At 37.5% G+C, this 131,532-nt stretch overlaps 9 protein-coding genes, 1 long non-coding RNA gene and 4 other non-coding genes across 17 annotated transcripts in view; 5 read left to right on the forward strand and 9 right to left on the reverse strand.

Moving 5' to 3' along the window:
- LOC104100530 (uncharacterized) overlaps nt 1–1,770 on the forward strand; it is a 2,424-nt gene extending 654 nt beyond the window's left edge. Inside the window, exon 2 of the mRNA XM_009607784.4 lies at nt 1–1,770. This exon is cut by the window's left edge and continues 427 nt beyond it. Coding sequence (XP_009606079.1) covers nt 30–1,535 — 1,506 coding nt within the window. The 5' untranslated portion in view covers nt 1–29 and the 3' untranslated portion in view covers nt 1,536–1,770.
- Nucleotides 1,771–3,032: 1,262 nt separating this feature from the next.
- LOC104100529 (heat shock cognate 70 kDa protein 2-like) lies at nt 3,033–6,403 on the reverse strand. Its single transcript, XM_009607782.4, has 2 exons — nt 5,903–6,403; nt 3,033–5,021 (listed from the first exon to the last, which is right to left on the reverse strand). The coding sequence occupies exons 1-2, from the start codon at nt 6,114–6,116 to the stop codon at nt 3,289–3,291; spliced, it is 1,947 nt and encodes a 648-aa protein (XP_009606077.1). The 5' UTR covers nt 6,117–6,403; the 3' UTR covers nt 3,033–3,288.
- Nucleotides 6,404–7,317: 914 nt separating this feature from the next.
- Nucleotides 7,318–7,389, reverse strand: TRNAP-AGG (transfer RNA proline (anticodon AGG)). Its single transcript has one exon. It is a non-coding gene; the product is annotated as a tRNA-Pro (tRNA).
- Nucleotides 7,390–53,927: 46,538 nt separating this feature from the next.
- LOC104087630 (ubiquitin-conjugating enzyme E2 7-like) lies at nt 53,928–58,491 on the forward strand. Its single transcript, XM_009592161.4, has 6 exons — nt 53,928–54,135; nt 54,243–54,345; nt 55,242–55,339; nt 55,448–55,548; nt 57,564–57,641; nt 58,178–58,491. The coding sequence occupies exons 1-6, from the start codon at nt 54,081–54,083 to the stop codon at nt 58,250–58,252; spliced, it is 510 nt and encodes a 169-aa protein (XP_009590456.1). The 5' UTR covers nt 53,928–54,080; the 3' UTR covers nt 58,253–58,491.
- A 6,514-nt stretch (nt 58,492–65,005) lies between these two features.
- On the forward strand, nt 65,006–66,983 carry LOC104087629 (CASP-like protein 4C2). Its single transcript, XM_009592160.4, has 3 exons — nt 65,006–65,371; nt 66,099–66,234; nt 66,592–66,983. The coding sequence occupies exons 1-3, from the start codon at nt 65,148–65,150 to the stop codon at nt 66,811–66,813; spliced, it is 582 nt and encodes a 193-aa protein (XP_009590455.1). The 5' UTR covers nt 65,006–65,147; the 3' UTR covers nt 66,814–66,983.
- A 493-nt stretch (nt 66,984–67,476) lies between these two features.
- LOC104087628 (uncharacterized) lies at nt 67,477–71,300 on the reverse strand. The gene is made up of 2 exons (XR_684326.4): nt 70,886–71,300; nt 67,477–67,913 (listed from the first exon to the last, which is right to left on the reverse strand). It is a non-coding gene; the product is annotated as an uncharacterized lncRNA (long non-coding RNA).
- Nucleotides 70,484–70,556, reverse strand: TRNAR-CCG (transfer RNA arginine (anticodon CCG)). Its single transcript has one exon. It is a non-coding gene; the product is annotated as a tRNA-Arg (tRNA).
- Nucleotides 71,301–71,717: 417 nt separating the features above from the next.
- Nucleotides 71,718–71,789, reverse strand: TRNAH-GUG (transfer RNA histidin (anticodon GUG)). The gene has a single exon. It is a non-coding gene; the product is annotated as a tRNA-His (tRNA).
- Nucleotides 71,790–85,392: 13,603 nt separating this feature from the next.
- On the forward strand, nt 85,393–89,296 carry LOC104096020 (UDP-glucuronic acid decarboxylase 5-like). 3 transcript variants are annotated; one of them, XM_070199561.1, is made up of 13 exons: nt 85,393–85,528; nt 86,578–86,679; nt 86,781–86,867; nt 86,958–87,045; nt 87,258–87,349; nt 87,432–87,496; nt 87,571–87,659; nt 88,071–88,148; nt 88,276–88,369; nt 88,468–88,534; nt 88,618–88,681; nt 88,782–88,822; nt 88,910–89,296. In XM_070199561.1, the coding sequence occupies exons 2-13, from the start codon at nt 86,599–86,601 to the stop codon at nt 89,093–89,095; spliced, it is 1,032 nt and encodes a 343-aa protein (XP_070055662.1). In that variant the 5' UTR covers nt 85,393–85,528; nt 86,578–86,598; the 3' UTR covers nt 89,096–89,296. The 3 variants fall into 3 exon arrangements, with proteins under 3 accessions (XP_070055662.1, XP_009600596.1, XP_009600597.1); XM_009602301.4 differs by lacking the exon at nt 85,393–85,528 and adding an exon at nt 85,748–85,896 and having other exon boundaries at nt 86,580–86,679; XM_009602302.4 differs by lacking the exon at nt 85,393–85,528 and adding an exon at nt 86,031–86,054 and having other exon boundaries at nt 86,580–86,679.
- Nucleotides 89,297–90,153: 857 nt separating this feature from the next.
- LOC104096019 (histone H4-like) lies at nt 90,154–90,615 on the reverse strand. The gene has a single exon (XM_009602299.4). The coding sequence runs from the start codon at nt 90,557–90,559 to the stop codon at nt 90,248–90,250; it is 312 nt and encodes a 103-aa protein (XP_009600594.1). The 5' UTR covers nt 90,560–90,615; the 3' UTR covers nt 90,154–90,247.
- A 6,460-nt stretch (nt 90,616–97,075) lies between these two features.
- On the reverse strand, nt 97,076–97,603 carry LOC104096024 (uncharacterized). Its single transcript, XM_009602304.1, has one exon. It carries the CDS (start codon nt 97,601–97,603, stop codon nt 97,076–97,078), a length of 528 nt encoding a protein of 175 aa, XP_009600599.1.
- Nucleotides 97,604–101,235: 3,632 nt separating this feature from the next.
- On the forward strand, nt 101,236–112,710 carry LOC104096018 (uncharacterized). Of its 2 annotated transcripts, XM_009602297.4 has the most exons (12): nt 101,236–101,558; nt 102,333–102,441; nt 102,861–103,736; nt 103,824–103,903; nt 104,926–105,138; nt 105,251–106,229; nt 107,981–108,499; nt 108,595–108,923; nt 110,065–110,163; nt 110,246–110,371; nt 110,735–111,597; nt 111,703–112,710. In XM_009602297.4, exons 1-12 carry the CDS (start codon nt 101,406–101,408, stop codon nt 112,502–112,504), a joined length of 5,148 nt encoding a protein of 1,715 aa, XP_009600592.1. In that variant the 5' UTR covers nt 101,236–101,405; the 3' UTR covers nt 112,505–112,710. The 2 variants fall into 2 exon arrangements, with proteins under 2 accessions (XP_009600592.1, XP_009600591.1); XM_009602296.4 differs by having other exon boundaries at nt 110,735–112,710.
- A 415-nt stretch (nt 112,711–113,125) lies between these two features.
- Nucleotides 113,126–113,197, reverse strand: TRNAC-GCA (transfer RNA cysteine (anticodon GCA)). Its single transcript has one exon. It is a non-coding gene; the product is annotated as a tRNA-Cys (tRNA).
- A 1,392-nt stretch (nt 113,198–114,589) lies between these two features.
- On the reverse strand, nt 114,590–118,790 carry LOC104096017 (actin-depolymerizing factor 2). Its single transcript, XM_009602295.4, has 3 exons — nt 118,503–118,790; nt 115,117–115,382; nt 114,590–114,987 (listed from the first exon to the last, which is right to left on the reverse strand). The coding sequence occupies exons 1-3, from the start codon at nt 118,683–118,685 to the stop codon at nt 114,825–114,827; spliced, it is 612 nt and encodes a 203-aa protein (XP_009600590.2). The 5' UTR covers nt 118,686–118,790; the 3' UTR covers nt 114,590–114,824.
- Between the last annotated feature and the right edge of the window lie 12,742 nt (nt 118,791–131,532).

The following is a 131,532-nucleotide window of genomic DNA, read 5'->3' on the forward strand; positions in this document are numbered from 1 at the left end:
CGCCTTTACTTCACCTCGAATAATAGGAAATGCTAACAAAGGGGAAAATGGGTGAAGATCTCCTCACAACCTTAACTATAGAAAGTAATCATTTATCCACCCTTTTGTCCATGGATTCGGGTTCATCTTCTCATGATGAAATGGAGAGAGAGTTGATCCGGACTGTTAACCATCTACAACCGCCTGATATCAATCTCCCACTCGAGCCTAGTCCTCCTCCTCCGTCGTGGAATGATACGTGTGCCATGCTAGATGTAGGCCTTGGTCCCCAACATTATGAGGTTGAGACAAATATTAGTGTCACAAAAGTTGGGAAGAAGTGCGCAAAGCGGCTTGATAGTATTTGGGGCGCTTGGTTTTTCTTCACTTTTTACTTTAAGCCAGCTCTGAATGAGAAGTCGAAGGGTAAGATTATTCGCGAGAGTAACGGGGCATCTCGGTATGATAAATCAGACTTGAGGCAGGATGTTTTCCTTGTTCAGCATGATATGGAGAATATGTACATGTGGGTTTTCAAGGACAGGCCTGAAAATGCACTTGGCAAGATGCAATTGAGGAGTTACATGAACGGGCATTCGCGTCAGGGCGAGAGCCCCTTTCCTTTCACTGCCGATAAAGGTTTTGTTAGATCTCACAAAATGCAAAGGAAACATTACCGGGGTCTTTCCAACCCTCAGTGCCTTCACGGAATTGAAGTTGTTAAGTCGCCCAATCTTACAGGTCTCGATAAAGAGGAGCAAAAGAAGTGGATGGAGCTTACTGGCCGAGACATGAACTTTTCAATTCCTTCTGAAGCCAGTGACTTTGAGTCGTGGAGGTGCCTTCCAAATACAGAATTTGAGCTTGAGCGGCATCCTCCTGCATTGAAGAGCAACTCAATTCCCCGTCCAGAAAGATTATTAAATGGCTCCGGCCTGAACCTATCTACTCGATCTTCAAACCATGTAAATGGAGAAGGATTAAACATTTTGTCTGTCTGCAATAAGAGGAAGAAAAATGGATTTTCCGGTGGAAACAATGATGATTGCTGTTTGCCTAATAGTCAACATCCAGTTAGCCCACCCTGGCTAGGAGCATTTTCCGGTGCAATGCAAATGGCATCAGGTCCAGTTACAGCTGCAAAAACTATTTATGAAGATGACACGGCGTTCTTGATACTCGTTAGCATGCCTTTTGTCGATCTAAAAAGTGTCAAAGTTACTTGGAGAAACACCATCTCTCATGGTATTGTGAAGATATCTTGTATCAGCACGGGATGTATACCTTTCATTAAAAGGCAAAATCGGACTTTCAAGCTAGCAGATCCAGCTCCCGAGCACTGCCCTTCGGGGGAATTTGTCAGAGAAATCCCTCTTAGGACTCGCATTCCAGAAGATGCTAAACTAGAAGCATATGGAGATGAGACGGGGACTATGCTTGAAATTCTCGTGCCAAAGCAGCGTGTAGGACCAGAAGAGCACGAGGTTCTAGTGTGCCTTCGCCCCTCTCCTTGGACTACACATGCGTATGTTGATTTGACAGAAGCAATGGCTTGAAATTTGTGGATTGCTCTCTTTAGGTAGTAGTCATTATTTACTGACCTCAATGAAAATGATATTTATAATTTCTTCTAATTCTTCAGGAAAGATTCTTTTGTTTCCTGTCATTAGCCAATGTGGGACACAAGATGCTGATTTTTGCATGCCCTCAATGTCCACACCATTTTGTTCCTGCTAGTTTTGATATTTTATTGGTATTAGCAATTTCATACTGTTTCATTGTCTTTCTCAATTCGTCAGTCTTGTGTTCTGTTTGAAATTTCTTCACGTTGATAATGGAGTTGGTATCTTAGGTTTGCAGTTTTGACTTAACCTTTAGATTCCAGTTGACTTAAGATTAGTAATTCCTAGATGTTCTAAGACAAGCAAGAGCTTAAGTGATGTAGAACTGTACAAGTATGATCACTCAAGAGCAAGAAACAGGAAAAAGAAAGAATGTGCAATGTGCAATTCTAGTACAAAATTTCTGATTGCTTCCACGCATGTCTGTACTTAAAATGCAGATTTGCATGTATTATAATTTTTTTCCCGTTTAACCAACAAAATAATAATGACGTCCTCTAGACAAAATGAAACAACTAACAACAATAACATATCCAGTATTATCCCACACCGTGGGGTCTGGGGAAGGTAGTGTATATGCAGACCTTACCCCTACCTTGTGAGGATAGAGAGGTTATTTCCAATAGCCTCTAGAGAGGTTGTTTCCAATAGCCCCTCGGCTCGGGAAAGTATAAGCACCACATTAATGAAAATATAGACAAGAAGGGATAGTACCAAAAAGTCATATAAAAGCAGAATAAAAACAAGACAGTAAGGTAATCAACAATGAAAGAAAATAAACGGTTAGGCATAAAAACATACTACCAACAGAAAGAGAGATTGCGTGCCAATACCACTGTTATGAACACTCTAGACTACCTACTCTACTACCCTAATCCTCGACCTCCATACCTTCCTATAAAGGGTCATGTTCTCGGTCAACTGAAGTTATGTCATATCTTACCTAATCACCTCTCCCCAATCCCACCTCTTCTTTGGCCTACCTCTACCTCTCCATAGGCCCTCCAATGTCAACCTCTTACACCTCCTCACCGGGGCTCTTAGACAAAATGAAACAGATACGCAAATAAGAAAGGCAGAAAGTATGAGAAAATACAATGCCCTGAACTGTCTTAATTGCTTGAGCAAAATGGTATCTTTACCTAGACAACCTACCAATTCTGTGAAGCTCAAATCAATTAGGGGAAGCTGCTTATGGATTATGCCAAATGAAAAAATATGGTTGTGCATCCTCTCCTTGAAGAGTTAAATATCTTAACGTTTTATTTTTTAAAAGACCTTTTTTACGAGCAACTCTGAAAAATCTCTACTTCTTTCATTCATTTTGCTGGTTGCAGTATCTACAATTGGTTGACAGTAGCTTACAACATTCAAAAACGTGTATACTTCACTTTTTTAGCTGTGACCAAAAAAAATAGAAACAAGTCAATATACCAAAAAAAGCGCTAAAATATGATAGAAAGTCCATTATCATCAAAACCAAATGCGCCCATTAAAACCTGTAGCTGCAGGAGCGAATCTACAGGATCAGATCATGTGAACATTACCCAAAAAACAACAGGAGAAAAGTTTGAAGCTCACAGACACACCAACAAAATATACAGACAGACAACCAAAGACCTCTAAAGCTACATTTTCTTATTGACTACTAAAACTAGATTTCAAATTAAACTGAGTGTTCTCAACTTTAATCAACTTCCTCAATCTTAGGACCTGCACCACTTGCACCAGCAGAAGGGCCATCTTCATCCATGCCACCAGCCATATCAGGACCAGCACCTTGGTACATCTTTGCAATAATGGGGTTGCATATGCTCTCAAGCTCCTTCATCTTGTCCTCAAACTCATCAGCCTCCGCTAGCTGGTTACCGTCGAGCCACGAAATCGCCTCATCAATAGCATCCTCAATCTTCTTCTTGTCATCTGGACTGAGTTTAGAACCAATCTTTTCATCCTTAATAGTGTTCCTCATGTTGTAGGCATAGTTCTCTAGCGCGTTCTTCGCCTCTACCTTCTTCTTGTGTTCCTCATCCTCCGCCTTGTACTTCTCGGCTTCTTGCACCATCTTCTCGATTTCTTCCTTCGATAGCCTACCCTTGTCATTGGTAATTGTGATCTTGTTCTTCTGTCCGGTGGTTTTATCCTCAGCAGAGACGTTCAATATACCATTCGCGTCAATATCAAAGCAGACTGTGATCTGAGGTACACCCCTAGGAGCAGGAGGTATACCGGAGAGCTCAAATTTACCCAACAAGTTGTTGTCTCTTGTTCTTGCCCTCTCACCCTCGTACACCTGAATCAAGACTCCGGGTTGGTTATCCGAATACGTAGAAAACACCTGCTCTTTCTTAGTTGGAATTGTGGTGTTTCTTGGAATCAAGACAGTCATAACACCTCCAGCAGTCTCGAGACCAAGCGAAAGCGGAGTGACATCCAACAGCAACAGGTCCTGAACTCTTTCATTTCCTTCACCACTCAAGATTGCAGCTTGAACAGCAGCACCATAGGCTACAGCTTCGTCGGGGTTGATACTCTTGCAAAGTTCCTTCCCGTTAAAGAAATCCTGCAATAATTGTTGCACCTTTGGAATTCTAGTAGAGCCACCAACAAGAACAATATCATGAACGCCGCTTTTATCCATTTTGGCATCCCGCAAACACTTTTCAACAGGCTCCATACATTTTCTGAAAAGATCCATGTTAAGCTCCTCAAACCGAGCACGAGTAATCGTCGTATAGAAATCAATGCCCTCGTAAAGAGAATCGATTTCAATAGTAGTCTGAGCCGTCGACGAGAGTGTTCTTTTAGCCCTTTCACAAGCAGTTCTAAGCCTCCTAAGAGCTCTAGGATTTCCACTGATATCCTTTTTGTGCTTCCTCTTGAATTCCTGAACGAAATGATTCACCATCCTATTATCAAAATCCTCCCCACCAAGATGCGTATCACCAGCAGTAGACTTCACTTCAAAAATCCCTTCTTCGATAGTAAGAAGTGAGACATCAAATGTACCACCACCTAAGTCAAAAATAAGCACATTCTTCTCCCCCGAACTGCCTGCTTTCTTGTCAAGCCCGTAAGCAATTGCAGCAGCAGTAGGCTCGTTGATAATACGCATAACATTGAGGCCAGAAATAATTCCAGCATCCTTAGTAGCCTGACGTTGAGAGTCGTTGAAATAAGCGGGGACAGTAACAACAGCATTCTTTATTGTTGTTCCAAGAAAGGCCTCTGCTATCTCCTTCATCTTAACAAGAACCATAGAGGAGATTTCTTCAGCAGAAAATTGCTTCTCTTCGCCTTTGTAGTTGACAACAATCATGGGCTTATCAGCAGGGCCAGGAATGACCTTAAAAGGCCACAGCTTCATGTCGCTTTGTACTGAAGGGTCACTAAATCTCCTACCAATCAATCGCTTGGCATCTGCAATTAAATAAGACGGAATTCAGCATAAACGTGCAGATATTTAACTGTTAATAGTCTGCTGTAGTTAAAAATATGTAAAAGAGTGCTACACACTAAATTAACTCAGTGACAAAGCTAAAAATACTAACGGATTAAAAAAAGAAAATACTAATACCACACCTGGGATTCGAACAACTTTCTCTATATATACACCGATAATTTATATATAATTTATATATAAATTTATATATACACGATAATTTTTTTTCCCCTCCTCTACATAATTCTATAGCGGGAGATTCGGACATCGCACTGCACTTTTTATACATTTTGAGAAAGTGAATTCAATTGAACCCCTTCATTACATTAGATTCACCGCTGCGTTAACTTGTAGCGTATGAAATTCCTAAACAAAGTACTCCTTACTTTATTTTTTCAAACCTTAACTTATACTACTTACTCCAGTAACAAACTGAGGGTTCTTCAATTGTATTTTGGTGCTGGGCCATAAATATAAATTGAGGGCACATCGAAGTAGACTTGTACCCAAACGTACACGTAGAGTTGCAACAACTAAGCTAAACTCAATTCGAGAAGAAGGTAGGAAAAAGAAAAAAAAGGTGACAGCAAAACAAACAAATTTGAAGATCAACTCACAAGCCTTTCTAATTCCCCAAATTTTGTTATTTCTGTTTCGATCAACTTTCAATTTTTTCCAAAACAAAGTTCCCACAGGCATGCAAATCACAAGGTTAAATTAATATACACCTCTACAACTTGCAAACCAAATTAAAATTGACATATCTTTGCTGAAAATTAACATTCATGTTATATCCAAGGTATCAATGGCAGATAATAATAAATCAAAAATACGAGAATGAAGGCCAAGGCGAGCTTACCAAATACAGTGTTAGTAGGATTCATGGCGACTTGATTCTTAGCAGCATCACCGATCAACCGTTCCGTATCAGTAAAAGCAACATAAGACGGCGTCGTTCTGTTTCCTTGATCATTCGCTATGATCTCTACACGATCATGCTGCCATACACCAACACACGAGTACGTCGTCCCTAAATCAATTCCGATCGCCGGTCCTTCACCTTTTCCGGCCATTTTTAGCTCAAAACTGAAGAATTCGAGGAAATAATCAAGTAATAATAAGCTGTTAATTTGTGGACTGTAGAGAAAATTTGTGATATGAAAATGGAGAGGATAGAAAAGTGAGAAGGGTATAAATAGTTGATTGATTGGTTCCTTTAGAGAGTCTCTAGAAGTTTCTTGATTTTACTTGAAAGCCCGCCGATTGGAAATTAAAGACGGTGCTATTGGAATTGAATTTCTTTTTGTTGGGAGAGGTGGCGAATTGAGTTTCTCTTCTCGTGAGTTCTCGAAATTTCTCTGTACTACTAGACGTGTTACGTTCATAATAATACTTGGATCAATTTTCTATCTTATTTTTCTAGGAAAATTCTGATGTGTGATATCAGTATTGGAGTTCGACTATATTCGATTCGCGCCGCACTAGCCTATTTGGGAAGAAGCGCTACTTATCAAGAATTTTTATATGTTTAGGGCTCGAACCCGAAATTCATGATTAATGGAATATCAGGCTCATCTCATCTGCTGCACTTTTGGTGGTTTCTAGGAAAATCCCAGTACTATCATATCTCTTAATCAATTATTTTAGGTAAAGTAAATGATATATTAAATCTTTGTGGTAGAGCCCCCGAAATAAGCTCAAAGGTGTCAATTGAATAACCTTATTCAAAAAAATTATGTTGTATATTTAAAAATTATACATTAATGAATAGGTCAAATATTATTTTTATATCAAATTTTGAAATTTGAATTTATTTGCTTTAGTTCTGGATTGCTGTTTTGTTCGGAGAAGTACGTAGGCACCAATTGCTTTTCTCTTCTCGTGAATTCTGGAAATTTCTGTAAGCTACTAGACGTGTTTCTTGGATTAATTCACTTTTTCTTTTTGTTTTCTAATCCTAGTTGTTTTAGGTAACGTACATGTGTTCTGAATTCTGATCATGTGAAAATTGAATTGCGTAACAACATAAACTTACGGTTATCACCGTTACTCTCACTATTAATTATTCAACTAATTGCTTATTTATTTTATTGTTTTTATTAGTTATTAATAAATTAAAAGAGAGAAAAACTTGCATGGCAAAAGTAGAAATTGACAAGTCCGAGCAAATCGATCCAGAGATATAGATGGGCTTCAGTCTCAAAACTGAGATGGGCCAAAAGCCTAAAAAGAGGAATTCTGGTTAGAAACTGACAAAACAAAAATCTATTAAATGGGGCATTCCGAGAATTGAACTCGGGACCTCTCGCACCCTAAGCGAGAATCATACCACTAGACCAAATGCCCTTGGTGTCAGTTTCACTTTTTACAGTTATTTTAGTAATAAAACTCAAAGTTTTTTCCTATATATATATATATATATATATATATTTTTATTTTCTTTTGCTCAGAACATCATGATTCCTGATCTCTTGGAATCAACATCAGTGTTTAAAAGGTTAATTGGATAAAGAGATTCAGTAGTTTTTTTTTTTTTTTTTGTCAAGTTCAAATGAGATTTTCCTTTTCATTCTTTTAACTTTAACGGAAAAGGGTCATCAATGCCTCTAACGTATTGAAAATGACTCAAAAATACCCTTAATATTTTTTTTGGACTCAAATTTGTCCCTGAGATTAACAGACCAGTCAGGGTCAAATTTACTCTTTAAAAGATACCTGACCTGCTAACCCAGAATACATATAACCCATTTAACTAAAACCTAAAAACAAGCGACTATTCTTCAACAAAACATAATATCCCATTATCTTTGCATAAAAAATTATTCTTTTGTGATAGAATGTCCAAAAATTTTGTTTCCTCTCAAAGCTCAACCAATTGAGTAGATGTAATTGCGGACAAGTTATGAGTCAATTTACTGCCAAAACTTCTATTAATTTATGAAGTAATATTTTTGCCAAGAAAGTAATTATTTGCTATTGATTAAGAACTTATCTGCTATTGACATGGACTGAAGCTTAGTTAGTGCCATTACCTAAAGCAAACTATTGAAATACAAAGAAACAACTGAATAATACTAAAATGCTTACTACAAAACTGCTGAAATATATATAAAAAAATTGAAAAATATTAAACTGCTGAAAATCACCATAGAAGCGTCATCGCCATGACATCAAGTTCACCACAAAAGCAAAGTCATTACCGTAACTGATTCGACACAAATATATTTTTGTTAGAATCAGTAAAACCATTGGCGTAACTGATTCATCACAAAAATAACAAAAGATAATCAGTTTACATGTCTATAAGTCTATTGATATTACATAGCATCGTCGCAACCAACAAAATAATTTAACTTCTAATTGTCCTAAAGCATGGCTCTTTTAGCTTTCAGTTTTGTAATTTTTCTTTCCTTTTCTTCTACTAATTGGTTTGAGGTCATTGTTGTTTTTCCTTCCCAAGTGATCTTACTTGGGGAATATGGAAGATCAGAAGGTAAATATACACTATTTTCATCTCCCATGAAATTGATTTTCCTGGTACCAGTAGGATTTTGCAGCAGTTGCCTTTGTTTAAGCCTAGTGTTAGCTTCAGAAATCACCTTGGGCATTAGAGTTGGATCGGATTCACACCCAATCTCTTCAACATCATAAAATTATGTGTTAGCTTCAGACTGAAAGGTCGAATCAAATTCATGTTGACTTGAGTGACTAGAAGATTGACTAGAAGACATGTTTAATCTAGGAACACGAATGATTGTGCTTTCCTTTGACAGAAGTTTCTTCATAAGACAGATTGTGCTTTCCTTTGACCTACATGATTTGAAATTTAAGTTAGGTATTTGAAATATGTTATTATGAATTTAAAATGGGAATATAAAATCATCTTACTAGTGGACATCTTCTGATGTTATGTCCTGGTACACTACAATAATCGCATGTCATGCGAAGCCCTTTTCTTGAAGCTGGCCATCTCCCCTCCCTTTTCCTAGCCTCGTCCTTTTCTCTTGTTCTCTTCACCCTTGGTCTACCAACTATTTTTGCTAAAGGCGGTGGCTCCATGGCATGATGTGGCTTCATTTTTCAGAATTTTTCACCTCTAACAGGTTGCACCTTATGCTTATAAACCAACATATAAATCTCCTTAGAGTACCACCAACAAAACAATTACAAAATAGTTACATAATAATATTTAACTCAATTAATAAAACTGAAAATTAATGATAGATTTTCTATCACCTTGATCCTAAATCCTCCAACATCTTTATGATAGATTTTGACTTGGCTTCCAGAATCCAAGAATTAAAGGATTCTGTGAAATTGTTATCCACCATATTATTCTTGCATTTTGTGTCAAAGTACGCTCTACACCAACTTTGAGGTGGATACCACAATAGGTATTTGACAGCTTGTTCAAACAAAGAACCCAAATTCTTTAGTTGATCCTTAAAATCTTCATCATATGTGCTCCAAGCACACCACCACAACATCTTCCTCATCTCCCCGCCCCTCTTATTTTTCTTCGCCCAGTTAGCTTCAATGTGTATTACACAAAATATGTGATTTGCTTTAGGAACCACTATAGAAATAGCATCCAGCAGCCACTGCAGTAGTTAAAAAATAGAGTAGTGGAAAAAAAATTAAATTTATGAATAAGGACCTCATTTAAAACAAATAAGGAAGACAAAATAGTAAAAATATACCTTTTGCATATCTGAGATAAAGGTCACCCCTTCACCGTCTTTCAAGTCCAATGAAATCTTCAGCATCTCCACAAACTAACTCCATGTCCTATTGGTTTCTTTATCCACCACCGTCCAAGCAATTGAATAGAAATGATTCATATAATCTTGTCCAACAACCACCACCAACTACCCCTTGCATTTTCCTTTTTAAATTGTGCCATCCAACCTTATAAAAGGTCTCAAACCATCTTTAAAGTCATGTTTCATAGCTTGGAAGCACACATACATCCTAAGGAATCTTCTTTTACCTTATGCCAAGGCTTCCTTGGATATATTTACCACCACATCAGAACCAACATTGCTCTCTCTCAATTCTTATGCGTGCCTCTAATCTATTATAGTCATCCAAGTAACTCCCCTCCAATTTCTCCAATACAATCCTCTTAACTCTTTTCATTTTTGACTTGCTAACATTGAGCTTGAATTCTCCTTCCAAGTCTCCCCTCATATCTTTGATCTTATACTTCGGATTATTCTGAATTTTCACTTAAAATAATGCGCTAAAGTTTTGGAATCACCTCTACATTCTGATAAACTGGATCACAATCGTGATTTTGGTTCAAAGTCTTGATCTTAAAAGTTTGGCTTTGCCCATCCTAAGAAATAAAGCACCTAAAAAGACATCTAGTATCACATTTATAGCTAAGTCTTTTTGTATCACTCTTTTTAAGCTTTAGAACCTTAGAATTAGCAACGGCATAAAACCCAATAATTCTTCTAGCACCAGGTATATCTTTAAAGGTCATGCTTTTTTCCAACTCTTTGTATATGTCTAATTTTTCATTGACTTCTTTAGTCCTTCCTTTCTAAACATCTCCAACTCCTCATTGTAATAATCACTAGATACAAGTTCATCACCTTCCTCTTCCTCAGAACTATCACAATCCGTTCCAGCAGCTATAGAGCCAATGTAAGTTTCACTATGATGAATTATACTAAGATGTACGTTCCAGTAAATATGTATCACAAATTGAAAAAAAAATAGAATCTAACAACATTTAACAAACAATACGACCACAAACGAATAAATAACCCCCAACGCTAGTTTAATAACCCTTTAAAAGCTTCAACCAACATAAAAACAATTTAAAAAAATGCATTAGAAGGACAAGTTGTAGATACCTAAAAATTTCAAACCCAAAACAAATTCATACAAAACTGTAAAAAACTTACCTTTGACTTTGGATATGAATCTTTAAGAGATTCCATGAAATTACTATGCAGATTTGCTCCAATAATTGACTTCACACACAAGAATCGAGTCTAAGCCATGAAAGAAGAAAGGAATGTTTTGCTGAAGAATAGTCGCTTGTTTTTAGGTTTTAGTTAAATGGATTATTTGTATTCTGGGTCAGCGAGTCAGGTCGGTATCTTTTAAAGGGTAAATTTGACCCTGACTGGTCTGTTAAATCTCAGGGTTAGATTTGAGCTCAAAAAATAATGTTGAGGGTATTTTTAGTCCCAAAGGTTAACCGGGGGAATTGTTTTAGCCATTTTCAATACGTTAGGGCATTGATGACCCTTTTCCGTTCTTTTAAAGAAGGGATATGTATAGGTATTGTGCTTTCTATTTGAATAATAAGGAAAATTCCCGGAAAAAGGAAAAACAGAAATAGTCTGATTTACAACTGGTAATTGAGAAACAGTTACAATTTTAAAAGTAATAAAAATTTAGCTATTTTTTTCATGTACAAATAAAATCTGAACAAAAACACCCTTAAAATCATGAAAAATTCAAGCATAATATGCTAGAGTTCGAACTTTTTACAAATGAGATTCCAGCATAATGTTCCGTAATGTATTGGAGTTCCAACATAATATGCTGGAAGTTTATACGTAGGAGTTCCATAATCGAGCATATTATGCTGAAACTTTTCGTGTTTCAGCTAGGTTATTTTTGTCCAAATTTTATCTCCGCATAAAATAGTGGCTATTTTTCAATTACTTTGCAAATATTGATTATTTTTCGATTATCAATCCAAAAATTAACTAGCCCATAATATTTTCACAAAATTCCCATCAAAACCCATTTCTAAGAATTACTTTCTAAGTTTCAAGCATTCTCCTTTTTGGTGGAAGTGTACCCTTCTTTTGGGCTACCATTGTGTTTCTATCCGCTCTTCAACGGATAACAAACCTTGTCCAATAACACCCATATTTTAGGGGAAAATATCATTTATGAATAACTTATTATAAAAATTGGTTAATTCATTAAATATTATTAAGTAAATAAAAAGTACCAATATGCTTATTACATCCCCTTTCAATTTGTTTATGAACGTTACTATACTAACAATGCTTACATTGTTTATATTATCATGTACAATTGACCTACAATAACATAGCCTGATACGATTACCTTAAAAGTATATACAACAAAATCCTCCTTTAATTAGTTAAATTTTACTAACAGTGTGGAAAAGTCGGCATTATCAGCGTATGCATCCCACTTTCATTTATTAAATAAATAAAAAAAATCCTTCCCTTCGAATTCTACCTTTCTTTGAGTTTAAGTGGTCAACTGATCATTTCACGTCTACTCTTTTCTCGTCTTTTTGCAAATTGCAAATCGAGTAAGTCTAGGTCATTTAGGGAATTTAGAATTTAAATTTAATCGGTTCAGTTTTTATGAATTTAATATTAAATTTATTATAATATTGAAATTATTGGTTCAAATCTAATATTTATTTATATTTTAATAGGTTTTTATAAATAAATCCATACCATGTATCAAAAATTATAGATTCAGTTGAATCATTAGCTGGAAGGTTACATCCGCCCTTCTTTTAAGGAACCAAAAATAGCATTGAAGGCTTTATACAAGCCCTTGAAATTGCACGCACCGAAAGACACTTCCCCTAGCCATCGGCAATGAGTAAGATTTAAGAAAGAGGAACTTTATAAAGTACAAATGTGAATCAGTATCTTTGCGATTTAATTTCTATCTCTTCTCTCATTTCAACCTTTAAAAAAATTACGTGGTGTCCATATTCCCACATAAATAAAGTAACAACATTCCTCAAAAGTTTAACGAAAGAACTAGGTCATGTTACGATCAGAATTTTACCCCTTTTTGACCATTTAAAATCGAAGACCATATCTAGGAGAAGAAAATTGGTTATTAATTTGTGGCATTTAAATACAAATTAAGTAGCTAAAACTGAGACTTATAACATTGGCCATTTACGCAACAAATGTTAAAATTGAGATTTCAACTTTGAATCACTTAAATATATAATACAGAGTTAATAGCCATTTTCTTTTTTCTGTGTTTTAAATAGTTTTATTAGATTCTTAGAAGTAATTGATGACCTTTTCTTCTTTTACTTCACATAGTTTTTCCGTCCCCGTAATAGTTGAAAGTTCTCCACCCTTTCATTCCATTACTTCCATTTTTTGTCGATCGGGCTTTATCTTCTTATCGGGGTAGCCATTTAGCTTGGTTTCTTGGAATTAGCCTTGAAATACTAACCATTTCATCATCGCATCAAGAGAGAGTTCAAAGCAAACAATAATAATACTATCTTCAAATCTTGTTACAGTATTGTTTACTTTTAAAAATAGATAACAATTGAATTTATACGCGATTTTAAGGATATGCGGATTAATCCAACACAAATGATCAATAACATTAGATAAGGGACTTAAAGGTAAAACAAATAATCAAATCAGTTGTAATGTTAAGTCCGAGCTCGAATATGAGCCAAGTGATTATTCTGCCCTCGGTTTGGAGCCAAATATCTATGAGTAACTATGAACAAGATGTATACGGTCGAAATCGGGCTCGATTACTACATGACAGATCGGACTCGGAATGCGAGGGGTTGAAGATCGACCCCGAGTTTCGTCGAACCAGAACACGAGGTCAGAATGTCCGTCCTCGAGAACATTGAGCTCATGATCCCGGAATCGACCCTGACCTCGAGTAAGCTCGAGGAAATATTGCCGGTATAACCAACAGAAGACCGAAATAATGGAAGGCTGAAATATCTGTAACCGGTCATATATCACGGCGGAAATCTCGACATGTATCGATAGGGAACCGGCAAATCAGCAAACCAGGAGATTTTTACATTTTATAGAATTGTACCTAAAATAGGACTCCCCTACTATATAAAAAGGGTTTGATTACTTGTAAAGCACATTGTAACACGCATCCCAAAAGTAATATATTGTTATTTTTAGTTCTTATTATTCTCTTGTCATTCCATTCTGATATCGATAAAAACTCTTTTGGCTCAAGAGTGACTAACCTTCCAAGGCTATGACTGTTCAACTTGTGTGGTTTGCATTTACTTTCCCAGTGCTTATTTCATTTTCAATCTGATTTATCATTTTGTATCAAATTAGATCACGTATCCTTAAAACCACATACAAATTCAATTGTTATCCAATTTTAAGGATAAACAGTTTGGCGCCTACCGTGTGGCTAAGGATAATAGTGGTTATTTGATACAAATTTCCATAACGCACATTGCTTTACACTTGCTCTTTGAAGTGTCTTTGACTTCAGGTTAAAATACAAAATGTTAAACTCTCAATCAGCACCCCTACATGTTGATAACGAGTCCGGTCATCAAGGTGAAAATAACAACATAGCGCCTGATAATGAGGAACCGCCTGCTGATCCCGTCAAAATTCCGGTCGCAGACCCAATTGACGCTAATTCACATGTGGCTATCGACGCGAACCTGCCAACCGATCCCGAAAATAGCGTCCGTGGTTGAGCCCGATCAACGGCTCAAAATACTCAAAACATTGGTGGATACGGGATCAGTTTAAGGGTGATCTTCGAAATGTTGCAAGCTCAACAAGTGGCGATAGCCCAGTTACAAGACCAGGGCTGCACACCGAGAAAAGTAGAGCCTGATCCGCCCCGAGAAGTTACCCGCAGGGACGAACTGGTTGCAAAAAGATATAACGAGAACGAATCGGGGACTAACCCCAAGATCATAAAAATGCTCGAGGAACTGACAAAATGAGCGAAGTCGGGGAAAAAGAAAACCGAAGCTAATGACAAAAAAGTGGAAACCTATAATTCCAGGGTAGACCAGATCCTAGGAGCACCTCCGATATTGAAAGGCCTGGATTCCAAGAAGTTCGTGCAAAAACCTTTTCCTCCGAACGCGGCTCCGAAGCCGATCCCCAAGAAATTCTGTATGCCCGAGATACCTAAGTATAACGGAACGACCGACCCAAATAAGCCTGTAACCTCTTATACATGTGCCATCAAAGGAAACGACTTGGAGGACGATGAGATCGAGTCTGTTCTGCTGAAAATATTTGGAGAAACCTTGTAAAAGGGAGCTATGATATGGTATCACAACTTACCTCCTAATTCTATTGACTCATTTGCTATGCTTGCAGATTCTTTCGTGAAAGCATACGATGGTGCCATCAAGGTCGAGACCAGGAAGTCGGACCTTTTCAAAGTAAAACAGAAAGATAACGAGATGACTCAGAGAGTTTGTGTCCCGGTTTCAGATGGAACAGATGGACCTACTACTGCCGTTTGTTGATGACTGGGTTGTTCAAGCTTTCACTCAGGGACTCAATATTCGAAGCTTGTTGGCTTCACAGTAGCTGAAGTAGAACCTAATAGAATATCCGCCCGTTACCTGGGCTGATATGCATAACCGGTATCAATCGAAAATCAGAGTCGAAGATGATCAACTCGGGGCCCCTTCGGGGTCTGTTTATCCTGTCAGAAACGTTGATAGAGCCAAAAGAGACATTGACCATGAACCAAGATCGAGCAGGGATCGCTATCAAGCGTACAATGGGGGTCGAAGAGGTAACAAATCTGCGAGAAATCTCATAAGAAGCGAAAGTAGAAACGATCGAGGTCAACAAAGTCGGAGACTCATGAGTAAAAACAGCTTCGACAGGCTTGTCGGGCCTAAGAAAGCACCGAGGTTATCAGAATACAACTTTAACATTGATGTTGCTGCCATCATATCAGCTATCGGGCGTATCAAGGACACCAAATGGCCTCGACCTTTATAACATGATCCATCCCAGAGGGATCCTAGCCAGATATGTAAATATCACGGCACTCACGGCCACAAAACGGAGGATTGCCAACAATTGAGAGAGGAAGTAGCCTGATTATTCAACAACAGGCATCTTCGAGAATTCCTGAGCGACCGAGCAAAAAATCATTTCAGGAATAGGGATTCTAATAAGCAGGATGAGAAAGAAGAACCTCAACATGTCATTAACATGATTATCGGTGGGGTCGATGTTCCTCAGGGGTCAATGTTGAAACGTACCAAAATATCTGTCACAAGGAAGAAACGAACTCGAGATTACATACCGGAAGGAACCTTGACTTTCAACGATGAGGACGTGGAAGGAATCGTGCAGCCTCACAATGATGCACTGGTAATATCTATACTCATAAATAAATCTCGAGTTAAATATGTGTTAATTGACCCAGGTAGCTCCGCCAATATCATCCGATCGAGGGTCATGGAGCAACTCGGTCTACAAGACCAAATCATGCCTGCAATCTGAGTTCTAAACGGGTTCAACATGGTGTGAAACTACTAAGGGCAAGATAACGCTACCAGTAAACACCGCCGGGACCATCCAGGAAACTAAATTTTGTGTGATCGGAAGAGACATGAGGTACAACGCTTTATTCGGAAAGCCATGGATCCATAACATGAGGGCAATACGCTCAACACTACACCAGACACTGAAATTCCCAACACCTAGCGAAGTCAAAATAGTCTACGGTGAACAACCGGCTGCCAAGGAGATGTTCGAGGTCCGAACCAAATGGTCAAAAACGAGGCCAAATAACAATCACTGGTACCAGCCTCGGCAGATTTGGACAAACAAAGGGAAGACGAGGATGATGATTACGGGTTTCCCAGATCTTTTATAGCCCCCGATGATTCCGACACCACTAAATCGATGGTCAAGGAGCTGGAATAAGTCATATTGAGAGAACACTTGCCTGATTGAAAGGTATATCTGGGCACGGGGTTATGCCCCGAGCTCAGAAAAAAAACTCATTCAATTTTTTATAACTAATGAAGATTATTTCGCTTGGTCCCATCTTGACAAGACATGGATCCTGCCGGAGATAACCACTCACAAGCTAAGCCTGGACCCAAAGTTCCATCCGGTCAAACAGAAGAGGAGACCCAGTCCGAGATCAAGCATGCTTTCATCAAGGACGAGGTATCTAAACTCCTTAAAATAGGGTCTATTTGGGAGGTTAAATACCCGGATTGGTTAGCAAACATAGTGGTAGTCCCTAAAAAGGGGAATAAACTAAGAATGTGTGTAGATTATAAGGGTTTTAATAAGGCATGTCCTAAAGACTCTTTTTCGTTGCCCAACATCGATCGTATGATCGATTCCACGGCCGACCACGAGATCCTTAGTTTTCTCGATGCCTATTTCGGGTACAACCAAATACGGATGGACACGGGTGATCAAGAAAAAAATTCATTCATCACTAAATACGGCACATACTTCTATAACGTGATGCCGTTTGAGTTAAAAAAAATATCGGTGCCACTTACCAACGCCTAATAAACCGGATGTTCGAGGAACAAATAGAAAAATCAATGGAAGTTTACATTGACGACATGTTGGTTAAGTCCCTGTGAGTAGAGGACCATTTAAAATATTTGCAGGAAACCTTCAGCATATTGAAGCAATACAATATGAAGCTGAACCCAGAAAAATGTGCGTTTGGAGTTGGGTCGGGTAAATTCCTCAGATTCATGGTATCCAACCGGAGAATCGAGATCAATCCAGACAAAATTAAAGCAATCGAAGACATCACAGTTGTGGACAACGTGAAAGTAGTGCAAAGACTAACTAGGCGCATAGCCGCCCTGGGATGATTCATTTTGAGGTTGTTCGATTAGAGCTACCGATTCTTCACACTATTGAAGAAGAAGAATAACTTCTCATGGACCCCAGAATGTCAACAAGCTTTGGAGGAACTCAAATGATACCTATCGATCCCGCCATTGCTTCACACACCGAAGGCAGACGAACAAATATACTTGTACTTGACGGTTTCGGAGATAGCGGTAAGTGGAGTCTTAGTCCGGGAAGAGAAAGGTACACAATTTCCAATTTACTATGCTAGCAGGACCTAAGGGTGGCATGTGGGCCTGGCCCGACCCTAAGTGGGCTTCGTAGGCCCAGTCCTAAGTGGGTCGGTTCTAAGTGGGCCGTTCCTAAATGGACCGATCGTGGTCCCGGGCTTCGCGGGCTTCTTGTTGGAACCGGCTCGGGACCGGGACCACGAACTAACAGTCCCGGACCTAAGTGGGCCCAACGGATATTTTTTATTTCTTTTTTAAATTTTATAGAAGTTATAGAAAAAAATGGTAATAAAAATATCTAAGGCAATTCCTTGTAAATTATATTATAGAATTGTGACCTAAATTTTTTAATTCAAATTTAAAGACAAAAATATTGTAAAGAGATATTCAAAGCAATGCGTTATAATATATATATTGATGATTTTATAAGAAAAATAAAAGAATGAGGGGGTATTTATAGTTGAAAATAGGAAAAAAGTATAATTATAAAAAGTTTGGGGTTAAAACAAAGTTGGGGGTTAAATGGCTATTTTATAAATAGCCAACGACTATTTTGGCAGGTAAAACGGCCATATTTTAAATGCCATAACGGCTATAATGTGGCAGATATTTTTTAAAAAACAATTAGCCGTTGGGCCCAGATAGGCCCGTTTAGGACCGCTTGAACCAGCCCACTTCCCAGCCGGTCCCGGTCCCAATCGGTCCCGGTCTCGCGGGCCTCGCCTATGGGGCCGGCCCACTACCCAGCCCACCTCCCCGCGGTCCCGGTCCTATTCGGTTAGGACCGTTTAAGCCCACCGTCCATTTGGGCGTGCGGTTCTGGGCCGGGCCCGGGCCTAACCGGCCCACATGCCACCCTTAGCAGGACCCTGGGTGAGGCTGAAACTAGGTAACCTTACCTAGAAAAACTGGCGCTCGCTTTGCTAAGCGCCTCTAGGAAGCTAAAACCATACTTCCCGTGTCATCCCATATGTGTCGTAACTACTTACCCGTTGAGGAACGTTATGCATAAGCCCGAGCTCTCGGGCCCGTTGGCCAAATGGGCCGTGGAAATAAGTGGGTCCGATATTGAATACCGACCCCAGACAATCATTAAGTCTCAAATCTTGGCAGACTTTGTGGACAACTTTATGCCGGCCCTAATTCCCGAGGTCGAAAGAGAGTTATTAATTAACTCAAGGACTTCCTCGGAAATCTGGACCCTCTTTAGAGATGGCGCCTCAAACGTAAAAGGGTCCGGATTTGGCATCGTATTGAAGCCACTAACATGCAATGTAGTTAGACAATCTATTAAGACTGTAAAATTGACTAACAACGATGCTGAATATGAGGCCATGATTGCAGGCCTTGAACTAGCCAAAAAGCTTGGGGGCATAGGTGATCGAAGCCAAGTGCGACTCCCTCCTTGTGGTAAACCAAGTTAATAGAGCATTCGAGGGTCAGAGAAGAACGAATGCAAAGATACTTAGACAAGTTGCAGGTAACATTACATCGGTTCAAAGAATGGACTTTGCAACACATACCTCAGGATCAAAACAGTGAGGTCGATGCCCTCACTAACTTAGGATCATCGGTCGAAGACGACGAGTTCAATTCGGGGGCAGTTGTAAAACTTATGAGATCGGTGGTGGAAGAAGGTCATGCCGAGATCAACTCAATGAGCCTAACTTGGGACTGGAGAAATAAATATGTAGAATATTTCAGGACCGGGAAACTGCCCTCGGAACCAAAAGAATCAAGGGCCCTGTGTACAAAGACATACCGGTTTAGCCTGTCCGAAGACGGAACCCTGTTCAAAAGAACATTCGATGGCCCACTTGAAATATGTCTAGGGCCAGGGGATACTGAGTACGTTTTGAGGGAAATCCACGAAGGTACCTGTGGAAATCATTCGGGCGCCGAATCACTGGTTCAAAAAATAATCAGAGCCGGTTACTACTGGATCGACATGGAAAAAGACACAAAGGAGTTCGTTCAAAAATGTGATGGGTGCCAAAGACACGCTCTGATGGTTCATCAACCCGGGGAGTTGCTGCATTCGGTTTTGTCACCATGGTCGTTCATGAAGTGGGGAATGGACATCATCGCCCCCTTCCATGGGCACCCGGTAAGGCTCAATTTATATTATTTATGACTGACTATTGTATCTCATTGGGTGGAAGCCCAGGCGTACGAGAAGGTCAGGGAGAAGGAAATCATCGATTTCATTTAGGACCACATCATATGCCGGTTCAGAATGTCGGTCGAGATCGTATGCGACAATGGGAAACAATTCATCGGCAGCAAAGTAACCAAATTTCTTGAAGACAACAAGATCAAAAGGATTTTATCAACACCCTATCACCCTAGTGGGAACGGACAAACTGAATCTACCAACAAAACCATACTCTAAAACCTTAAAAAGAGGTTAACCGACGCCAAAGGAAAATGGAAGGAAATACTACCCGAAGTCCTATGGGCATACCGTACGACCTTGAAGTCTAGTACCAGGGCAACCTCGTTTTTATTGGTTTACGGTGCCGAAGCTCTAATACTAATAGAAGTCGGAGAACCAAGTATCAGATTTTGATATGCAACGAAGGAATCGAATGACAAGGCCATGAGTACGAGCCTGGAGCTATTAGATGAAAGGCACGAAGCCGCCCTTGTCCGGTTGGCCGCCCAAAAACAGCGGATCGAAAGGTATTACAATCGAAGGGACAACCTTTTACACTTTAATACCGGGGACTTATACTAAGGAAGGTCACACTGAGCACCCAAAACTCGAACGAAGGGAAATTGGGGCCGAACTGGGAAGGACCGTACCAAATTATCGAGATTACCGAAAAGGGATCGTATAAACTCGGAACAATGAACGACGAGCAACTACCTAACAACTGGAATATAAATCACTTGAAACGATATTATTGCTAAGGTACAACACCATTATTTCTCTTATTTACATTTTAAACTAACGCTTGCAGGTAACCAACAAGGAACGATACAACATTTTAGGTCTGAAAACACGCGTTGCACTCTTTTTCCCTTGAACTGGTTTTGTCCCAAATGGGTTTTCCGGCAAGGTTTTTAACGAGACAACAAGTAAATCGTGCTAACTTAGAATTAAAGGCCAGGTACGAATCGGTGACGAAGATCACAACAGCATTCGAGGCCTCTCTTCGATCAACCCCGAACACTGGGGGCATTACCCTCGGATATCGACTTTAGCAAGGAAAGAAACTTCATGATTGAAGGGTCTTGATCAATAGGATTTATTGTAAGGGCCAAAAGGTTAAATGAATCGTGCCTGCATAGACTGCTCGAGCCCTGGCACAAAGTATGTACGCATGTATAACTATTGTGCACAAGAATAAAAAAAAGTCTCTTCCTTGCACATAAACATCTTGCCTTTTAATTTTTTTTGCATTTCTCAAAGAATTTCCTACATCCGATCGCCTAAAGGTATCGAGCCCAAGGGTCACCTTAATCCATGTTCGAATGATCACTCTCACTCGGGGACTGCCATCCGAAAACAAACTCAGACGGTCCGAGCTATCAGACCTCGGGGGCATAAGACCTATTAAGCAACGCCCGACTTTTAAAGGCCACGACCACCTTGCATTTCTCAAGGAATTTCCTACATCCGATCCCCTAAAGGTATCGAGCCCAAGGGCCACCTTAATCCGAGTTCGAACAATCACTCTCACTTGGGGACTACCGTCCGAAAACAAACTCGGACGGTCCGATCTATCAGACCTCGGGGGCATAAGACCTATTAGGAAATACCCAAATTTTAAGGTCCACAGCCACCCCCACTCGAGGACTGTTATCTTAGGCAAGCCCAGATAACTCTGGATAGCAAGCTCACTGGGCAACACCCGAACAAAAAATGCTACGACCATATTAACGCGGCTCGGAGACGTCCGAGACTATTAACAAAAACAACAAGGACTTAAAATTATTTAACCGATTCTAAAGGCTACCCTCGACATACTATAACCTGAAAAAGTCTAAGTACTTTGGAGGAAAAATTTTCGGTCACACCGAACCCCCACGATGCCCGAAAAGAAGATAAATATTGAAGGCAAGGTTTGTTCGAACCTCCGAACGTAACCTAACTATTTCATGCTAAGGCATTTCGATCCTTGAAAATATAAGTAATAAAGCAGAGGGAAAATTCAAAAGTCGTTGAAGGGAAAAAGCCTTATATACATATCAAAAATTCTTTTTACAAGGACCCAACAACCCTGATACAAATTTTTACAAATCCCAAACGGCCTCAACAAAAGGGTAATACGAAAAGCAAAAAACAAAAACATCTGAAAAGAGCCTAAGTAGCCTAGTCTTCGCCAGGAGCCGCATCATCACCTTCGGGGTCCCCTCCACCCTCGGACTCGCCCAAATCTTCAGAACCTTCATCATCTTCGGGAAAGGCCAATTTTTTGGCCTCGGGTTTGAACTCTTTGGCACCCTTAATCTCAGACGATAAGTCGAAACCCCGAGCATGAATTTCCTCGAGGGTCTCCCTTCGACATTGCCATTTCGCGTGCTCTATGATATCCTTTTCTCGAACCCGAGCCGCCTCGGCATCGGCCTTATAAACGACCACCATCTCATCGGTGTCGACTTTAACTACCCTGGCCTCCGACTTGGTCGTCTCGAGCTCCTTGGCCAGGTTTGCTCGATCGGAAATAGCCAAATTTAGCTAAAATTGAAGCTCATCGATGTTTTTGGCCTACACCAAGGCCTTTTCGTTTACAGCTCGAAGCTGGACCTCAGCCAAAGCAAACTTTGCCTGGGCATTCTGCTTTTCTGAGGCCAAGCGGTCCATGTTTCTTTTCCATTCTTCGACCTTGGCCTTTACCGCATCCACCTCTGCCTGGAGCTGCTCAATCTGATCAAGTTTCTTTTGGACCTACGGGTTTGGACCGTTAGCAAGCGTTTCTGATTCATCGTCACTAACCTCAAATACTCTTCTTACCTGCTCGACCAGGTCGGCATGCTCCTTTCGAGATGCCTTTATCTCAGCCCGGAGTTTCTCACTGAGAAGTTTGTAAGCATCCCTCTTCTCAGTGAGCCCTCGAGGCTCGGCCTCATGTTGGTTTAACTCTTCCCGATATCATAGAAAAATATCGTGATGAAGCATCGAGGTCTGCAAGCACAAAGAAAAATGTTATGATTATTTACGACTTAATCTAAGTACATAATACAAGTCGTTAAGAGACATCAAAAGTTACCCGATTTAACGCCTGTTGTGCTTCGTTGAATAGGTAGGGCGCTTCCACCTCGTTCATCTTGGATTGATCCTCTTCGGTCACGATACCCCGAAGATAACTGGTGATCCCTACGGGGGCAGAAAGAACTCGGGCATCCTCAGGAATAGACATGATGACCGACCGCTTCCGGTCAAGATTCACGCTCGGAGATGGGAACCGGCTGACTAGTTTCGGGCTTGAAGAAGGCCTACTGGTCCCTGAAGACAGACTCTTCCTTGGCATCGGTAAATCACCCAACCCGGTGACGTCCTCCGTGGCGGTAGAGTCTAGACCGTCAAAAAAGTTGTGAAAGGGGTCTGCCACCCCTTGGGGCCCTTCGTTAAGGTGACTTTTCAGCACCTGAGCCTTGTTGATCATGGGGTCAGTAAACGAAGGTGACGCAGAGAGATCTATCACCCCAAGCATGTCCTTCGAGGCATTGTCCTCTGCTCGAGAAGCACCGGTCGCGGTCTCTTTGCTGGCCTCCCTAACTTGAGGCAAAACGGCCTCGCCCCTCTCTGGTTTGGAGGCCTCAGCCATTGCCTCTTCATCCCCCCCCTCCTGATTCGAGGTGATTCGGTGTCGCCTCTCTCTGGTTCAGGGGCCCCTCGTCCCTCGAACTGTGACCGCATATGGTCCACCAGTTCAGAGGTATCTTCTTCTTCTTCTTCTTCTTCTTCTTTGTTCTTCTTCTTCTTCGGACTCATCCCTCAACCGGTGGAGTGAGTCCGATGGGAGCTATTGGGCATTGGTACTTTCTTTCGATTTACGCACCAGCCTCCTCCTCGCTTTTTTCTTCTCCAAGTTTGGAGAACTCAGAGCCCTTTTTCTCTTCTTCTTCTCACCCTGTCTCGGAGCAGGGGACTCGGCGGGGCAATCCTCGTCACCGTATAGAGGCCTCATTGCGACATCCTTGGGAAAACCTGCAAAGAAAAAAGAAATGAGTGAGGGCTCAGCAGCACGGAGGAAACCTAAGTGTTTTCCACTCAAGAAAAGAATTTCACCATGAGAACGGGCCTCCTACCGGTCCTTCGAAAGCTCGCACCATGCGCTCTCGGAATACGGTTTATGTGACACAATTCCCTCGACCCACTCCTTGAGTCGAGGGACTGCTTCTGAGACCCGAGCAACAACTGCACCACCACCAAACACCGGTAATAAAGAAGGAAAAGTGAGTAAAAAATAAAAAAATTGGAAAAATGAAACTTTAATTACGTTTCGTGTTCCACTTCTCGAGGAACGGCATGTACTCTGCCGGGATCAGGTCTGATGTCCTCACTCGGACAAAATAGCCTACCCAACCTCGATCCAAGTCTTCATCGATGCTCGAGAACGGGGATTTACTAGCTCGGCGTGCAAGTTTAATCAGTCCCCCCGAAAGAGTCAGGGACTGTATAGGCGCATGAGGTGGTTGACGGTGAAGGAGCATTCGTCGATCTTGCTCACAAAGAACCAGAGAAAAATGATAATCTTCCAGAACGAGGGGTGAATCTGGTCGAGGCACACCTCATACCTTCTGCAGAAGTGGATGATTACCGGGTCCAACAGGCCCAGCGTAAAGGGATAAGTGTATACACTTAAGTATCACTCGACGTGGGTAGTAATATCTTCTTCGGGCCCGGGAACCACCACGTCTTTGCCAACCCAATTGCAATCTTTCTTGACCTTATGAAGAATCTATTCAGTGATCAAGAAGATGTACCTCGAGACCTTCTCACACCAGCCCAGAACGGGTGAAGGTTTATCAACCTTAAAATCTGCAGTCACCGAGCACCCGCCAGGAATAAACATGCTAAGAGGAGGTTCAGCCGTTGATTCCTCGCCGGTCGGCCGTAATGTGGAAGTAGTTTCTTTTTGGGGAACTATTTTAGAAGTCTTCTCCATTTTCTTTTAAATGGAGGGTAAAAATATGAAAAATAGGAAGTTAAAGGGGTACACTTGACGGTTCGAAGTGAAGACAAGCGAAAGTTCTTACAATGATCTCAAGAAATCAGGATGCAAGTGCTAGAAAATGTAGAGATATCTAAGGAACAATAGTAGAGAAGGTTTGGATGTAAAGTTTGAATGAATGACGAAGGAAGTATTTATAATTTCCAAACGATGGTTCAAAGCCAGGAGTGGCCGACCAGCAACTGACGAGCATTTAATGCCATTAAGACGTGATTGATGAGACATTTCGTTCATTTTGTTATTTCTGACATGGAGTATCGAGGTGAGAATCGGAAGCTCATATCGTTTCTCGTCACTTACTCTCTGAAAAACGAGGGGATTATCTGTATACAGTCAAAATTGAGCTCGATTACTACATGACAGATCAGACTCGAAACACGAGGGGTTGAAGATCGACCCCGAGTTTTATCGAACCAGAACATGAGGTCAGAATGTCTGTCCTCGAGAATATTGAGTCCATGATCCCGAAATCGACTATGACCCTGAGTAAGCTCGAGAAAATATTGTCAGTTTAACCAACAGAAGACCGAAATAACGAAAGGCCAAAATGTCCGTAATCGGTCAGATATCACGGCGGGAATCTCGGCACGTATCGATAGGGAATTAACAAATCAACAAACTAGGAGATTTTTACCTTTTATGGAATTGTACCTAAAATATGACTCCCTTACTATATAAATGGAGTCTGATTACATGTAAAGCACATTGTAACACGCATCCCAAAAGCAATATATTATTATTTTTAGTTCTTATTATTCTCTTGTCATTCCATTCTGATATCGATAAAAACTCTTTTGGCTCAAGGGTGGCTAATTTTTCAACGCTAAGACTATTCAACTTGTGTGGTTTGCATTTACTTTCCCAATGCTTATTTCAATTTCAATATAATTTATCATTTTGTATCAAATTAGATCATGTATCCTTAAAATCACGTATAAATTTAATTGTTATCCGATTTTGAGGATAAACACAAGAATAAGAACTTTTAACAACCAGGGAAAAAATAGATGTATATTGCCTTCGTATGCATGTTACAATGCCTTAATGAATAGTCAACTTCCCCTTTATATAGTAGGAGAATTTTACAGTAAGTACAATTTTAAAAAAGGTAAAAACCTTTCTTCTTGCTAATCACTGATTTACAGTTGATACGAGCGTGAGGCTTTTTCCCAGATATCACGGTCCTTTGTTGATCGTGTGCGATCATTTGTCAATGCTTTCCGAGGTCACGTTATTTGAATCAGGTCCGGGGGCATGATCTCGATGGCTCCGAAAGTATGACCTTGGTGGCTCCGGGGCCATGACCTCGATGGCTCAGGGAGCAGGTGTTTTGCTCGAGCTTTGATACTGGCAGCTCCTAGCTTTGGTCTTGACTACGCGCAGTTATGTCCTCTCTTCGTTTGCCCCACTGGGAAGTCGGGGTGCTTCTTACCTCCGGTTTTACCTGTATATTAATAGTCCCATCATTGCTTAGAGTGTGGGTTTGCCGAGATGATGAGAAACGACAGATGTTCCTCGATTGTGACTAAGAAGCCGAAATGTCCCGTCAGTCGTGTCATTCTGACTTCGAGCACGTGTTAACCATTGGTTGGTTACCTCAGAATGCAAAGTGTTGAGAACTTTTTTCTATATAAGGTTTCACCCCTTGTTATTTTTTCACTTTTCGCTAATCTTCTGTCCTCGATTTCTCAAGCCATCACCGGCCTTCTTCAACTTTCACCTCTTCTCCCTTATTTTTTCAAGATTTCATAGCAATTTCTAGGTTTTTACCTAGATTTTCTTCAAATCATTATACCCAACTCTTTATCTTTCAAAATCTTCTCTCGAGTTCTCAAACCTCTTCAAATAACAATGGCTAAAACATCTAAATTTGTTCCTCAACAAGTTGTAGCTTCATCTTTTCAACCGGTCGTCGGTACTAATGTGGTTGCTCCCGAATTAGTTGCCCTCACAATGATTTCTCCCGAGGTTACTGCCAACGAACTAGCCCTCGAGCCTCCCATGAAAATGTTTATTCTCGGGGGATACTCAACTGCAGATGACTTTAAGGTTGAGAAACCCTCACGCAAGCAGGACCAGGGTGAAGGGATGTCAAGGTCCATTTGCTCTGTCACTGAAGACGTTCTTCCCATAGTTCGAAAGGACTGCAATTGGGAGGGCAAGTACGTAGTATTCCCTGGGCCCGAGGACGCCGTTACTACTCATGTGGAGGGGTACTTAAGTGTTTATACTTACCCCTTTCACATTAGTCCCGGTGGACCCGACCATTCTGGACTTTTGCAAGAGTTACGAGGTGTGTCTTGGGCAAATCCATCCATCGCTATGGAGGATCGTGATCCTCATTCGCTACTTACTGAACAAGATCGAGTCTCATCGGTTCACGATCGACCACCTGCAAGGATTATATAGTCCCCGAATATTCCGAGAAGAACTGATCAAGCTTGCTCGTCGGGCCAGCAAGGCCTCCTTTTTGAGTATAGACATAGACCGAGACCGGGGCTAGTAGGGACGCTTCATTTGAGTGAGAACCAAGGATTTGATCCCCCCGAATATATGCCATTCCTTGAGAAGTGGAATGCATCTCGTAAGTACAATCTCTCTTTTAACGTCAAAATTCTTTCTCTTCAATTTGTATCTTCTCATTCATGTTTGTGGATGTGCAGGTGTTGCCCAGGTTCTGAATGTGGTTCCCCGGCTAAAGGAATGGATCAAGCGCATCTTTACTCAGATGTCGTATTTCGAGCGCACATGGAGTGGACTCTCGAAGGGCCAATGGGAGACCTATTCTCATGGTGAGGCCTCATTCTGAATAGCCGATACCGCGTTTCCACCTTTTATTACACTAAATCCTCTTCCCTTTTGTTATTGCAAGTTTGCCTAAGACCACTGAACTTAGGCCCTTAGAAGAGGCCGAGTACGTGTCCTTATCTATTAATTCCTCCGTTTCGGGACATCTTGGGGATGCAGCGGGGGAAAAGAAGAAAACGAAGAGGAAGGCTTCGGGCTCCCCGAGCTCCGCAGTGAAGCCAAAGAAAAAATTAGCTCATAAGCCAAATAAGAGCTCTGGTTCCCGAGCACCGAACTCGAATTCGCTTATTCAGCTCAGGGATAAGTCCGAAGAAGATATTTTTATAGCCCACGGGTCGACCCCTCCCGGGGAGCAAGCGGTAGCTGAGGGGGAGATGCTGGAGGCCGATCTCTCTCAGAATCGGGAGATCGGTGTGGAGATGGAGGCTGAGACCCCCCGGGATGCCGGATCCGCTCCGAAGGAAATGCCCGGTATAATAGAGATCTATGAACATAGATGCAAAAAGTGAACTGATCTATAATAACCTCTTTCGATTACTTAAAAAAATCTATGAACTCAACCAACAATATAGTGTAAATATATCACAAGTTATGCCTCTCTCGATTACAAGAACAATTTAACATAGATGCGATAATTAAATCTTCCAAAACGATTCAAATACATAAAAATAGAGTTATAATACACAAACAACCATCAATACACCAAATCCATCAAAATCCAAAAGGATCTACTGCAGAGACATGGAGAAGTTCTTCACAGTTAAAATAAAAGTATAGGAAAACATAAATACAATCCAAACCCGGATCTTGAGTGAGGAAGGAAGGATGAAATCCTTGTGCTCTTGCTTCTCCCCTTTCTCCTTAGCCTCCCTAAGGTCTAAGGTATGTCAAAAGTCCATCTAAAATGGTGTTTTGATGTATTTAAGCCGCCCCCAAAAACACTACCAATTAAAGCTCAACACAAGTAAAGTACAGTGAATTAGAGTGTAATAAGCAACTAAAACACGGGATTATAGTCTACCATCAACACCCTGCACTTAAATCATTGCTCGTCCTCGAGCAATTAAACTCTACTTCACATAGACACGACCTTTTTAAGCAACTCTACTAACTCATCACACCAAGAATAATCGAAACAGATTAAGCACAATACCATAACATCCTCACCTCAAGATTTGACTCAAAAGCACCACGCATTTTTCACAACCCGCTCACTTACTCTAACATAGAGGTCAACGACATTACCTTTCCTTCATGAATCAAGTGACCTCACACAACAATAAAGGGTAGTTCCAAAAATAATAAGGTTTAAGAACAATTAGGAACTCAAGATAGAAAGAATTCACTCACTCTCAGAAGTAATACTCATGTGCTACAAAAGACGTACCATAAGCTTACCCGTAATGTATTACTCTACAAATGGAGCTCATTCAGCCAAAGATGAAGTAGGACTTTATTTGGTTGTAATGTAGGTTGCGGGACGGGTAGCATACATTTGGATATATTGACTACACCTCCCTAAGCACTTTAATACATACAATAGACCATTCAAAATCCCACACTTTTGTCAACTCTCCACTTCTTTAAGCATACATACATCAAAAGTTACCACTATCAATGAATATTTGCACAATAATGCAACTATATTTTTTTCAATTCGCGTGGATCTTATTTATTTTTATTTTTTTCAAAACAGTGCACCTTTCTCCTTATTTCATTAGTTTCACTCAAAAGCCAACCAACACCCTACACTTTAACTTTTACAAAGTTCATAACAATTTCAAGTGCTCGCGAGAGGTAAAATGGGTAAGGCTTGTAATATGGTTGCCAAAGAAACAAGATTACAGGTTCAAAGGGGTTAACTAAGATACATAACAATTAGGTGGGTACAACATATAATTGGCTCAACAAAGAAATGCCTATATCACTTTCAAGACTGAATAAGACTACTATTTCGCTTTGCAAACACACGGGGCAAGTTCTAGATATCAAATACAATGCACAGAATACACGAAACCTCACACACACATGGCACATAACTCACTCAAGATCGGACTCATCGAGACACTCTAGTCAAAGCAGTTAAGCAAAGTTAAGATCATACAATTTTGAGGTACTTATACAAGAGTCAAAAACTGAGCCTAAGCGCCACAACTAAAGCACTTACTATTCTCAAGGCATAATACAGTCAAGAGATATTGCATTCATTTAAAATCACAGCACAAGATCTCTTACTCCTAAAAAAAAACTACCTACACCCGGTTCAAACAAAACCCTTAGAAAAGAACTGCGGCACAAAGAAGAACCAAGGGGGAATTATTATACTACCTAAAGAAAATAATTTTGTTTTCTTCGACTTTAAAATTTTTAATCAAAAGAAACAAAAACACACACAAGAAACGAAAACAAATAGTTATTTGCATCCCCCACCCCCACACTTTAAATTGTGGCATGTCCCCATGACACATAAATAAAAAACAAGAGGTAAAGAAAACTCCCCTAGACTTTTTCCGTTTCCGAGAACTTGTGAACTCCATCCCTAATTTTGAATTCATTTTTCATTTTCGCTCCTCGGGATTCTTTATGGAGCTTATCAGGCCAAAGTCCTTTAAGGATATTTGTAAACCCGCTCTTTTCTTTCTTTCTTGGCCTCATTTTGAGCGGTGAATTGTTCTTGTAGGATTATCTTCAATTTGTTTCTGCATTCATTCACAAGATCAATCCCTGCATATTCCTATAAGTCCCCAAAAATAAAATCCACATGATCAAGGTTAGAATAAAAAAATGGAGAAGAAAGGTCATGTGAGTATTCCTCTGGTATGTCCAAGACCATTTGTTCCTCATTACTTTTTACTAAAAAATTTAAACGTGGATAGTGGATGGGGATTTGAACTCTTCTTTTATTGATGCACAATCAACCAAATCCTCATCTTCAATCATCTCAGTTGAAAAAGAGTCCTCTTGCAGAGTGGAAAATTCTCTTTGTAGATGTTCATCATCTCAGGTAAGCTCATTCTCACATGGAATCCTCCATATATTCACTATCACAATGCAATGACCTTTCTATAAGTGTACTTATTAGTTGATTCACTTGCATTGTTAGGTTGTTAGTGGCTTCATCATCGTATGTAAATCTCTCTTCCACCTTATTAATGAACTTATACATAAGCTCTTCTAAACTAACATTCTCCGCTTGAGGTGGTTGTCTCACTTCGCTTGCATTCCAGTCATAATAAGGGTATTCATCCTAACCAGAGTCAGAATTATGCCCATATGAATCCTCATACCTGTACGAATTAGAGACAAAGTGAGAGTGTTCAAAAGATGAACCATAGGAAGAATACCTACCTGCTTGACAATCAACCCATAGATGATTTTCACCGCATTTAAAACACATAGCACACCGCTGATAATATTCAGCTGCTAACTCTTCGATCGTTTTCTCAGGTTGGTTGTACTCCATCTTCACATCTTTTAGAGTTCAATATCAATAATATGCTCTTCAATATTTCTTCAACAAAAGAAATCTTGAAGAGAAGTTCACCAAACAAAATTAAAAATAAAAGAAAAAATTAGAAGCTAATCCCTGAATTAGCAATACAAACTATTTCAAACACTATTGATTTTCAATCCCCGGCAACGACGCCAAAATTTGACGAGCGCAAAATACACACTTAATTTGTACTCTATAGTCAAATATAGTATAGTATGATATCGTGTCCACAGGGATTGGATTTAAACAGTATTCTCGTAGTTTGGAGCTAGATTGCTATCCAGGAGGATCAACAATAGGGATTTATATAATTAATAATATAAAATCTACAGCTATTTATTAATGACAAAATCAACAAAGGTAAGCAAGGAAGTTATCAATGGGAGAAAATATGGGTTGATAGAATATGTGCAAGATAATTGTTCGGGATCTAACTCTAGATAATTCACTTCTAATGTTCAAGTGAGTCTCTCGAATTCACTTAATTATCAGTACAATTATTTAGTAGAAACCCCTTTCTCGATTAAGTTTTAACCTCACAATATGAATCAATTTAAGCTCGGTGAAGATATGCAAGAATTCGTAATGGATTGGTCTTTAGGAGAACCTCTTTCGATTATCCTCGTAACTAGGTTTAATCAAGGATTCAACTAGCCTCTTTCGATTATTTAGAATAATCTGGGAACTCAACCAACAATATAGTGCAAATATATCACAAGTTATGCCTCTCTCGATTATAAGAACAAGTGAACATAGATGCAATAATTAAATCTTCCAAAACGATTCAAATACATGAAAATAGAGTTATAATCCATAAACAACCATCAATACACAAAATCCTTCAAAACCCAAAAGGATGTACTCCATAGACATGGAGAAGTTCTACATAAATGAAATAAAAAGTATAGGAAAACATAAATACAATCCAAACCCGGATCTTGAATGAGGAAGGAAGGATGAAATCCTTGTGCTCTTGCTTCTCCCCCTTCTCCTTAGATTCCCTAAGGTCTAAGGTATGTCAAAAGTCCATCTAAAATGGTGTTTTGGTGTATTTAAGCCGCCCCCAAAACAAACCCCGGACGAAACTACCCTTTTTTTAGGGGAATTGGGAAGTCACTCTAACATTTTTGGGCTACCGCGCCGCCCCATGCGGCGTACATGAAGGAAATTCTAGAACATGTGAAAATATGATTTCTGGCCACTTTTTGCACTAGCACCCCGCGGGGCATGCCGCGGGGCGGTAGTGCAAATTGTGGTTAGAAATGAGTTTTTCAAATTTTTGACATCCACACTTGGTTTTCGACCCCCGAACGTGATCCCGACTTAATTACCTGGCTTTTACTCAGACTTCAAAGCACCAAATAGCTAGAATTAGCTTCACAATATCTACATAACTCAGAATCAGTCATACAAGGCATAAAACACACAATAAGTATAAAAACACTACCAATTAAAGCTCAACACAAGTAAAGTACAGTGAATTAGAGTGTAATAAACGACTAAAATACGGGATTATAGTCTACCATCAGTGGCCCATGGGTCGACCCCTCTCGGGGAGCAGGCGGTAGCCGAGGAGGAGATGCTGGAGGCCGATCTCCCTCAGACTCGGGAGATCGATATGGAGACGGGGGATGAGACCCCCCGGGATGCTGGCTCCATTTCGAAGGAAGTGCCTGGTATAATAGAGATCTCAGGGTCTCCCTCCTATACTGAGTCCATGATCTAGGAGGCCCGATCAGGGAAAGAGAGGTCCAATAAAGGGGTTCATGGCGCGGACGATCCCATTCGTTCCTTTTTTGATGGCATGGACTCGTTCGTTTTGGAGGATTTTTCTAAGCTAGGCGACCTGGAAGTTCCGAGGAAGGATCTATCTTCGGAAGTTGGCCGGCCGAGTTCGAGCCCGAATTTGATCAATCAATTCCCCATCCTGAGTGCGAATCTCGGTCACAAGAGATCGATAATTCTTACCGTCGCGGAAGATGTTGGAGTTCTTTCTGCTCCCGTGAGAGTAGCTAGCTACCTCTGATGCCTGGTGACCGAAGAGGACCAGACAAAAATGAATGAGGTGAACGTACTATGCCTTTTCAATGAGGCACAACAAGCGCTGAATCGGGTAAGGCATCACTACGTTCCTTTGAACTTTACTTAGGTTTTGGTGTTTCTCACGTCTTTCACCTTTTTTGCAGGCCATAGTACTTCATCGTGAGAGCTTCTTTCGGTATCGGTTCAAGGTCAACCAGCTCGAGCTCGAGATCAAGAAGCTACCCCAGAAAAGTGTTATGTAAAAGACTTGAGGTTGAGGCCAAGAAATTATCCGAACCCGAAGGCGAAGAGGGCTATGAGGGCTTCGAAGAATCCGAAGGCCCCGATGGTTCCGCTGACGAATCGGGATCCGGTGAAGATCATGCGTGAATGCCTCAGGATTTTTAGTTTTTGTGTACATATCTTTTCTTCATTTTGAGGTCGTTGTCGTTGGGCCTATGTAAATATATTCTGGAATATATAAAAATTTTCCCCTATTGGCAATTTTAACTGTTTTAGAATCTTTTCACAGTTTCTATTTTTGCAAATATTTTTAATGCCTTAGCAAAGAATCTAATGTAGTAATAAGTCGTTTATTTTTCGGGGGTCCAAACAGAGCCCGACCTCGATGCAATTTTTTATTTACTCGAAGCTTTGAAAACTCGAAGCGACCAAAGGGTTTTGAGAATGCTTAATTATTCTTGGACGATGCTTTTGTCGAGGTAACCTTTTTGGCAGGTTTTGAATTTTTATTGAAGGCCTTATGTTTTGATTACGGGCTTCGGACATCTCCAAGCCATTTTTTTACCATGGTTGAAGCCTTTTGGGTTTAGGCACTACCTAATAGGTTTTGTGCCTTCGGGATTTGATAGCCCGAGGTGCCCGAACTTATCTTGGACGACAGTCCCCGAGCGGGGATAGACTTTGGGCTCGATAGTCCCCGAATAGGGGTAGCCCTTATGCTTGGGTAGGGGTAGCCCTTGGGCTCGATACCCCCCGAATAAAGGATGGCCCTTAGGCTCGATGCTTTAAAAGGCAAAAATATGTAATAGCAAGGTAGAAACTTTCTTTCATTTCTGTGTGTAAATTACATGATCGAAAGAGAGTAAAAGCTTATATTATAGCTATGGTGGCCTATGCGGGCACAATTCATTTGACCGTTTGTCCCTTATAATAAATCCTAACCACTAGGCCTAAGCTGTTCAAGTACAAAATTCCCTTCTTTCCTTGCTAAGAAGTCCAACCCGATGGTGATGGCCCCCGGTATTCGAGGGCGATATTCGAGAGGGCTCGAATACTGTTAATTCGACCATTGACTCCGATTTAAAATCGGTCTTCAGATATAAGTTAGCACGATCCATTGTTGTCTTGTTAAAAACTTTGTTGGAAAACCCATTTGGGACAAAACTGGTTAAAGAGAAAAAGAGTGCAACGCGTGCTTTCAGACCTAATAGTCATACTTCCCCTTGGCTATTGCCTGCAAGCGTTAGTTTGATTCATACTATTGTAAAAAGGGTAGAAAATGTTCCTTAGAAATAGTATCGCTTTAAGTGAGTCACGTTCCAGTTGTTTGGTAGTTGTGCACCGTTTCTTGCTTCGAGCTTATACGAGCCCTTGCCGGTAATTTCGATGACTCGATACAGTCCTTCCCAATTCGGCCCCAGTTATCCCTCGTTCAGGTTCGGGGTATGCAACGTAACTTTCCTTAGCCTCAAATCCCTGATTTTGAAGTGTCAAAGGTTGGCTCTTCGGTTGTAATATCTTTATATCCGCTGCTTCTAGGAGGCCAACCTGACTAGGGCATCCTCTGGCCTTTCATCCAATAGTTCTAGGCTCGTACTCATGGCCTTACCGTTAGATTATTTAGTCGCATATCGGAACCTGAGGCTTGGCTCCCCCACTTCGACCGGTATTAATGCTTTGGCACCGTAGACCAATGAAAACGGGGTGGATCCGGTGCTGAATTTCGAAGTTGTACGACAATCCCACAAGACTTCGGGCAGAATTACCTTCCACTTTCCTTTGGAATCGGTCAGCCTTTTCTTTAAATTTTCGAGTATGGTCGTGTTTGTAGATTCTGCTTGTCCATTCCCGCTAGTTGATAGGGGGTGGATAGAATCTTTTTGATCATATGGTCTTCGAAAAACTTCCTTACCTTGATGCCGATGAACTGCTTTCCGTTATCACATACGATCTTGGTCGGTATCCCGAACCGGAATATTATGTGATCCCAAATAAAATCAATGACTTATTTTTCTCGGACTTTCTCGAACGCTTGAGCTTTGACCCATTTAGAAAAATAGTCAGTCATAAAGAATATGAATTGAGCCTTACCAGGTGCCCATGGCAGGGGTCCGACAATGTCCATTCCCCACTAGATGTACGGTCATGGGTATAATACCGAGTACAGTAACTCCTTGGGTTGATGGATCATCGGTGCGTGTCTCTGACAACCATCACATCTTCGTACGAAGTCTTTTGCATCCTTCCCCATATCGATCCAGTAGTAGCCTGCCCTGATTATCTTCTGAACTAAATATTCTACCCCTGAATGGTTTCCGCAGGTGCCCTCGTGAACTTCTCTCAAGATGTATTCAGTATCTCCCGGCCCCAAGCATACGGCGAGTGGGCCGTCAAGTGTTCTTCTATATAAAGTACCTTTGGACAGGCTGAACCTGGACGCATTCGTGCGTAGAGCTCTGGATTCGTTAGGTCTGAGGGTAACTTCCTAATCTTCAAGTAGTCTATGTGCTTGTTTCTCCAATCCCAAGTTAAACTTAATGAATTTATTTCGGTGTGACCTTCTTCCACTACCGACTTCATGAGTTGCACGAACGTTCCTGAGTTGAAGTCGTCGTCATAAACCGATGACCCCAAGTTGGCTAGAGCATCAGCCTTGCTATTTTGATCTTGAGGTACATGTTGAATGGTCCATTACTTGAATTGATTTGGTGCCACCTGCAATTTGTCTAAATACCTTCATATTTGTTCCTCTTTTACTTCGAAAGTTCCATTGACTTGGCTTACCACAAGGAGGGAATCTCATTTAGCTTCGATCACCCCCAGCCCCAAGACCTTTGTCCAATTCGAGACCTGCAATCACGGCCTCATATTTGGTCTCGTTGTTAGTCAATTTTACAGTTCGAATAGACTGCCTGATTATGTTTCCCGTAGGCGGCTTCAACACGATGCCAAGTCCAGACCCCTTTACGTTCCCGAGGAAGTCCCCGAGGTCAACAACAATTCCTTTTCGACTTCGGGCACTTAGGTCGGCGTGAAGTCGGCCACGACGTTGCCAAAATTTGCAATTTGATGGCGGTTCGGGGTCGATATTCGATATCGTACCCACTAATTTTGACAGTACATTTGGCCAACCGACCCGAGAGCTTGGGTTTGTACATAATGTTCCTTAGCGGGTAAGAGGTTATGACACATATAGGGTGGCATTGAAAGTATGGTTTCAACTTTCTGGAGGCGCTTAGCAAAGCGAGCGCCAATTTTTTCTAAGTGAGGATACCTTGTTTCGGCTTCGCCTTGAGTACTACTAACATAATAAATAGGAAATTGCATACCTTCCTCTTCCCGGACTAGGACTCTACTTACCGCCACTTCGGACACCGCTAAATAAAGTTACAGTTGTTCATCCATCTTTGGAGTATGGAGTAGGTGTGGATTCGAAAGGTATTGCTTGAGTTCGCCCAAGGCTTGCTGGCACTCCAGGGTCCTGGAGAAGTTGTTCTTCTTTTTCAACAGTGAGAAGAATCGATGGCTTTTGTCTGAGGACCCCGATATGAACTGGCCTAGTGCGGCTATACGCTCGGTTAGCCTCTGTACGGCCTTAACAATATCCACCACGGTGATATCTTCTATGGCTTTGATATTTTCGGGATTAATTCAATCCCCGTGTTGGATACCATAAACCCTAAGAACTTTCCAGATCCGACCCCAAACACACATTTTTTCCGGGTTGAGCTTCATATTGTATCTTCTCAATATGTCGAAGGTTTCCTGCAAATGTTTCAAATGGTCCTCAGCTCACAGGGATGTGACTAGCATGTCGTCAATATAAACCTCCATTGATTTTCCTATTTATTCTCCGAACATCTGGTTTACTAAGTGTTGATAAGTGGCACCGGCATTTTTTAGTCCGAACGGCATTACGTTATAACAATAGGTGCCGAATTTAGAGATAAAGTAAGTTTTTTCTTGATCACCGAAGTCCATCCAGATTTGGTTGTACCCGGAGTAGGCATCCAGAAAACTGAGTATCTCGTGACCGGCCGTCGCATCAATTATGTGATCAATGTTAGGCAAAGGAAAAGAGTCCTGGGGGCATGCCATGTTCAAGTCTTTGTAATATACGCACATTCTTAACTTATTCCCCTTCATAGATACTACCACTATGTTAGTTAACCAATCTGGGTACTTAACTTCCCGAATGAAACATATTTTAAGGAATTTGGATACCTTGTCTTTGATGAACGCATGCTTGACTTCGAACTGAGGCCTCCTCTTCTATTTAACCGGATGGAACTCTGGATCCAAGCTCAGCCTATAAGTGGTAATTTCTGGCGGGATTCCTGTCATTTCAAGACGGGACCAAGTGAAACAATCTGTGTTATCTATAAGAAATTCAATGATTTATTTCCTTAGCTCGGGAATTAACCCCGTGCCCAGGTAAATCTTTCGATCGGGCAGGTGTCTGATCAATATGACTTGCTCCAATTCCTCGACCATTGATTTTATGGCATCAGAATCATCAGGAGCGATGAACGACCAAGGGATCCCGTAGTCATCATCCTCGACTGCTTCTTGCTTCTCCGGTTCGGTCAGGGTTGGCATCGGTGATTGCTATTTAGTTACTTCTTTCCTAACCCGCTCCGTGTTTTTTGACGCCAAGAGTGCAGACATCGGGATAACCTCATCATCCGCGAACATTTCTTTTTCGGCTGGCTGCTCTTTGTAAACCGTTTTGGTCCCTCCCGGTGTGGGTAACTTCAGCGCCTGGTGTAGTGTCGGGGGCACCGCCCTCAAGCTGTGAATTCATGGCCTTCTGAATAGGGCATTATATCTTATATCCCCTGAATGGTCCCTGCGGTGTTCACATGTAGGGTTATCTTCCATTTAGTAGTTTCGCATGCTATGTTGAATCCGTTCAAAACCCGAACTACGGGCACTATTTGGTCTTGTAGACCCCACTGCTCCATGACCCTCGATTTGATAATATTGGCCGAGCTACCTGGATCAATCAACAAACGTTTAAATCGAGATTTATTTACAAATACATATATTACCAGTGTGTCGTTATATGGTTGCACGATTCCTTAGGCATCCTCGTCGTTGAATGAAATGGTCCCCTCCGGTATATAATCTCGGGTTCACTTTTCCCTTGTGATGGAGACCCTGGTGCGCTTTAACATTGGTCCGTGGGGGACGTCGACTCCACTAATGATCATGTTGATGACAGGTTGAGGTTCCTCTTGTTTGGTCTGTTTGTTGGAGTCCCTATTCCTGAAGTTATTTCTGTTATTGAATAACATGGCCACTTCTTCTCTCAACTGTCGACAGTCCTCGGTTCTATGTACGTGAGTGTCGTGGTACTTACACATTAAGTTAGGGTCTCTCTGAGTAGGGTCAGACTGCAATGGTTGAGGCCATTTGGTATTTTTGATGTGCTCGATGGCAGACACGATGCTTGCAGCATCGACACTGATATTGTATTCTGATAACCTCGGTGCCTCCCTGGCCCCGAGTGGCTTGTCGAAACCGTTTTTTCTTATGAGTCCTTGACTACTATGGCTTCGATCGTCCCTTTTCTCGTTTCTTCCAGGTTTATGCTCAGATCTGTTACCCCTTCGGTCCCCGTTGTATGGTTGATACTGGTCCATGTTCGGTCTTGGCTCATGATCAACGACTCTTTTGGACCTATCGTTAGTTCTGACGGGATAAACGGACCCGGAGGGGGCCCCGAGTTGATCGTCTTCAACCTTGATTTTTGATTGGTACCTATTATGGACATCGGCCCAAGTTACCGCCAGGTATTCTATCAAATTTTGTTTCAATTACTGTGAAGCTAAGGAGATTCGAGGGTTGAGCACTTGGGTGAGCACCTCAATGGCCCAATCGTCTGTGACCAGAGGCAGATCCATTCATTCCATTTGAAACCTCGACACGAATTCCCTGAGCATCTCGTTATCTCTTTTTTTCACCTTGAAAATGTTTGATTTCCTGGTCTTGACCTTGATGGCCCCGGCGTGTGCCTTCACGAAGATATCTGCAAGCATAGCAAACGAATCAAGAGAATTAAGGGGTAAGTTGTGATACCATATCATTGCTCCTTTTGACTGGGTTTCTCCGAAGTTTTTCAACAAAACTGACTCGATTTCGTCATCTTCTAAGTCGTTCCCTTTGATGGCTCATGTGTAGGAGGTGATGTGTTCGTTTGGATCCGTGGTTCCATTATATTTTGGACTTTCGGGCATACAAAACTTCTTCGGGATCGGCTTTGGTGTTGCGCTCGGGGGGAAAGGCTTTTGGACAAATTTCTTGTAGTCCAGGCCTTTCAATATCGGGGGCGCTCCTGGGATTTGATCAACTATGGAGTTATAGGTCTCCACCTTTTTGTCATTGGCCTCAATTTTCTTTTCCCCCGATTCCACCCGCTTTGTCAGTTCCTTAAGCATCTTAATAATTTCGGGGTTGGTTCCGGGCCCAGCTTCACCCGGTCTCTCCATGACTTGCTGGTTCCTTCGGGTGTTTTCCCGGGATTGTTCGGGCTCAACTCTGTTAGGGGCACAACTTTGGTTCTGTAGCTGAGCTATCGCCGTCTGTTGAGCTTGTAACAATTTGAATATCACCCGTAAGTTAATTTTGTCACCTTTACCTTCGGGCGTAGCCCTAGTCATTGGTCGGGGAGCGTTGCTCTCAAGGTCAGTCGGCGGGTTGGCGTCGATGGCCACATGCGAGTTGGCATCGATTGGGTTTGCGACTGGGGCTCTGTTGGGATCAGCAAGAGGCACCTCGTTGCTATGTGCCAGATTGTTGTTTTCACCATGATAGCCAGACTCAATATCAACGTTGAAGTGAGAAGACTGAGAGTTCGACATCCTTAGGTAGATCTGCAATTAAAATCTTAAAGAACAAGTGTAAAATATAGTGTGTTATGGAAATTTGTATCAAACTACCACTATTATCCTTAGCACTACGGTGGGCGTCAAACTGTTTACATTTAAAAATGGATAACAATTGAATTTATACGTGGTTTTAAGGATATGTGGATTAATCCAACACAAATAATCAATAACGTTAGATAAACGAATTAAAGGTAAAAAAAAATAATCAAACCAGTTGTAATGTTAAGTCCGAACTCGAATATGAGCCAAGTGATTATTCTGCCCTCGGTTTGGAGCCAAATATCTATGAGTAACTATGAACAATAATAGGAACTTATAATAACCAAAGAAAAAATATATGTATATTGCCTTCGTTGCGTGTTACAATGCCCTAATGAATAGTCAGCTTTCCCTTTATATAGTAGGGGAATTTTACCCTAAGTACAATTTTTAAAAAGGTAAAAAAAAAATTTCTTCTCGCTAATCACTGATTTACCATTGATACGAGCCGAGGTTCACGCCGTGATATCGGTTGTGCATGGATATCACAGTCCTTTGTTGATCGTGTGCGGTTATTTGGCAATGCTTTCCGAGGTCACGTTATTCAAATCAGGTCCGGGGGCATGATCTCGATGGCTCCGAAGGCATGACCTTGGTGGCTCCTGGGGCATGACCTCGATGGCTCCGGGGGCAGGTTTTTTGCTCGAGTTTTGATACGGGCGGCTCCCGACTTTGGTCTTGACTACGCGCAATTATGTCCTCTCTTCGCTCGCCCCACCGAGATGTCGGAGCGCTTCTTACCTACGGTTTTACCCGTATACAAGTATAACATAATACAATATAGTACATGCATTATGAAACAATGGACAACAACTATCTAAACAAACTATTAAAGTCCAACCCATCAAGTTAAAATTTTAAATTTTCTATGGCAACGATTTAATTAAGGGGAGCCTACCTTGGAACAACAGTAAAGTTGTCTCCGTGTGACCTATTGGTCACGGGTTCGAGTCATGAAAATAACCACTAATAATTACATTAGGGTAGATTGTCTAAATCATCTCTTTTCACTGTGTGCATCGGACTGCCCTGCTTGCTGCTTCGGCAACGAGTGAGTGGACTACAACCACGGTTATAGGGATTGGCTGGTTGTGTTGGACGACAATTGGACTTGTTTCCGATCTTACTATTGCATGGGATTTGGTTACTTCTCATAGCATCATAACTAATTTTCTCTCCCTCAGTAACAACTTCTACAAATTGTGTCATTAGTGCAATGAATGAAAGGAGAAAAGACAGAATATATATTTTAGACTTGGCCATCTTCTTGGTTTATATTGAAGAAGTTTATGTATTTCTTTGATTGTTGGTAGTGGGCTGTAACTCAAAAAAATTGATGAAGTACTTACAAGAATATGACTTCCACAAAAAAAAAAAAAAAAAAAGAGAAGAAGAGGAAATATTTATATCTATACTATATTAAAAGCACGAAAACCGTTAGCAAAATGTCATTCGCCTTTTTTACCCTTTAAAAATAGAGTTCACACTGGATAAAATAGTAATTTAAATATTTTTCTAATATGTAGTAATGGTCATTTAATTACTTTTCTAATATGTGGGACATTGAAATCAACTATAATTCTGATTATTAAATTTCCATAACTGAATTATGTAGAGAATCTTATATTTAGGATTCCAAAAGCAATTAAATTTTATTTTATATAATTTTCCTTATTTCAAGCCCATTAATATTAAAGTTGTTGTAAACTATAATATTTTTTTATCATTCAAAACTTAGAAATTAAGTACTCATACTTGTACTACCTTTTTTTCCGTAGATTAGCACTACTTTAAAACTACTAAAAATAGGTAAACATAAGTTATATATAAAACAAAAGTAAAATATTCATTGTATTTGAAAAAATTAAAAGAAATATCGAATTATTAATAAAAATTAAAGAACAATAATTGTAATTTTTTTTGTTCATCAATTGAATTTTCTCATGAAATTTTAAATGATATTAGCCAATTTATTTTTTGACAAGTTTGTCTAAGTATTTCTTTTTACATGTTGTACGTAAAACGTAGGACTCAATTTAAAATTGAGTTTGAAATGTTTAATTTAGTGTCTTACAATATTTGGGGGGCTATTTTCCTTCTAATGTATTTTATAATATGACATATTTCAGTGATTTAGATTCTTAATATACATTAGCACAGTAAAATCAGGGGTTTATATTTTCATCATACATTCACAATTTTATAATATTAATAAATAAATTGAAAGATATAATTGAATAGAAAGAAGGTTAACTTATCTCATTTCTAAAGATCAATATTCAGTTCAGCTAAATAAATATGCAACATGAAACATGGAATAGCTTAAATTCGAGCTTGAGATAAAAGATTTCTAATCCCAGCTTTATCATTTTGGAAGTGCAAATACTTTTATTTTGTACTAATTTAAAGAATTTTGTATTACTAAATTTAGTGTTTAATATCTAATGCCATTGAAGGACAATTTGGAATATTACATAGATGTTATTAGATTTTATCATGTGAAATTTATTTTGCTATAAAAAATAAAATAAGAGATGTGAGTGTAATTCTCAAACCGCAATAGAAGTTTATGTTATAAAGAGAATGTCGAAGGAAATTTTTCGAATTTATCCCAAGTTGTAATTATAGCTAAATATTAAAACTTGGGATGAGTTAATATTAAGTTTTAAATTAATGAAAAAACTATTTTCTTTAATATGTAAAATAAATAATTAAAGTTGCAAAAGAATGCGATTCAATTTTTTGTCCCCAAAATTATCATATAAGTAAAAGTATTTTTCAAATGAAAAAAATCCTAGCATTCATATATTTGTTCCATAAGAAGTGCATTGTGATGACCCAAAATGTCATCTTTAAATCTAATAATTAATTATATATTCTAAGATCTCAAAAAGTACTATTTGTCACTCCTCGACTTGCGTACGCAGTTCGTAAAATTTTTCGAAAAGTTTTAATGTGAAAAATAGATTAAAATGTGAATTAGAGCCTTAAAACTCAACTGAGTTGACTTTGGTCAACATTTTGAGAAACCGGACCCGGATCAGTATTTTGACAGTTCCGGTAGGTCCGTATCATGATTTGGGACTTGAAAGTTTGCCCGCAATTTAATTTGGAGGTCCCTAGCTCAAGTTATGACCATTTAACGGAAACTAGTAATTTAAAGGCTAAAGACTTCCAAGTTTGACCACGGGGTTGACTTTTTGATATCAGAATCGGAATCCAGTTCTAAAAATTTTTATAGCTCCGTTATATCATTTATGACTTGTGTGCAAAATTTGAGGTCAATCGGACTTGATTCAATAGGTTTCGGCATCGAATGTAGAAGTTGGAAATTTCATAAGACTAAAATTTCAAGTGAGTTCGCATAATACCTAATTTCAAATGAGCATAACTCTCATGATACGAAGTTTTATGTGGTGTATTACTTATCAAATGAAATATATTTGAGTTTAGTTTCTAACGCTTCAAACCGTTCGTCATTTGGACATTCCTACAAGAAGTTATGACCAAATTACCAAAAGCTGGACAAATGCGATTATGCGGCAAATTGCAAAACATATTGTACGACCGCAAAATGGGTCGCAGACCTGTCCAGCACAGCTCAGTTTTCGGCATCGATTTTGCGGTCCATTGTGCGACCCGCATACCCATTGTGCGACCGCATACCTGAGTTCGGAGGGTCCATTTACCTATTTTCATAACTCGACCCCATTTTGATAAATATGCTTTGGGACTTATTTTTGGGCAATTACCTGATGATTTTAGAGAGAAGTGTGAGTACTTTAGAGAGAGGAAGAAGCTCAAGTGCTTTGTTCATCAAAAAATCTTGTTCAAGCTTTGAAATCCAACAAGAAATCCCTCAAGTTCTTCATCAAAGAGGTAAGGTTCTAACCCTAATCTTCAATTTCGAGTTTGGATAATGATGGGTGATTAAGAGTATGATTCTTGGGGTAAGTGTTTCTTATCCTATATTGAGTATATTTCATGATTCCATACTCATTTACATCATGAATCCGTGAATTTAGGGAAGAAAAATCAGATTTTATAAAATCTTCCAAAAACGAAAATTTAATATTTGAATGTCCATTTGATATCGGAATTGGATAATTTTTGTATGGTTCAACTCGTCGCGAAACGTATGTTCGAATTTTGTGAGTTTTTCCGGGATTTGAGACGTGGGTCCTACTGTCGAATATTTAAATAAATTTTGGATTTTTTCGGGAAAATTAGTAAATTCATATGGAATTAATTCCTATGATTCGTATTAAGTATATCGAATTATTTGTGAATAGATTTGAAACTTTTGGATACAAATTTAAAAGAAAAAGTTGTGGTCGAGTAATTGATTAGAATTTGCAAAGCGAGGTAAGTGTCGTGGTTAACCTTTACTTGAGGGAATAGAACCTTAAATTATTTGGTATGTGAAATGCATGTGAGCGACGTATAGGCGAGGTGACGAGTGTCTATACGTCGTCAAATTAATTGTTTGCCTACTTCCTTGAAAAATCATAGATTGTTTTAAATCATGAATTAATTGTTATAATAATTATTTCTCTCATATTCTTTGTCAAATATTAATTCTTGAATTCCTGCATTAATTGTTACATTCTATTTGAATTATGTGTCTTAATTGTTATTTGACATTTAGCATATTAAATATTAAACTGCCTATTTTCTCCCTGATTTCCATAATAACTTGTTATTTGTCATTGTTTGTTTCATAATTAAATCATAATTATTGTATGCTTGTTGTCTTATAATTTTATATTAATTGTTGCATATATTGGGGAAATTTCTTCTATAAGAATTGGTAAATGAATATATTGGAGGAGCTGGTTGCACGCCGCAACAGCATTGAATTGGTAAATGTATATATTGGAGAAGCGGGTTGCACGCCGTAACAGAATTGATCAAAATAAATATATTGGGGGATCGGGTTTCACGCCGCAACAGACTTATTAAAAAGTCCATATTGGAGGATTGCAACAGACTTATTAAAAAGTCCATATTGGAGGATCGGGTTGCACGCCGCAACAAACTTATTAAAAGTCAATATTCGGGGGATCGGATTGCACGTCGCAATAGACTTATTTAAAAGTAAATATATACTTGATTAAAAATAATTATATGAGAGGTTTGAAAATGAATATATTGTGGAAGCGGTTTGCACGCTATAACGGAAATTGGTTGAAATAATAATGGATTATGACTGCTGAGTTGGCTTCAATTATTATAAACGAGTTACCTGATTTATTTCTATTATTTGTTGTTGTTACTAATATTGCGTACATGTTAATGTAAGTGAACCGTCTTAGCCTCGTTACTACTTCGTCGAGGATAGGCTCAGCACTTACCAGTACATGGGGTCGGTTGTACTGATACTACACTCTGCACTTCTTGTGCAGATTTCGGAGTTGGTCTCAGCGGCGTACCATAGACTTGCTCGGATTTCAGCTACTCAGAGGAGACTTGAGGTATAACTGCACGGCGTTCGCAGTTCTAAAGTCCCTATCTACTTTACTTTAGCTGTGTGTTTGTTTTCAGACAGTTTTATTTTATTCAGACCTTTATTTGTATTATTCTAGAAGCTCGTGCACTTGTGATACCAATTCTAGGATGGTATTTAGACATCGTTGTTATTTTTATGGATTATTCACTACATTTCAGACTTTACTTTCGCATTTATTTCTTTGTTATTAATAAATTTAAAAATTATTTTAAAATAGATAATATTATTCTAACGTTAGCTTGCCTAACAAGTGAAATGTTAGGCGCCATCACGGTCCGAAGGTGAAAATTTCGAGTCGTGACATGCATTAACGGTGAAAGAATAAAAAATAGAGTAAGATCGGTTATTGTGAAATATTAAGTGTCAAATCGGTAAAAATGCAAACTTGAAACAATAAAGATGAAACAATAAAAGAAAAATTATATTCTATATAATTTTTCATTAATTATTATTAGTATTTTTTTGTAAATATTCTTACAAATTGAACTCCCTATATCTTTTTAATATATTTAGTTGTTTGTTGTAAAATATTAATCATTCTTAGACTCTATTCACATGTACCTTTTTTCTTAGAGCTATAGGGGAAATCTTTCATTCCTGAATCTCAAGAAGACCAAGAGATAATATTTTTAAGTTTGTGCTATTTGACAAATCTTTGATCGATTGTTGTAAGTAAGTTTGTGTTACTTTTTTGTTTTTGATATTAGATATAAAATAATATTAATTTTTACAAGATATTCCACATAATTCTAAGGACTTCTATGATGCATAATTTCTTCTTTTATTGAACTAGCTAAAGTGAAATTAACATTCTATCAAGTTTAGAAACTCGCTTTTTTTGTATCTCAAATACTTTATTTAATGCTACTTATTTTAATTCTTTAAGACGGTATATTTATTGATATAGGAAATACGCGCAAAGCGTGTACCCTAAGACTAGTTACAAATAAATAGAGAAGTTTTGAGAATGAATTGGTTGATTATCCCTACAGTATGTTAAGATATAAGTAGTGTTTACAAGTAATCTAAAAAGAAAAAAAGTTGTAATCCATAATCCTAATTATACAATTACAAGGATTCAAAAAAAAAAAATCTCTTATTTACAAGAAATTAACTCTTACTTCTACCATGCTAAGGATAAGGATTTCCTTCTCCATATTTACAAGGAGTAGACTTTTCCCATATTAATTATGTTCTAATTTTTTTAACACATTACTTGTATCTAATCTAAGACTATATAAGGGTACGTAAACATAAATTGAACCAAAACTTGTCTTTTATAGCCACAGTATTTGAAGCCAACCTATATGCACATGGAATAACTTATATGTCACGATCCAAAATTCATTAAAGGTCGTGATAGCGCCGGACACCGCTGTCAGGCAATCCAACAATACATACTTAGCTTAATTACCCATTTTAATGGATTTAAAATTAAAATTTCTTCAATAAAATAATAAAAATAAAACTCATAGAGTAAATGATAAATATTTTTAGCAACTAAATTTCTAAACAACTCACAACCATTCCCAAAACCCAGTTGTCACGACCCCATTTCACCTGTAGGTCGTGATGGCGCCCAACACTACAACTAGGCAAGCCAACTAATAAATTAAGCATACATTGATAAAATTTAAAACCAAGAAAATATAAACCCAAACTCTACTAATGCGTGTGCCAAGACCTGGTGTCACAAGTGAATGAGCATCTAGTAGATTATACAAAGCTCCAAATACTGTCTGAAATGAAATAGACAGGATGTAAATATAAGAAGAGACACCGGTAGCTGCAGAACGGCTCAGAAAGGCAGCTCACCACTATGCCTCGGGATGACGTGGGTATGTGATGATAGGTCCTCCACTAGTACATGTCTCATATCCTGCACAAAAAGTGCAGCAAGTGTAGTATGAGTACGTAAACAACGTGTACCTAGTAAGTATCAAGCCTAATCTCAAAGTGGTAGAGACGAGATGACCGACTTTGATACTCACTATGGGTCAATAATAATAACTGAAATAAACTAGGATTTTTAAATCAGCATGATTTACAGAATTTACAATAATTTATTTAATCAGCGAAAATAATCAAATTCCTTCAAATGTAACAATTCTCAATATATTAATTAAATTACTTCAATTCAAATAATTTTTAATTTATCAATTAAATCTCATTTACATGAGTAACAATTAATTCCTTAACAAGCAAGAATAATAATTCATTAACAAGCAAGAATAATAATTTATTAAATTCCAAGGATTTTTTAATTTATTAATTTACTTCACAAGCTGAAATAAATTATTAAAGTATTGTGTAATTATTATTATTAAGCACGATTTCTGCTGAGGACGTACGACCCGATCCAAAGTGTCGTGTACACTGCCGAGGGACGTGCGGCGCGATCCATAGATGCATCTATCCTGCCGAGGCATTCGGCCCGCTCCACAAGAAAGGAGGACATTTTCTTATGTGCCTCCGCAAGGAGAGTATATTTATTATAAGATAAATTCGGGAGGAGAATAATTTTTTTTAACAATTAATTGATTTAAACAGAAAATCAAGCCTATAAGATTTCCATCCTTTAATATCTTTATCTAATAATTCACAATATATTCATATATATCAATTAATATTAATTAATCAAAGAATATAATTTACACAAGTAATGCATGCTTTGAGTTTTAAACTACCCGGACTTTAGCATTAATAGTAGCTACACACAGATTCTCGTCACCTCGTGCGTACGTAGCCCCCACAATTAGCAATAATTATTTAATTTTAATCGCCTATGAGGTAATTTTTCCGTCACAAGATTAGACAAGAGACTTACCTCGTTTTGCTCCAATTCAATCCACTATAAGATCTTTTCCACGATTATCCAACTCTATCTGGCTCGAATCTAGCAAAAATAATTCGATACAATCACTAAAAATTATAGGAATCAATTCTATAAGAAAATACTACATTTTTAATAAAAATCCTGAAATTAATTAAAAATTTATCTGTGGGGCCCATGCCTCGAAATCCGGCAAAAGTTATGAAATCCGATAACACATTCAATTACGAGTCCAACCATACCAGTTTCACTCAAATCCGACTCTGAATCGATACCGAAATCTCAAAAATTCGTTTCTATGAGATTTCTAAAAATTTCCCGAATTTAAATCTCAAAACACTAATTTATGGTGAAAACAATGATATACTTGTATATGTAGACCAAATCCGAGTTAGAATCACTTACCCCAATATTTTTCCTTGAAAATCTGTCAAAAGTCGCCTCTGCTCAAGCTCAAGTTCGTCAAAATGGCAAATGGGACGAATGTCCTCTTTTTATAAAACTACCCAGCAGTCTTCGGAACTGGTCCTCGAACTGGGCCTCGATCATGGCTTCGATCACAGGCTCGAGCCTGAACCTCGCTCATGGCCTCGATCAGGGCATCGAGGTTGGGCCTTCGATCAGGACATCGAGGCTGGGCCTTCGATCAGGGCATCGAGCATGTGCCTTCGATCAGGGCATCAAGCATGGGTCTCGATCCTAGCCCTCGAGCCTTACCTTCGATCATGTCCTCGAGCTGGACCTTCGATCGTGGCTTCGATCTCAAGCTCGAGTCTGAGCCTCGTCAACCCTGGGCTCGTAATCTGGGCTCGATCACAACTCAGAATATCCAACAGAAGAGGAAACACTGCAGCAACTTTTAAGTCCAATTTTTTGATCCGTTAACCATCCGAAACTCACCCGAGGCCCTCGGAACCTCAACCAAATATACCAAGTTCTAAAACATCATACGAACTTATTTGAAACCTCAAATCACATAAAACGACGCTAAAAGCACGAATTATGCTCCCATTCAAGGTCAATGAAACTTAGAATTTCCAACTCCTATATTCGATGTCGAAACCTATCAAATCAACTCCGATTGACCTCAAATTTTACACACAAGTCATAAATGACATAACGGAGCTAAGAAAATTTTCGGAACTGGATTCCGACTCCGGTATCAAAAAGTCAACTCCTCGGTCAAACTTCCAAACTTAAATTCTTGTTTTTAGCCATTTCAAGCCTAATTTAACTACGGACTTCCAAATCAAATTCCAAACACGCTCCTAAGTCCAAAATCACCATACGGAGCTGTTGGAATCATCAAAATTCTATTCCGGGGTCGTTTTTCACATAATTAGACATCCGGTCACTATTCGAACATAAACATTTTAATTTTTCTTCAAAATTCCATATCTCGGGTTAGGGACTTCGAAATTTGATTCCGGGCATACGCCCAAGTCTCAAATCACGATACGGACCTATTGAAACTGTTAAAGCACTGATCCGAGTCCGTTTGCTTAAAATATTGATCAAAGTTAACACAATTGAGTTTTAAATCTCTAATCCACATTTTAATCCATTTTTCACATACAAACTTTCCATAAAATTTTACGGATTGTGCACGCAAGTCGAGAAATAATAAATAGTACTTTTCGAGGTCTTAAAATACATAATTAATTATTAAATTTAAAGATGATATTTTGGGTCATCACACCGGTGTCACAAATGCATGAGCATTTACTAGGGAATTTAAATTTAAAATACAACATCTGTCCAGAATATAAATTAGACAGGAAACTATAATATCTCTGAAGGAGACTTTGTTAGCTGCGGATTGTAATATAGAATACAGCTCACCTAAGTCCCCACATTTGTAACCACACCTTTGCGCCCATAAGGTCGCTAGACATATATGTACCTGCACAATAAAATGTGCAGCATGAGTACGAAAAATAACGTGTACCCAGTAAGTATCAAGCCTAATCTCGAAGAGGTAGAGACGAGATGGCCGACTCTGACACTCACTAAGAGTTAATAATAATAAATAAAATAAAAATAGCAATATCTAGATCAACATAATTTATAGAATTTACAATGATTTTCTTTAACCAGCAGAAATAATTAAATTCCTTCAATTCCAATAAATTTCCAATTTATCAATTAGCCTCAACAGAAATAACAATAATTTCCTTAACAAATATAGATAAATAAATTCTTTAAATTCCAATAATTTCCAATTTTCAATTAGCTTCACAAGCTGAAATAAATTATCAAAGTATCGTGTAATTATTATTATTAAGCACGATTTCTGCCGAGGTCGTTCGGCCCGATCCAGAGTGTTGTGTACACTGTCGAGGGACGTGCGGTACGATCCATAGATGCATCTATCCTGTCGAGGCATTCGGCCCGCTCCATAAGAAAGGAGGACATTTTCTTATGTACCTCCGGAATGAGAGTCTATTTATTATAAGATAAATTCAGGAGGAAGAACAATTTCTCTTAACAATTAATTAATTTAAACAGAAATTCAAGCATATGAGATTTTTATCCTTTAATATTTTTATCAAACAATTCACAACATATATATAAATATATCAAATAATTTAATTAAGTAAAGACTACCATTTACACAAGTAATTCATGCTTTTGAGTCCTAAACTACCCGGACTTTAGCATTAATAGTAGCTACGCACGGACTCTCGTCACCTCGTATACGTAGCCCCCACAATTAGCAATAAATATTTAATTTAATCATTTATGGGGTAATTTCCCCCTCATAAAATTAGACAAGAGACTTACCTCGTCTTGCTCCAATTTAATCCATTAGTAGGCCTTTTTCTCGATTATCCAACTTCAATTGGCTCGAATCTAACCAAAATAATTCGATACAATCACTAAATTTATAGGAATCAATTCTATAAGGAAATACTACATTTTCAATAAAAATCCCCAAATTAATTAAAAATTCGTTAGTAGGCCCACTTCTCGGAATCCAGCGAAAGTTATAAAATCCGATAACCCATTCAATTACAAGTCCAACCATACTAGTTTCACTCAAATCCGACTCCGAATCGATAATGCTGGAATCTCAAAAATTCGTTTATATGAGGTTTCTAAAATTTTCCCAAATTTAAATCTCAAAACACTAGTTTATGGTGAAAACAATGATATACTTGTATATGTAGAGCAAATTCGAGTTAGAATCACTTACCCCAATGCTTTTCCCTTGAAAATCTGTCAAAAGTCGCCTCTGCTCAAGTTCAAGTTCGTCAAAAATGACAAATAGGACGAATGTCCTCTTTTATAAACTGCCTATGCAGCCTTCGAAATTGGGCCTCGATCGTGGCCCTCGAACTTGGTACTCGATCAAGGCCTCGAGCTTGGGACTCGGTCATGGCCTCGATGATGGCATCGAGCCTGGGACTTCGATCGTGACCCTCGATCTTGGGTCTTGATCCTGGCCCTCAAGCCTTGCCTTCGATCATGGCCCTCGAGCTAGACCTTCGATCGTGGCTTCGATACTGAGCTTCGTCCCTGGCTTCGACTCAGGCCGTCGACCCTGGGCTCGATATCTGGGCTCGATCTTGGTCTCAATCACAGCCCAGAATATACAACAGAAGAAAAATTACAGCAGCTTTTTAAGTCCAACTTTTAATTCGTTAACTATCTGAAACTCACCCGAGGCACTCGGGACCTCAACCAAATATGCCAACAAGTTCTAAAACATCATACGAATTTATTTGAAACCTCAAATCACCTAAAACGATGCTAAAACCACGAATTATGCTCCAATTCAAGCTTAATGAAACTTAGAATTTTCAACTTCTACCTTCGATGTTGAAACCTATCAAATCAACTCCGATTGATCTCAAATTTTGCACACAAGTCATAAATGACATAACGGAGCTATGAAAATTTTCAGAATTGGATTCCGACTCAGATATCAAAAAGTCAACTCTCCGGTCAAACTTGCAAACTTAAATTCCTATTTTAGCCATTTCAAGCCTAATTTAACTACGGACTTCCAAATAAAATTTCGAACACGCTCCTAAATCCAAAATCACCATACAGAGCTGTTGGAATCATTAGAATTCTATTTCGAGGTCGTTTTCTCAAAATGTTGACCGAAGTCAAACTTGACATTTTAAAGCCAACTTAAGAAACCAAGTGTTCCGATTTCAACCCAAACACTTCCAAATCCCGAACCAACCATCCTCGCAAGTCACAATTTATTATAAGAACATTTAAGGAGTTTTATTTAGGGGAACGAGGTTCTAAAAGTCAAAACGACCGGTACATTATAACAATAATTTTTTTTTAAATAAACTAGTAATTAGATAAATTATCCTCTGACTGTAATTTTTTTTACTGCCACCTTCAAATATTACTTATCAGTCAGTTTTAAACTCAAACAGACTTACCCCCAAATTTATACACAAGAAAACTACCTACAATTCATTTTTTTTAAAATTTTAATCTAAACATAACCTTAAGTATGCTTACCGGCACCCTTAAGTATCTTCCGAGGATCGATAGTGATACTGGTACGATACCCCCAAAACTTCCTTACCCCGTACCCTTAATTACTCTTAGCTCCAGTCCCCTTAAGGAATCCTCACCTTATCGATACCGCCTCCTTACCTTGTCCCTTATGTTAGGGGCGGAGCCAGTGTTCTGGCGACGAATTCGGCGAACTCAGTAATTTTGGTTCAATCTCAGTATTTGTCTTGAACAAATCATTGATTATTTATAACTTACTAATTTATGAACCCATTAACTTAAAATTCTTAAAATTCTGAACTCATATGCTTGAAATCCCAACTTCGTCTCAGCCTTGATCGAGAATCCTCCCCTTAGGCAGCCGTATCTACACCACAGGATCTGTAATTTTTTTTTTTATTTTTTACCGCCACTTTCAATACTCCATTTTTTATCAGTCAGTTTTAAAGTTTAAACTCAAAGAGACTTTTTCCCCCCCCCCCCCTTCCTCCCCCCACCCCCGAAAAAATTTATACACACACAAAAAAGACTATATACAATTCACTGCACCGCTTTGTATATAAATTCCATAATAATAACATCTCCATAAATTTCTGTAGCCCTTCCCCTTCCATCTCTTTCGCTACCCTAGAACCTTCTTGAGACCCCTTTAAATTCCTCACTCTCTCTCTAGAATCTCTCGTTTTCTCTCTCTATATCTCTCTCTGAAGTCATATGGCTTCAGGTTCTCCTTCACAAGCCAGTCTTCTCCTTCAGAAACAACTCAAAGGTACAATTCTCTATATACCCATTTTTTGGGTTCTCTTAATTAATTGAGGTGTTTTTAATTGTTTTATTTGGTTTTTTAATTCAAAGATCCGTGCTTTTTCCTTGCAGATCTCAATAGAAACCCAGTTGATGGATTTTCAGCAGGTTTAGTTGATGAAAGTAACTTATTTGAATGGAGTGTTACAATTATTGGCCCCCAAGATACTCTATAGTGAGTCCTCTCTATAAAATAAAAAAAGGATTTTGAATTTGGGCTTACAGTTCTCTTTTTATCTCTTGAATTTGTTATTTTTGGTGTAAATTTAGGACAATTTAATCTAATGAGATTTCATGATTGATGAGTGTAATTCTATTGAGATTTCATGGTTAAAGTTAATTGGGTTCTGAACTGTTCAAGTCTACTGGAAAAGTTTGTAATTATGTGTGTGCATTTATCGGGTTTTCTAATTTCTTGGAGAAGCTATGAACTAGAATACATTAATTTTATCTGGTAAAGATAGTAGCTTTATATTGGAACATGATTGGTTGGTTGGAAAATATTGATTGATTGGTTGAAAAATTGAATCTTGGGTCCACATTTTTCCCGGTGATCAACAAGCTATAGAATGCATTTTCTTTTACAGGATAATTGTCTGAAATAAGAGTTGGGGCGGAAAGTTATTTAAACTTTAAATAAGAACCTCTTATCAGTCGATTTTGCACTTTGTATTGGAATGGAAGGATATAGCAGACTAGATTGATTGGTCGAAAAGTTGGATCTTGCATCCATCATTTTTCCGAGGATGATCGCTTCGCTCTATCAATTGCATTTTCTTTTCCTGCATACTTATTTGAAAGAAGAATGAGACGAAAAATTATTACTTGAACTCTTTTTCTAATGTCTGCATTCCCGTTTTATAAATTTTCCTCTGTTTGATGGTCCTATGACATTAGATATGCTTTCTGAACGATTTCACATGTGGTTTAGTTAAGAGTATTGATTTGACATTGTGCAATGTTAATGTATACAAATAAGTTTTGAGTATTGATTTGACATTGTGCAATGTTAATGTATACAAATAAGTTTTGTGAGGAATTCCTAACGTTGCATAATTGTTATAATTGCAGTGAAGGGGGTTTCTTTAATGCTATCATGAGTTTTCCGCAAAATTATCCCAACAGTCCTCCAACTGTTAGGTTTACCACAGAGATCTGGCATCCTAATGGTTTGTAGCGACATATCTATATTATAGGCTTAATTAAGCTGGTTGATCTTCGTTACCATCATCATTACCGATTTTAGTTTTTGATTGGTATTCCGGTGTTACATACAGTTTACTCCGACGGAAAGGTTTGCATCTCAATTCTTCACCCGCCCGGTGATGATCCAAATGGCTATGAGCTTGCCAGTGAACGTTGGTCTCCTGTCCACACGGTATGGCTACGGAAATATGCATGCAGTCTTTCCTCCTATGTTTCCTAATCTCACTCTGACTGCATGCAGGAAAATTTGTTCCCTTACCATTTCAATTTGTATACTGCAAAAAAACGTACTTATAGTGTACTTAAGGGGGTTAATGTCTGTCAAGGATTTGCTACTGTTTCAATTTGCTTCCTGACGAATAATAAGAAAAACCAAAAAACTCCTACGATCTCCCGTGGTACTAATCTTAAAGAATAATAACTAATATGCCTCAGTCTCAAACATGTTGGAATCCGCACTTCTTTCTTTAAGCTCAATTTATATCATCATCATGCCTAAATAAAATAGGAGTAATAGTCAATATATATATAGTAATAATAATAATAATACAATACCTTGTCAAAAAAGTTCTCTAATTAAAGCCTACTCCTAACTACAGTTTCACCTATATGGATCTTTTTCTTCCATTGTGCCCTATCTTTGGCGAAGTCTATATTGATTACAAGGATTTGTAGGTCTTTCGAGTCGACTTCCATCCATGTGATTTTAGGTCTACATCATCCTTTTTAACACACCTTCACTCACCATAGTTCCACACCTACGGACCGGTGCATATGTAGGGCGACGCAAGTAGCATGCATTGAGGATAAAACGAGAGAAGGTCGCAAGACATGGCTAAACCATCTCAATCGACCTTTTTTCATTTTATCCTCAATACGTGCTACTTGCACCTTCTGTGGAACACGGTCATTTTTATCTTATCAAATTTTGTATGGCCGCACATCCATCTTAGCATCTGCATCTCTACAACACTTATCTTATGGATATGTTGGACTTTAGCTGCCCAACCGTCACTACCATGTAACATTGCCGGTCTTATATGTTGGACGTAGTCTTAACTGCTGCTGAAATTCTTTTAGCAACTTTTGATTCATTGCACTACTCTTTTCTTTGTAAACGGCAATGTAAGAGCAAGATCACCCCAAGAACCTGGGATCTGGGATTCATGTTGTAGTATCTTGTGATTGTTGGCCTTCGTTTTATCATACTTCTTTTTAATACTTAACTCTCTTGAAATATCCTGGTACTTTGCGATTGAGTAGGTCGTGGAATTTCAGAATGGCCTGTGTCTTTAAGTCCTTCATCCCTTTGTCAAATGCATCAACATGTTTAATGTCTTCATTCCCAAATGCACACATGAAAAGAATGTTCCAGATTTCTTTGATAAAATCTGATGAAGCAGTGAACATACATGTTTACTCCCCCCCCCCCCCCCCCCCCCCGAAACAACAACCACAATGACGTAGTGAACAACATATGAGTGAGGAATTAAGTTTGGTCTAGAAATTGCATGAGAGTTCTTGTATAATATGATATAACTCTTGCTTATTGGCTGATCATCGCTTATATTGACACATGACTTGTTTAAGTAGGTTCTTGAGCTTCAGTAAACTAATGAGTTTAACTCATCTAATCGAAATGAAGAGGGTTTACAACACTATAGTTATTTATATACTAGCATTTCCAAAAGCAATTCTATAATGCAAAAAAGAAAAAGAAAAAATGATATTTGATTTATACCCTTTTAGTGTAAGTGGACAAATGTAGTGCTCTAGTCTTTTGTCTCCTTCTGACTGAAATAACTTTTATGCTTAGTGGGGGAGCATAAGTGTCCCGCCGGAGTTGGAGAGAAAGAGAGTTTTTAGCAGGTTTTACTGGACCTGACTATTCAAACACTTTAAAGTATACAATATACAATGTGATTCATATATAATGTGATTTGTCGTTGTTGTTGTTGCTCTTGATTGTTTGGGGCTATGTTGCTCGGACTCCTCAAAATTCCGTTGGGTGCCTGTCAGATCCTCCAAAAATAATGCATTTATGGAGGATCCGACATGGGCATGGCAATATTTTTGGAGAGTCTGAGCGACATAGGTTTGGGGGACAGCATCTTGTGTATGCTGTTTTTTTTACTTCAGCAGTGTAACTTTTATATAATCAAAATTGACTTGGAGAGTTTTCTGCAGGTGGAGAGTATAGTTTTAAGCATCATATCCATGCTTTCGAGCCCTAACGATGAGTCTCCTGCTAACGTTGAAGCTGCTGTAAGTAATCTGATTTATGAATTTCTTATCGTTGGTCTCCCATAAAGCGGGACCCACTTAATGTGGCGATATGCACCTTGGCTAATTCACATTATATCACATATTCATTTGGGATTTTTTACCTTTTTGCTTAGCAATATCCTGCAACTCTCTTTAATTGAAATGTGGTAGACTTCTCAACTTGTGGCTGTCGAACCTTAACTGAAGTTAAGGTCTGTGTAATGATAAATATCAATTAGCCGATGAATGATATTTTTGTTTTCACGTACGAACCTACAATTATTTAGATTTAACACATGTTTGCAGGATGAAAGGAGCTGATAAATAAAAATCCACGAAACATTTTGTAATTTTTTCTTTATTGTTTAAGACCATTGTTTTGTAACAGTAAGGGTGAATACACACTTGTCTGAATGTTTCTCTTGCACTTTTAAACTTTCCCTTTGTTGCTCCTCTCCTCGTTTCTTTGACACTTGTATCCGTTTCATTTGTTGTGCCTCTAATATCTCTAACGTCTCGTGTATGGTGTTTTGCAGAAGGAATGGAGGGAAAAAAGAGATGAATTCAAGAAAAGGGTCAGTCGTTGTGTAAGACGGTCACAAGAAATGTAGTAAACATGCATGTCAACCTACATTTCTGCGATTAGGCTAAAGGAATTGACGTCGATCTTTTGCCTGACTGTTTATTTATAGTTACAAATGTAGAATTTGTTCACCGTTGCAGATTCTGTGTTGTGCCTTCTGGTTCTGGTCTTGGGGTTTGGTCATTTTTACATTTTTAGTATCTTTACTTTGATGAAGGTTAATTGCCATTAAGTTAGATTTATTTATAAAAGAACTTAGTTGCTGAACGTTGTGATCTCTGGCCTCTGCCATATAAAATTTTACTATGCGACGTTCTAAATGTGTGCCAACTGAAACCCAGAAAAATAATACCAAAAAAAATACCAAGCTAAGGGTAATGAATGCAACGGGATGTGTTCTAATGTGGTAGTAGAGCAGGTAGGGAGCTGTGAAAACAGTAAGGTTGTGTACAATAGATCGGTCTTTTTTTTTTCGGACCCTGCCTAGAACAGAGCTTAGTACGTTGCCTTTTTTCATAGAGCATATGGAGAATCCAAGTATGGCTTTCTAGTTCTGCCCTTGCTTAAAATATTATGTTGACTAATGTAAAGAGTATGTAAGTGACAATAAAAGCAAATATTAAAATAATTAAACAAGAAAATATTGTACCAAAAGCTTAAAATACTTTGGGTTTAAAGTTTAAACACTTTGTAATATTCATAAAAGAAAAATGTAACGCATATCATACCTTCATTGGTTAGGACAATCAAAGAGACAAAAAAGTTTTCTTGATGTATCGTGATTAAGAATAACTTAAGATGAAAATAAACATTTTAATAACGGTGATGAACATGTGCGTATAAGACATTATGTTAAAGTTTTTTCAAAAGTCAATCGAAGTCGACGAATGTTCCACAAAGAGCAAACGAGTCAAGCAGCTGCAGCGAAGTGATAAAAAGGACAAAACAAAAGTCAACCTCAGACAAAGACGGACCCAGGATTCGGCGGTCGCTGAGGTACTATGACATTCAATATAAATTTATCACTCTTCATAAATATTGATGCGGGGCATATGTTAATATTTGACTATTATTTGAAAATATTTGTAAGTATATATAAAGTTTTTGTCTAAGTTTCTGGGTGTCGATGACCCATCAACTTATATCGTAGTTCCGCCTCTGACCTCGGATATAAATTCCTAAACATCAGGAAAGGAGCTTGCAACTAATTCACTATGAACAAACAGAGACTATAGTGAAATGGTAAATATTCCGTCATTATTACTCAGGTTCTCATATTCGAGGGCGGGTATGAAATCATCTTTGTTGGAAAGTTCTACTCAAAAATATTGAACATTTCGACACGAATTCAAATTTAGTCAGGTATCAATATAAATACCGAATCGCGAACGAAAACAAAAATAAAAAGTTACTTCAGTATGTACAAACCCCATTAAAAATAAACAAATTTACTAAAATGACCTTTATAGTACGTGTAGAAAAAATAGCATTTGAAGTTTGAACCTGGAATGTTCAAACAAAAGTGTACGTAAAAACGAAGAAACAAGAAAGAAAGAAAACACCACATACTGCAAAGCAAACCAAGCCGCCCTTCACTGATTCTACTTATATTTCATAAAATTTGGCTATGTGTATGTATATATTTTAATGGGATTTTTACCTATATGTACTACGTTAGAAACTTATTTACCCTCACTGTTTAGATTTTAACTTACTTATAAGTTGATATATAATTTACCAGTTATATACAAATTAGTATTAATGAGTATCCAATTTTATTAGGAATTGAATAGGGAATTCCTTCTTTGCTCTCTCTGATCCCCCCCTCTCTCTCTCTCCCCATCTCTCTCTCTTTCTCTTTCTCTATCAGTATTCTTATATTAATATCTTCATGTGGATTAACTAAAGAAATGACACTAATGTTAAGTGGAAAAAAAAAAGAGAGAAGATTAGTACCTAGCAAAGTTCTTGCTTCAGATCCTATGAAAACGAGGAAGTAAATAAGAAAGAAATTAGCTCTGATGAACAGAATCATTTTAGTTATCATTCTTTTAACTTTTTGGAATCAATAAACAAAATAGTACTAATTCGAAGCGAGTAGATTGAATTGGAAACTACGTTAATCCATTGAAAACTCCATTTACAGTGTAGCACCCCGAAAAATTTCGAAGCACTTAAGCGCTATTAAGAAAGTTGATGTGCGCTAATTATATTATTTTGTGTGCAGACGAGGACTATTAATATGATGGATATCAATTGGATATGATAATAATTGTACGACGTATATTATAAGTGATGTGGGGTCTAAGGAGAGCCCTAAGTCTAAGTCAAGTTGGAAATTACATGATAGACTAAAGTTCCAAATGAGTACGCACAAGATCAAACTCTGGACGAGTATATCTACATATATATAAATGGTTATGTGATGTAAAACCTATCAAATGAAAGATCTTCAAGTCTAGTTTCTAACTCTTCAAAACCGTTTGTCATTTGGACATTCCTACAGTTATGACCAAATTACCAATGGCTGGAGGAGGAACCTGCGGATGCGAAGCATCCGAGGCCGCGTCCGAAAGAGAGACTGGCAATGAAGTGCTGCCATAGCGTCCAGGTCCGCATCCGAGCTTCAAAGAGGAGTGAAGTGGGGATGCAAAGCATCCAGGTCCGCATCCGAAACCCAGAAATTTGGGCCTATAAATACAAGGTCGGGGAAGTGGAGTATTTTGTGTATTTGGGGGTTAGAGTTCTTGAAGTGGAGAGGAGATTTTGAGCTCAAATCAAGTCCAATAAACCAAGGTAGGTTGTTAATGATATTTTGGATTGATTATTACTCAATATACATGAGTTCTAACATCATTCTTACATCCAAATACTAGATTTCTTCATCAAATCCTCAAGAACACAAAAATCACCACAGTTGTAATTTTTCAAGATTGATCTACTAGAAGTAATTCTAATGCTTCAAACTCGTTTATTATGAGTAGATAGAAATATTTGAAGCATTTGTTACAAGTTTTAATGATTGAAAGATTGGATTATAAAACTCTAGTTCATGGCATGAATAGTACTTTTGAGAAAATAAGGGAGAAGATGAATGGTAATCTTGACGATGAAATTTACGTATACAATGAACCTATGGAATTATTTGTTAGCAAAAGATGGAAGTGATCAACTAAGTAATCACCCGAATTGTATATTTTATAAGTGTTGATTATGGAAGACGATAAATAGTAACTTGGTGGCAATGGACAATTGATGTAGTATCATTAATGACTCTGAATGGGTATTAAAACATAAGAATGAAGTTAAATGGTCTAGCATATAAAACTATTTGGTGATTTGAGTTGTTGGAGGCTTGTAGCCAACTTGTGAGCAATATATGGATGTTGATCAACATCTTAGGTCATATTCTGATGTAATTAGGATATCTAATTGTAGATATCGACTTGTTGGTGATGTTGAGCATTTTAATCAACATTGGAATGATGGAGGAGGATTGAAATCTTGTGAATGTTAATAAAGCGAAAGCGAGGTAATATGATTAAAACTTACTCTTCCTGAAGGATTTTCTCTAAAAGCATGTTTCGAGTTAATACTTAAGTTATTTGCAAATGTGCTTTCGTGCTTGTGGGGACAAACAAGTACGGATGTCTCCATGTACTAGAATATTATGTTGCATATATAGTGTCATGCCATTTTATAACTTTTATTTTAAATCTTGTTGGCAAAGTGACACTTAAGGTAAATGTTATGAGTTTTTTATCAAAACTTACGTATTGACAAGAGTATACATATTTGAATGCTAAAGTTAAGTTTTCATGGAAAGTATTCTTTTGAAAATTGACGAACAGAATAGCACTTGTGATATCTTTTAAAGATTGATGTTGAATTTCTAAAGGCTTTAGCATGTAAAAGCTTATTTATTTAAATTTCGTTCAAAGGATTTAGATTTTCTATAAATGCTATGATTTGATAAAAATAAATCATTTGAGGCTACTATGCTATGGATCTATTTTGAAGTATCAAATATTTTGGGAGTTACTTGTGTTCACCGAAATTGACTTCGGATATATCGTGTTCGTTGTCATAAAATTACACGTGTCGGTGTACGCGTAGATGGCCACTTTGTGGTATAGACAATGGTAGAGTGCTCTCCCTCGAGAAAGTACTATTTTGTGCTATTATTAACGTGGCTGAGTCGATTCGTACGGCACTACGATGAGACGACCTGAGCAAGTAGGGTATATGATACTTGCCGTTAGGTACATAACCTACTTAACCTTCTTGTGTCGGTGATGGTATAGTACTCCCAGTGAAAGGTAAGGATGATTTTCTTATGTTTAGGCCTAAGGAGCCGAAAGTGATTTCGATGACTTAAAGCAAATGGAATGATTTTGTACGATTTTATCCAAAATCTTGGATTGATGTAAATATTTTAAAAGTTTATATTGTGGGTTATATCTCACTTGGTTGTTATTTAAAATAACAATGGTCGTGAATTGATAAATTTTTTTATCGTTTTATATCAAATAATGGTGCATTGTGTTTATAAAGTTTGTCCCAATAACTTAAGTAGAGAGAGCCTATGACACTTATTGAGTACCGTTGTGGTGTACTCAGCCCTTAGCCCCTGCCCTTAAGGGGCCCCCTCCAGGGCCTTGCTTACTTTACATGTTTCAGGATGATGTATGATACGTGGCATGCGATCAGGCTAGGATGACTCTCTTTTCGAGGTATTATGAAGCACCACTTTTATTTTATGGTAGCTATCATGTTCTTCCTTATTTTATTTTGTTGGAATTACTCCAACCGTTAGTTATATTCTTTGGTATATAGACTCCATAGATAGTTGTGAAAGGTTGTAATAACGGGGTTGTACACGACATACATGAAAGTATATTTATTTTACTTAGTCTCATTGTTATTATCATGAAAGTCATCATGTGTGATTTTGAATTGGAAAATATTTTATCATTTAACTTGAAAATGTATATGATTTTCAAGGAGCTTCCGTAGTTATATTAGGTTTTCATGCATATGATTTGGGTGCATCACATGGTTTGGTTCGCTCGGATCGGGTAGTGTGCCGGGTGCCGGTCACGTGGATTTTGGGTCGTGACAGACTGCCATTAAAATGCTTCAAAACTTTGAATACAAAAATGAAATTTCATGAAATTATTTTTTGTTTGGATTGGGTGTTGTTGCAAATGATTGGGAATATCCGTTGGAGTTTATATCTCAAATTTGAAATAATTTGGTGAAGATTCGAGGTGATTTTGGTTAAAATTTTAAATTGAAACTTGAAAAAGAAGACATGAACAAATTGTATATATTTTGTATGTCGAATGTAGAAACGGTATATAAAATATCTACAACTTACATAATTGTATATATAATTGTATATAAATTGTATGTAATTGTAGTTTTTGACCGGATTATGTACAAAAAATGTGTATTTATATTGTAGATAAATTATAGATTTTGACCGAATTTATATATATTTTATAAAAAACTTTTGTTACTTTATGTAAATATAAAAACTTAGACAAAATCGGGTAAATAAGTTTAAAATCTTGTATATATATATAAAAAAGTCCCTATATTAATACGGGTAAATCATAAGTGTAAATACTAAATACGAAGTCAATATAGATATATATAAAGACCTTAAGTTTTATACATACTGGGTACCGACAATTCAAAGAACTTTTATATTTTTGCACACTTTGTCATGTTATAAGTATACTAATCTTTCAAGTTGCCGTATGGAGATTCACCTATTGTAATAGTTCAACTTGGCTTAGTAATGCATAATTAAAAAAGTTATAGTCGCTGAATAGAATATAAACTTATATCTCATATATCTTATTTTTAGTCCAATAAATCAAACATATACTGATAGAACATATCTCTTTTTTCCTACTAAATATATCTACTGACAAAATATATCTACTAAATAATTTTGTTATGATTTAATTTCGTATTACAATCCCTACATTATAATCTAATATATGTTATTGAAAAAACAAACAACCCCAGTATTAATGGTAATATTCCGCAAGTTTTTTTCTTTTTTTTTGAAAGAGAGTCAAAGCAACAAAAAAAAAATTAGCTAACAATTAAGTGAGGGAATGAAACTCCAACGACATCTCTCCCTAACACGCGAAGACATACTAGTATAAGACAAAAACTCATCTCATTTAAAACGAGACTCTTGCCTAAAGACAAAATTAGTTAACCCATGTTACCGAATTAGTAAAAGGTAACGAATAATGCATCTAAGTTTTACACCGAATTATGTAATTAAATATTAAGGGGTCGTTTGGTTACAACGATTAGGGAAGTTATGCTAGTATAAAATTTGAGATTTTACCTTGTGCATCACAGAACTAAACCAAACAAACGACACCTAAGGGGCCGTTTAGTTGGGAATTAAGTTATCCCGGGATTAGTAATTCTGGAATTAGTTATACCACCCTCCCATAGGAAAAAAAAATATTATAATCCCAATATAACTAATTCGGGATCAGTTATACCACTATTTTATCTCAAACCAAACATAGGCTCATCTGAAATTCAATTACAAAATTAATTTTCTTATATCCCTATTACCAAACCAGCACTCATAGTTCAAAATTAAAGTGAAATTTTTACAGGCAATATTCCTCTTGTTCTGTTATCCCTTTTGTCACCTTCCTTACAATTTCCTTTCTATCTTTTTACAGACATATTCCTCTCTTTTTCTCTGTCTTTCTATCCTTTCGTGGGAATCATCTCATTTCCCGTGACTACAAACTCCCAACTCGTAACCCTACTCCTCCATTGAAACACAACATTTAAAGCTTCTAACTTTCCCATTTCTTCCTGTTATTTATCAATGCACCGTTATTTCGCTGTCTCTGGCTAGAGAGAAAAGAAAAAAGATGATGAGGTCACCTCAGGTACGAAACGGCGTCGTTGATACGCCGTCGCCGTCACACTTTCACTCCACCGTGTCCGTACACAAGCTCCGGCGTTTTAACATTTTGATTATCGTCTTCCGATTTGCTTCCTTCTGCTTCTCGCTTGCCTCCGCTATCTTCATGTTTACGAATTCTCGCCGCGGCGGCTCCGATTTTCCTCAGTGGCACCACTTCGACGCCTTCAGGTAACTACAAAGCCTTTTGATAATACGACGTCGTTTTTGATCGCCGGAGTTGAAAATCGATGCATTTTTCGTTCGATTAAACGGGAAATTGAAATCGGACAGAAAAGCAAAATATTAAAACGCGACGATTTTTTAACACTCCAGAGTAGGAATTTGATGGATTGTTTGCTGAAAATTTTGAAATGCTGATAAAATGACGTCGTTTCAGTATTTCGTTGTTCAAATTTGCTGGTATTTTTATAGTTTATATTATTATTTTATTTTTGCTTTTAATAAACTCTTTTCAATCGGTTGAACGGCTTGTTGAAATTATTATAGATTTTAAAAAGAAAACTGATAAAACGCGGCGATCTTAGCACTCTGAAGTCTGAAGCTGAAAATTGATGGGATTTTAGCTGAAAATTTTGAAATACTGATAAAATGGCGTCATTTTATTACTCCGGAGCTCAAATTTGCTGATTTTTTAACTTTTTATTTCAGTTTTGTTTTTAGTAAACTCTTTTCACTCCATTGAACGGCAAATTGAAATCATAATATATCTTATAAACAAACTGATAAAGCGCGACGATTTTAGTACTCTGGAGCTGAAAATTGACGGAATTTTTGCTGAAAATTTTGAAATACTGATTAAATGGCGTCGTTTCCGTTTTTAGTACTCTGGAATTCAAATTTGCTGGGATATTTTTTTTAAAAAAACTTTTAGTAAAAGCTTTTATTTTATGTAAAGGTTTGTGGCTGTTGCCGGTGGAATTGTTGCATTATATTCACTGTTCGAAGTAGGAGCATCCGTTTGGGAGATTTCAAGAGGCGTCACTGTGTTCCCTGAAGCGCTCCAAGTTTGGTTCGATTTCGGCCACGACCAGGTTCATAAAGTCACTTCATTTTAATCCGTTCAAATTCACTTTATTTAAAAGTTGGACTGCTTTGAACTAAGTAGAATTTTTGAAGAAAAAAGAGTCGTATTTGGAGTTAAGTTAAAAATTAGTATTTATAATTTAAAATTATATTTGGACAAGCACTTTATTTGAAAAAAATATTAGCAATTTTGTGAACGGGTTTTTCTGGAATTTTTCGAAAAACTCATTTTAGCTCATCTGGTTCAGCCTATTTCAATCCGAATAATTTTTGGGCGATTAACTCGGTCATTTTGACCCGATTGAAGTCGACTCAATTCGCACATTTGACACCTCTAATGTTGTCTTCAATCATTTTTTGCCTAGGTTTTTGCGTACCTATTACTATCGGCGGATTCGGCCGGAACATCGTTGGCTCGGACGTTGAGGGATATGGACACGTGTAAGGTCAACAATGCATTCTGCGTGCAATCTGATATCTCAATAGCCTTTGGATTCGCCGGGTTTATGTTCTTGGGTTTTTCTTCTCTCTTGTCGGGTTTCCGGGTTGTAAGTTTTATTATCAATGGCTCTCGATTTCATGTGTAAGATAGAGGGGGTTACAAGGTTGGGGTGGTGGAGAAAATTAAAGAAAAATGTAAAATAAATTCATTTTTTTTAAATTAATTTCCCCCCTTTACATTGATATATTTGCTTGTTAATCTTTGAGTAAAATGTAAACTTATTCTTTTCTCCTTATCAAGAAAACTATTATAGGAGTATCGTTTTTGTAATGGTAATAGGAGACAATTATGTTAATAGTGTTGGCTTCTAAGGATGTGGCCTAATGACCCATAACGTTGGTTTAAATACCAAAAACAAAAAACAAAAAATCTCCACGATTTCATCTTACCTATCTAAATCTTAGTTGATTAAAAATACAATGGAATATACTCAAACTAACCCTGACACTACTCTTACAAAAGATGTACGTATAGTGTTGGTAATTACAAAAGATGAGTAAATAAAAGAGAAAATTCGAATGGTCGTCCTATATTAAATATGGGTCGGATCGGATAATTTATTTTTTTTGCACTACTCATTTTCGACACGATCCACCAGTTTGCCACCCCTAGTTGTTAGGTAGGGAAAGGCTTTGCTATGTAGGATAACCAAACTCTAATTACAATCCAGTAATTGTTTAAAGAAGAAAAGCTGTTCTCTAACGAGTATCCCTTCTTTTAAGACCTAAACAATACAAAACAAAAAATGTAGGCAATCAAACAAAACAATTACTAGAAATATTGCTATTCGGATTGAAGAGCTGTTCCTTAACAAAGTTAATCTTGCTCTTTTTCTTTAGCCCTTCAACTGTTTAAACACATTTCCTCTAGATCTCAGGGGACCAAAGTAAAAACTTACTGCTAAACATAATTTTGCATCTTCAAGTTTTAACACTCTAGGTACAGACTCAACTATCACCACAATTTCTTCATATTTTCATTAGACTAAGTGCTGTGAGATTCACAAATTGGGAGAGGCAAGTAAAAGCTCGACTCGACGAGACCAGGAAAAAACTGTATGCTTGGCATCAGTTAGTTGCTTGAGTACTTAGGATCAGCCGCTACATAATGATAAGCAATAACAAAGACGAAAATTAAGATGCCAATGAAGTTGGCAAAGAATCCCAAATCTTGATCATCCATTATCTGCAAGAGCAAATTGAAGCGCCAACAGTTAGGACAAAATGAAAACTATTACATTCAGTTACACAAGTTAGATCTACAACAGCTTTGCAATGCCAAGGGACATAATTCCCTCCAAAACCACAAGAAAGCAAGTGTGCTAAAGAAAATAGTTTATTTCCAGCAATAACCTTTTACTTTTCATCGGTCTCTGCATCTTTTCATGGTAACCATGTAAAGTGACTAAAATATTATCATGAAAAAATCGACATTCAATTCTTTTTGGATCCAGAGTATTGGTATAGCACAAAACTATAAGAACTTCAACCTATGTCTGTGCAAACTGGACTATATCTTTTTATTTCTCTTTTGAGGACAAGCACTTAGGGAAATAACATCTTTCTTATTATTTAGTGCAAAATGGATTTGAACAAGCAAAGATACCTTTCTTACTCCTATGCAACATAGTTATTTTATCTTATTTGTTCAAAAATGAGTTCACTTGATTTGTTTTTACACCCTACTTTCATTGTTTGGGGGGGGGGGGGGGTCATCTCGCTGTTGTGCATATTCTCTGTTAAACTGACCCTTGGCTCAGGCAGTGATCTCATTGCTCTCAGCCTCTCACTATGTATATTCAATGCGCTGATGAGAATACAAGTTACTGATTATCACAGAGGATTAACAAGCCAAATTATTTTACTCCTCACTGATCAATGACAATTTTAGAATTATCCGATTTCTGGCATGAGTTATGAACTTATGATACTACCTTTCCTTTTTGAAAAGAATTAAGAAACACAACCCCAGGGTATTGGTCCTCCTTTTTTTTTTTTTTTGAACAAGGTATTGGTCCTCCTCCTTAGCACTAGAGCAAAGCCTCACTGGCCAAGTTAGATACCTATATGCACAGCGTTCCTTTACACGTGTTGACAATCTAAAACCACTATGATACCTTAAAAGTCTGTGTCTCGACATACCTAATGCATCTACTACAGTCAGGCATCAATCCTACTGCCACAACCTAACACTTCTCTAGAGAATGCTTAAATTAAATTCGTAAACATAACATCACGGTGAACACCCACCGAAATATGTACTTCCTTAAAATATTAAGGTGAAGTTCTTCCTATTCCTTTAGTTACACTTTACACACCAATGATCAATCACAATTTAGAGTTATCCATTTCCGCAAAAGGTCTACCGGAAATAGCCTCTCGGCCTTTTTGAAGGTAGGGGTAAGGTCTGCTTATACACTACTCTCTCCAGACCCCCACGTGTGGGATTACATTGAGTTTGTTGTTGTTGTTGTTGCCAATTCCACAAAAGAGTTATGAACTACCTCTTTTTTCAATAATTAAGAACCACAACATCCTGGTAGCGGTCTTTCTTTTTACCACTAGAGCAAAGCTCCGTTAGCCAAGTTAGGTACCTATCACGAATACAGCATTAACTTGTTTAGCTCAAAAAGCTAAAGTTTTACAAGCGCTCCTTACGCTTGCTGACAATCAAAAACCACTTCAATACCTTAAAATTTTGTGTCTCAATGTACCTAATAGCTAATGCATCTACCACAGTTAGCCATCAATCCAACTGTTACAACCTAACATTTCTATAAAGAATGCTTAATCAAACCTAACATCAGATTTTCAAGTACTTCCCCTAGATTGGTAAAGGGAGACTTTTGCTAAACAAACTCCCAAAACCAATGCAATGGAAGGAAAAAAAAGGAAAAATTAAACTCATATTAACTCCACAAACATCTCTTGTGCGGAGGCAAAAGTTTATAGGAATAAAACCATCAATCGTCTTCGGAAACAGCCTCTCTACCTCCACAGGGTAGGGGTAAGGTCTTCGTACACACTACCTTCCCCATACGCCACTTATGGGATTATATTGGCTATGTTGTTGTTGTTGTAAAACTATCAATCAAGTGAAAACCAGCCTGCATTTACAATAGAAATATCTTTGGTGGCATAATTTGCCCATAATCCAGTAAAATGCCCAATCAAATAGGGGTTTCCACGTGGCATTCTGTCTAAAATAGGGGTAAAATTCATCGATATTATAACGGTAGGGTCTCAATTAGCCAGATTGTGAAACGGAGGGTATAAATAAATAATTTTTGATAGTAGAAGGATATATTTGACCCTTTGCCGAAACAAAAATTACTGAGCAGTTGCACCAAGTTCATAACTATTGAGCATATGCAGTGGAGGCAGATATTAATGCCTCCCAAACCGATCACCTCAACCTTTTTTTTTTTGGGGGGGGGGGGGGGAGGGGGAGGGGGGACAACGGTGGGGTCCGAGCAAGCTTGTGCGCCTCTCGACTATTCCACCGATACGTGTTACCTCCCACCAGCAGATATTGGGTAACATATGTGAAGAATCGACTAGTATTTTTCGTTTCTGCTCGGATTTAAATCATGGTCTTCAGGTTGCACCCTGGTCACCTCAGGCTTATATCCCAGTAGAAACAAATAAAACTTCCATTGGATTAATTCTATCAAGAAAATCCATTTGATTAAGCAATTACCAAATCCAAACACAAAATATGAAACCAACAAAACAAAGGTGCAAAAACAAAGGCAGTGATCACAGTGGGATTCGAACCCACGACCTTTAGATTCGGAGTCTAACGCGATATCCACTCCGCTATGTGATCACATTGTTACCAACTTCTCCAATTTTCCTTCATTTATTTATGTTCGACATTTCTACTATCATCGAAAGCGACAAAGGAAGATCAGAAATGGGTACCACTTTCACCGATCGAAATTCAAAACCCCATTTTCTGAAGAAACAAACAAAATCAAAATGAATGGAAAAACGACTCCAGAAATAACAGACAACAAAATTCAGATCTGTATATATTCACATGAATACACAGTCATAGAAGTATATATTCACATGAATACACAGTCATAGAAGTGTAAACATCAAACAACTGTGTGTGTGTGTGTGTGTAAAAATTGATCAGATGGAGATCTGTACCTTTGTTTGAATACGACGTCGAATGAGATCAACCTTCTGTTCGGACAGAGAGAAAAAAGGAGTAAAAGTACGTTTTGGGGGGTTGAGGACAGTAATGTGATTTACTTAGGTTAAAGAAGAGGTAAACAGAATCAAATCAGATCTCATTACGTTTTAAGTTTGGGAAAAACTTGGGCTGCTTATCAGGCGGATTGGGCGGTTATATACTCTTAACGGTTTAGCTTATCGGTTATCGACTTTTAAATATATTAATCCGCTAGCCATATATCGGGCGAATTGGTATCGGTTTAGCTCTTATCGGGCGGTTTATCGAATTGTTTGTTGATCGCTATGACTCAAAATAAAATTCCTAAGAAGAGAGCTAAATAGAAGAAATAGAGAGATGTGTATTCCAACGTATTTCCCAGTAGAATCATCTCTGGGGATGAGCCTATTAATAACTTATAACTATCATAAGAAATAGAAGAGAACACTGGGTATAATAAATGATAATCAAAATTATCTAATAGTAACTAAATGGAATAGTAAATTATAACTAAATGTGTAATAGTAAATTAGTAATAGAGAATAGAGATAGAGTACTGGAAGTGGAAGAATGGTTTTTGATTATTTAATATATATATATATATGGATAAAAATAATTATTTTATATATATATATATATATATATTCTTAACGGGTTAATGGATTATCCGTTAAGAAAATTGAATAATCCGCCCCCAAACCGATAAGTCGTTAATAAAAAAGTTCAATCCGTTCCCCGTCCGCTAAACCGATACCAATAAGCCATTAAGCTTCGGTTTTGAATACCCCTAGGAAAAACATACATAAATGTGGCTGCTGGGATTCGAGCCCATGTCTCCACGGCCACAACGTGGAATTCTCACCACTAAACTACAGCCACTTTATGCAACATGATAAACAAATAATCAATTATTTTGTGCAAACAAAATAGATTTTGACAAAGATGTAGAAAACAAATTCTCCAAAAATACACTTAAAAAGCATAGAAATATTTTTCAAGATATTCTTTTTTGTTCAATAGATGACTAATAAGTTTTCTATTTTTTAGTTTTTATTTTTGTGAAGACAATACTTCTTGTCTACCTAGTTGCGATTATCTAAATAAATTTAGCTTAACAAAAATAAAATTGATATTGTGTTGATTTTTTTTCTTTTTGGCATGACAACAATCGGTTCGGCAAGATTAAACTTACTTGTTAAGTGTTCATAATAACTCCCTACAATTTCTTCAATTATATTTATTTGATTTAAGAAATATTTATTTTCTAGAACTTGTGCATTGTTTTATTGCTGTTAAAGAAAAGACAGGAATATGATAAGCAGTTAGATGTAATTTGGCTTTTTAATCATTTTGGATCTGTGTAATTTTTTTGGTTATAACTTTTTACAAGAAATATTTAGGATTAAGATTATTGGTGAAACTATCTGTTAGTTTTGATGGGTAAATTTTATTCCGTCCACTAATAATAAGGACATTATTTGCGAGCAAATTCAAACGGGGACAGTGAGTACAAGATAAATATTTTGCTTATATAAAATAAATAAATAAATGCATATTAAAATAAAGGCGAAAAATATAAGTGTTCCCTTTAAGTCGTCCTCAACCATCAACTAAACATCTCAACTCAGCCCATGGCTAAATAAAATATTAATTATTTAATGTGATTTAAACAATAATTACGTGCAAATAATTATCAAAAAATCCTTCAAAATAAAGATGAAATACGATTAAAAACATATGTGTGTAGCGAAGCATTGGCAATTTAGCTAGCGTTTGGCCATAGATTCCCAAATTTATTCTGAAAAATCGGATTTGGGTGAAGTTTGGTTTGAAAATGAAAATGTGTTTGGACATCTGTTTTGGGTGAAGTTTAGTTTGGAAAAACATGAAACATGACTTATACCTACAAGTTCTAAAAACTATCACAAATACCCAACAGTACCATTATCAATAACATTCATTATATTATTGCAAACCATAGTCGTGAACATAAATAAATTTGATACAAAATTATCATTCTTATAATGAACTACATGATACACTATCAGATAACCGAGAAGACGAAGCAACATCGTTACAAAATAATAAATTGTGGGCTCTTTTATAAAATACAAAGTTTTGAGCAATTTTAAAAAAATATAATAATGATATTTTGGATTGAGCTGGTTTTGGAATTTGGCCAAAATATTGGCAAAATCTATAGTCAAATATGTGTTTGTCAAATAAAATCCAAATTTATTTTGACAAAATCTATGGCCAAACGGATCCTTAATTTCACTCCTCCTAAAATCATATGGAATTTGGTCCCAAAGCAGTCTTGACTCTTGATGTGCTCCTTTTGAAAAGCATCATAACCAACACTTTTAACAAGAATGGTTGCCAAAAAAAATTGTATTTGTTAGCAAAAAAATATATAAAATATATATATATATATATATATATATATATATATAAAAAAAATGAAGAAGTTATGGGAATAATTCAGGATTTGTAAATGATCGAAAGACATTGATGTATTTATGTAAAATTGAAAAACTTTTCTTTCTTAGTGTTTGATTGAATTTATTTTTGCAAAAAATTGATAAGATTTTTTAAAATTTCTGAAATGTTATAAAATAAAGACAATAAAGTAAAGACAAGTATAGAGAGAAACTAATATATTATTCAAACATCAAACTTATGTACATAATGAACTAAATTCTCCTCTATTTATAAAAGAAAGGAAGTTGTTGTGTAAGCTGCTACTGCAAGCTGCTTGTAAGTTGTTGCTGCAAGCTGCTGTGTAAGTTGCTTGTGAGCTGTTGTGTAAGCTGGTTGTAAGCCGCTACTCTAAGTTGTTGTGCCAGATATAGATAATTTTTTATCATAGATAATTTTTGTCCATAACAGAGTACCGAAAGGATAAGCTTCTTCAGGAGGCTTATTTCCAATAGAGTACTAAATAGATAAACATATTTACGGCGGAGTCTTATATGAATAAACTTCTTCAGGAAGCTTATTTACAACGGAGTACTAAATGAACTAATATAATATATTCATAACACTCCCCCTGGTATGTTCATTAAAAGATAATGTGGCTCGTTAAAACCTTACTAGGAAAAACCCCATGGAAAAAAATCCTAGTGAAGGAAAAAGAGTACACATATTTAGTAATACGCATTGCTAGCTGCCTCATTAAAAACCTTATAAGGAAAATCCTGTTGGAAAAAATCTTAATAAGAAAAAAAGAGTACATCGCGTATTTTACTCTCCCTGATGAAAACTTTGTTTCAAATATTTAAGTGTCTGCATTCCAATCTTGTATATCATCTTCTCAAAAGTTGAAGTTGGTAAAGATTTGGTGAATAAATTTGTCGGATTGTCACTTGAACGGATTTGTTGCAAATCAATGTCACCATTTTTTTGAAGATCGTGTGTGTAAAATAATTTTGGTGAAATGTGCTTCATTCTATCTCATTTTATAAATCCTCCCTTCATTTGGGCTATGCATGCAACATTGTCTTCGTATAAAATTGTGGGTCTTTTCTCACATTCCAAACCACATTTTTCTCGAATAAAATAAATTATTGATCTCAACCATACACATTCCCTACTTGGTTCATGAATAACTATTATTTCAGCATGATTTGAAGAAGTAGCAACAATAGATTGCTTTGTGGAGATCTATCATATGATAGTACCTCCACATGTAAATACATACCCAGTTTGAGATCTAGCTTTATGAGGATCAGATAAATAACTTGTATCTGCATAACCAACAAGATATGCACTATCTTTGTTAGCATAAAACAAACTCATATCAAGAGTTCCCTTTAAATATCGCAATATATGTTTAATCTCGTTCCAATGTCTCCGTGTAGGAGAAGAATTATATCTTGCAAGTAAATTAATAGAAAATGCTATGTCGTGCCTTGTAGCATTAGCAAGATACATTAGTGCACCAATTGCACTGAGATAGGGTACTTCGGGACCAAGGAGTTCCTCATCCTCTTCTGGAGGTCGGAACAAATCTCTATTCACTTCAAGTGATTGAACAACCATTAGTGTACTCAATGGGTGCGCTTTGTCCATGTAAAAGCGTTTTAATACCCTTTCTGTATAGGCAGATTGATGGATAAAGATCTCGTCTGCTAAATGTTCAATTTGCAGACCAAGACAAAGTTTTATCTTTCCAAGATTTTTCATCTCAAATTCTTTCTTAAAATATTCAATTGCCTTTTGGAGCTCTTCTAGAGTTACAACAAGATTTATGTCATCAACATAAACAGCAAGTATAACAAATTTTGAAGCCATTTTCTTTATAAAAATACATGGACAAATAACATCATTTATGTAACCCTCTTTCAGTAAATATTCACTGAGGCAATTATACCACATGCGCCCAGATTGTTTTAAACCGTACAAAGATCTTTGTAATCTGATTGAGTATATTTTTCGAGTTTTTGAATATGCTTCAGGCATTTTAAATCCTTCAGGATTTTTCATGTAAATCTCATTATCAATTGACCCGTACAGATAAGATGTAACCACATCCATTAGATGTATTTCAAGCCTTTCACGTAAGGCTAAACTGATGAGATATCGAAATATTATGGCATACATAACGGGTGAATATGTTTCTTCATAATCGACTCTAGGTCGTTGTGAGAATCCTTGTGCAACAAGGCGAGCCTTGTATCTTTCAAATTCATTTTTATCATTTCTTTTTCGCACAAAAACCCATTTATGACCAACTGGCTTTATATCAACAGGTGTTTGGACTACTGGTCCAAAGACCTCTCTTTTAGCAAGTGACTTCAATTCCAATTTAATTAATTCTTGCCATTTTGGCCAATCAGATCTTTGTCGACATTCTTCGACAGATCGGGGTTCAAAATCATCACTATCTTGCATAATGTTAAGTGCAACATTATAATCAAAAATATTATCCACCACTATTTCAGATCGATTTAAATTAATCCCATCACCAGTAGAACTTATTAAAAGTTTTTCGCTCACTTGAGTCTCGGGTTCATTGATTTCTTCATGAATCTCAGAACTAATCAAATCTTGGGTCTCTGTAGGAGACCCCTTCATAATATCATTTTGATCATTTGTCGATTTTATTTTTCTAGGATTTCGATCCTTAGAACCCAAAGGCCTACCACGCTTCGGGCATGCTTTAGGTTCACTAGCTCTCATGCTAGTAGGTGGTCCTACTGGGACATCAATTCGGATAGGAACATTCTCTGCAGAGATATGTGAATTAGTTATCCTTTTCAAATTAGTAAATACGTCTGGCATTTGATTTGCTATATTTTGTAAATGGATGATCTTCTGGACTTCTTGATTACATATAGCCTATAGGGGTACGTGGATCAAAGTGAGATAATGATGAAACTTTTCACACAATTTCTCTTTTGATTTTTTTTTTCTCTCCCCCTAATTGTGGAAAATTTATTTCATCAAATTGACAATCTGCAAATCGAGCAGTAAATAAATCTCTCGTCAATGGTTCAAGATAGCGAATAATAGAAGATGATTCAAACCCAATATATATTCCTAACCTTCTTTGGGGACCCATCTTATTGCGTTGTGGTAGTGCTACTGGCACATATACATCACATCCAAAAATTCGTAGTTGGAAAATATTTAGTTCATGACCAAAAACTAATTATGACGGAGAATATTTATTATAATGTGTCGGTCTGAGACGGATAAGTGATGTTGCGTGCAAGATAGCATGGCCCCAAACAGTAATGGGCAATTTTGTTTTCATAAGTAGTGGTCTTGCTATCAATTGAAGTCGTTTAATAAATGACTCTGCAAGGCCATTTTGAGTATGAACATAAGCTACATGATATTCAACTTTCATCCCAACTGATAGACAGTAATTATCAAAAGCTTGAGATAAGAATTCTCCAGCATTATCAAGGCGAATAGCCTTTATAGGATAATCTGGGAATTGTGCGCTTAATCGAATTATTTGGGCTAATAACTTTGCAAATGCCAGGTTGCGAGATAATAGTAGGCACACATGAGACCATCTTGAAGATGCATCTATTAGGACCATAAAATATCTAAACAGCCCACTTGGTGGGTGAATAGGTCCACATATATCCCCATGTATACGTTCTAAAAAGGCAGGGGACTCAATGCCAACCTTCATTGGTGATGGTCTAGTGATCATTTTGCCTTGATAACAAGCATCACAAGAAAATTCATCATTTGTAAGAATCTTCAGGTTCTATAATGGATGCCCACTCGAATTTTCAGTAATTCGTCTCATCATTATTGATCCAGGATGGCCCAAACGGCCATGCCAAAGCATAAAAGTATTTAAATCAGTAAACTTCCAGTTTAGGATAGAGTGTGGTTCAACTGTACTAATCTTTGAATAGTATAAGCCACAAGATAAAGTTGGTAACTTTTCTACAATGCATTTCTGTCCAGAAATATTCTTTGTAATACTAATAATCGGCTTAATGTATGCATATTTTGATATATACCGCCTCACATTTTGCTCATGTCTCGACGATTTGAGATGTTTAATATGATTATTTGTGCTAAATTTTGGTATTTCTATGTGTAGGGATCATTCGGATGCAATTTGGGACGAAATGGCGCGAATTGGAGCAAAATCGGGACAAAAAGACAAAAAGAGAAATTTGAGGGCCACAGACAGTGTGGGGCACTGGCTGTGGCGCAATTTACAGCAGCCAAAATATTTGAGTGCCAGGGCCAGCGCCCCACGCTGCCCTGGACGCTCAAGACGGGAAAGTGTCCTTTTTCGACTAGGACTCGGTTATTTCGACCCCTAGACGCCTCCAACTAATATAAAAGCCAACCTAAACCTATTTTTGAAGGAGAGGATGTTTTGAGAGAAAAAACACAAGCACAGAGCCGCCGTGGAGGCTGGAATTCATCAAGTTCTATCTTTCTCTTACCAAACTTAGTAATTTTTATGTTTCTTTGTATGATTTATTGTTTGGATACCATGTCTATGTGGAGCTAAACTTCACGTTCTAGGGTTGTGGTTCTTTCATGACTATTGTTATTCGGATATTGATTTTGCCTTCTTGATTTATCATATTAGTTTATTTATTCAATCTTGCGCTTAATTATTTAATTGCTTGATCACCAATTGAATACTATCTACGAATCTAGAATTGAACTCGAAAGTGGAAATTCTATATTGCATATAGGATTGAGTAGAGCAAGTTCTTGAACTCGGGCATCGGGGAACAGATTCGTGGTTAGGATAGACATATGCCTAATTGCCTTGCTTGGTTGATTTACAGGAATTATAAATGCGTTCTTGTTGATTCTAACTCCATAGACATATAGGCGTTAGGCTAGCTTGAATAGGCGAGTAAGAACTCGACAGATTCTTATGAGCAATATTAACCCTGTCAACCAATAAGCCAGATAAATTAGTCGGTCAATTCAATTTAAGAATACAATAGGATTGTTAGATAGCCCATAACCCTAGATCATTTTTATTACATTGATATCATAAAAAATCTGCTCTTTCTCTGTTCAAAGTTTATTATTTATATTTTTTTATTTAATTAGTTTAGAATAAAATATTTTTAGGTTTAATTCTTATTTAGATAATTAGGATAGTCTAATTTAGTTAACACAAGTCCTCGTGGGTTCGACATCCGACTTTTAGTCACTTTATTACTTGACGACCGCGTATACTTGCGTGTGCGTTTGGCCGCAATAAGTTTTGGCACCGTTAACGGGGACTTAGAAATTAACTATTTTTCTACATTAGGCTTGTACTTTTATCTTTACAAGTTTTTTTTTCTTCTCTTTTTGTAAATATTTTATTTTTATAACTATTTGATTTTTCTCTTAGTGTGTTTCTAGTTCTTTCACCATGACATCTGGGGATGAAATATATGGAGGTAAGGTTATTGATGAAGACTCTTGGTTGACGGAAGACTTATATGGCCCGTTATTTTGGGCTTGTCATGACATGAACTCTTGGAAATCTGAATTTGAATATGGGAGTAAGGGTTGATATTGGGACGAATATTCTCGATTAAGGGAATATGCGGAATGACGTTGTCTTCTGACAACGTTGGTGAATGATTGGTCTAAGGAGAGAGATGATCTTGCACATAAAATTGATAATTTTGGCTTGGTTGTGCATAACTTGGATGCAAATTTGAATGAAAAGGTTGATGCGTGTAATGGCCAACAATTTAATGATGAGTTGTGTGAAGCTGAAAAAAATCTTCTAGACCAAATTGAGGAGCTAAAACGAGAATACCAATCATTAGACCATATTTTTCTTGAGAATGCCAATGTTGAGAAGAATGCTCTAGAGTCATATGAGGGAATATATAACATTACTTTGGGAGACTTGAGTGTGTATATATATGGGGATGTAAATAGTAGTACAATTCATGAGTTCGGGTGCATTAGACCTCATTCCAATCATTTTTTCACATTGTGTTTAGATAGTAAGATAGTAATCGAGCCATCTGAGACAATGAGGGGGTCAAAGGGTGAGGATGAGAGTGCCTATATTCTTGAATTTATTGTGCCAAAAAGCAAAAATTACATTCCTCATCTAAAGGCCGAGAAGTGTAGAGTGAAAAATTTATTACTTGGCCTGTTTATCGTTGTAGCCCCACCACTGGAGCATAGCCGCAGACTGGATGCCATGTTAGGGGCTCAATTCATAAGTTCGAGGTGGGGGCAAAAAGCGGTTCACATCGTGCTGCTACATTAAATTAGGTACTTGTTGGGAGGCAACCCAGCTTTACTGCTTTATTTATTTTTATTTATTTTATTATTTTTGTAGTGTTGTTTTGTTTTGTAGGATTATGAGCATAGGAAGAAAAGTCACTGGAAGCGTGCAAAAGCGAGCCAGATGGTTGGAACTAGTGTGAGGTACCCGCACAAAGGACCATCCATGGGAGAAGTCTGAGTATCTCGTGAGCTGCTATTGCTTCGGCCTTTGGTCTTTCAGGGAGTTTCTTATCCACCCTTGTTATTTTTACTTTATTTGTGCATTGAGGACACTGCACTCTATTAAGTGTGGGGTGGAAGATTCTCTATTCTTTCTATAGTATTAGATTAGTATATTGTTAGTTTCTTATCTTTTTATTATTAGCTAGCTTCTTATTTTTAATAGCATAGTTAGTAGAATTAATGGTGTAGTATAGTAGTAGTAGTAGTAGTAGTAGTAGTAGTAGTAGTAGTAGTAGTAGTAGTAATTAAAAAAAGATTTAAAAAAAATAGAAAAAAATTGAGAAAAAGTTAAAATTTTATTTTTGGACTTTTTCCGATGATGGATCTGTTGGACAATTTTCTTGAGGGATTAAAGTCCGATTAAAAATACCAAAAAAAATTTCTTTTATTTTATTTTTGATAGTTAGGTAATATCCCTTGGTTTTTCTTTGGACGCTGGTTCTTTTCCAAGGGTGTAGCTCGAATCGGGTGTTTTATTTTATTTTTTTTGAGTAGGATAAGGGAGAAAACTGAGGTGCTCGGAGATACCTTTTGATATGTTTGGTGTTGGCAAGTTAAGTTAGAGCATGCGCTCTGTCTTCCTGCGTATAGGATTTGAATTGTAATGTCCAAGTAGATTAAGTAGCCTACTCTTTGACGCCTTTTTCTCATTTGATTGACTTGTATGCCATCTAGTGCAGTGTTCCTTAAAAAATTCTCAACTTGATATGCTTGCTTGACTTGAGAGTCACACAGAACCGTCTTGAGTGAGTCAAGTGCCATGTGTGTGTAAGGATTGTTGATATTATGTGCTATCTTGTGTAGTCTAGAACTTGCTCTGTGTGTTAATCAACGTGAAATCATTAAGTTGTGCTAGTATAGGAGATGACGTAGGCGTTTCTTGATTGACCATAAAGGTGTTTGTCACTGACAAATAGAATTTTCCCATTGCTATCCCCTTTGAGCCTATAGACCGTTTCCTTGGCACCCACATTACAAGTCGTACTCCTACTTTGTTCTTAATGTGAGATTGTTGAACCTTCACCTCCTAAGGCACTTAGTCGCTAGAAGAAGTAAGGTGAGAGATTGGGAAGTGACTTTCGAGTGGAACCATGGAAGGGCCTTTAAGGTGCACTAAAATTGTGAATAAAGGTCACTAGCTTATGAACTTCAATGTATGGAGTGTGTAAAAAAAAGGAAATTTTTTGCAAGAAAGAGCAAATAAAAGTTCAAATAATGTAGAAAGACACACCTCCTAATCCTTCTCACTCGTGCTAGTGAAACCATAGAGGTGCTTGATGGAAAAAAGGGTTATGTTAGTTATGGTGTATGACAAGTGAATGGGTTGCGAAGCAATTGCGCTTGAATTGTGAGTGTAGTGTATTAAAGTGCTTAGGAGGGTTAGTCACTATTCCTAAATGTATTCTACCCGTCCCTTAGCCTACATTACAATCTTAAAGTCCTAATTGATCCTAGATTTAGCTAGCTTAGATTAGTAGAGATGTACACTACGGGCAAGCTTATGGTACGACTACGGGATGCACATGAATTCTTTGTGAGAGTGAGTGAATGTTGTTCAATTGTGTGATGTCCTTAATTTATGTTCAATGACATATTTAAATTTGTGGACTATTTTGATATTCACTCTTTTGCTTGTGGTGAGGGCACTTGATCTCATGACGGATTGGTGATATTGTACACTTTCTTGTGTTGGGTGAGTGCGTGAGTTGAGGATGCTTAGTGGTAACGAGTCGTCTCTTGAGGTAAGGTGGTTGTGGAGAGGTTGCTTAAGTTGATTGAGTTGGTTGAAAAACATTGAGTATACTTGGGCTATTTAAAAATGGGAAGAATGTGAAATTTGTGTGTTCATGCTTAATTGCCGACATCGATCATAGTCAAAAGGTAAGGTGTTTGATTGAGTTAATTGTGAGGTCTTCTTTCATAGTGCTAAGTACGTTTTGGGGGTGCTAATATAGTTCCATTGATCGAGGACGAACAAGAGTCTAAGTGTGGGGTGGTGATAATCGGCTTAATGTATGCATATTTTGATATATACCTGCCTCATATTTTGCTCATGTCTCGACGATTTGAGATGTTTAATATGATTATTTGTGCTAAATTTTTGTATTTCTATGTGTAGGGATCATTCGGATACAATTTGGGATGAAATGGCGCGAATTGGAGCGAAATCGGGACAAAAAGGCAAAAAATAAAATTTGAGGGCCACAGCCAGCGTACGCAATTTACAGCAGCCAAAATATTTGAGCGCCAGGGCCAGCGCCCCACGCTGCCCTGGACGCTCAAGACGGGAAAGTGTCCTTTTTCGACTAGGACTCGGTTATTTTGACCCCTAGACGCCCCCAACTCATATAAAAGCCAACCTAAACCTATTTTTGAAGGAGAGGACGTTTTGAGAGAAAAAACGCAAGCACAGAGCCGTCGTGGAGGCTGGAATTCATCAAGTTCCATCTTTCTCTCACCAAACTTAGTAATTTTTATGTTTCTTTTTATGATTTGTTGTTTGGATACCATGTCTATGTGGAGCTAAACTTCACGTTCTAGGGTTGTGGTTCTTTCATGACTATTGTTATTCGGATATTGATTTTGCCTTCTTGATTTATCATATTGGTTTATTTATTCAATCTTGCGCTTAATTATTTAATTGCTTGATCACCAATTGAATACTATCTACGAATCTAGAATTGAACTCGAAAGTGAAAATTCTATATTGCATATAGGATTGAGTAGAGCAAGTTCTTGAACTCGGGCATCGGGGAACGGATTCGTGGTTAGGATAGACATATACCTAATTATCTTGCTTGATTGATTTACAGGAATTATAAATGCATTCTTGTTGATTCCAACTCCATAGACATATAGGCGTTAGGCTAGCTTGAATAGGCGAGTAAGAACTCGACAGATTCTTATGAGCAATATTAACCCTGTCAACCAATAAATCAGATAAATTAGTTAGTCAATTCAATTTAAGAATACAATAGGATTGTTAGATAGCCCATAACCCTAGATCATTTTTATTACATTGATATCATAAAAAATCTGCTCTTTCTCTGTTCAAAGTTCATTATTTATATTTTTTTATTTAATTAGTTTAGAATAAAATATTTTTAGGTTTAATTCTTATTTAGATAATTAGGGTAGTCTAATTTAGTTAATAGTTAATCACAAGTTCTCGTGGGTTCGACATCCGAGTTTTAGTCACTTTATTACTTGACGACCGCGTATACTTGCGTGTGCGTTTGGCCGCAATAAGTTTTTGGCCGCAACAAATACAAAGATATTCTACGTTCATTTCATCTATTGTTTCAACATGATATCCATTTCGGCGGATATCTATAAAACTCAACAAGTTTCTTCGGGACTTGGAGGAGAATAATGCATTGTCTATTATAAGTTTTGTTCCCTTAGACAGAAATACAGTAGCTCTTCTAGAGCCTTCAATCAAACTTATATTACCAGAAATTGTAGAAACATTTGCTTTTTCCTTATGCAAATAAGAAAAGTATTTCTGATCTTTGAATATGGCATGAGTTGTTCCACTATCAATTACACAAATATCTTCATGATTGATCTTTGATCCAAACATAATTTGAGGATTATCCATATTATTCAAAATGACATAAAAAAAATAAATATGATAGTAAACATTATTTTCAAAGCATAACTTATATTTATGTACAACAATTACATAACCATACTATCTACTACAAACAATAAAAATTAAAATATTTATATTTCTACAGATTCACTACCGATCACATGACTTGTTTCTCCTTCTGGGAGTGCAAAATAATCAGCTACATCCAAATGCATGAAGTCTAAATTATCTTCATAAATAAAATTTGCTTCAGCATTTTTCTCTTTCTTCTTCAGGGAGGCTTGATACAGCTCTACCAGGTGCTTTGACGTACGACCTGTACGTGACCAGTGCCCTTTTCCTCCACATCTATTGCATGCATTTTCTGGCTTTGCTGCTTGCACCGCTTAATGCTTTTGTTCCTTCCTTTTCCACTACTGGTGGTGAGGAGGGTTCTTTGGTGTATTGTTATTACCACGATTAGAGTTTTCTCCCCGACCACGGCCATGACCACGACTGGGGCCACGTCCTCTTCCACGCTTAGCTTGGTGGAAGTTCGTCTCATTCACTTCAGGGAATGGACAAGAACCAGTAGGTCGGCTTTCATGGTTTTTCATTAATAGCCCATTATGTTTCTCGGCTACAAGAAGATGTGAGATAAGTTCAGAATACTTTTTGAATCCCATCTCTCGATATTGCTGCTGCAGGAGCATATTCGAGGCATGAAAAGTGGTGAAAGTTTTCTCCAACATATCATGATCAGTAATATTATCACCACATAGTTTCAATTGGGAAATAATTCTGAACATAACAGAATTATACCCACTGATAGATTTAAAATCTTGTAGCCTTAGATGAGTCCAATCATAACGTGCCTGTGGAAGAACGACCATCTTCAGGTGGTCATATCTATTTTTCAAATTATTCCACAGTATGACTGGATCTTTAACAGTAAGATATTCCATTTTCAGGCCCTCATCAAGGTGATGGCGTAGGAATATCATTGCTTTGGCACGGTCTTAGTTTGATGCCTGATTTTTATATTTGATGGTGTCTGTCAGACCCATCGCATCAAGATGAATTTCGGTATCAAGCACCTAAGACATGTAGCTTTTTCACGATATATCTAGGGTTACAAACTCAAGTTTAGAAAGATTTGATATTATTTAGAAAAAGAAAGTTCGTACCTCTGATACTTTCAAAGTATTTTCTCGAGATGGCAGAGTGTCGTGCTGATAACGTGCTATAAAATAAAGATAGTAAAGTAAAGACAAGTATAGAGAGAAACTGATATATTATTCAAACTTCAAACTTATGTACATAATGAACTGAATTCTCCTCTATTTATAGAAGAAAAGAAGTTGTTGTGTAAGCTGCTACTGCAAGTTGTTGTGTAAGCTGCTACTGCAAGTTGTTGTGCAAGCTGATTGTAAGATGTTGTGTAAGCTGCTTGTAAGCTGCTACTCTAAGCTGTTGTGCCAGATATAGATAATCTTCTATCATGGGTAATATTTATCCATAACGGAGTACCGAAAGGATAAGCTTCTTCATGAGGCTTATTTCCAATAGACTACTAAATAGATAAACATATCTACGGCAGAGTCTCATATAAATAAACTTTTTCAGAAAAGTTATTTATAACGAAATGCTAAATGAATATATATAATATAATATAATATATATATTCATAACATGAAACACCATAATAGTGATGTACTGATGTTAAACTACTTTCGGACATACGGTGAGAGTAGTGCGTACTACGTTAGCTAATGTTGTTTGGTTCTGATCGGAAAAGTCAACGTATTCAATTTAGTCTAAACTACTGACACGTATCTAACGTGGCAGATAAATCATAACTATAGTAAAACAAATCCTCCACTTCAAAAATTCAATTAATTCCACCACATTTATTGCTTTTCCTCTCAACCAAATAAAAACTTCAGATTTTTTACTACCCAACAATTATTTACAGCATCTCACCATCTACCCAATTTCTATGTGTTTATATATCTCTTTTACATAGGCATTATCATTGTCCTCTGTTCTTTTGTTATAAAAAGATTTCACAAAAAAAGGTAATTTTTTCTAATTCTTTTGCAATTACATTAATTAATTTTGTTGTTGATTGTTTTGATTAATTTTGTGCTTTTTGGAGAAATATAGATTCAGATCTGATGTGGGGTCTTTGTAGAATTGCTCAGAAGCTTTAATTTCACTCTTTTTTTGTTCAAAGATTTGTTTTTTATTTCTGCCATCTTTATCTAGTTGGCATGTTTGGTGTGATAGGGATCCTGATTACGTACTTTTCACGTTCTTTGTCTGAATCTATATGATGTTTGTTCTATAAATTCATGCATTGAGCCTCTGACAATTAAAAAAAAAATCTGATATTTTGCAATATGTCTGTTAGAGGCTGTTTCCATTAGCATTGTAGACGATCAGGTGATCCAAAGTTGTATTTTTTCTGAATATGGAATCAAGTTGTTTGCTTTTTATCTTCTGTTGATGAATATTTAATTTGGGTTTGTTAATTCTCTGGGTGAGGCCCTTCCTTGGAACCTGCTTGAACGCGGGATGTTTGTGCACCGGGTTGCCCTTTGGTGCGTAATGTGCTGTTCATTTTCTGCCAAAAATATTTCAAAAAAGAACCTTTCTTGCCGTTAGAAATTGTGATTGATTTGTTTGTGGCCGAATGTTAAAGGTTCCTCCTTTTTAACCAGAGGTTACTTGTTCGAGCCTGAAATGGAGTCGTCTTAGGTAAAAAGCTATAATACCCATGCAGTGCTTTTAGTGGCGTTAATCTGGATTAGTCGGACCAATGAGTTTCGGCCGCCAGGATGGTTGAAGGAAGAAAAACAAAAGAATAAAGAGGATTTATTAGGATTCATGTAGTTGGCACCAGCTAATTTATGAAGGGAGTTTTAGTTGATTAGTCATATATATTGGCTATGGGAAAGATGGTTACATTTATCTTTTTGATATTCTTATGTTTCTGTGTCATGGTTATCACTCTATAAGCAATGGTTATCCGGTAATTGTGGTTGTTATGTTGTAGAGTTGCGATAGTTTGGTTGAATCTTACTTTAATTATTGGTTTTGAACTTTAAATTTGGTTTTGGGTTCAGAAATTGAAGTGATCTGGAAATGACTTCCAATGGAGACAACCATGCTTCTGCAAAACCACCACCAGAACCATCGCCATTACGAAAAGCAAAATTTTTCCAGGTATATACTTTATCTCGTTGACGTTTCTTTCAATTTTCTGCCTTTATCTTGATATTTCTTGTGTTTATGCTGTTTGTTATCTGTAAAATTTTTAATAATAGGCCAACATGAGAATTTTGGTGACTGGTGGTGCTGGATTTATTGGCTCTCACCTCGTTGACAGACTAATGCAAAATGAGAAGAACGAGGTATATACTTTGCAACCACTGAATACTATGTTAGATGATAGGGTTTTAAATATGTCTATTTACACAATTTTATTGCTGCATTATTCTTAGGTGATTGTCGTGGATAACTACTTCACTGGATCAAAGGATAACCTAAAGCAATGGATTGGTCATCCAAGATTTGAGTTAATTCGGCATGGTAATGCAATATTCGCTGTTTTATTACCTTTCATCACATCTCCAAGTTCTTGATCTGCCAAACTTTTTCTTGCAAGTATCTATGATCAACTTCTACTACAATAGATCCCTTCACAAAATGTTTTTCCGTGTTTTCTCTCGTAAAGTATACATATTGTTACGAGATCTTTGTTACCTGAATCAACTTGTATTTTCTCCTTAAATGATATGCAGATGTTACTGAGCCATTATTGATTGAAGTTGACCAAATTTACCATCTTGCTTGCCCTGCTTCTCCAATTTTTTACAAATACAATCCCGTTAAGGTCAGTAAAGAAGACACGAGTTACTATGATCCTGTATACTTAGATGCCTCTGTAGATTTACTCTTTTTTATGATATCTGCAGACAATTAAGACTAATGTAATTGGTACATTGAACATGTTGGGACTTGCCAAGAGAGTTGGAGCAAGGTATGAATCTGCTTCTATCGTCAATTACAGTTGGGATACATACATCTTCATCTAACTGTCATTATGCAATGCAGGATTTTACTGACATCAACTTCTGAGGTTTATGGAGATCCACTTGTGCACCCTCAAGATGAGAGCTACTGGGGCAATGTCAACCCAATTGGTATGCATCTTTAGTTTTTCGTCGGCGAAGTTGCATCATTGAAAAAGACTCCCTAAAGCTCATACAACTCTTTTGCCTGAGAACACATCTAACAAGTGATGATTTGCTTCTTTGATAAATAGCCTCTTTTTGGAGTTTACAAGAATTGCAGAGAATTTTGGATACTTTTGTCATAGATAAGATAACCTGGTCAAACTTACTGTTAATGCCAAAACTCTGGATTCTATTATACTTACTCACAGAAATGTGTTTAAGCTATGTTCTAACTGGAAACTCCCTATCATGAGCGCTACTGGCAGTATCTTCTTAGTATCTGCTAGAAAAAAGGAAGAAAAAAAAGAAGAAATTTCCCCTCAGTTTTTGTGAATTGATCATGTTAGATTTGGTAAAAATGTTGCTTGCAAATTTCAGGAGTTAGGAGTTGTTATGATGAGGGGAAAAGAGTGGCTGAGACTTTGATGTTTGATTATCACAGGCAGCATGGAATAGGTACAGCACTTCCTACATATATATGTTTGTGAATGGTTTTCTTTCAAATCTAGTGGATTCTCTTTTGTAAAGTTCTGCATTCTGAAGCATTGTTTTACATCTACGAAATGGTGTCCCCTTTTACCAGAAATAAGAATTGCTAGAATCTTCAACACGTACGGTCCACGAATGAATATTGATGATGGTCGTGTTGTCAGCAATTTCATTGCCCAGGCAATTCGGTAATATTCTGAACCTCACTATCTCTCTTACCGTCCCATATTTCCTCGCATTATTAGAATTAATAATGGCCAACCCTATCTTTTGTGCAATTTTACAGTGATGAACCCTTGACTGTTCAGCTGCCTGGAACACAAACTCGCAGCTTTTGTTATGTTTCCGACATGGTATACAACAGTCTATGAATCACCTTTTTTCTGTTCATATTATGTCTTCTCTTTTTGCTTATCTTCCTTTCTGGATGATGAAGGTTGATGGTCTTATTCGACTTATGGAGGGAGATAATACTGGACCAATTAACATTGGAAATCCAGGTTAGCTTTCTGTTTATTCATTTCTTGGCATATCCAATTGAAAACCCATACCTCCAATTTTATTAGCTTAAACAATAACAATTCATATTCTTGCAATCAGGTGAATTCACAATGCTTGAACTTGCTGAGACTGTGAAGGAGGTATACTCTGCTGAACTTGCACTCCAACTATGTATTCACATGACACGTTAACATTTGTGTTAACGCGGATTATTCTTTGTTTTGCAGCTTATCAATCCGGAAGTGCAAATTATCACGGTGGAAAATACACCAGACGATCCTCGCCAGAGAAAGCCAGACATCACAAAGGCGAAAGAACTACTAGGCTGGGAACCAACGATCAAACTGCGCAATGGTATTCCCCTAATGGAGGATGATTTCCGTGGCAGGCTTGGCATCTCTAGAAAGAATTGAGCTTTTATTGGTGTTAAATGAGGGACAAGCTTGTTAAGTGATATGCTTTTATGTTTTCATTGTATCAAAGGATGTTTGTCTTGTGTCAGTTTGGCCTCTAGTTATCTTAGTACATGGAGAATGAACGAAGCCAGTATGCATTCGTGCTATACCTGCATTTTATGCCAGTTTTAATATATGAATATCGAATATCTTCTTGAATTACGTTTTGTTTTCGTACATATAGTTTTTCATCTTTATGCATCGTTACATAATATAAATGCAAAGTACTTATTGTGCTAGAGAAACTAATATAATTCTGGATCAAGATCAGCTTAAATACAACATACCCATTATTATCACGCTGTGAAGTCTGAGGAGGATAGTGTATACACAAATCACTGTGAAGTTTGGGGAGGATAGCGGATGCACAAATCTTACACATACCTTGCGAGAAATCATCTATAGAAATATGACACTGGGTGGTTTTCAACTTTTGACCATCACTTGCCCTATGGAGCTAAATTTCAAAGTTAAAAGTGTTGCGACAATATAGCCACTAAAATTCCACAACTGATGTCAGTAGGCTATTTGTGCACTTCACCGAGCCAAATTCAGATAATTCGCAATAATAGCAACTTTAAGGTGATTGTCTAAAATTTAGCCAATTTCAGATAATTCATGTTGCTGTAAACATAACCACATTTTGTTAGGCGATTTGAAATAGTAGCCACTTTTTAGGGGGGGGGGGGGGTTTATTTAAAATTTAGCCATATACAAAAAATTCATGTAGCTGTAAACATAATCACTGTCGCTTGTTGCTGCATTCTTTTTGCTCTTCTCCTTGCTTCTTCTTTGATTGTGAACAGTTTGGTGAATACTATACTGTTAGACCAAAATTGAGAAATGCTAATTTATTTTAATAATGCCAAACTAGATACAGAGATCAAAAGTTTATAACAAAAGATTGGTTACAGTTTCTGCATTAATAGATTAGTTGGAACTTCAGGCCAATGGTTTCAAGGTTTGAACTGTGCAGCAAATGCAAACAAAGAGTAACACTCTATTTACCATATCGATACTGAAACAAGATATTTCATAGATTTAAAAACACAGTAAATTACATCAGTTAAAGTAGACTAAACAAAACACCCAAAACCCAGATACAGAAATTTAACCACCAAATCCATATAGAGTCCTACCCTGTCTCTTGAGCGAATAAACAACATCCATAGCAGTAACAGTCTTTCTCCTAGCATGCTCAGTATAGGTCACAGCATCACGAATCACATTTTCTAGAAAGATCTTCAACACTCCACGTGTCTCTTCGTAAATCAATCCGCTAATTCTCTTCACTCCGCCTCTTCTAGCTAGCCTCCTAATAGCAGGCTTTGTAATTCCCTGAATATTGTCACGTAATACCTTACGGTGTCGTTTTGCTCCTCCCTTTCCTAATCCCTTGCCTCCCTTTCCACGGCCTGACATTTTTAAGCCTTTTTTTTTTTAGAATGATTTTGAAATTGAATTGATGGTGAAGAATGGGGTATGAGCTAAGGGTTTATATAAAGGGGAAATTTTGAGGGTTTTTTGAATTTTAGAAGGGGGAAGATATTGTCGGTGGAATGAATTACTATTTTGGGGAATTTTTAAATGGACGGCTACAGATTGCTATCCGCGTGTTTGTTTATGGCTTATTGTGGACCGTTGATAACGTGGAGTTCGACGTGTGGTAATTGTTTTGTTCTCACACGGATCGATGACGTGGAATGTGATTTCCAGCACTCGTCAGTCATCCATGAACCAATAATTAGAGACAACTTTTCTAAATTTGGTTAAAAACGTATATTCCTTCCGTTCACTTTTATTTATTGTCATCTATATTAAAAATATATTTTTATTTTTTATTTGTCACTTTAAAATAAGATAATAAAAAAATTACATGTTATACTCACAGTATTTATTACTCATTTTAAATTTTTTTCTCAAATTCAATAAAATATGCATCAATTAATATGAGTATCATGATAAATTATGCACTTTATTTATTATTTTTTAATAGGCGTGAAAAGTCAAAGCGTGCCAAATAAAAGTGTTAGTGAAACCAAAGAAAGAAGCAATTAGTGGGTCTAATTAATGGATTGTGATGTTATTGAAGTGGCTTTAATCGTGTTAAAGGAATATTCTTTCTTTTTTTGTTGGTAAATCAATTATTTTAGTACCAAAGCTGAAAATATTTACAGCTCAAATAGAAGAAAATTGGTTGGACTACCCTAGCAATCCTCACCTACAAACTTCTGTATTGCTAAAGGAATATTTATATTGCCAATTTGCTCTGTGGTTCATTGATAGTAGTATTTTATTTTTTAAAAAAATAAAAGGTTTCTTTTATATTTTTTATTAATTATTTTTAATACTCTTGTTTAAGAAAATTAGATCGGTATTTAATTTGACCCCTTCCTTATCTAGAGTTGAAGCTTAATTACTGTAGAAGGTAGTTAAAATATATTATCTCAAAGATTTTACGTGAAGAAATATGTGATGAAAAAAAATAAGAAATGATTATAACTAAGAGATTTTATATATATATATATATATATATGCGCGCGCGCATTTATCCCTATAATTTGCTTGGCTCTATTAGGAGCGAGGGTACATTTGAAGAAAAGATTAACGGCAAGGGTAAATTTATTCGAAAATTATAACAGAAATAAACGTAAATTAATTTTAAAAGTAGGAAAGTAAATTCTATTTTTTTAATATATTTGCGTGCACCTAAGATCAAATCGTCATCGGGTATGAATATTGGATTCACCACTGTTGAGGGTTCAAATCTCATGTTTGTCTTGTTACTATTTCTTACTTACTTTTAAAAAAAAAAAAAAAAAAAACTGGGTCTACCCATGGAGACGAGCATGTGTGGTGTTCCTTCTTACATTTTAGTTAAATATATTTTTTGTGATTTGGGTTATTAAAAGTTTATAGTATGACATGTTGAAATCTCTATTATAAATTTTTTATAATAAATCAAATGTCTATATTAAAGCTAGTAGCAATGGAGAATGTAATATATAGTCTATAAGATTAACCGCTTCTTACATTCTCGTTATAGTATGCAGATATATATGTAAACATTTACTGAAATTTTAAAAAAATAATAATTTTGAAAAAATAATTTCAAAAGGCGTAATGAGTTCAATGATAAGAACCTAAAGGTTGATCCCGTTAAATTAAATATTGGAATGATCCCTTCGTAATAATGCACTTATTTTCTTGAAAGATACACCCTTAGAACACGGAACGAAAAAACTGTGGTACCACCAACTATTATTTTTATCAAGTCATGCCTTTCCATGTGATGCATCTTTAGTTTTGATTCACTCATGCGAAGTCAATATTTAAAATTTATCAATTCTAAATTTTCCAAAGAATTGATAACTCGTCTTAGTTACTAGATTCATAATTAAATACATATACATATACATATTCAATAAAAAAAAATTAATATAAATATTGTATTTAAGCAAAAGTAACTAGATTCGACCGAACTTGTACCTAATAGGCTCATTCCGCCTCTCGTTATGAACCAATTTACTTACATGTGCTCAAAAGAATATACCCTTATGTCTCATATTACGTGACACTATTTTTTGTGTAGTATTTTAATAGATGATCTATTTTATATTTGAAAATGTCTTAATTTAATTTTTTTAATCACATAAATATTATATTATGTTGGCAAAATACATAAAGACCACATTAAACCTGTCCAACAAAAAGGTTTGAACACTTTAACTAATACAGGTGTTCTTTTACCCCCTAAACACATTGCAAGTGAATTTTGTTCTACCCTCCATGACCCCAGACCCAGCGCGTGGAAACATTTGATTTGTGAGCGCTTTTACACTAAAATTAATGGATAAAATGAATTTTTAAAAAAATTATTATAAAATAAAGAGACCCAACAGTAAAAAAGACTCTTTACTTTATAAGGAGACCCATCGGTAAAATCTCCAATTATCCGATCCAATTCTTCTTCTCTTTTTCAAGAACCCTAAATCTCTTCTTCTTCAATTACTCACGAATTCTGGCCAAGACCTACAATTTCGAATCCTTTTATCTGAATTAAAGCCTTATTCTTCTCTATAATCTTTTGGTTCATTTGATTTTAGGGCTTATTGAGTGTTTCGAATTTCTTCTTATTTGAGGGATTCATCTGATTTTAGGGCTTAGTTAACAATGCGGTCAACTAACTTGGCTAGGCTTTGCATGGAAGATGATGATCCTAGATTGAATGAAGAAGTGCGTTGCAACCATGGTTATGTGCTGCCGATAATGACTGCTTGGACCCTTCGGAACCCCGGTAGAAGATATTGGGTGTGTCCATACTATGGGGTAAGTTTAATTTTTAAAAATTAGTTGAAGCTTTCACTTATTGACCTTTAATTAATTCTTGTGTTTCATCATTGTAGGGTCCAAGATCTAGTGATTTTTAGCGTTGGAGAGATGCAAAAATTGATCCAAGATCGAAATTTGTTATTCCTAAACTAGTGGAGAAAATTGGTGAACTTGAAAGTGCATTGGAAGTGTATGAAAGTGTTGAGAAGCCTAGAAAAAAAAATAAGTGGAAAGGAAGATAGAGATGCAATTAGATAAGCTAAAAGGATATATTGAGAAGATGAAACTTTCAGGTCATTGGTGAATATAGTTGCATACCAAAACAGAAATTCATATTGTCTTTACATATACCAACTGCCAAAAGGAAAACAAAAACACTGAAGTTCTAATATCTACTGGGCAGTTGATTGTGGTACCGATGAACTTGTTTGGCTCAAACGAACTCTTTCAGATGCCTTTGACCTTGTCTATATTCTTTTCTTAGCTTGAATATGTTGAAGATTCCTTGAGGTGGCAGCTTCTTTACCTTTCCATTTCACCCATGTTCTTGGTTTGTATCCAATATCTCCAGTCACTACTATAGAGTTCATAGGCATAACTGATATTCCATGCTATGTTCACAAAAACAAACTTAGTTAGTTTACATCCCAAGTTTGATCAAAATGAGTTCATAGTCACAAATTGACAGTATATGCTTACATTATAGATGGAAGCTCCACTTCTTGTTTGTAGAATTCCCATACCAACCATTCTTGGCCTTTTATAGGGTGTTTGTAATGACCCGACCGGTCGTTTTGAGTATTACTACCTTATCCCCCCATTTACTGCTCGATTTATGCTTTACAGTTGTTATGTGACTTACTGGGGGATTAATTCGGGTCCGGTGAAGTTTTGGAATGATTTGGAACACTTAGTTCCAAGATTTATAACTTAAGTTGAAAAGGTTGACCGGATGTTGACTTATGTGTAACGACCCCGGAGAATTTTTGCTAAGGAAATTAAGGTTTTGTGGTGCCGAGATATATAAATTAGTACAAAGATTATAGAAATTTCTCGCGGCGAGCTTGCGAGTCGCGGCTCGTGACCTTTTAGGTTGAATAATGCACTGGGGAGTAAAGAAAAAATTGTGGAAGACAAAATGCATTTTTGCGGTCTATTATGCGACTGCAGAATCACTATGCGAACCGCATAATGGTCGCAGAGTGAAGCAGGTGAGGCGAGTTTGGAGATCAGGTTTGCGGTACATTATGCGATTGCAGACCAGTTTTGCGGTGCATTATGCGACGCAGAATAGGTCTGCGGACCGCATAACGGACGCAGACTAAAATAGTGTTGCCTAGTTCCGGAGGGCCTTTTTGCGACCCATTATGCGGGCCGCAGAAGCATCATGCGGTCGTATATGCGACCGCAGATCTGCGTCGGGGCTTTAATTTTTATAATTTTTGACTCGACACTATTTTGATATATTGAGGCAAGGGGACTCTTTTGGAGCAAAAAAAATCTGATATTTTAGAGAGTGGTGAGAGCATCTTAGAGAGAGAAAGTGAAGACTTAGTCAATTGTTCATCATTTCTTGTTCAAGACTTGAAGATTTCACAAGGATCTTGCTAGGGTTTCAGCGAGATATGATAGCAATTTCGGAACAAATGGAGCGCACCAATACCTTCCGCTGAGCTGATAGCCTACTTGGAGTACTCTCGACCTGTCTATCGGGACCTGCGGGCATGAAACGCAATGTCCCCAGGTAAAAGGGACGTCAATACAAATAATGTACCGAGTATGTAAGAGATAAAAATCAGTAAATAATAGACACGAGAGAAACATGGAGTAAAAGACTCAACATGTAAGTCTAAGTAATTCTGTGAATCATTAATATTTATAATGTCATGCATATGCGTATAAATGTCGTACCATGAATAGGTATATGCGTTCATAATATCATCAAGCCTCTGAGGGCATCCCATCACATCATCTCGGACAGTGTGGGCAAATCATCAACGTATACCAACTGATCAGGTGGTGGTGCATATATAACGTCATAACCTTTCCTCATACCCCATATACATATATATACATATATATATATATATATACGTATATAATGTCATTTGGTCATGGGTCAATGTACATGTATAAATGAATGCAATGCATGAGAAGTACGTCAATAAAATCTCTCGGTACGTCATAAGACCATTATGCATCTGATTAATATCAACTACATATTTTTCTGAAACCCATGAACAAAAGATATAATAATAATTCACATGGGGAATCAAGAACATAGGCACTCCTAATACTTATATGAATAGAGTCATTTATGAAAGTTGTGATTTTGCTCGTTTCATTTGTATTGTATGAATCATGCCAAAAAGAAGATAGCCTTAACATACCTGAGCCGATTCTCTTAGCAATCCCTCTAACACACGTCTTTTGTGAAAACACGTAATGGCGGATTGAAGTAGGGAAAATCCGTATGATGTTCTTGAGAAAGATTATACTGGGCTCCCTTAGAATTGCATCTTACGCTGCTATTACACAGTATAACTTCGACGAAATTCATTTTCTTCGATTTGCTTACTCTCTAACCTTCACGAATTTACTCATCACTTGTTTGAAATAGCATAATACTTATAATCTCCAAATAATCTTGTCCTTGAACTGAAGTCAATTATCTTATGATAATTTTAACGTATAATACTACAGGGTATAACATCATCGTAATATAATATTGCGGGGCGTAACATCGATGTAATACTACGGGGAGTAACAATTTCATTGCTATTGCACTATAATTGACATACATTGTTGTGTCGGAAATTTCTGAAAGATATTATCTTTTTTTTCAGTTGAACTTGATATGAAATTACTGTTGAGTGTTAAATGTTGAACTTAAAAGCATGCCTACCTTAATATGTTGGAAATTACTGTAATTGAACTCAGCTGTGAAGCTCGTCACTACTTTCAGTTCTTTATTTAGTATTGTTACTTGCTGAGTTGGTTGTACTCATACTACACCCTGCACCTCGTGTACAGAACCATGTACCTCCGGACACGGCGGTTGCTAGTTATTCAGAGCTTTATATGTGGAGACTATCGAGGTAGCTGCGTGGCGTCCGCAGACCTTGACTCTCTTCTTTCAGTTGTTGTATTGTTCTATATTTTTTATACAGTATTTTTATTAGTCATACTGGTTATCATTTAGATACTCATGTACTCAGTGACACCGGATTTTGGGAATGTATTTTATGTCAGTGATTTGTGAGATTTTCTATGAAATTCAAATATTATATTTTAAAACTTATAAGAAATCATGGTTTATTGAGGTTGTCGGCTTGCCTAGTATTGAGATAGGCGTCATCACGACAAGTTAGGATTTTGGGATCGTGATAGTGTCCCTCTTCCTATACCAGTAACAATATCCTATAAAAAGTGCAAATTATTAAGAGGTTAAACATAAAACAGACCTACAAATATGTAGTCTATAAAAGTAACTTCAGAATAATTACCTATTTTGTTGAACCTCATGGTCTTCCTCTTCCTCTTCCTATTCTTGTTCCTGTTTTTTGGTACACTTTGAACTGAAGGTGTTGATGAAGAACCAACATTTTATGACTTTGCACCACCAGTTGATCTTGTAGGACATTGTGTAGCCTTGTGACAACCTTTCTTATTATGGCCTTTAGCATGACAGTTGTTGCAGGTCATCTGGGTACCTCTTTTGGAAAGCTTTCCTATTTTGTTTTCAGTTGGTTCCCTCCTTCTCACTTTCTTAGTCCTGCCAGGCATTACTCTTACTTTTGGTGGTATAACTGAAAGGTTTTGTGATTCTGGCCACATCTCCATATTTTGTACAGGCTGAAGGAAGTGACTGTAGGTTTTCATATAAGTCTCCCTATGGTACGAATGTGCAATATAGTTAACTGACTCCAATTTCTTGAAATGGATAGCAGCTACAACATGAGCACATGGTATACCCTTCAGTATCCAAGCTCTACAAGTGCAAGTTAGCATGTTCAGATTCACTATATGCTTACTAGTGTGTCCTTCCTTCACTTCATAACCATATTGACTATTCCAGTGCACCACATATTTCATTGACTTTGCTATGTTCTCCTGCAACACCTTCAGTGCCATTGGAGAAATGTCACTAATTCAAGTATTACATAAATCCCTCATTTGTGCTATTCTTATCACCATCTTCACCCTAATCTCTTCAAGCAGTGTGATGATTGTCTTGTGCCTTGGCCCCAATATCCAAGAATTAAAAGTTTCAGCCATATTGTTGTTAACACTGTCACAATTATTGAAATACTTGAAATACACCTTGCACCACCTCCTTTTGTCATAGTATAGCAGTTCATCAACTATTTTATCTCCTAGTTTCTCTATATGATCAAGATTTTCTTTAACTCTTGTTCATAAGTTGACTTAGCACATCTCTAAAAATAGTTCCTTATCTCAATGCCTCTCCATTTTTTTGACCAGTTTGCTGATGTGCCTGGCACACATCCTATGTTCTGCCTGTGGGAGGATCTTCACAAACCATCTCCAATTAAATGTGTTTTCAACTTTAACTACTGCCCAAGCCAATGGCAATATCTGATTATTCCCATCCTTACAAACACCCACGAGCAATTTCCCTTTACATACACTTTTCAAAAAACAACCATCAAACCTAATACACCTCTTACAACCATAAATGAGGCTTTCTTCAATGCATCAAAGCATATATAAAATGCTACAAACATTTTCCTTCCCATCTTAATGTGTTTTTTCACTAAGTCTCACAACACATGTGCTGCCTGGATTAGTCCTTAACAACTCATCTTTATAGTCTAGAATTCTACTAAACTCCTTAACATGGTCTCCCATAATCTGTGTTAATACAATATTCTTGGTTTTCCTTGCAACGGTCCTTCCAATATACACTTCTAACTCCTTTTAAACTAACTCCTGAAACTTAAAGATTCTAATATTTGGTTCAGAAATTATTATGTCCTTGTATCTTTCTGCTACGTACTTTGAGTTGCACAGTTTGTTCTTGGTAGTACCATTGCACTTGTGAAGTGGATTATAGTTCTTCACCACAAAATCCTTTGTCCTAGAATCATAACTAGCAAACAAGAGCCATGGACAACTAGCACAACACTTTACCCTCACCCTTGTTGGTTCATTAACATACTTATCTAACTTTACATGTTCATCAACTGCATACTTAGTATGTACTTCTCTAAACTATCTAACACTCTCAAAAGAAAGTCCAGTTTCCCAAACAATCAACTTACAACTAGGATCAAAGATAACCCTATTTTGTTGCTTTCTTCTTGCTCTCACTGGCTGTTGGACTTCATCTTCACCTTCATCATAAGCAGTTTCATCAAGATTTGTTTCAAAACTAGTAGCTTCATATGAGGGATAGTATGTCTCATCTCCAGCAATCTTACCCTTTAAAGATGTCTTCTTCCTAGCTGCATACTCATCATATCTTACATGTAGACCCTTTTTACCTAACTTGGCATGTCTAGTTTGAACCTCTTTCTCTTTTCTCTTCCTTTTATGCACCCTTTTCCTCTCTTCTCTTAAATTTCTATACTCCTCATCAACATCACTACCATATTCTTCTTCCCTTTCCTAAAACAGCTCTTCAATTTCTGAATTTGTACTATGGTCACTGCTTTCTACATCGGTTTCAGCTAATGGAGTATCATCAAGATTAGAAGGACCACCCTCATCCCCACCAGACACATTATCAGCAACATGAATACTATTTTGTGGTTCTTCAAACCCTACACCTTCACTGCCCCAACACTTTGATTTATCTATTTATCAAAAGACACACTAGATTCCCCACACACATGGCATACATATTCAATAGCTGTATGGACCACTAATGTTTCGTCAACATAGTGGGACACATACACTTCAAATATATCCCCATTTTTAATAGAGGCATAATACCCATAATATCCCTATCAGTTAAATTTTTTACCAAAGTGCTAGAATTAGGTGGTCTTACATAAATGTCACATGTTTCACAATTATACTCATTTTCTTTCACATAGTCTACAAACTCACCACCAACAATAACAACCCAGTATAATCCCACTAGTGGGGTCTGGAAAAGGTAGTGTGTATGCAGACCTTACCCCTACCATGGGGTAGAGAGGTTGTTTCCGATAGACCCTCGGCTTCTTCCCTCCAAGAACTCCCCACCTTGCTCTTGGGGTGACTCGAACTCACAACCTATTGGTTAGAAGTGGAGAGTGCTCACCACTAGAGCAACCCACTAGTGGGATTATCTGTCAACAAACGAAAATCCATTTCAAAGTACTTTGTCATAATACCTCATTCGTAGTTGATAATATATTGTTGTAACTGACCTCAATGGAACATCCTTAGTGTAACGAGTTCAAAAGCCATTTCTTCGAATTGAAATCAGTAAACAAGAAAAATGTCCGTAAATATTTTTTTACACTTCAAAATCGACAACAGATTGAAGAAAACAAGAAGAACTTACAAGAGAAGCTAACGATCTTCAGTATCTACACTCTAATCGACGATATTTGGGAGAAAATCGACACTAGAATTTTGACTTCATCAGCCCTTTTCCCATTTTATTTAGAGAGAAATGAGGTTGGGTAATTCAGCCTAGGATAAAAAATAAAAGATAGCAGGTCGGGTATTTTAATCGGGTGATTTTTTAAGTAATGGACCGAATCATTAAAAGGATTTGAGTTCATTAATAACATGACATCACCAGAAAGAGCGTGGTTCACACTCGTTTGTCTTTAACTGGTTTGGGGTCATGAAGGGTGGAACAAAATTCACTTGCAATGTGTTTAGGGGGGGTAAAAGAATACCCGTTTAGTTAAAGTGTTCAAACCTATTTTCTGAAAAAGTTTAATGGGGTTTTTATTCTGCCTATTATGTTCAAGACCAAATGATGCAAAAATTATATTGTCACATCATGACATGCTTAAGACCATAAATTTTAATAGTATTTAGTTATTTCCTAATTCTCGGGTCAATCTAACAAATTCACATAAAAAGGGACTAGACGAAGTATAGGGATCAAATTAAACATACCTTCAAAATTAAAAAAACATCAAAATTCGAATTAAATAATTGCATTTGACTCCTCACCTATCAATAAACTCTAATTTTTTTATGTGCGATACGTAGTGGGGCGTTTGGACATAAGAATTGTAAAATTTCAAAAAGAAGTAAAAATGAAATTCAAGTGAAAATGGTATTTGAAAATTAGAGTTGTGCTTGGACATGAATATAATTTTGGGTTGTTTTTGAATTTTTGTGAGTGATTTGAGTGAAAATTTTGAAAACAACTTTTTGGAGTTTTTCAAATTTTAAAAAAATTTTAAAATTCATTTTCAAGTGAAAATTTGAAATTTTATAGCCAAATACTTATTTCGAAAAAAAGTGAAAAAAATTTCATTGCCAATCGGGCTCGTAGTAAAGCATATTTAACTTTGAATTAATTAAAATGTGTGTTTTTACCTTTTTACATTCTAGAAATTATACTATACGAAGTATTTAAATTCTTCCTAAAACTATATTATCATCAAATATGTGCTAACATTTCAAATTTTGATTAAGATAGATAATAAAATAGTTTAACAATTAATAATTAATAATTTGTTAAATGTGTAAACAATTCAATTGATCAAGGGTGAAAGCATTTGACTAGATAGCACAAGAACGAACATCGTAATTTCATTTGATATTTTAGAGATTAAAACTGCAAAAATCCCTCCAAATTAAATGGACAATTTTGTTACGTCAACCCCCCGAGCCCACAACCGCCATTGCACAGAAGCAGATTCCCCATTCCATAAATACAGAGCGCGCGTGAGGAGTGTGTGTGTGTGTGTGAGAGAGAGAGAGAGAGAGAGAGAGAGAGAGAGAGATTTGGGTTGAAATGGAGAATATCGACGAGCAGAGTGAAAACGTAGTACAGCACCCAATGGAAAACCCTAGTGAGGAAGGAGGGGGAGTAAGAGGAGAGAGTTCATTTCTGAAGAACGATTCTTCAGAAAGCAGAGAAGAAGGAGAACTCTCTTCATACGACGACGTACGTAAAACCCCTCTCGTTTACCTCTATTTCTAATGTATGCGTATTAATTTAATCCAATTTGCTACATTTGCTTCATTACACAGCTCATTTTGTTGAGTAGTATATGTTTAAATTCATCATTTTTCATTTTGCTACCTCTATTTCATTTTGTTTTTGCAATTTAAGCCTTCCCAAAGTGTAAAGGCTGAGAAAATACACCGCTACATTCAACAACCACACCTCAGTCCCAATCTGTATATCCTCAATTTCTGTTCCCTTACATTTGGGACCCTATCATTCTAATACTCAATAATTTGTCTTTGTAAGATTAATTAGGGTTTAGATATTTTCTACATTTTTTTCAATGATGGTGGTGGTTGGACCAGATTGAGCTTAGTTCAATTGTTTCATCGGGTATTTGTTGCTCCCAGCCTCCCACCAGCAGAAATAGTGGGTAACTCTGTCTACCATGACGTAGGCATATGAGAAGAAATCAGCTAGTGTTTTCTTGCCTCCGAGATTTGACCGCTAGGCCACACCATTGGGTGCAGTTCTTTCCTGATTGTCTCTCCTTAACCTTCTTGAATTTAGTTGCTATTGCCTAAGAAGTAAAACTTTCCCCCTCGATTTCCTTTCTTTCACTTTCGTGTTGCTTTTGAGTCCTCCGGAACTGTATTTGTTAGTGAGTTTCTGCTATGGTGAATATGTAAGAAGTTTTATGGGGCAAATAGAAGCTGTTCTGGATTAGTAAGCTACATCAGTGTTGAGTTGCTTGTAAATTGTTTTCCACAGGATCAAAATGTTTGTTCCACCGATCAGCTTAAGAGCACCAGTGCTGCTCCACTGGAGCAGCAGGTTCACATTGACACAGTGAATGAGAATTCCCAGGATACCCAGGCAGGTATGTCCTAAAGCTCGAGTATTAAAACATTTATTTATATTTTGAACCCTTGGTTTCATCTACCTACTAGGAATGGCTGTTGACGATTTTTGATCAAACCATCTCTTCAGCATATATGCACATCGTTGTTAAGTTCACTCTCCGTGTGTGAATGCTAATTGATTGACTTACTCTGGTAGTTTTTTGTTCTTTTGGTACAACTCGTCTCCTTTCTTAAATCATAGTCTTTTTTTATGTATGTATTAAGGATGGGTAACTAGATAAGAGATTATAATACGTGGTCTTCTAGTTTTACATTTTTTAATCTGTGGAACTTACCTCTTATTTTGTCAGGTCTTAAATTACTTTTCTCGCATATCTAACTGTCCGGCGACTTATTTGCTATATTTTTGCGTCTTGTTTTCCTGCATATTTTGCAGAAAAATGTACTTCTTCCAGCAAAATGGGTTGCTCGATTGATGTGCCTTCAGGAACTCCTCCAGAATCAGATCATCTGAAGAGCTCTAAAAAGAACCGAGAGCACTTTGTGCCATTTCTGATAAGCTTCTCAGATGACAGTGGTAGTGAGTGTGAAAATTCTGGACAGAAGAAAATCTCAGTAAGTAAAAACCGAACCTTGGCTGCGGATAGAAGTAATAAACCACCAGCACCTGCTCCTCGAAGATCTCATAAATTGCACAAGATTACTAGAAAGGACCCAAATTTGATGTCTAGAAAAGGGCCTGCGTCTTCATTCACCAAAATTAAAGGATGCACTTATGGAAATGTTGGGCACTTGCATAGTATGAGAAACTTTAACAACTCAAATAGGGTAGCTATCCTTGACCATAGGAAAAGAACAAATGTTCATTCGAACTCTAGTGAATTGCATGACTTGCGCCACTTGATCGCGATTCGCGAGAGTCAATTGAATCTGAAGAGATCTCAGAATACCAAAAACCTAACTTCAGCTTCATGTAGGGATAGAAATCTTGTCAATAAAAGGAATTTGGTGGTGAGGGCATCCAAAGAAACTACTTATGATTATTTGCAAGAACTAAAAGAACCAGACAACAAACGCCAAAAAATTGTTTTAGAGGATCCAAGTTGGGGTTTCTCAAACTCCCAAGAAATTACGTCTATGGTCATAAGATCAGAACGGTGTGCATTAAAGGATTCCGATCAACTGGAACGAGCTGATGATAGCGTTCATGGGGAAAAATATCCAACTTGCTCAGTCCTTGCTGGACAACTGAAACAAAATGAGTATCACGGCTCTGCTTCTTCAGCAAATCCATCTCTCACTCTGAAAGATGGTACTTATTACTCTATTTTGTGTATACGAGCAGCTTTCTTTTAATGACATTAGTGGATGTCTAATTAAAATGAGCTTAATGCCACAGGTATAGATGCCGTAAGGAATCACAATCAGAGTTTCAACAATTCGTCAAAAGAAGTTGCAAGTAAAGCTGCCAATAAATTGGTAAATTCTTGAATGTATCACCATATCTCCATCTGGTTGTCAATGTGTTACACCAGCCTCAAGGATGGGCATTGAATGACTGGTTGAGTATTGTTTTGGCTCATGGACCCTTTGTGTGGACATTTGAACTTAGTTTCACTAGCCCAAAAGTCTTTCGTTTAGTAAAAGTTTCCCCCCTCTTTTACTGCACCTACTGCACTTAGAAGACAATATTCTTCAGAGGTAAAATAGTGAAGATAAAGTTTCTGTGATAAGTGGATTGAGTTAACTATCTTAGCCTTTCAAAGATTCTTAATGTTAGTGTCATACGGAGATATTATAAGTATAAGGTGCTTGTTTCAATATAGGTTTGATAAAACATTGATAGAGCCTGATAAAAGCCTTAGAATAAGTATTAGTCATCAGTTTGATTTTTGGTGATTGGCCCGTCAATGCAACAATGTTTCCTCTTGGCATCAAAGACACGACTTGTAAATAGAGCTTGTACTTTCTCAGTTTTGTTACATTATCAGGTTCTCCTAATCAGTTTTTCTTTTTCCTTTTCCTCTTTCTGGGGGTTTTTGGGGGTGGGGGTGGGTAAGTAGGCTTAGTATTTAGTTCAGAGAACTATCATTAAGTTGAAGGAGCTAAAATGTGGATCTATATAAATTGCCTTTTACTTTCTGCATTGGGCCAAGTCACAGAGTTAAAAACTTATTTTGCAAGTGAAATACCTTTCCCGAGAAGTATGTCTTTTTTCTTTTCTAAAAGGTTGATCATACGAAGTAGAAACACTTGATTTTCCTAGTCATCTATATAGTTTAAGCTGTATAGTGTATATTATGGTGATATTGTAGGGTTTTCTATATGGAGGATATGTAGTCAAAACAAGCTTTATATTGCATATTTATCAAATTTCCGTGAACTTATAAAGCGGGTATTCTGTCGTCTCTTGTCAACTTGTGTTAGCTTCATTTGCATTTGGTTGTTATATTATACTTCTTCATGGATAGTTGTTATGTTTTTCGTTTTTTCATTCTAAGGTCAAGACCAAGCATGCCACTGAGCTTAGTAGTCAGTGCAGACAGCCTCTTTTACAGAAGAAAGTGACTTCTGGGCGTGCTGATGTTATGGTAACTGCAGAAAGTGACAGCAATCTAGGCAGATCTAGTGAAAGCGCACAGAACCCCGCTCCAGATGCTAATGTTATTGCAGCCTCGACCCATGGTGCAGGCGGCAATTTTGGAGCCAATGTTGTATGTTTCTGTTTTTTTCTGTCTTCCTCTTTCATGTGTTTTTTGTCTCCTTTTTCTAAAACCAAAGTGTAAAATTGCATATTTCTGATAGTTCTTTTTCTCCTTGTGAAAGACATCTCCGAACTTTCCAAGCGTTTGGAACAGCTGTGACAAGATAAATATTTGTGGGAGTAGCAGCATAGACTTACAGTCATTGTTTCATTTAGAAGAATTTCATGATAAGGAACTGGGAGAAGCTCAGGAATATCGGCACAAGTGTGAAGTTGAAGAAAGAAATGCTCTGAAATCTTACCGAAAGGCTCAAAGGGCCTTGCTTGAAGCTAATGCTAGATGCTCTAACGTATACAATAAAAGAGAACAATATTCAGCCCAGCTTCGAGATCTTATGATGGGAAATCCAAATTTGTTACTGTCTTCTGGGTTTCCTGACAAAAGTGGAATTGGGTTGGGCCCCCTACCTGCAATTTCTGATGCTAACGTGCATTTGATTCCCAGTTCAAGCTGTGCAGTACAGCCTACATTCGACTTTAACAATCAACATAGATGTAATTTAAATATCCATCCAAACAATGTTGCTTTTCAAAATGTCTCAAGTGATCAAAAGCATTACAATTTGGCATCTGATCCCTGTAGTGAGCCTGATGGTATCACATTCGAGCCTCATAAGGAAGATAATGACGCAAATGACCTGTGCTCCCCTTCTGAGGATATTGTTATATCTCAAAATGTGGACGAAGAGACATTTCTCACCGAGCATAAATCTCCAGAAAACAGTCCAGACTATCAAGGTCAAGGAAAGGCAAAATCTAGTGTTTACATGGAGAAAAGTATGAATAATGCATCAGAGGGGCAATCAGCAGTGAATATTTCTGAGGATTCTTTACTCCTTGAAGCATCTTTGCGCTCTCAGCTCTTTGAAAGGCTAAGGATGAGAACTTTGTGCCAGAAGGCAATCCCACAAGAGACCCTGGGAGCTGTAGCTGAAGGGAGAGCAGAGAATGATGAGATTCTGAGAAGGGTGGTAATAGACAATAGATTATGCTCCGATTCAGAGAAAGAGAATGAGCCACAGCAAGGTTCTGACTTGCAAGGTAGTGTTCCTTTGTGGACATATTTCCCTGCAGTAGCTTATCTCTATAAATGCAATATGCATGCATATGATCCAAAAATGAGAAATTCTCAAAAAAAAGAAAAAAACACTAAAATACCTTTTTGGTTATTTGGTGATGTGATGCTTTTAGATAAACAAGAAATACTTCTAAAAGAATATAGTAAATGGATCTAGTAAGATGCATTATATTCTGTGACGAATAATATATACATGTACTACTCAAATGTTTTTCACAGTTTTTCTTTTTGAACTTAATCAACAATTAATTGGATGTTGTAGATGAAACATGTATATCAAATCAATCGATCTGTCAACCTCAATGCCAAATTAGTTAAGGTCGATTATGTGAATCCGCTGTATATTGCGCTCTATTTGGGTCCTTTTCATTCCAATAAATACTACTCCATTAGACCTATTGAGAATTTTCTAAAGCCAAAGGTTCTCGAAATCTCAACCTTATTTTGACACTGACATACAAATTTCTAAAAAGACTCTTGTTAAACAGTGGACCTAATTTAAGTGTAATAATAATAACTAAGTCTTAATCGCAAACTAGTTGATATTGCATATATGGATTTTATTTCCATCGCGTTATGTTCTTAGCTAAGCCTGCATTATTTCCAATAAACCGTACGTCTTTTGTGGCAACATCGTTTTCTGTCAATTTTAAATCTACTTCATTCCTTTTTCCCTTCAATCATCAGTGTCACACTATGATTAGTCCATATGGAAATACATATACGTTATGGCCAACCATTTAAGGCAACTTCCTCTCATATTTATGATGATATTGACATTGAGAAGTCGTTAAATCATGTCTCAATTCCAAACTAGTAGGTCATTGAGGGCCGACTGTATGAATCCCAACACTATTGAGGGGTCGTCTATATGAATCCCAAACTAGTTGTTTAATTATGCTTCAATCACAACTAGTCAGTATTGCCTATATGAAATTTTTACATTGCGTTCTATTCTTAGTGAAGTATCCAATGATTTTGAGAGAGATTGTAGATCTTTCAAGGCACTTTACTTCATGTGATTTTAGCTTTGTCTCATCCCCACTATTTGCACCTTCAATTATCAAAGTACCACTTTTGTTGGTTAGTGCATTTGAAGGTTTACGTAGGACATGGTCAAAGTATATCAGGCTTCAGACAAACTTCTTTTTTTTTTATCCTCCGTATGTTACTTTCACCTTAGTCTGATATTATTATTTCCAATCTTGTCGAATATTACATGATAGCACATCCATCTTAGCATCTCTATCATTTTGTGGATATGTTGGACCTTAAAGGTCCAATATTTGCTTTTATATAACATTGTTGGTCTCAGCCGTCCCACAACCGTTGTATAGAACTATCTTTCATTTTGCTTGGTATCTTCCTATAACATAATACTCTCATAGCACTCTTCCATTTCAGCTAATCCTATTTATAAATGTGCTACATCTTAATCTATTTTGTTATCCTCCTGCAAGACTGAGCACACATATTTGAATTATTCGCTTGGAACAATTATTAGGAGTGATTAATTTCTTTCTTGTTTTTTGTAAACTTTTGGTTTCAATTATCCATGATAGTAATTGAGAAGTTCTGCTTTTAGAAGGCCATCCATTCTCTTTTGGAGGTCATATAACAACGAAAGTCACAATTTATCATTTCAGATTGTGACATTCTTTATTCTGGTTGAGCTGACTTTTTGATTTCTCTTTCCTTTTGAACTTTTTATTAGGATGTGACATGACGAGTACGATGTCTAAGATACCTGTTGAAGTGGATCATCAGTGCACCAATGAGAAGTTTGGTTCTAATTTTGCATCCCTTTCATCTAATATTTGTTTAGATAGTAGTATCACCACAAACGACAACAAATCTCAGTTTGCAAGCTTGGTCACCTTCTCATATCCTATTCTGAAGAGTGCTATTTTGCACTTTAAAGTTTCAGATTCCATGGATTTACTCAAATTACAGATTAGAATTTCCAGTGTACATACTTCTCATGATCAGGGTGAAAACAATTTCAGTGGCGGAACCATACCAAGCATTTTAAGTTCGGGTCCCGTTGAAGTGGCTTCAGTGGATTTAATTGGCAGTAAGAGTGGGTCTTACACTTGCGATTTTGCCATTGACCCGCTTTGGCCACTATGTATCTTCGAACTTCGGGGGAAATGCAACAATGATGAGTGTTCTTGGCAACATGTTAGAGACTACTCTTCTGGCAGTAGAATGAAGATGACATTGGACAACGATGGTATGGATCTTCTGTTTGAAGTGTATAAGACATCTTTATAGTTCCTTTCGGCCTAACATCTGATGCAAATTTTCTTAAACTTTTTTCTTCTGTAGACAAGGTTGGATCACCAACTGAAGGACAGATATTCGCTGCCACAAGAACTCTCACCAAGTCACTTGACTGCCTTGGTTTGGCTACCCCAACTTATTTGGTTGGCTTGGATGGTCTGAAAGCTGATCTACAGTCGTGTAAATCCATTCTAAGTCCCAAATACGGGCAACTGTGGGTTAAGTGCTTCAGTCTTTCCTTTGTTCTCTCAAGTCAGCTACACACTGATCTGCCCTCTGATGAGCCTTTATTTCATGGCACTAATGCTCGTGTTGAGGTCCAAGGTGGTTGGAATAGGCAATCACTTTATTTTCAGAGCAGAAATGGATCATCGGTTTGTCAAATCAACCTGTTCTTTTCTCGTAATTAGTGGGGGTGGGGGAGGAAGAAGGAAGGAGACAAGGATGATTTTTAGCTTCTTATGTAGTAACTCTTTTGGAAAAGCTAAATTTTATTTTTTCAATTTCAACTGTTATAGTTGACAGGCTTCTGAAATACCAGTGAAGCTGCGGAAGTATTAATTTTAATTTCAATACACGAATCAAGAGAAATTATTTTGCATCTCCTTGGTGCTTCCAAAATGTCTTTGTTCATGAGAAAAATTTGGTGATTGTACGAACTCTGTAACTTAAATATGTTTTCTTTTTTTTTGGGTAACAAATATGTTTTATTTCCTTGGGAACCTTTGTAATTATTAATTGAGACAACTGAATCTGTCTAAAGAATGCAAATTTTGGGTTATTGGTTTTGTCCTTTATATCATGCTACTAGGACCTTTCCTGTGACTCTTTCTAACTTCCCAATTCACTAGTCTGCTCTTTCCTTCTGCCATTTTAGCCATCAATGGTGGAATATACCTTCTTGTTTCCTGTCCTTCTATATATTCGAGTTTGCTATGCAGCAAGCAACGTTTTTCTTGACCTTCTGTTGAAGGTAGCGGTCTTGAGTTCAAGTCTCACCACCACCCATTACCGAAAAAGAATTTTTCATGTGGCCCATGAAAGAAAATCAAGCCTGCACGTGAGGAGGCGTGTTGAAGATAAACTTAAGCTCTGAGATGAGATAGTCACACATTCAACACCTTCATACTACCTCCCACTCATTTGGTCTTCATTCTTCTTCTTTTTTTCCTTTCTCCATTGACAGAATTGTGTAATTTCGTGGGGTTTCTTCCCTAATACTCCCTCCGCCTCATTATATGTGTCTTACTTTGATTGGGCATGATGTTTAAGAATGTAAAGAAGAATTTTGAATCACGTGGTCTTAAACTAAAGGTGTGTATACATACCAAAAATACTCTTTGAATCTTTGTGGTCTTAAACATGTCATGTCATTGTCTTCTCTTCGATGGAAGTTTGATTTTCCCAATGGAGTTGTTCTATTCTCCACAAAACTTTGTACCACAGATAAATAGCTTCTGTCCTTCTTTTGCCACCTGCTGTCAATGCTGCAACTTACCTTCTAATGTCTTGCAGGATCCATGCAAGGAACTATCTACTGATGCTGACGAGATTGTAGAGATGGCTCTTCTTAATCTCAGTCAGGAGGCTAATAAACCCAAGGGAAGGATACAGGTATGCTTTTGGTGGTGATTATGGGTTACATACTTGGAGGGTCAGTAATCTCACTCCTGTTAATTTTTGCTAAAACATGCAGGCTCTTGAACTCCTTGCTCGAGCTTTGGAAGCTAATCCAATGTCTGCAGTTCTCTGGATTGTTTACCTGTTAGTTTACTATAGCAGTCAGAAGTCTATTGGGAAGGATGATATGTTCAAATGTGCGGTATGCAGTATTTCTACATGGAATTCTACTGTTAAAACATAATATTTGAGTTGGCTCAAGATGTTTATACCATTTGGAAGTCTATGTGCTGAGAAACATTTCTACATAATTAGGGATAGGAACATGTTAGATAATTGGCTCTGATGGTGCGCTATATATTTTGTTAATTGCATCTGAGAACGCCATTTTGATTTACTTCATTAAGGGCCCTGTGTCCATGTTATGTACTAGCCCTTAATCCTAATGGCTTGGGGTTCCTGAAAACTTGTCATAAATCCGCTTCTTACTTTGACTTGTAAGTTTGTGTTGATTCACGAAATTATCAACATATGTACTGATAAATCTTCTTATTCTGTGATCCAGGTTGAGCACAGTGAAGGCTCTTACGAACTCTGGCTTTTCTATATCAATAGTCGAACACAGCTGGAGGAGAGGCTGGCTGCATATGATGCTGCACTGTTGGTCCTGTATCGCCATGCATCAGCATCTGACATAAATGCAAGTGCCAGTGATTGTATATTGGATATATTCTTGCAGATGATGAGTTGTCTGTGCATGTCTGAGAATGTTGCTAAAGCCATTGAGAAAATCAATGAGCTATATCCCACAGAAGAGAAATTTTATAACCTACTCAAACCGTCTCTTCCTGATATCATTACATGTTTAACCATTTCTGATAAATGTATTTTCTGGCTCTGTTGTGTGTACTTGGTTGTGTACAGGAGACTTCCTGATGCTATTGTGCAGCAGTTTGAATATCAGAAAGAACTTTCTTCCATAGATTGGCCATCTGCTGAGTTGACCTCTGATGAGAAGCGACGAGGTGTCTTTTTGATGGAATTAGCGGTAGATTCTCTGGCATTGTACATCGACAGAGAGTCACTTGAAGATGAAGCAAATCTTAGGGCAGCACACCTGTTTTCTGTCAATCACGTTAGATGTATAGTGGTGCTTGAGGGTATAGAATGTAGTAGGAGTTTGTTAGAGAGATATGTCAAGTTGTATCCATCATGTCTAGAACTCGTTTTGATGTTAGCTCGGGCAGAGCATGATTTTGCAGATGGAAGTTTTGAAGGTTTTGAAGATGCTTTAGATAACTGGTATGATGAAGTTCCTGGAGCGCAATGTATTTGGAACCAGTATGTTGAATGTGCACTCCAAGATTGTAAAAGAGATTTTGCGGAGGAATTAATGGCTCGATGGTTCCAGTCTTCATGGAAACACAGGTATTCTAAAACTAGTTGTCTGGAAACAGTAGATAGTGACAACTCCCGGTCTTCACCGCAGTCTGCTTCAGTATCTGATATTGCTGCTCTCTTTTCCAATTCTAGCAAGAACGATATTGTATTTGGGCTGCTGAACTGTTCCATCTATAAACTATTACAAAATGACTATACTGAAGCTCAATTAGCCATTGATAAGGCATTGGAGGCTGCTTCTGCTGAGAATTACAGTCACTGTGTGAGAGAGCATCTCCTGTTCTTGACTGCAGATAATTTGCATGCTGACGGGCAAGTATTGAAACTTCTGTGTGGCTATTTGGCTGATAAACGTGCTTCCCTCACCTCTGAGCCATTATCCAGGCAATTCGTCCAAAGAATCAAGAAGCCTAGAGTTCGGCAGCTAGTTGGCAACTTGTTATGTCCCGTGTCGTTGGAGCCTTACATAGTGAACTCAGTTCTTGAAGCATTGTATGGCCCGTCTCTCTTACCTGAAAAGAAAGATGAACTTACTGATTTTATCGACATGGTTGAGAGCTTAATGGTGATACTTCCTTCCAACTATCATCTGGCAATTGCTGTCTGCAAGCAGTTAACCAGAACCTCAAAAACCGCTAATGTACCGGGCAGCATCTCTTTTTGGGCAAGCTGTCTCTTGATAAGTGCATTATTTCAGGCTGTTCCTGTGGCACCAGAATATGTATGGGTAGAAGCTGCAGATATTTTGCAAGATCTTACAGGTTGTCGGTCCCTATCTGTCAAATTGCTGAAAAGAGCTTTGTCTATATATCCATTCTCTTTAATGCTTTGGAAGTCTTATCTCAAGTTATCCGAGGCTGAAGGAAATTCAGAATCTGTAAAAGAAGCAGCAAGGGCAAAAGGCATTAAACTTGAGAGTGACAACTTGCTTTAATATCTTTTCTGAAGCAAATTTTGGGATAGGTTTTTGGTAGGGTAATGAATTGTGTAAATCTGAAGATAGATACAAATAGCAGCAGAAGACAACAGATCAGAGCTTTGTAGAGAACTAGAGAATTGTATAGGATATTATAAACGTATAGGAAGATCATACAGGTACGTTACCAAAGATTTTTCTCAGGATGAAGCCAATTTTGTTCAGATGCATTTTGTATGATTTAGTCTCCCCGCACACTATACCCCAGTCCCCACCCATTTCCTACTCTGCTAAATGCTTAAAATTTCTTGTTTATTTTTCAAATGTCGAATTCTAAAATTGGTTTTGTAGCAACTCATACAAACACTGTTATCATATTCTGGTTATCCTTGAAGAAACACCCCTTTTTAGTACAACAATAACCACTTTTTCATATGAAAAAAACTTTTTTCCTTTTAGAAAAAATCATTTTACTGTTTAGTTGATGTTTCTTAACGAAGCAAAAATTAATGAATACATCCTGACTTATAGTAGCTCACTCTTCAAACATGCTGACTAACAAATCTTGTCAAAACAATAAGAAAAATGAAAACAGCTGCAAATAATCGGTTCGATAGTAAAAAAAATCAAGAAATCCCTAGGGCCCAACCGGGTTCGAACCGGTGGCCTCTTGATCTGCAGTCAAATGCTCTACCACTGAGCTATGGACCCCTTGTTGTTTTAGCTACTTAGAGTAATCAATTTCATAACGATTTTAAGCTATTATATTAGCTTAAAATCATCAAAATCATTCTTTAGTATCGTGTTTTAATTTTTATTATTGGAAGAAACTAAGGTAGAAGTGTGTAAGCACTCAAATGAAACTGATGAGAAAGAATAAAATGTCAGCACATAGGCGCGAATGGACATTACTTGCATTAGGTGTATGCACTTATATTGCCTTCTGTTCAAATCATTTATACTTATGTATAATTAAACTACTTTTAATTAATTGTAATATTTATTTTAAATTTGCACTCTATATTTTTCAAAAGAATAATGATGCAATGACATTCACTTGCTTAAGATTTTGGAGTCACTTTGAAGTTCGGAAAACTCAAAACACATACCACCCGGTGCTTAGGCAAAAAGTGAAATTCTCAGAATTTAACATAGATGAGGTAGGAAGTTAATATTCTATCTGTTTCACTCATATGAAGGTATTTGACTGAAGAAGAAATATAATATGTTAATCTAATATATTATATCAATAATAGAGTGTAACGACTGAAAACTTAGTTTGACGGGGAAATTATCACATCAAGGTTTCTAATTTAAATATTCGAACGAATTTGTGTAAAAATAAAATTGCCTCAACAATCTTGATTCACCAATAATTGGGAGAATGTCTATAAATTAGGACTGATGGAAGACCTGACAAGTTGTTATATGACCTTCTAATTTGCATGAATTGTTTTACTTAATTATGCACTACATTGCTACTTTTTCTAGACATCAGGTTGCCTTAAATCACTTATCTTAAAATTTATTTTTATACTTTTATGATAGTGGTATCTAAGTCAGCTTATGTGTAGCTCAATTATTTTGTTTGATACTGCTACCTTACATCAGCACATATAATCGATAATTCTGTTCAACAACGCACATATGGAAAAAAATCACTTAGCATTTCTTCGCCTTTCGGAATTTGGATCCTACTTTCCCATGATTTTCACCCACTTCATTGGCCGCTACCCTATACCCTTGCATGCCCTAGGTACAACCAACTTTCATTCATCTTTAAGTTGTATTTTCTGCATCATCTCACCTATTAAACTGAGAATATAAGCATGATAATACACCACATAATGAGAAAGTCATAATCTACAGTTGCATAGTCCCCTCCCCTGAATGAAACGATCAACACAGACGAAGTATATCACAATTTAATGGTACAAGTGCGAAGGTAAAATCCAAGCTACAAAAATCACCTGTGTAAAGATTAAAGGGAATGAGAAGTAGCTAAACATACTGTGTAAATATTTTTTGGAGGTGGGTGGGGTGGCATTTAAGTGCTACGGTAAAAGAAAATAATGATGCTCAAAATGAGAAGATGTAACTTGATTTCATGAGTAACAATAAAGCATATATAAAAGATATAATTGAAGTTCTCTGAATAGTTAACTTGACTTCATGGGCAACAATATAACATATTAAAGAGTATTGAAAGTTCTCTGAGAAGAAGAGACTTAAAAGAGTAAGATGAACGCGAATGCCAAGCCAATAATATAACTATAACTACCACGTTCTACTTACCCACAAACTATAATCATTTAGCATAAGCAAGAAACTCATGCGCTCAACATTCAATTCCACCAACTCGGCTTCTGAAAACATCAAGCCCCATCTCTGTAGGATCAGTTGCTTGCAGCTCTACCTGGAAACCGTCAAGCTCTCTCTTGAACCTGTCTTTGGAGCTTGCATAAATCATCTTGCTTCTCACTCTTGCAGTGTCAGGAGACCTTCAACAATTGATTCAACAAAAGTTCACGCCAGCAGGCAAAGATATAAACGGGCAAGATGGACGTTTAAATCACTATATATACTTTTTTGAGAATGGTAAGAATTACTATATTTAATAAAAGGATTACCACGCAATGAAGAATATTCTGCTCTTCTGGACGTTTTCTTCGGTAGTGAAATCAAAGTCATAGACAGCATATCGACACTCATCAGCAGGGAGGCCTGCGGTGAAATCCTCATAGCTTTCAGTTGGTTCACCAAGCTTTTCCACAACAACCTGCTTTTGCTTCTCTTCAATCTTATAGATGATGAACCGGTGAGTTCTTTTTGCCTTCAACTCCAAAAACTTCAGCTTGCAATCGTCATGCACAGCCATCCCAGATGCTGCGTTAGCCTATAATTTGTATGACATACAACATTACCCCAAATGTAATATAAATACAGGGAATAATGATGGGATAAATACCCTATCTAGATCAACAAGTTTATCTTGCACCTGTATCAGTCTAATGACTCTTCCAGATGCTACTCCTCCCCCAAAGGAAATAGAATAAACAAATAGAAGAACAAAGAAAGGATCCACGGCCTCCAGTATTTCAGATTTTCAAGTCTTATTCATTTCTTCTAGAATTTACAATTCCCACTTAAAAGTCCTCCATCCAATGATTGTGAAGAAAACATATACAAGAGAAAGAAAACAATTGCATTTTCAACTTAAAAATTAGGTTGGTTATTCTTCAATTCTTCTGCCTCAGAAGAGCAGAATACATAGTTTTTTCAGATGTTAATTAAACAAACCAGTATGCATAAGAAGTCAAAAAGATGATTTCATTTTCTTTATCTTTTACTCTTTTCTTAATGACAAAAAAACAAACTCCTCCTCAAGTAGATATTGAAATTGCCATAGAAGTTGAGGCTAATCTGGAATTAGTCTCTTATTACCACCTAGAGCGAGGAATAACTTAATAAAATACAGGGGACAGTGGCATCAACCTGTGAGACCTTACTATCACATCAATGAATTAATACAAACTCGAAATGTAACTTCCAAGGTACAAGTATTCCGGCACCAGAAAAACCGTATATTCAAGGCCAGTGTCGTTCCAAAAATATCAAGTCAACACAAAGCAATAGATTCTTTTTGGTGTTCGAACCTCAATAAAACTCAGAACAGAATAAAGCACAGGCAGAAACTTAGCAGGTGTTTGGACATACATGATTTGCACATCAAGGTCTGTTTTAAATCTGACTTTCAAAAATTAGTCCGAGGAGTATTTCAAGTGAAATAATGATTTTTACTCACAAAAATTTCAATTCTTCCAAGTGAAATCCGAGCAAGAAATTTATCCAATAAACCAAAGATTTTATCTCTCGACATCTCCTATTGTGGGACCTGAGATTTACCCTGAACTTTTAAATAAGCAGAAGTCCTACCAAGAATAATATCTACATGCCCAGACATAGAAGGGTTACATAGTCAAACCCACATGGGACGACTGTGCATGCAGGACAGGCCTTTTGAGATATGTGGTCTTAAATAAGCCATAGCATTAGTGTGACTGTAAAACTTTTGAAATTTGTGGTTTTAAACCTGCCATAGCATTTGCGTGGTTATAAATGCTTCCTATTAAAGAAATATTGAAAGGTGCCAATCTTTTGAAATTGACTAATAAGGAAATAGTGTCAATCTTTTTGAAACGGAGGGAGTATCATTTTTTGGGAGAATTCCTAGCCTCAATATATGTTGTCAACACAAAACATGTTTGTCCAAATGGCAGACTACATAAGTTTGCAGCCGCAAGTTCAATGCAGTCAAATAAAAGACAGTTAAAGATCATTCAAGTAAAGCAAAGACATTCCTGTATGCTTTTCAATAGAAGTTACTTAGAGCAACGGAATCCATCAACTCCACATTGCATGATATATTGATACTTGACAACCCATTACAACAATCAAGTCAGTTAAAGTAACATAAGATTTGATTGAAAAAATACAAGTGAAATAAAACTCATATAAGACATTAGCAAAGCTGCTCATCAAAGGAGGAACAAATGGTTAGTGATCAAACTCTTAAACTGCAATATCTGGTAGCACACATGAATTCATATCCACGTATCAACAAATAAAGACTAATATCGATAACAATGATATTCATTTGTATGACGTACAAAGAATTCTGCATAAATGATATTGACCTATTAGCATAATTCAATTTATACCTCGTTTCAATATGAAATTACGGAGAGACATAGATGCTCCGCAGGAGGTGTGAGCGGTTGTCCATGGCGGGTCTAAGGAAAGGAAGGGGTAGGTCTAAGAAGTATTGTGGAGAGGTAATTAGGCATGACATGTCATTGATTCAGCTTACCGAGCATATGACCCACGATAGGAAGGCGTGGAGGTTGAGGATTAGGGTTGTAGGTTGACAGATAGTAGTGTGTTCCTCCTAGGCTTACCAGTAGCACTAGGACTATTTTTGTAATTTCTTAGTCATGGTTCTTTATTATTACATGTTGTGTCATTTTTGCCCGTTACCATATTACATTGTAGCTACTATTGTTTGCTACTTGGTTGCTTTATCTTCCACTGTTCCTTGAGCCGAGGTCTATCGGAAACGGCCTCTCTATCTCTATAAGGTAGGGGTAAGGTCTGCGTACACACTACACTCCCCAGACCCCATTTATGGGATTACACTGGTTTGTTGTTGTTTTAAAGATTTATTTCTTAAATTGAAATTAATGAAAAACTGAAAGGAAATGGTACATTTATAATTGCGTATTTCACTTGGGAGTAAACTAGAGAAATTAAATGAATTTAAAAAAAAAAATAAAAAAAAAATAAACTGTGATTGCGGTATGCCCTTGGTGACTTGGTTAAATCATCCGTATCATTCAAGCAATGACTTGGTATGCATCACTGGGCGACACCCATTTTCGACCCGCTGGTGTTAACCATTTTTTTGAGCAGATAATATGGGTTGATCCATATTTGACCCACTTTTAATAAATCACGTATCCAACTCATTTTTTAGCAGATAATATGGGTTGATCCATATTTTACCAACTTTTAATAAATCACGTATCCAACCCATTTTTTAGCGGATAATATAGGCGGATACTTGCAAATTGCATCCATTTTGCCATCACTGGCTATGCCATACCCTTGAGTTAAATACTTTTTAAAAAAAATCACCACAACCAAGTGGCTACTGAAACAAAGATCTAAAGCTGGACTTTCGAAATCTCTTAATGCCTATCAAAAAATCTCACAAGCAGAAAAGAAAAGTGTCATACAAAAACACCTAATATTCATCAATCTATAGTATCAAGTGAAATCAGATCCATAAAACATTAAAACAATCGGCAACCTAACTTGTAAATTTCATTAAAAGTCTAGAAATCGTGTCTATTATGCATCTCCTTTAAAAGATCGAACTAGTAGCTAAACTGGAAAATTTAAAGATAAAATTTACATTTACGCAAAGAGTTAAAACGAAAAAAGAGTATTGACTAACCATGATTTTGAAGGAGAGAGATCGGATTGAAGAGAGGAGAAAATCTAGGGCTCCGATAAAGTTGGTCTTTTCTTGTCGATAATGAGACCGGATACGAAGAAGAAGGGTCCTTGTTTTTTCCTTTCTTTTCCTTTTTATCTTTTTTTCCTCTAAATTTATGTGATATGCTTTTTTTTCTTTCATTTTAACACGTCTCAAAATACTTCGTTTGGAATGAAAATAAGGTGAAAAGGTTTGTGGCTAAACTTTTTTAAAATTTGACTTCAACAAAAATTTGGCCAAAAGAAGTTTCGCCTTTCACAAATTTGAAGAATTTATAAGTAAGTTTGTATTAAATTACTCACTCATTAGCTTTGTGTACGGGTAAAATCGAGCTCGGTGTTCGATTGAGCCTCAGAAACGAAGGGCCAAGGTCGGTACATCTGTAATAGGGTAAAAATCGAAGTCTGAGGTTCGATATGACATCCAACATGGTCAGCAGAGGGCGGAATATAATATTCAAGATCGGACCCAAAGCATCATCAAAACTAGCCATCGAGATTATTAGATTTGCCCTTGAGTCTACCGAACGCGTAACCGGTCCTGTTTCTGACGGTCTCGAAGAAAGCTCTGCCAATTCATCCGACAAGGGTCCGTGATTCTTGCCATTAACCAATCATTATAGCAGAAATCACGGAATTAGTAAAAAATGGAACCAACGATCTTCAAAATCAAGGACTTATGTTTTTTATAGTGCAATTAAATAATACCCTAAAGGGTAGGTCTCCCTTAATATATAAAGGGGACTTGACAATCCATGAAGGACATTGTAACATATTTGCTCTTTAAAGTATCTTTGATTTCAGGCTAAAAATGTCAAACTCTCAATTAGCACCCCTACATATTGACAACGAGTCCGGTCATCAGGGTGAGAATAACAACATAGCGCCCGATAACGTAGGGCCACCCACTGATCCCATAGGAATTTTGATCGCATATCCAATTGATGTTAATTCACACGTGGCTATCGACGCCAACTTGCCTACCGACCCCGAAAATAATATTTGTGGTGGGTCCTGATCGACAACTCGAAACACACAAAACAATGAAGAAGACTGGATCAACTTACGGATGATCTTCGAAATGCTGGCGATAACTCAGTTGCAGAGCCAAAGCCAGACGTCGAGCAAGGTTGAACCCAATCCGCCCCGTGAAGTCACCCGCATAAATGAACCGATCGTAGTAAGGTCAAATGACCAAGAATCAGGTACTAACCCCGAGATTTTAAAGATGCTTGAGGAGCTGACAAAGCGAATTTAATAAGGGGAAAAGAAAATCGAAACGAACAACAAAAAGGTGGAAACCTACAATTCCATGGTGGATCAAACCCGAGGAGCACCTACGATATTGAAAGGACTAGATTCCAGAAAGTTCGTGCAAAAACCTTTTCCTCTGAGCGCGGCTCCAAAGCCAATCCCCGAAAAATTCCGTAAGCCCGAAATACCTAAGTATAATGGAACGACCGATCTAAACGGGCATGTAACCTCTTACATGTGTGCCATCAAAAGGAACGACTTGGAAGACGACGAGATCGAGTCGGTTCTACTGAAATAATTTGGGGAGACCCTGTCAAAGGGAGCTATGACATGGTATCGCAACTTACCTCTTAATTCTATTAATTCATTCGCTATGCTTGCAGACTCCTTTCGTGAAAGCACATGATGGTGCCATCAAGGTCAAAATCAGGAAATCAGACCTTTTCAAAGTTAAACAGAAGGATAACAAGATGCTTAGAGAATTCGTGTCCCATTTCCAAATGTAACGAATGGATCTGTCGCCAGTCGTTGATGATTGGGTTGTTCAAGCATTCACTCAGGGACTCAATATTCGGAGCTCGGTGGCCTCACACCAACTGAAGCAGAATCTTATAGAATACACTGTCGTTACCTTGGTAGATGTACATAACTGGCATCAATCAAAAATCATAGTCGGAGATGACCAACTCGGGGCCCCCTCGGAGTCTGTATATCCCGTCAGAACCCTCGACAGAGTCAAGAGAGACATCGATCGTGAACCAAGATCAAACAGGGATCGATATCTACCATATAATGAAGATCGGATGAGCAGTGGGTCCGAGAGGAACCCCGTAAAATATGAAAGGAGAAATGATCAAGGTCGAAGCAACCGGGGACTCATGACCAAAAACAACTTCGACAGGTCCATCAGGTCTAAAGAAGCGCCGAGGCTATCGAAATACAACTTTAATGTCGATGTTGCCGCCATCGTATCAGCTATCGGGCGCATCAATGATACCAAATAGCCTCGACCTCTACAATCTGATCCATCTCAAAAGGACCCTATCCAGATGTGCAAATATCATGGCACTCACTGTCATAGAACGGAATACTGTCGACAGCTGAGAGAGGAACTAACATGTTTATTCAACAATGGACACCTTCGAGAATTCTTGAGCGACCGAGCCAATAACTACTTTAAGAACATGGATTCTAACAAACAAACAGAACAAGAAGATATCTAACCTCAACATGTCATAAATATGATCATCGGTGGAGTCGATATCCCACAAGGGCCGATGTTGAAACGCACCAAAATATCCATCACTAAGGAGAAACGAACTCGAGACTACGTACCGGAAGGAATTTTATCTTTCAGCGACGAAGATGCAGAAGGGATCATACAACCTCACAATGATGCACTGGTAATATCTGTACTCGTAAATAAAACTCTAATTAAATGTGTGTTGATTTATCTAGGTAGCTCGGCCAACATCATTCGGTCGTGGGTCGTGGAACAGCTCGATCTACGAGACAAAATCGTGCATGCAGTCCGAATTCTAAACGGGTTCAACATGGCATGTGAAACCACTAAGGGGGAGATAACGTTACCGACTAATATCACCGGAACCATACGAGAGGCCAAGTTTTATGTGATCGAAGGAGACATGAGGTACAACGCCCTTCTCTGAAGGCCATGGATCCACGACATGAGGGCAGTGCCCTCAACTCTTCACCAAGTGTTAAAATTCCTAACTTCTGAGGGGATTAAGACAATCTACGGGGAACAATCGGCCGCAAAAGAGATGTTTGTAGTCGAAGAAGTGATTCCAATATCAATACTCGCAACATCGAAGGAACCGAATTCGAGGGCAAACCAAGAGGCCAAATAGCAGTCACCGACACCGGTTACAACCCAATCGGATAAGCATGGGACTTATGAAGAGGATGGTTACGGGGTTCCCCGATCTTTTGTAATCCCCGATGACTCTGACGCAGCCAATCGACGGTCGAAGAGCTTGAACAAGTTATATTGGTCGAGCATCTACCCGATCGGAAGGTATACCTGGGCACGAGGTTAACTCCTAAGCTCAGGAAAAAACTTATTCAATTTATTGTAACTAATATAGATTTTTTCGCTTGGTCCCATCTTGATGTGGCAGGGATCCCACCGGAGATAACCACTCACAAACTAAGCCTGGACCCGAAAATCAATTCGGTCAAGCAGAAGACCTAGTCCGAGGTCAAACATGCTTTCATCAAGGACGAGGTATCTAAACTCCTTAAAGTAGGGTCCATTCGGGAGGTTAAATACCGAGATTGGTTAGAAAACGTAGTGGTAGTCCCTAAAAAAGAGAATAAACTAAGAATGTATGTAGATTACAAAGATTTGAATAAAGCATGACCCAAAGACTCTTTTCCTTTGCCCAACATCGACTGTATGATCGATACCACGGCCGGCCACGAGATCCTCAGTTTTCTCAATGCATATTCTGGGTACAACTATTTACGAATGGACTCAGGTTATTAGGAAAAAAACCTCCTTCATCACTAAATACGGCACATACTGTTATAATGTAATGTCGTTTGGATTAAAAAATATTGGTGACACATACCAACGCTTAGTAAATCGGATGTTCGAAGAACAAATAGGAAAATAGATGGAAGTTTACATTGACGATATGTTGGTTAAGTCCCTGCGAGCAGAGGACCATATAAAATATTTGCAGGAAACCTTCAACATATTGAAGAAGTACAATATGCAGTTGAACCCGAAAAAATATATGTTCAAAGTTGGATCGGGTAAATTCCTCGGGTTCATGGTATCCAACAGAGGAATCGAGATCAACTCCGACAAGATCAAAGCCATAGAAGATATCACAGTCGTAGAGAACTTAAAGGTCGTGCAAAAGCTAACCGGGCGCATAGCCGCTCTGGGGAGATTTATTTCAAGGTCGTTCGACAAGAGCCACCGATTATTCGTACTGTTGAAAACGAAGAATAACTTCTCATGGACTCCTGAGTGTCAACGAGCTCTGGAGGAGCCACCGATTATTCGCACTGTTCGTAATTCTTGTCTCGGTCAAGCAATATGTAATTGAGATGCTATGGTTGAAAGCACTAAAGTTCCTTTATTTTACACTCATTTTATCTCCATATTCATTTTGCTAGTTTAGCGAGTGATTTTGATTAATTATTGCTCTTTTGTGTTAGTTTGCCTTTCGTAGTAGTCTTAATTAATTAGTCTTTTGTCTTATGCCATGACTTGATTTGTGAGATTCATGATCAGTTAATTATTTACAATTTGATATTTGTGATATGTTGATTTGCCATCTCCCCCTCATTATAGTTCATACATTAGCATCATGTTTGATTAAAAAAGCTATTGTTTGAATTCATTAAAATTTTAGGGTAATTAATCGTGTTGGGCTTTGCAGATTCATGGGTTTGTGTTAATCGATTTAATTTTGGGCTTTAGTTTATTCTTACCCTTTAATAATCGGGTCATTAACATTTGGTTTGAAATAAGTAAGTTGGCCTATTTTACAAAATAGATGATTGTTTAAATAGCTCCAATAATTTTCATAACTCTTGAGTCCCACAACAATCTCAAATGTAGCGAAGAAACAAGTCTTGAATACGTTAGTATGATTTTAGGCACGTTATTTATTTCAAATTATCGTAATTATGTATACGTTCGCGTGACATTATTATGATTTCCAAAATTAAAGGCAAGGTATGCGTTCACGCAAATTTGACGGAACAATCTTAATAATAATAAAAGTGTTATCAATTGTGTACACGTACGCGTGACATGATTTTTAATGCGCCAAACAAAATGAGTACACGTACGCGTGACTCGTTTCAAGATAATTCCTTAATTATGAATAATCAAACTATAAAAACGGATAGATAAAACATGGAAATCAATAAAGTACAGTTTATCCAAAAATTAATTCAAGCCAATTTTACTCAATAAAAGCGACCGTGCTAGAACCACGGGATTCGGGGAATGCCTTACACCTTCTTCCTGATCAACATAATTTCTTACCCGGACATAATTTTCGCAGACCAATAATAATAGAGTCAAACCTTTCTTTGACTAGGGATTCAAATAAAAGGTGACTTGAAACACCCAAAAATCAATTCCAAGTGTCGACTCTGAACAATAAAATTATCCCTACTCAAGTTTGTTACTTTAATTGGAAAAATTCTTTAACCACAATGATTCCATGACATACATATCTTTGTGGGATAAAAAAGGGTGTGACAGCTCTGGCGACTCTGCTGGGGAATTCAAGAATTTGAGCTTGTACATTGACTTTATTTGGCTTTATTCTTTTTTGTATATAATTGTGATCTATTTGGGCCTAATGTGCTACTTGCGTGCTCTTTACCGCTTTGATATTGTTGAACTATATTATAAATTATCTTTTTGCGCACCTCCTCTGAGTTTTCTAAATACAACCTCGGGAATCGCGAATACGTGCCCCATTCTTTTTTGAGATAAAACCGGTGGGTCTGGTCTCCTGGTGAAGGATTATTAGTCACCCATATTTAAGACCAGGGAGGGTCCAGTAGTTAAGCCGGAGAAGTATTGCTCCCAGTACGCTACCCCTCCCCAACTCGAGTTGTCCGCTCGTTTTATGGCCAGTCTAGATACATCTCATCCTCTAGGATTTTTAAAACCTAGAAGAACAAGCCACATGCCTGGTTATCCCTAGTAGGATCGTTTGTTACATCATGTGTATTTGACTTAGCGAAACTCGGCATAGGGGACGGGTCTGTATATGACAAGTATCCTTTTTTAGACCATCATGTTCACTTATGTGCTACTTGCTACATCATTTGGAAGGCTTGCTTGCATTTGTTGACCGGCTTTAGAAAATTAGTTGAGCGGGATTGAAAAAACAAAAATTCACTACCCTAGTTTTGTACAAAAAAAATGGTCAAATCTTGGGCCGAACTACGCGGGTCTAATTCTCACCGGATGTGAGATACATAGGCAAATCTCATCGGTTCCGACCCCAATTTTCAAAAATCCAAAAATATTTTCCTTTAATTCCTTCCTTAGAAAATCTCAAATAAAAATAATTTAACCCGAGAATATTTTCTTTGTAGAAGTCTTTCATTCGAAAAACGAAAACAAATCAAATCAAAATCCAAAAAATATTTTCCTCCTTTTTTAGAAGTCTTTTTCCCAAAAATCCAAAAAAATATTTTCTTTCTTCTTTAGAAGTCTTTCTTTCAAAAATTTCAAAAAAAAAATCAAAATCAAAAATCCAAAAACTATTTGCTTTCCTCTTTAAAAGCCTTTCTTTCGAAAATTCCAAAAACAAAAACGAAATGCAAAAAATATATATTCTTTTTCTAAATGCCTTCATTGTCTGAGTGTTATAAAAAAGTTTAAAAATAAAAAAGTTAGTTTATTTACTCCATTCCTGATTTTTCCGAACTATGCAAGATCTAATTCATGCAGCGTCATGATACGTAAGCAATCTCCATCGGATTCGATCATTGCCATTAAATAAACTGAGTAAAAAAAAGAGAGAAGAAAGAAAAAGAAAGAAAAGAGTAACAAAAAACAACAGAGAAAAACCAAGAGCGACAAAAAACAAAAAGAGAAAAAATCAAGATGTCAAAGATCCAAAAAAAAGAAGAGAAAAGAGGTACATATTGAAAAAGGTTAGTTAAAGCGGGGATGAAACACACAACCGTTCAAACACATGGTAGAAGTGTTTGACTGTTTAGGTGCATTGCATCCCAACGTGCGATTTCCTATCTGTTAAATGTCTCAAAACTAACAAGGTTGTTTTGTGTCCAAGTTGACCAGGTTCTGTCCAGGTGGTTGGTTTTTGTTGGTAACCTCGCTTCCCATCCTTACTTCACAAGATCCAAAGGCACGGTTTCTATGGCCTCCGAAAGTCATCTACCAATTATCAATCCTGAGGATAGCCCGGCACTGGCTATTCCACAACATAATCAGTAACTATTGAAGATAATTGGATGATGCGTCTCCGCATGTTGGAAATGTGGGACGCCTGGTCTAATGGTAGGGAACCGCAGAGTGCAATTCCCGGGTTCCCCGAGTTGATCCCAAGGTCAGGTGGGGCTACCAACATCCCTGTGCCCAACCCGCTTATCCCATTCGGGCACCCTCCAATATCGTCTAACGGTCCTGTCATGCTGTCTGTGGTTCGCCCCCAGGCGCCAGTTTCCAGGGCACCTCCAGTATTGTTCTCCGTAGCGCCAGTCTTCGCCACGGGGCAGCCAATTGTGCCCAGGCCGTGTTTCAAACCCCCCAACATTCACCTTCCAAGGTCTGCAATTTTAGCATGATATGAATCATGTCACCCCAAACTCGTATGCACAACAACCACAATATGAGTTTCCAAATTGAACCAGAAAGAGCAGTTAAAAATCCCAAGAGGGAAGAAATAGCTCGAAAAATGAAAAGCTTGGAACAGAGTTTGAAGAACATGCAAGGCCTAAGTGGCCCAAAGAGTGTCTCCTACTCGGACTTGTGCATGTTTCTAAATATTCATTTGTCAGCTGGCTTCAAGATGCCAAAATTTGAAAAGTACGACGGGCACGGAGACCCGATCGCTCACCTGAAATGATACTTTAACCAATTGAGAGGCGCTGATGGGAAGAAGGAGTTGTTAATGGATTACTTCGGAGAAAGTGTCACATGAATTACTTCCGAGTGGTACATGGATCAAGAGATCGCTCATTGGCATGTTTGGGATGATCTAGCTCAAGATTTTGTCCGCCAGTTCTAGTATAATGTGGACATCACTCCTGATATAAAATCTTTGTCCAATTTGAAAGAGCAAACTGCAGAAAGTTTCCGTGAGTATGCAATCGGGTTGCGGGAGCAGGCCGCCAGGGTAAAGCCTCCAATGGATGAAGCGGAGATGGTTACGGTCTTTCTGCATGCTCAAGAGGCGGACTACTTCCAGAATATGATGTCTGCCATGGGAAAGTCATTCGTTGAGGCCATCAAAATTGGGGAGATCGTAGAAAATGGGTTAAAACGGGGCGAATCTTGAGTCAAGCTGCTTTTAAGGCCACATCACAGGCCGTTCAGAATGGTTCGGTGGTTTTGATGAATAGAAACAGGAGAGAAGAGGGAGTCATGATGGTTTCGAGCTCGAGGGGGCCCCACATGTCATTCAACCAATCATATATGCTTCCTAAGGTCCCACAACATTATTACCCCCATCAAGATGCTACTTATGTCATGGCACTGCTTCCCTATGCGGTGATAAAGGCGCAACCTTACACGCGACCACATCATTATACACAAAACCGAGCTCCACCTCCCAGAAATGCCCGCCCCTACCAAGCTCTATATAATCCCCAACCAAATGTTCCCTAATACAATCTTTACCCAAGAGAGCCCCTCAGAAGGAATCAGTTCACCCCTATTGGTGAATCATACTTTAGCTTGTTCCAAAAGCTAGTCAGGCTAGGTTTGCTGCAGCCAGTGGCCCCGAACCGGCCAAACCCTGAGTCCCCTTTGCACCGAGCTGATGCTAGATGTGAATACCACTCCGGAGCAATGTGACATAATATTGAAGATTTTTGAACTCTCAAAAGAGCAGTGGAAGACCTCATCGAGGTCAAGGCAATAATTCTTCACGATGAGGAGGCTCATGATGTGACAAACAATCCATTGCCTACTCACAACACTGAGCCAATAGTCGAAATGATTTGTGAAGATGAGGAATTTGATCTGGCACTGAAGGTCATTGCAGCCATTGTCGCGGCAGAAGATAAACCTAAAAATAGGCACCAAACCTGAAAATTTCTCTGTCATATGGGAGTCTCGGTAGCCGGTTTTGCTGTCTTTTCTGCTTTTAAATTATTTCAGGGTGTAATCCGGATGTTTTACTTCACTTTTCTTTCTTATGTAAACCCTTCTATATTTAAAAAATAAAATTTAAATAAATGAAATTAATATTTTATCGTTAACGAATGTCTCTTTTCTTAATTTGTCACATTTCTTATTCTCTTTTCAGTTCTGTTAACGCAGTTTTTGATAACATGCCATGCTTGCAGACTTCATGCTTAGATCCTAAAACGTTGTCAGACCTCGAAATAATGAATCAAGAAGCAGAATGTTTTGAAGACAAGGCTTGTAAGAAAATAAATAGAAAATTGGAACGAAGTTGAAATTCCCTCTTTTTGGATCATTGATGAAGTCAAGACTGAGGATAAAGGTTGGGTCAAGACCTGGTTGGAACAATTAACTTTGGTTGATGAAAAGAAATTGGCCGCAGTTTGTCACGAGCAGTTGTACCAACAAAGAATGGCCCATGTCTACAACAAGAAAGTGTGGCCTAAGAAATTTGAAATAGGACAATTCATTCTAAGAGAGTGTTGTACTTGGGAAACATCGAAGGAAATATCCCTCAAACAATGTCAACACAGGTGTAGTCAAAAGGTACTATGTTTGATCCTCTATATAACATTAATGTTCTCCGGTTGGGATGAAGAAAGCTTTCTTTCTCACTATCCAAGTACTATCAACCATTTGCAAACCCTTTGAGCCGATTCCCATTTCTTTGATTACCCTCTTTGGAATTTGGGAGTTATTATTGAGAAAAAAAAATGAATGAAAATGTAAAAAAAAAAAAAGGAAAAAAAAAGAAAACAGAAGAAAAAAAGTAGTTACCTTGAACTACGTTCGACTTGATTCCGAAAGGATACGTAGGCACCCTCTCTCTGGGGTTCAGTCACACCAAAACAAAAATCCAAATTCACCCAAAAGTGAAACTATGGCAGATGTTATAATGGTTTAACGATGGTTTCGCCTGAAAGGTTCCAAAGTTGTAATTCAATCCAAATTCTTTTTACCCCAAATCCTGTTCAAGTCCTTCCGATCAATTGGCAAAGAGGTTCAAAATGGGAGGATACAATTACTTGGATCTGATGCAATCAAATGAGAGAAATAAAATAAGAGAGTTTTATTGGTGAAAACAATTCTCACGGGCACCGTAAGGCGATGGTAAGCAGATAAATTAAAACGAGAGAGTCTTGTTAGTGAAAACTCGCAAATAGCATTATAAGACAATGGTGAGAAGAGAGAGGTCAACTGGTGAAAACCCACAAAGGGCGCCACTGATTGAAAAGAGGATCCTCACAACCATTGGCATCGACACAATCCTGAGCAAGATTTTTCGATTTCGAGGCAAAAATTGTGATGAATTTCTAAGAGTCGGACGATTTACATAGATCAGGCATCCAATCCAAAAGGCATGTCACGTTCATTGAAGTACGCATGTACTTCAGATAAGTCTTTTTCCTTTCCCCGAAAGGGATACCTCTTGTCTATATTCATTATCCATTTCATTATTTGTTGTCCTTTGAATCCCTTTCGATCTAACTCTATTCCAAAAACTAAGGCAAAGAAGGGATGGCAAGACTGATTTACAGGCTCTGGTTTGATACAAGATAATATGCAAAAAAGGCACCCAGACTCGGTAGGGGCATCAAGTCAACCCCGATTGGCCATGGTGGCTGATGCTTTGAAATCAAAAACTCTCGAAAGGAGGAAATCAAATTGAAAGTGCCTACAAGGGCAAAATGAAGTTAAAAAGGTTAAGTCTCAAGTGGATAACCGTTTTGGCAAAGTTTGAAAAGGCAAAAGTTCCCCAATGCTATAAAATTGAAAGTTTTGGAGGAAAGAAGTCAAAAGTGAAATACCACAAAGGTAAAATAAAGTTAAAAAGGTTAAGTCCCACGCGATCAACCGTCATGTGAAGGTTTGAAAAGTCAAAGGCTCTTTGGGGCCAGAAATGCAAGTGGTATTCACGAAACATCTGGTGGCAGGTTGAAATCATCATCGAAAGAAGATGGGCACAAAGTCAAGCTGCCTAAGATATCAAGGCCACAAACCGACCACCACTTTTTAAAACTCATAATTTTTCTTGTTTGTAGCAGGAACAAAGCAGTGCAGAATGGCGATTCCTAAAGAACGAATGTCACCAAAGGTGAGTTTCGCAAAATCTCTAAAAAAAATTATTTTCAGCATGCATCACTATTACAGATTATTTTCGTAGCTTAACCCAGGTAGAACCTTTTCGCCAGGGGGATTCAGCTCATAGTTTCGGGTAGAAGTACTTTTCGCCCAGGCTGTTTTTCGTAGCTTAACCCAAGTAGAACCTTTTCGCCTAGGAGGATCCAGCTCATAGTTTCCGGGTAGAAGTACTCTTCGCTCAGGTTGTTTTACGTAGCTTAACCCAGGTAGAACCTTGGGGGATCCAACTCATAGTCTGGGTAGAACTACTCTTCGCTCAGGTTATTTCGTAGCTTAACCCAGGTAGAACCTTTTCGCCTAGGGGGATCTAGCTCATATTTCTGGGTAGAAGTATTCTTTACCCAGACTTGTTTTATGTAGCTTAACCGAGGTAAAACTTTTTTGCCTTGGGGGATCCAACTCATATTTTCGGGTAGAAGTACTCTTCGCTCAGGTTGTTTTACGTAGCTTAACCCAGGTAGAACCTTTTCTCCTAGGGGGATTCAGCATTTTTCAGTAATACATGGCACCAATCCCTGGTTACATTTCATTTTCAGTAATACAAGGCGCCAACCCTTGGTTACATTTTCTTTTCAATAATACAGGGCACCAACCCCTGGTTACATTTCCTTTTCAGTAATACAGGGCACCAACCCCTGGTTACATTTCCTTTTTCAGTAATACATGGCACCACCCCCTGGTTACATTCCCTTTTCAGTAATACAAGGCACCAACCCTTGGTTACATTCCATTTTCAGTAATACAGGGCGCCAACCCCTGGTTACATTTCTTTTTCAGTAATACGCGGCGCCTGTAACCTTGTTACATTTCCTTTTCAGTACTACATAGAATCAACCCCTGGTTACATTCCCTTTTCAGTAATACAGGGCACCAACCCCTGATTACATTCCCTTTTCAGTAATACAGGGCGCCAACCCCTGGTTACATTCTCTTTTCACTAATACAGGGCGTCAACCCCTGGTTGCATTTCCTTTTCAGTAATACAGGACGCCAACCCCTGGTTACATTTCCTTTTTCAGTAATACATGGTGCCAACCCCTTGTTACATTTTCTTTTTCAGTAATACAAGGCACCAACCCCTAGTTACATTTCCTTTTCAGTAATACAGGGCACCAACCCCTGGTTACATTTCCTTTTCAGTAATAGAGAGCACTAACCCCTGGTTACATGTCCTTTTCAGTAATACATGGCGCCTGTAACCTTTTTACATTTCCTTTTCAGTAATACAGGGCGTCGGTAACCTTGTTACATTTCCTTTTCAGTAATACAGGGCACCAACCCCCCAGTTACATTTCCTTTCAGTATTACATGGCACCAACCCCTGGTTACATTTCCTTTTCAGTAATACAGGGCACCAACCCCTAGTTACATTTCCTTTTAAGTAATACAGGGCACCAACCCCTGGTTACATTTCGTTTTAGTAATACAGGGCACCAACCCCTGATTACATTCTTTTTCTGTAATACAGGGTATCAACCCCTGGTTACATTTCCTTACCAGTATCAGGGTACACCAATCCCTAGTTGTATTTTCCGATATAGGGTCACCACTCCCTAGTCTCTTTACCAGTATAGGGTACACCAATTCCTAGCTATGTTAGGGTCTTCACTCCCTATTTGATGTGAGTTTAAATGCAGGGTACACCATTCCCTGATCTTCTTACCAGTATAGGGTACACCACTCCCTAGTTGATTTGATCTTAAATGAAGGG

The sequence above is a fragment of the Nicotiana tomentosiformis genome, chromosome 4, assembly GCF_000390325.3.
Source record: "Nicotiana tomentosiformis chromosome 4, ASM39032v3, whole genome shotgun sequence".
In the NCBI taxonomy this organism is placed as follows: Eukaryota; Viridiplantae; Streptophyta; class Magnoliopsida; order Solanales; family Solanaceae; genus Nicotiana; species Nicotiana tomentosiformis.

Bases quoted from the DNA above. Each gene is read 5' to 3' on its own strand.
- LOC104100529 (XM_009607782.4), bottom strand. From the start codon at position 6,116: ATGGCCGGAAAAGGTGAAGGACCGGCGATCGGAATTGATTTAGGGACG. The intron at 5,022-5,902 runs GTAAGCTCGCCT...ATTTAATTGCAG, and splicing joins TCCTACTAACACTGTATTTG to ATGCCAAGCGATTGATTGGT.
- LOC104087630 (XM_009592161.4), top strand. From the start codon at position 54,081: ATGGCTTCAGGTTCTCCTTCACAAGCCAGTCTTCTCCTTCAGAAACAA. The intron at 55,340-55,447 runs GTTTGTAGCGAC...TGTTACATACAG, and splicing joins AGAGATCTGGCATCCTAATG to TTTACTCCGACGGAAAGGTT. The intron at 57,642-58,177 runs GTAAGTAATCTG...GGTGTTTTGCAG, and splicing joins CTGCTAACGTTGAAGCTGCT to AAGGAATGGAGGGAAAAAAG.
- LOC104087629 (XM_009592160.4), top strand. From the start codon at position 65,148: ATGATGAGGTCACCTCAGGTACGAAACGGCGTCGTTGATACGCCGTCG. The intron at 65,372-66,098 runs GTAACTACAAAG...TTTTATGTAAAG, and splicing joins CACCACTTCGACGCCTTCAG to GTTTGTGGCTGTTGCCGGTG. The intron at 66,235-66,591 runs GTTCATAAAGTC...TTTTTTGCCTAG, and splicing joins TCGATTTCGGCCACGACCAG to GTTTTTGCGTACCTATTACT.
- LOC104096020 (XM_070199561.1), top strand. From the start codon at position 86,599: ATGACTTCCAATGGAGACAACCATGCTTCTGCAAAACCACCACCAGAA. The intron at 86,680-86,780 runs GTATATACTTTA...TTTTAATAATAG, and splicing joins GAAAAGCAAAATTTTTCCAG to GCCAACATGAGAATTTTGGT. The intron at 87,497-87,570 runs GTATGAATCTGC...TATGCAATGCAG, and splicing joins GCCAAGAGAGTTGGAGCAAG to GATTTTACTGACATCAACTT.
- LOC104096019 (XM_009602299.4), bottom strand. From the start codon at position 90,559: ATGTCAGGCCGTGGAAAGGGAGGCAAGGGATTAGGAAAGGGAGGAGCA.
- LOC104096024 (XM_009602304.1), bottom strand. From the start codon at position 97,603: ATGGCACTGAAGGTGTTGCAGGAGAACATAGCAAAGTCAATGAAATAT.
- LOC104096018 (XM_009602296.4), top strand. From the start codon at position 101,406: ATGGAGAATATCGACGAGCAGAGTGAAAACGTAGTACAGCACCCAATG. The intron at 103,737-103,823 runs GTACTTATTACT...TTAATGCCACAG, and splicing joins ATCTCTCACTCTGAAAGATG to GTATAGATGCCGTAAGGAAT. The intron at 103,904-104,925 runs GTAAATTCTTGA...TTTCATTCTAAG, and splicing joins GTAAAGCTGCCAATAAATTG to GTCAAGACCAAGCATGCCAC.
- LOC104096017 (XM_009602295.4), bottom strand. From the start codon at position 118,685: ATGAAAGAAAAAAAAGCATATCACATAAATTTAGAGGAAAAAAAGATA. The intron at 115,383-118,502 runs GTTAGTCAATAC...TACAAATTATAG, and splicing joins CTCTCTCCTTCAAAATCATG to GCTAACGCAGCATCTGGGAT. The intron at 114,988-115,116 runs GTAATCCTTTTA...CAATTGTTGAAG, and splicing joins AGAATATTCTTCATTGCGTG to GTCTCCTGACACTGCAAGAG.